Source organism: Salmo trutta, chromosome 33 (genome assembly GCF_901001165.1).
Source record: "Salmo trutta chromosome 33, fSalTru1.1, whole genome shotgun sequence".
NCBI classification, from domain to species: Eukaryota; Metazoa; Chordata; class Actinopteri; order Salmoniformes; family Salmonidae; genus Salmo; species Salmo trutta.
This window is the reverse complement of record NC_042989.1, coordinates 42,390,859-42,510,858: the sequence shown is the minus strand read 5'-3', so window position 1 is coordinate 42,510,858 and position 120,000 is coordinate 42,390,859. Positions and strand designations below refer to the sequence as shown.

The 120,000-nt window shown below is 44.8% G+C and overlaps 3 protein-coding genes across 5 annotated transcripts in view; 1 reads left to right on the top strand and 2 right to left on the bottom strand.

The window, feature by feature from the left end:
* Nucleotides 1-30,861: 30,861 nt before the first annotated feature.
* LOC115172177 (extensin-like) lies at nt 30,862-31,991 on the bottom strand. Its single transcript, XM_029729332.1, has 3 exons — nt 31,914-31,991; nt 31,076-31,543; nt 30,862-31,033 (listed from the first exon to the last, which is right to left on the bottom strand). The coding sequence occupies exons 1-3, from the start codon at nt 31,989-31,991 to the stop codon at nt 31,019-31,021; spliced, it is 561 nt and encodes a 186-aa protein (XP_029585192.1). The 3' UTR covers nt 30,862-31,018.
* A 1,837-nt stretch (nt 31,992-33,828) lies between these two features.
* LOC115173034 (calpain-3) lies at nt 33,829-84,912 on the bottom strand. Its single transcript, XM_029731007.1, has 21 exons — nt 84,612-84,912; nt 82,759-82,828; nt 72,325-72,443; nt 71,829-71,962; nt 66,949-67,117; nt 62,708-62,791; nt 57,371-57,465; nt 56,415-56,492; nt 55,033-55,193; nt 53,575-53,744; nt 53,276-53,287; nt 52,865-53,073; nt 49,021-49,057; nt 47,956-48,033; nt 46,826-46,883; nt 45,732-45,796; nt 39,620-39,688; nt 39,412-39,490; nt 38,852-38,968; nt 38,256-38,314; nt 33,829-34,085 (listed from the first exon to the last, which is right to left on the bottom strand). The coding sequence occupies exons 1-21, from the start codon at nt 84,861-84,863 to the stop codon at nt 34,059-34,061; spliced, it is 2,142 nt and encodes a 713-aa protein (XP_029586867.1). The 5' UTR covers nt 84,864-84,912; the 3' UTR covers nt 33,829-34,058.
* An 18,478-nt stretch (nt 84,913-103,390) lies between these two features.
* LOC115173033 (vam6/Vps39-like protein) overlaps nt 103,391-120,000 on the top strand; it is a 55,878-nt gene continuing 39,268 nt past the window's right edge. For 2 of the 3 annotated variants that reach the window (XM_029731005.1, XM_029731004.1), the window contains exons 1-9: nt 103,393-103,950; nt 104,425-104,490; nt 104,661-104,725; nt 105,071-105,113; nt 105,291-105,385; nt 105,564-105,662; nt 107,644-107,736; nt 108,072-108,255; nt 119,785-119,905. In XM_029731005.1, the coding sequence (XP_029586865.1) occupies nt 103,878-103,950; nt 104,425-104,490; nt 104,661-104,725; nt 105,071-105,113; nt 105,291-105,385; nt 105,564-105,662; nt 107,644-107,736; nt 108,072-108,255; nt 119,785-119,905 (839 nt within the window). In that variant the 5' untranslated portion in view covers nt 103,393-103,877. Of the gene's footprint in view, nt 103,951-104,424; nt 104,491-104,660; nt 104,726-105,070; nt 105,114-105,290; nt 105,386-105,563; nt 105,663-107,643; nt 107,737-108,071; nt 108,256-119,784; nt 119,906-120,000 lie in introns of all 3 variants that reach the window. The other variant, XM_029731006.1, reaches the window with a different exon arrangement.

Genomic DNA, 120,000 nt, shown 5'->3' with positions numbered 1-120,000 from the left:
TTCTCTCTCTAGTAGTCAACTCAGCCCGGTAAAAAGCTGGTGTCGTCACTCTGCCTTCTCTCTCTAGTAGTCAACTCAGCCCGGTAAAAAGCTGGTGTCGTCGCTCTGCCTTCTCTCTCTAGTAGTCAACTCAGCCCCGGTAAAAAGCTGGTGTCGTCACTCTGCCTTCTCTCTCTAGTAGTCAACTCAGCCCCGGTAAAAAGCTGGTGTCGTCACTCTGCCTTCTCTCTCTAGTAGTCAACTCAGCCCAGGTAAAAAGCTGGTGTCGTCACTCTGCCTTCTCTCTCTAGTAGTCAACTCAGCCCCGGTAAAAAGCTGGTGTCGCCGCTCTGCCTTCTCTCTCTAGTAGTCAACTCAGCCCCGGTAAAAAGCTGGTGTCGTTGCTCTGCCTTCTCCAGGGGCATGTTGAGGTAAATTTACTAACCGGGAGGGTTGAATTATGTAATTTATTGGCGGGCTGGAAAACGCACTTTTATCTTTTCTATTCCGAGGTTGTTTACTCGCAATATCAGATATTAAGATGACATTTTATAATGCATGTATACTGAGGTTGAGGTTCTGACTAGCGATTATTTACCCGGGGTTCAATACCTGCTATAGTCACTATTATTTTGCTCTCCCAAAAGCAACACAGCCCAAATACGAGATATATAGCTAACTAAAGTCATGTTAATGAGTGACCATTTTAGAAAATCATGGGACATATAGTCTGTGGTTGCATGCTATTTTATGTCAATCATATTGCTGCTTGTAGCCTATAACTGATGCTTCATGGTCTTATGCTGCCATCTATTGGAAATATTTAGCAATTAAAAGTTATTAATGCACATTCAGACGTTGGTGAGGCAGCTGAGAATTAACAAAATTGAATGCGTCCAGCCAACTTGAGGCGCCCAGAAAATAATATTCAAAAGATTGGTCCTTGGATACAGAGGGGTTAAACACTAAAGTTACCATCCATCTAGTGAAGAGAGGAGAACCAGACAGAGGTAGCCAGCATCCGTCAACGAGAGAGGGAGGATAGGATAACTAGGATGCTGCTGGTAGAGTAGCTAGCTAGCTTACCTAGCTGTACCAACTAGCTAGGATAACTAGGATGCTGCTGGTAGAGTAGCTAGCTAGCTAGCTTACCTAGCTGTACCGACTAGCTAGGATAACTAGGATGCTGCTGGTAGAGTAGCTAGCTAGCTTACCTAGCTGTACCGACTAGCTAGGATAACTAGGATGCTGCTGGTAGAGTAGCTAGCTAGCTTACCTAGCTGTACCGACTAGCTAGGATAACTAGGATGCTGCTGGTAGAGTAGCTAGCTAGCTTACCTAGCTGTACCGACTAGCTAGGATAACTAGGATGTTGCTGGTAGAGTAGCTAGCTAGCTTACCTAGCTGTACCGACTAGCTAGGATAACTAGGATGCTGCTGGTAGAGTAGCTAGCTAGCTTACCTAGCTGTACCGACTAGCTAGGATAACTAGGATGCTGCTGGTAGAGTAGCTAGCTAGCTTACCTAGCTGTACCGACTAGCTAGGATAACTAGGATGCTGCTGGTAGAGTAGCTAGCTAGCTTACCTAGCTGTACCAACTAGCTAGGATAACTAGGATGCTGCTTGTAGAGTAGCTAGCTAGCTTACCTAGCTGTACCGACTAGCTAGGATAACTAGGATGCTGCTGGTAGAGTAGTGTGCCACACAATCAACTAAACCCAGTCTTTACAGTGGGTTACATTAGTAATATTCATTTTTCTTTATGTTAAACAAACATTTATTATAACAATATTTTGAGATCTGGGCCCATGTCCACAAAGCGTCTCAGAGTAGAAAATAGGTCGTATAAATTCTGAGAATAAAGACATTTGACACTTATGTGTATAAATTAAAGCTGTGCATGAAGTCTCTAGTCCCACCTAGTCGGCAGATATTTAGGACACCTCGTGAGCTGTCCTAAGTAGTTAAGAGTTAACAGCAGGTGTCTTGATAATACTATAGAATAATGCAGCGAGTCAGTGGTTCCTGCACCACATGTAAATACTTTACTATGTCTGCATAGCATTTTGTCTTCATTTTGGCAGATTAACTCATGTTTATTTCTGAAGATTAACTCAGGTTTTCACCCAGCGGCTAAGGAGTTGGAGCTGTGGCAGGAGTTGGACCTGTTGTTGGTTCGAATCCCGATCCGGGCGCTGGAAAAAACATTAACCTTTTGTTGATCAGAACTCGAGAGGTTCTTCTTCGCTAAACCCAAAAATATATATAACTTTTAGTGATTCCATATATTAAGGAAGTGATAGAAGCCTTTTTGGTTCAATAAGGAACCTTCTTTTCTAAGAGCGTAAAATAATAAACACGTTTTTCATTTGATTATTTAATTATCTACATCATGTTATTTCAAGTTATCCCTTTGGAGCGCAACATCACGTTGTTAATAAATTATCCTAAATTGGGCGTGGCTTTAAAATGGGCAATTGAAGGCATCTAGGGTGTTCCAGCTAAACAATGGATGTATGGCGTTTTGCAATAAAAATACAAATTATACACAATCTAAAGCAATTAATTAAAAATCTGAGAACAGTAATATTGAAGGTACCCATAAGCAACCATTTCTGATTAAAAAACAAATGTGAACATTTTTGGAAATATTTTTTTTGAAATAAACTATTAATAATTCTTAAACAAAATTGTCATCTCACCTCTTAGATTTGGTGTCATGTTCCCCAGAGAGACTCATTTTAGAGACAGGGTCCCCCTCCTCTCTCTCCCCAGAGAGACTCATTTTAGAGACAGGGTCCCCCTCCTCTCTCTCCCCAGAGAGACTCATTTTAGAGACAGGACCCCCCTCCTCTCTCTCCCCAGAGAGACTCATTTTAGAGACAGGACCCCCCTCCTCTCTCTCCCCAGAGAGACTCATTTTAGAGACAGGGTCCCCCTCATGTCTCTCCCCAGAGAGACTCATTTTAGAGAACTGACCCCTAAACAGAGATCCAGCATGTTGGTTGTGGTTAACACAGTGACAACTAAACAGAGATCCAGCATGTTGGTTGTGGTTAACACAGTGGACAACTAAACAGAGATCCAGCATGTTGATTGTGGTTAACACAGTGACAACTAATTATTGATTGTCAATTGTTCACATTTCTTAATGATCTCTTTGAGAAATAAAACATTTACTAACAGACATAGAAACAGTCAGGTGATTTAAAGCATCACATGAACATGTTGTTGTGACATTTCATCTCCATGGTAACTGTCAATAATAATAATAAGTTACTGTTTGTTAAGGTAGTTATAGACAGAACAACAACAATAACAATAATAATAATAATAATAATAATAATAATAAGTCACTGTTAAGGTAGTTATAGACAGAACAACAACAATAACAATAATAATAATAATAACAATAATAATAATAATAATTCAATGTTAAGGTAGTTATAGACAGGACAGCAACAATAATAATAATACTAATAATAATTATAACAATAATAATAATAATAATAATAATAACAATAACAATAATAATAACAATAACAATAATAATAATAATAACAATAATAACTATAATAATAAGAACTATAATAATAACTATTATAATAATAATAATAATAATAATAATAACAATAAGTCACTGTTTGTTAAGGTAGTTATAGACAGAACAGCAACAGGCCATGTCTCACACTTATTTTTATTCATTGAAATTAGGATATTTATTGTCTTTCAATCTGTTCTTTTCTAAATGTATCTGAGAATGTAGACAGAAGGGCTAAAACGGACATGATTGATCTGAGGGGGAAATCATTGATCCATTCAGAAAGTTTATCTGCAACAAGTAAGAGATTGTATATTATGTCATGTAGGCTAGGTTATAATGTATAGTAGTGGGTTGTTAGTGATATGTAGATGTTATATTATGTAAAGTAGGCTAGGTTATAATGTATAGTAGTGGGTTGTTAGTGATATGTAGATGTTATATTATGTAAAGTAGGCTAGGTTATAATGTATAGTAGTGGGTTGTTAGTGATATGTAGATGTTATATTATGTAAAGTAGACTAGGTTATAATGTATAGTAGTGGGTTGTTAGTGATATGTAGATTGCGGTATATACCTCAGATATAGACTATATATCATAGATGACCAGTCTAAACCTGTTCAGATCAGTTCACAGAGAACATCAGGTTTGTCAGCATGATAAGTGATCATAGTCTTATAATAGTTTGTAGGTAGCCTAGACCTACGAGAGTCTGTCTGGACTATGCTGTGGCCCTCACCAACGGGCCACCTGGCCCATAGAGACTAAAGGACTATGCTGTGGCCCTCACCAACTGGCCATCTGGCCCATAGAGACTAAAGGACTATGCTGTGGCCCTCACCAACTGGCCATCTGGCCCATAGAGACTAAAGGACTATGCTGTGGCCCTCACCAACTGGCCCATAGAGACTAAAGGACTATGCTGTGGCCCTCACCAACTGGCCCCCTGGCCCATAGAGACTAAAGGCCTATGCTGTGGCCCTCACCAACTGGCCATCTGGCCCATAGAGACTAAAGGACTATGCTGTGGCCCTCACCAACTGGCCATCTGGCCCATAGAGACTAAAGGACTATGCTGTGGCCCTCACCAACTGGCCCATAGAGACTAAAGGCCTATGCTGTGGCCCTCACCAACTGGCCACCTGGCCCATAGAGACTGAAGGACTATGCTGTGGCCCTCACCAACTGACCATCTGGCCAATAGAGACTAAAGGACTATGCTGTGGCCCTCACCAACTGGCCATCTGGCCCATAGAGACTAAAGGACTATGCTGTGGCCCTCACCAACTGGCCATCTGGCCCATAGAGACTAAAGGACTATGCTGTGGCCCTCACCAACTGGCCATCTGGCCCATAGAGACTAAAGGACTATGCTGTGGCCCTCACCAACTGGCCATCTGGCCCATAGAGACTAAAGGACTATGCTGTGGCCCTCACCAACTGGCCATCTGGCCCGTAGAGACTAAAGGACTATGCTGTGGCCCTCACCAACTGGCCATCTGGCCCGTAGAGACTAAAGGACTATGCTGTGGCCCTCACCAACTGGCCATCTGGCCCGTAGAGACTAAAGGACTATGCTGTGGCCCTCACCAACTGGCCATCTGGCCCGTAGAGACTAAAGGACTATGCTGTGGCCCTCACCAACTGGCCATCTGGCCCATAGAGACTAAAGGACTATGCTGTGGCCCTCACCAACTGGCCATCTGGCCCATAGAGACTAAAGGACTATCCACTCTATGCTGCACATCACATCAAGCCATCTCTGATCTGGACACTAAATATCTGAACTATACTGCATTAGCTCCCTGTTCATCTCTCTTAGATATATTTACACTGATACTGTAAATGTGGACATCCACTGTTTATCAACTGTATATCCACTGTACTGTATATAAACTGTATAGCCGCTGTACTGTATATCAACTGTATAGCCACTGTACTGTATATAACTGTATATCCACTGTACTGTATATAACTGTATATCCACTGTACTGTATATCAACTGTATAGCCACTGTACTGTATATATGTGTATCAATAGTGTTAACCCAGAATCAGTATCTATAGTGTTAACCCAGTATCAGTATCAATAGGGTTAACCCAGTATCAGTATCAATAGGGTTAACCCAGTATCAGTATCAATAGGGTTAACCCAGTATCAGTATTAATAGTGTTAACCCAGTATCAGTATCAATAGGGTTAACCCAGTATCAATAGGGTTAACCCAGTATCAATAGGGTTAACCCAGTATCAGTATCAATAGTGTTAACCCAGTATCAGTATTAATAGGGTTAACCCAGTATCAGTATCAATAGTGTTAACCCAGTATCAGTATTAATAGGGTTAACCCAGTATCAGTATTAATAGGGTTAACCCAGTATCAGTATTAATAGGGTTAACCCAGTATCAATAGGGTTAACCCAGTATCAGTATCAATAGTGTTAACCCAGTATCAGTATCAATAGGGTTAACCCAGTATCAGTATTAATAGTGTTAACCCAGTATCAGTATAAATAGGGTTAACCCAGTATCAGTATTAATAGGGTTAACCCAGTATCAATATGAATAGTGTTAACCCAGTATCAGTATTAATAGGGTTAACCCAGTATCAATAGTGTTAACCCAGTATCAGTATCAATAGTGTTAACCCAGTATCAGTATTAATAGGGTTAACCCAGTATCAGTATCAATAGTGTTAACCCAGTATCAGTATTACTAGTGTTAACCCAGTATCAGTATTAATAGGGTTAACCCAGTATCAGTATCAATAGGGTTAACCCAGTATCAGTATCAATAGGGTTAACCCAGTATCAGTATTAATAGTGTTAACCCAGTATCAGTATAAATAGGGTTAACCCAGTATCAGTATTAATAGGGTTAACCCAGTATCAATATGAATAGTGTTAACCCAGTATCAGTATAAATAGGGTTAACCCAGTATCAGTATAAATAGGGTTAACCCAGTATCAGTATAAATAGGGTTAACCCAGTATCAGTATACATAGTGTTAACCCAGTATCAGTATCAATAGTGTTAACCCAGTATCAGTATCAATAGGGTTAACTTTAGAAAACCAGTATATCTAGCTTGCATCATAGTACACCCCCCAGGCTACGTTCAGGTTTCAGCATCAGGCAGGTATAAACAGTCGAGTCGTAGGCTACAATCTGGGTTGTATTCATTAGTTTACTCCACAGCCAACAGTTTTGAAATGTTACAGAAACAGTTTACTCCAAACACTGTACAACGTGGACTAAACGGTTTCTCTGGCCAAACGTTTTGCTACGGTGGGCACTAATGAATACACACAACCTGTTTTGAGGAAGTGTAATTTGTGGTTAGGCTTTCCACAATACTTATTTGTCTCTCTTTCACACAACTGAGTGAAAATCATAAACAGTAGAATAGAAAGAGACATTTTTTGTTTGTTGCTTGTTGTGTTTTAAGCCTGTTTGAGAAGACAAGTCTATAGACCTATGATACAGTACACTCTTAGAATAAAGGCTTCCAAACGGGTCCTCCGGCTGTCCCCATAGGAGAATGCTTTTGGGTTCCAGGTAGAACCCTTCTGGCTTCCATGTAGAACCCTCTGTGGAAAGGGTTCTTCACGGAACCCAAAAGGGTTCTACCTAGTACCAAAAAGGGTTCTACAAAGGGTTATCCTATGGGGACAGCCAAAGAACCATTTTAGATTGTAGATAGTGTAGGAGCGATCACCCTGGGGCACACAGATGGGCACAGAACGAATTCACCCCACACATCTAATTTATATCGAAAACATTTTAAGGAGAGTAGGACTATTATAACACTGTCCACCAAAAATATCATTAACTATATGAATACACATAACAATATCATTAACTATATGAATACACATAACAATATCATCAACTATATGAATACACATAACAATATCATCAACTATATGAATACACATAACAATATCATCAACTATATAAATACACATAACAATATCATCAACTATATGAATACACATAACAATACCATCAACTATATGAATACACATAAAAATATCATCAACTATATGAATACACACAACAATACCATCAACTATATTAACACACACAAAAATATCACCAACTATATGAATTCACATAACAATATCATCAACTATATGAAAACACATAACAATCGTCGTCTTACCTTTTATCTCTCAATAGAAACAGAGTCTGAATGATCATTGGGTCGTTGAAAGTTACTTTCGTTTGCTCTGCTCATTTATATATCAGGTTCTACCTGTTCTCTCTCCCACTCCCTCTCTCTTTACAGCTCTTACAATGTGCCTTGGAATACATTCTACAACTGTCTGGAAGTCTATTGGAGGGATGTGACACCATTCTTCCACAAGAAATTCCATCATTTGGTGTTTTGTTGATGGTGGTGTTCTATTGTGTTGAGACCTGGTGACTGAGACGGCCATGGCATATTGTGAAACATCAGCAAGTGCAGCAGTCTTCATCACTGAAGCTCCTGCCAATCGTGCCCCAACAATCACCAATCGTTAAGCTCTTCCCGAGCATGGTCGCAGTCCCTGCTGGTTGCAGCTCTTCTCTCCCCAGGGGTAGCAGCTCCTCTCTCCCCAGGGGTAGCAGCTCCTCTCTCTCCCCAGAGGTTGCAGCTCCTCTCTCTCCCCAGGGGTTGCAGCTCCTCTCTCTCCCCAGGGGTAGCAGCTCCTCTCTCTCCCCAGGGGTTGCAGCTCCTCTCTCCCCAGGGGTAGCAGCTCCTCTCTCCCCAGGGGTAGCAGCTCCTCTCCCTCCCCAGGGGTAGCAGCTCCTCCCTCCCCAGGGGTAGCAGGTCCTCCCTCCCCAGGGGTAGCAGCTCCTCTCTCCCCAGGTGTTGCAGCTCCTCTCTCTCCCCAGGGGTTGCAGCTCCTCTCTCCCCAGGGGTAGCAGCTCCTCTCTCCCCAGGGGTAGCAGCTCCTCTCTCCCCAGGTGTTGCAGCTCCTCTCTCTCCCCAGGGGTTGCAGCTCCTCTCTCCCCAGAGGTAGCAGCTCCTCTCTCCCCAGGGGTAGCATGCTCCTCTCACCCAAGGGGTAGCTCTCTCTCTCTCTCTCTCTCTCTCTCTCTCTCACACACACACACACACACACACATTCATACATACAGACTCACAAACAGTGCAGTAATTAGAACCCCTATAGCAGCTATAAGTAATACAGTCTACTGTACACTCCCCTCCTCTGCCTCTCTCCATCACTTTCTCTGTGTCGTCTGTTGCTGTCTCTGTGTCTTGTCTGGTGTCTCTCTCCATCACCAGAATAATGTGGGCTATACTCGGCCTTGTCTTGGGATGGTATGTTGGTGGTTGGAGATATCCTTCCAGTGGTGTGGGGGCTGTGCTTTGGCAAAGTGGGTGGGGTTATATCCTACCTGTTTGGCCCTGTCCGGGGGTATCATCGGATGGGGCCACAGTGTCTCCTGATCCCTCCTGTCTCAGCCTCCAGTATTTATGCTGCAGTAGTTTATGTGTCGGGGGGCTAGGGTCAGTCTGTCACATCTGGAGAATTTCTCTTGTCTTTTCCGGTGTCCTGTGTGAATTTAAATATGCTCTTTCTAATTCTCTCTTTCATTCTTTCTCTCTTTCTTTCTTTCTCTCGGAGGACCTGAGCCCTAGGACCATGCCTCAGGACTACCTGGCTTGATGACTCCTTGCTGTCCCCAGTTCACCTGGCCGTGCTGCTGCTCCAGTTCCAACTGTTCTGCCTGCGGCTATGGAACCCTAACCTGTTCACCGGACGTGCTACCTGTCCCAGACCTGCTGTCCCAGACCTGCTGGAACCATGACCTGTTCACCGGACGTGCTACCTGTCCCGGACCTGCTGTTTTCAACTCTCTAGAGACAGCAGGAGCGGTTGAGATACTCTCAAAGATTGGCTATGAAAAAGCCAACTGACACTTACTCTTGTGTTACTGACTTGTTGCACCCTCGATAACTACTATGATTATTATTATTTGACCATGCTGGTCATTTATGAACATTTGAACATCTTGGCCATGTGCTGTTATAATCTCCACCCGGCACAGCAAGAAGAGGACTGGCCACCCCTCATAGCCTGGTTCCTCTCTAGGTTTCTTCCTAGGTTTTGGCCTTTCTAGGGAGTTTTTCCTAGCCACCGTGCTTCTACACCTGCATTGCTTGCTGTTTGGGGTTTTAGGCTGGGTTTCTGTACAGCACTTTGAGATATCAGCTGATGTACGAAGGGCTATATAAATAAATTTGATTTTGATTTGATTAAATGGTGAGGGTTAGGCCTACTACAATACATTCAAAACATGAAAACACAACTACATAACTAGCCTGTTCAACCTCTCTTTTGTATCGTCTGAGATCGCTGAAGACTGGAAAGCTGCCGCGGTCATCCCCCTCTTCAAAGGGGGTGACACTCGAGACCCAAACTGTTAATGACCTCTAGATATCTATCCTACCCTGCCTTTCTAAAGTCTTCGAAAGCCAAGTTAAAACCTCTTAGGGCTAGGGGGCAGTATTTACACGACCGGATAAAAAACGTAACCTATTTAATCAGGTTACTACTCCTACCCAGTAACTAGAATATGCATATAATTATTGGCTTTGGATAGAAAACACCCTAAAGTTTCTAAAACTGTTTGAATGGTGTCTGTGAGTATAACAGAACTCATTTGGCAGGCAAAAACCTGAGAGATTCCTTTTTAGGAAGTGGCCTGTCTGACCATTTATCTCTTCCCACAACAAAGGATCTCTGCGGTAACGTGACACACGGCTCCCATAGGCTCTCAGATTCCGGGAAAAACCTGAATGTCGTCATTCCAGCCCCAGGCTGGAACACATGATCGCCTTTGTCAAGTGGCCGATCACGGGACAGTGGGCTTAGGCGCGTGCACTGGTCGTTCCGTCTTGATTTTTTTCCCTCTATTTGCCTGAACGCAGATTCCCGGTCGGAATATTATCGCTTTTTTACGAGATAAATTGCATAAAAATAGATTTTAAACAGCGGTTGACATGCTTCGAAGTACGGTAATGGAATATTTAGAATTTTTTTGTCACAAAATGCGCCATGCTCGTAACCCTTATTTACGTTTCGGATAGTGTCTAGAACGCACGATCAAAACGCCGCTGTTTGGATATAACGATGGATTATTTGGGACCAAACCAACATTTGTTATTGAAGTAGAAGTCCTGTGAGTGCATTCTGATGAAGAACACCAAAGGTAATCAAACTTTTCTAATAGTAAATCTGATTTTGGTGAAGGCTAAACTTGCTGGGTGTTTAAATAGCTAGCCCTGTGATGCCGGGCTATCTACTTAGAATATTGCAAAATGTGCTTTCACCAAAAAGCTATTTTAAAATCGGACATATCGAGTGCATAGAGGAGTTCTGTATCTATAATTCTTAAAATAATTGTTTTGCTTTTTGTGAACGTTTATCGTGAGTAATTTAGTAAATTGTTAGTAAATTCATCGGAAGTTTGCGGGGGGTATGCTAGTTCTGAACGTCACATGCTAATGTAAAAAGCTGGTTTTTGATATAAATATGAACTTGATTGAACAAAACATGCATGTATTGTATAACATAATGTCCTAGGGTTGTCATCTGATGAAGATCATCAAAGGTTAGTGCTGCATTTAGCTGTGGTTTGGGTTTATGTGACATTATATGCTAGCTTGAAAAATGGGTGTCTGATTATTTCTGGCAGGGTACTCTGCTGACATAATTTAATGTTTTGCTTTCGCTGTAAAGCCTTTTTGAAATCGGACAGTGTGGTTAGATTAACGAGAGTCTTGTCTTTAAAATGGTGTAAAATAGTCATATGTTTGAGAAATTGAAGTAATAGCATTCATAAGGTATTTAAATATCGCGCCACGGGATTCAACTGGCTGTTGACTAGGTGGGACGATTTGGTGCCACCTACCCTAGAGAGGTTAATAAACAGATCACCGACCATCTCGAATCCCACCGTACCTTCTCCGCTATGCAATCTGGTTTCAGAGCTGATCATGGGTGCACCTCAGCCATGCTCAAGGTCCTAAACGATATCATAACCACCATTGATAAAAGACAATACTGTGCAGCCGTCTTCATGGACCTGGCCAAGGCTTTCGACTCTGTCAATCACCGCATTCTTATCAGCAGACTCAACAGCCTTGGTTTCTCAAATGACTGCCTCGCCTGGTTCACCAACTACTTCTCAGATAGAGTTCAGTGTGTCAAATCAGAGGGCCTGCGTTAACAAACCTCCAAACGACCTTCAATGCCATACAACTCTCCTTCCGTGGCCTCCAACAGCTCTTAAATGCAAGTAAAACTAAATGCATGCTTTTCAACCAATCGCTGCCCGCACCTGCCCGCCCGTCAAGCATCACTACTCCGGACGGTTCTGACTTAGAATATGTGGACAACTACAAATACCTGGGTGTCTGGTTAGACTGTAAACTCTCCTTCCAGACTCACATTAAGCATCTCCAATCCAAAGTTAAATCTAGAATCAGTGTCCTATTTCGCAACAAAGCATCCTTCACTCATGCTGCCAAACATACCCTTGTAAAACTGACTATCCTACCGATCCTTGACTTCGGTGATGTCATTTACAAAATAGCCTCCAACACTCTACTCAGCAAATTGGATGTAGTCTATCCATTTTGTCACCAAAGCCCGATATACTACCCATCACTGCGACCTGTATGCTCTCGTTGGCTGGCCCTCGCTTCATATTCGTCGCCAAACCCACTGGCTCCAGGTCATCTATAAGGCTTTGCTAGGTAAAGCCACGCCTTATCTCAGCTCACTGGTCACAATAGCAGCACCCACCCGTAGCAAGCGCTCCAGCAGGTATATTTCACTGGTCAACCCCAAAGCCAATTCCTAATTTGGCCACCTTTCCTTCCAGTTCCCTGCTGCCAATGACTGGAACGAACTGCAAAAATCCCTGAAGCTGGGGACTTATATCTCCCTCATTAACTTTAAGCATCAGCTGTCAGAGCAGCTTACCGATCATTGCACCTGTACACAGCCCATCTGTAAATTGCCCAACCAACTACCTCATCCCCATATTGTTATTTTTTAATCCTTTTCACCCCAGTATCTCTACTTGTACATTCATCTTCTGCACATCTATCACTCCAGTGTTTAATTGCTAAATTGTAATTATTTCTCCACTCTGGCCTATTTATTTCCTTACCTCCCTTATCCTACCTCATTTGCACACACTGTATATAGACTTTTCTATTGTGTTATTGACTGTACGTTTGTTTATTGTCATAAACGTCGTCGTCTGAAGAGGAAAAATCATCGGACCAATATGCAGCGGGTATATTGCTCATCTTCGTATTTATTGAAGGTAAACACACTCAAACAAAATAACGACGATAACAGTCCAGTAAGGTGCACAGACTAAACCAGAAACAACCACCCACCAACACAAGTGAAAACGAACACACTAAATATGGCCTCCAATTAGAGACAACAACCACCAGCTTCCTCTAATTGGAGGTCATTGAAAAAACACAACATAGAAAGAGAAACCTAGAATAAACATAGAAATAGAAAATATAGAACATACATCAAAATCCCGAAACACACAAAACAAACACCCCTTGCCACGCCCTGACCAAACTACAATAACAAATAACCCCTTTTACTGGTCAGGACGTGACATTTATCCCATGTGTAACTCTGTGTTGTTTGTGTCACACTGCTTTGCTCCATCTTGGTCAGGTCGCAGTTGTAAATGAGAACTTGTTCTCAACTGGCCTACCTGGTTAAATAAAGGACTTGTTCTCAACTGGCCCACCTGGTTAAATAAAGGTACATAAAATAAGAAATAACACAGAACTCTCAACTAGTTCCATCAAACAGAAAAACAACTAGAAAGCTGGATAAACACATTCAGATTTCTAGATATTGCACTTTTCTTTTGCGTTTTAGGGGTCATAGGTCAGATCAGTGGTCATGGTTGATATGCATGGACTAAAAAACAAACTTGAAACCATTTTTCTCAGATTCACTGTTTGTGTAGACTGCTCCTTGTCTGTAGGACAGTAGTTCAGGTGGCTGTTTGTGTAGACTGCTCCTTGTATTTCTAGGGCAGTAGTTCAGGTGGCTGTTTGTGTAGACTGCTCCTTGTATTTCTAGGGCAGTAGTTCAGGTGGCTGTTTGTGTAGACTGCTCCTTGTATTTCTAGGGCAGTAGTTCAGGTGGCTGTTTGTGTAGACTGCTCCTTGTATTTGTAGGGCAGTAGTTCAGGTGGCTGTTTGTGTAGACTGCTCCTTGTATTTCTAGGGCAGTAGTTCAGGTGGATGTCTTTGCTCTTAGTCTGCCTCCTGTCTCTCCTATCATCATAGACAGTTGTGGAAAAAGTACCCAATTGTCATACCTGAGTAAAAGTCTAAAAATATTTGGTTCTAAATATACTTAAGTATGAAAAGTAAAATTAAAAGTATAAATAGTTTCAAATTCCTTCTATTAAGCAAAGCAGGCGTCACCATTTTCTTGTTTTTAAAATGTATGGATAGCCAGGGGCACATACCAAAACGAAGACGTCATTTACAAAAGATGCATTTGTGTTTCCTGACTCCGCCAGATCAGAGGCAGTAGAGATGACCATGTGTTGTCTTGATAAATGAATTAGACCATTTCCCTGTCCTGCTAAGCTTTCAAAATGTAACGAGTACTTTTGGGTGTCAGGTAAAATGTATAGATTAAAAAGTACATTATTTTCTTTGGGAATGTAGTGATGTAAAATTATCAAAAATATAAATTCAAAAGTAAAGTACAGACACCCCAAAAAACAACTTATGTAGTACTTTATAGTATTTTTACTGAAGTACTTTATACCACTGGCCATGGGTACACCTTCCTGAAAACAATGACTCCATACTTTGCTGAAACCTGTTCTGCCAGTTCATGTCCTTAAAGACTAGAATGTTCCATTGTGGTTACCCAAAAAGATGACAAGATAGTTCACACATTCATCATCCAGGGTTACTATCAAACATATATGTTACATTTCTGGTTTGTCCATAACTTGTTTCCTGCTTGTAGCAGGCCATGTTTACAGGAATCCTTTTCTCTAACCAGAAGTCATGTGATTTCATGAGAATATTTTTCTGCAGTGAGAGTCTAATGCAAGACAAGCTGTCCTTGGATGAATGTCAACAAGATTTATAACCAGCATTGTTACATTAACTGTTGTAATTTAAAAAAAATCAATGCTGTCATTTTCTATGCTTTTAAAATGTTTTATTGTCACAGACAGCAGATAGATGCAGTGTAATGTGTTGTTTTACAGGGTCAGCCATAGTAGTACGGCGCCCATGGAGCAAATTAGATGTAAATGCATTGCTTAAATTAAGGGCAACGACAGATTTTTACCTTGATGGCTTAACGAACACTAACCACTATGCTATCTGACCACACCAATCTACACCCTAAAATAAGACAATATTCAAGTGTTTAAATGTAGTCCATAGGTTTAGGATTATGTACACAGCTATTCTATTATACAGTTACAAACTGCTGCTACACATTTGGTCAAAGATGAGTTCAGATTGAAACCAGCCTTAGAATCTGTTACATCTGGGGACAAAGTGTCCTGGTTCAATTATCTTCTGTTATATCTGGGGACAAAGTGTCCTGGTTCAATTATCTTCTGTTATATCTGGAGACAAAGTGTCCTGGTTCAATTATCTTCTGTTATATCTGGGGACAAAGTGTCCTGGTTCAATTATCTTCTGTTATATCTGGGGACAAAGTGTCCTGGTTCAAATATCTTCTGTTATATCTGGGGACAGTGTCCTGGTTCAATAATATTCTGTTTATCTGGGGACAAAGTGTCCTGGTTCAATTATCTTCTCTTACATCTTCTGACAAAGTGTCCTGGTTCAATTATCTTCTGTTTTATATTGGGACAGTGTCCTGGTTCAATTATATTCTGTTATATCTGGGGACAGTGTCCTGGTTCAATTATCTTCTGTTATATCTGGGGACAAATTGTCCTGGTTCAATTATCTTCTGTTATATATTGTGTCAAAGTGTCCTGGTTCAGTTATCTTCTGTTATATCTTGGGACAGTTTCCTGGTTCAATTATCTTCTGTTATATCTTGTGACAAAGTGTCCTGGTTCAATAATATTATGTTTATCTGGGGACAAAGTGTCCTGGTTTAATTAACTTCTGTTATATCTTGGGACAGTGTCCTGGTTCAATTATATTCTGTTATATCTAGGGACAGTGTCCTGGTTCAATTATCTTCTGTTATATCTTGTGACAAAGTGTCCTGGTTCAATAATATTCGGTTTATCTGGGGACAAAGTGTCCTGGTTCAATTATCTTCTCTTACATCTTCTGACAAAGTGTCCTGGTTCAATTATCTTCTGTTTTATATTGGGACAGTGTCCTGGTTCAATTATATTCTGTTATATCTGGGGACAGTGTCCTGGTTCAATTATCTTCTGTTATATCTGGGGACAAATTGTCCTGGTTCAATTATCTTCTGTTATATATTGTGACAAAGTGTCCTGGTTCAGTTATCTTCTGTTATATCTTGGGACAGTTTCCTGGTTCAATTATCTTCTGTTATATCTTGTGACAAAGTGTCCTGGTTCAATAATATTATGTTTATCTGGGGACAAAGTGTCCTGGTTCAATTAACTTCTGTTATATCTTGGGACAGTTTCCTGATTCAATTATCTTCCGTTATATCTTGTGACAAAGTGTCCTGGTTCAATAATATCTGTTTATCTGGGGACAAAGTGTCCTGGTTCAGTTATCTTCTGTTATATCTTGGGACAGTGTCCTGGTTCAATAATATTATGTTTATCTGGGGACTGTCACGTCCTGACCAGCAGAGGGAGTAGTGGTGTAGTATTTTGGTCAGGACGTGGCAGAAGAAGTCTGTTTGTGTTGTCTAGTATGTCTGTTTCTGTGTTAGTCTTGTGACTCCTGATCAGGAACAGCTGGGGATCGTTGTTCCTAATTGGGAGTCATATATTTAGGAGTATGTTTGTCACTTGGGTTTGTGGGTGGTTGTGCTAACACTGCTAGTCTTTTGTTTGTACATAGCCTGTTAGCCTGTCATTAGTAATTATTGTTTTTCCTGTGGATGCTTTGCTCGTATATATTAAAAAGATGAGTATCCACATTCTGTCTGCAGTTTGGTCCATTCAACACCACAACTATTGTGACAGAACCACCCACCACAACAAGACCAAGCAGCGGAAAAAGGAGAGGAACGCTGAGTACATGGACTATGCTGAGAAAATGGCGTTTGACATGGACAATCGCGAGAAGTGGACATGGGAACAGATTCTGGCCAGAGGGGGCCTGTGGAGGAAGGCTGGTGAGGACCGGGAACGCTACCGGGTACACGACTGGCGAGGAAGCCAGAGAGGCACCCCCAATATTGTTTTTGGAGGGGGGGCACACGGGTAGTTTGGCTAGGCCAAGGAAGAGCCATAAGCCAGCTACCCGTGATTATATGGAGGAGCGTATGAGGTGGAGGGTGCCATGTTTCGCTGAGGTGCGCACTCTCACCCATACGCACGCACAGTCCGGTGCGCGCCTTTCCAGCCCCGCGCAGATGCCGTGCTAGAGTGGGCATCCAGCCTGGTAGGAGGATGCCTGCGCAGCGCATCTGGTCGCCGGTATGCCTCCTAGGACCAGGCTACCCGCTCTACGCAAGGCAAACATCAGGCACCTGCACAGCCCAGTTCACCCTGTACCAGCACCCCTCTCGTACAGGGCTGCTAGTTCCATCCAGCCAGGGCGGGTTGTGCAGGCGGTGCGGTCAAGCCCACCTGTGCGCCTCTATGGCCCAGTCTTTCCGGTTCCCGCCCCTCGTGCTATCCCGGAAGTGAGTACCTCCAGTATGGCACGACCAGTGCCAGCAACCCGGACCAAGCTTCCCATGAGTCGGCCTAGTCCTATTCAGCCGGTTCCCGCTCCTCGCACTAGCCCTAGGGTGCGTGTCTTCAGCCTGGTACCACCTCTACCAGCCCCACGCACCAGGCTTCCAGTGCGTTGGCCCAGCCTCAAGAGCCCGGCACCAGTGTGCAGTCCAGAGTATCCGGCGCCAGTGTGCAGTCCAGAGTATCCGGCGCCAGTGTGCAGTCCAGAGTATCCGGCGCCAGTGTGCAGTCCAGAGTATCCGGCGCCAGTGTGCAGTCCAGAGTATCCGGCGCCAGTGTGCAGTCAAGAGTATCCGGCAACAGTGTCTAGTCCGGAACCGAGGGAGACTGCCTGCGACCCGGAACCGAGGGAGACTGCCTGCGACCCGGAACCGAGGGAGACTGCCTGCGACCCGGAACCGAGGGAGACTGCCTGCGACCCGGAACCGAGGGAGACTGCCTGCGACCCGGAACCGAGGGAGACTGCCTGCGACCCGGAACCAAAGGGAGCCTGCCTGCGACCCGGAACCGAAGGGAGCCTGCCTGCGACCCGGAACCGAGGGGGTCTGCCTATGACCCGGAACCGGGTGGGTCTGTTTGCGACCCGGAACCGAAGGAGTCTACCTACGACTCAGAACTGAAATTGACTAACTGTGTTGTAAATGAGTCTGCCTACAGCATGGAAATGAGGGAACTTGCCCACGAGCCACAACAACTTGAGTCTGTCTACGACTCGGACCCCAATGAGTCTGGCTACAACCTGGAGGGCAGGAGGCCGGAACCAGAGCCACCTCCAGGATAGGTGGGTTGGGGAGGGAGGGTGTAGCACAGTGCCGTCGTTGACGGCAGCCACCCTCCCTTCCCTACCTTTTTTGTTTAGGGGGTATTTTTTTGTTGTTGTTGTGGTATTGGGGATTTTTGTGTTAAGGTGCATTCCGGGGTCTGCACCTTTAGGGGGGGTACTGTCACGTCCTGACCAGCAGAGGGAGTAGTGGTGTAGTATTTTGGTCAGGACGTGGCAGAAGAAGTCTGTTTGTGTTGTCTAGTATGTCTGTTTCTGTGTTAGTCTTGTGACTCCTGATCAGGAACAGCTGGGGATCATTGTTCCTGGTTGGGAGTCATATATTTAGGAGTATGTTTGTCACTTGGGTTTGTGGGTGGTTGTGCTAACACTGCTAGTCTTTTGTTTGTACGTAGCCTGTTAGCCTGTCGTTAGTAATTATTGTTTTTCCTGTGGATGCTTTGCTCGTATATATTAAAAAGATGAGTATCCACATTCCGTCTGCAGTTTGGTCCATTCAACACTACAACTATTGTGACAGGGACAAAGTGTCCTGGTTCAATTATCTTCTGTAATCTTGTGACAAAGTGTCCTGGTTCAATTATGGGAGTAGAAAGTACATAATTTGCTTTAGGCATGTAGTAAAGTAAAAGTAGTCAAAAAAATGTATAGTAAGTGACTTGAAAGTATTTTTACTTAAGTACTTCACACCACTGAGCATAACACACTGTAAAATGCGAGGCTTTTTATGGTATTAAAACGTGTCCCAGTCCAACATGCCTAGCTCTGCCCACTGGGGCGTGGTTTACGGAGCGCTCTCTGAAATAAGCGCTCGTATCGTCGTATTCCACCGGATCGAGTTCACATCTCATCACACCTGTCTAGCAATGGTTCTGTAATGCTGATGGTCATTTCATTGCAAAGTTAGCAAATAACAAATTATATATTTACTGATGCTATACTTCTGCCAGATAAGGCTACTTTGCAGTTAACATTTAATTGAGAAGGTTTCGGGGAAAAATAAGGTTTTTCTGTCAACCCACAAGACAGTTTTCAACTGGGAAAGGGGATACCTAGTCAGATGCACAACTGAATGCACTCAACTTAACTGTGACTTCCGCATTTAACCCAACCCCTCTGAATCAGAGAGGTGCAGGGGGCTGCCTTAATCAACATCCACATCTTTAACGCCCGGGGAACAGTGGGTTAACTGCCTTGGTCAGGGGCAGAACGACAGAGTTGTACCTTGTCAGCTCGGGGATTCTATCCAGCAACCTTTCAGTTACAACGCTCTAACCACTAGGCTACCTGCTACCTGCTCTATGGCATCACACAGAGTGATAGACAAACGTGTTCACCACACAGACAGACAAGGGCAATATTGCTGTAAATTAATTGGCAGATTAATTGTGTTAGGTTTGGCCTTTTAAGCCAATAGTGACAAATCAGGAATGGGATAATGTCAATGTTGACTTGATTAAATAGTAGCTGGGAGCTTGCAGTGTCTGATACTTGTGAGAATTCTTTAGGAAAGGTTTCATGGAACACATGAACAATTGCATATACTTTCAGAATTTTATGGCGAGCTACAGGAAGCTCACAACCTGTTGGGGACCCCTGCTGTACAGTACAATAATGTACAGTATGGTACCTCTGGGTCCTCCAGTCTGAGGAGAGACAGACAAACCTCCACCTCCTCTGGGTGCTCCAGAAATACTCCTTGAGACGCCTTGAGATGTCCAGGTTTCTTGAGTTATCTTAGATTAACTCTGACTATTTTGAGGAAGTGTATATTGCCACTTTTTTCTTGTTTTTTAAGAGAAGATCTTTAAAAGGAGTATGCTAGCACACTAGTTCAGTTCACCTAGCAGTGTTCGGCTTGGCTCCAGTCGAGGCATGCTGACGCCTTAACTGGTGTCTCCAAGTGGACACCCACCTCTCCAAAGTGTTCACAGTTCCTACCTCATTTCAATGCACTTTTATGACTTAAAGAAGAGTCTTCAACTATAAGGTACTTTGTTGAGCTCTCCTAGCTGTGCCGTTGAGGAACTACAGCAAGCACGCTTGTAGTTGTTTTGTTTGGAACACAACCCTGCATGCCCATTATAAAATTCGCAGTCTGGTTCAAGTGGGCATGACTTGAAAGGTTGTTCTATTGCCAACATGGCCAGCTAAGTTATAAAATACAATCTTAGTATCAGGCTTTTTCACAATGACATTCAGACAAACAGATCATAATTCGTACGTTGGTAGGATTTACGTGCTTTCAGTCCATCCCATTTATTTTCCAGCGATTGAACGTTAGCTAACATGACGGAAGGCAAAGGCAGATTAGCCACTCATCGCCTGATTCTCACAAGGCACCCTGATCTTTTTCCCGTAAAATCTCAGTTTCCTTCTCCAGCGAATGACATGGATCTGAGCCTAGTCGGGTGTCCGTCGTATATCTCCCTCTAGTCCGACTCACTGAAGAAAAACTCTTTGTCTAATCTGAAGTGAGAAATCGCAGTCCAGAAGCTCTTTTCGGTCTCAAGAGACGGTAGCAGAAACATTATGTACAAAACAAGTTATGAACAATGCGAGAAAAAACAAACAAACTAAATAGCACGGATGGTTAAGAGCCGATGAGACGGCAGCCTTCCCCTCCGGCGTCATCACTACACATGATATACACTGCTCAAAAAAATAAAGGGAACACTTAAACAACACGATGTAAGTCCAAGTCAATCACACTTCTGTGAAATCAAACTGTCCACTTAGGAAGCAACAGTGATTGACAATAAATTTCACATGCTGTTGTGCAAATGGAATAGACAACAGGTGGAAATTATAGGCAATTAGCAAGACACCTCCAATAAAGGAGTGGTTCTGCAGGTGGTGACCACAGACCACTTCTCAGTTCCTATGCTTCCTGGCTGATGTTTTGGTCACTTTTGAATGCTGGCGGTGCTTTCACTCTAGTGGTAGCATGAGATGGAGTCTACAACCCACACAAGTGGCTCAGGTAGTGCAGCTCATCCAGGATGGCACATCAATGCGAGCTGTGGCAAGAAGGTTTGCTGTGTCTGTCAGCGTAGTGTCCAGAGCATGGAGGCGCTACCAGGAGACAGGCCAGTACATCAGGAGACGTGGAGGAGGCCGTAGGAGGGCAACAACCCAGCAGCAGGACCGCTACCTCCGCCTTTGTGCAAGGAGGAGCAGGAGAAGCACTGCCAGAGCCCTGCAAAATGACCTCCAGCAGGCCACAAATGTGCATGTGTCTGCTCAAAAGGTCAAAAACAGACTCCATGAGGGTGGTATGAGGGCCCGACGTCCACAGGTGGGGGTTGTCCTTACAGCCCAACACCGTGCAGGACATTTGGCATTTGCCAGAGAACACCAAGATTGGCAAATTCGCCACTGGCGCCCTGTGCTCTTCACAGATGAAAGCAGGTTCACACTGAGCACGTGACAGACGTGACAGAGTCTGGAGACGCCGTGGAGAACGTTCTGCTGCCTGCAACATCCTCCAGCATGACCGGTTTGGCGGTGGGTCAGTCATGGTGTGGGGTGGCATTTCTTTGGGGGGCCGCACAGCCCTCCATGTGCTCGCCAGAGGTAGCCTGACTGCCATTAGGTACCGAGATGAGATCCTCAGACCCCTTGTGAGACCATATGCTGGTGCGGTTGGCCCTGGGTTCCTCCTAATGCAAGACAATGCTAGACCTCATGTGGCTGGAGTGTGTCAGCAGTTCCTGCAAGAGGAAGGCATTGATGCTATGGACTGGCCCGCTCGTTCCCCAGACCTGAATCCAATTGAGCACATCTGGGACATCATCTCTCGCTCCATCCACCAACGCCACGTTGCACCACAGATTGTCCAGGAGTTGGCGGATGCTTTAGTCCAGGTCTGGGAGGAGATCCCTCAGGAGACCATCCGCCACCTCATCAGGAGCATGCCCAGGCGTTGTAGGGAGGTCATACAGGCACGTGGAGGCCACACACACTACTGAGCCTCATTTTGACTTGTTTTAAGGACATTACATGAAAGTTGGATAATTTAATTATGATTGTGACTCCAAATCCAGACCTCCATGGGTTGATAAATTGGATTTCCATTGATTATTTGTGTGTGATTTTGTTGTCAGCACATTCAACTATGTAACGAAAAAAGTATTTAATAAGATTATTTCTTTCATTCAGATCTAGGATGTGTTGTTTAAGTGTTCCCTTTATTTTTTTGAGCAGTATATATGCATTTATGTGACAGACCATGCACATGTGAATGTTTATTGGTCAGTTGTGGCCATGTTGTTTGACATACTAGACAGGATTATAGTGTGTTTACATACCTTGGTCCATAGATTTCATATATCAAGTTTCGTGAAGATTAGTCATTCAGTACCAGGAGGAGTTTCAACTGTTTTTCACAAAATTCTAAACGTCGGGAAAATCCATCATGGCGGAATTTATGGGTTCTTTAGGCAAATCTGTTTATTGTGAGTAGAGGGACATGTGTACCACATTTAATGACTCTAGGTCACACAGTCACCTTTCAAAGTTTGCATCTTCAATTCCACGTTATAGCGCCACCATGTGGCCAAATTGCATGGCATTGCATGGGAGGGTGTGGGCTTTGGTCCTGTACCATCATGCCAGGTGGCATCGGGAGTATGGAGTAACGTCAGTTACAGCGTGGTGAGGGTGAATTCAATTCTTTCTTCAACATCTTGCTAGCAAGCTAGTTGTAGTCAAAGGACTTTATACAATTTCTAGCTATCTAGAGACTATCTGCACAGTCACAGTCCATTTCTATATTCTGAAGGCAGTAGAAACGCAATTTGAGCAATTCAAGTAATTGAATTGACCCTCACCATGCTGTAACTCTTGAGATGTATGAAAACTTAGGTCAGTAGATTTACTATCTATTCTCTGTCACTTTCTGAAGGGAGTGTGTGTTCAGTTTGTGTGTGTGTTCAGTTTGTGTGTGTGTTCAGTTTGTGTGTGTGTTCAGTTTGTGTGTGTGTTCAGTTTGTGTGTGTGTTCAGTTTGTGTGTGTTCTGTTTGTGTGTGTGTTCAGTTTGTGTGTGTTCTGTATCTTATGTCTCCCTCTGTCTCTTCTCTCCCCCCATGGCATGGCTATTCCCTAATCATAACTCCCTCCCTCTGTCTCTTCTCTTCCCCCAATGGCAAGGTTGTTCTCTGATCTTAATTGAAGGTCCCCAAGAACACAGTGGCCTCCATCATTCTTAAATGGAAGAAGTTTGGAACCACCAAGACTCTTCCTAGAGCTGGCCGCCCAGCCAAACTGAACAATTGGGGGAGAAGGGCCTTGGTCGGGGAGGTGACCAAGAACCCAATGGTCACTCTGACAGAGCTCCAGAGTCAGTCTATGGAGATGGGAGAACCTTCCAGAAGGACAACCATCTCTGCAGTACTCCATCAATCAGGCCTTTATGGTAGAGTGGCCAGACAGAAGCCACTCCTCAGTAAAAGGCACATTTACGTCATTTAGCAGACGCTCTTATCCAGACATGACAGCCCGCTCTGAGTTTGCCAAAAGGCACCTAAAGGACTCAGACCATGAGAAACAAGATTCTCTGGTCTGATGAAAACAAGATTGAACTCTTTGGCCTGAATGCCAAGCGTCACGTCTTGAGGAAACCTGGCACCATCCCTACAGTGAAGCATAGTGGTGGCAGCATTATGCTGTGGGGATGTTTTTCAGTGGCAGGAACTGGGAGACCAGTCAGGATCAAGGGAAAGATGAACGAAGCACAGTACAGAGAGATCCTTGATGAAACCTGCTCCAGAGCGCTCAGGACCTCAGACTGGGGGAAAGGTTCACCTTCCAACAGGACAACGACCCTAAGCACACAGCCAAGACAACGCAGGAGTGGCTTCGGGGCAAGTCCCTGAATGTCCTTGAGTGGCCCAGCCAAAGTTCGAATTTGAACCCGATTGAACATCTCTGAAGAGACCTAAAAATAGCTTTACATCAACACTCCCCATCCAACCTGACAGACCTTGAGAGGATCTGCAGAGAAGAATGGGAGAAACTCCCCAAATACAGGTGTGCCAAGCTTGTAGCATCATACCCAAGAAGACTCAAAGCTGTAATCACTGCCAAAGGGGCATCAACAAAGTACTGAGTAAAGGGTCTGAATACGTAGGTAAATACGTTTATTTTTTATAAATTGGCAAAAATTCAAAACATATTTTTGCTTTGTCAATATGGGCTATTGTGTGTAGATTGATGAGGGAAAAAACAATTTAATCCATTTTACAATAAGGCTGTAACGTAACAAAATGTGGAAAAAGACAAAGGGGTCTGAATACTTTCTGAATGCGCTGTATATTGACAGACCTAGTGTCTGTGTTGTGTACCTCAATGTTAATTATTTCTGTGCTACAATGAACAACTGGAACTTGTTGTGTGTCTGTGTGTGTTTCTGTCTCCCAGCCTACAGGGGGTGCCCAAGCACGTGCTGCCACATGCTGAGGAGAAGTCTCAAGTGGAACGACCTACGCCCCTGAACCCCAGACCTTCCCTACCCTTCCTCCACCACCTCTTTAACTCCCATATTGGAGCGCCTCTCCTGGGACCCACTCTATAAAATAGCCTGGTTAAACCAGTCTGAATGATTAGTGCATCGTTGAAACAGTGTTGAGAATGTTGATTCAGGTTGGTTAAACCAGGCTATGTAACCAGGTGACTCCTGTGTAGCGTTCTAGTTTTTAGCCAACTAAAACATCTCTTCCTGTCCATGGTTCTCTCATCACGAATGAATGAACTCTGCTGAGTGGCAGTTACTCCAACCACTGACCAAGTAAGACAAAGGAACACAGGACTAACTGACTGACTGATTGTTAATTAACAAAGAAAATAAACTTGGCTCCAGGTATGAGAGTCATTGTTATGTTTTTCTATTGAAACGTTTGCAAATACACTTTAAAATGGATAAAACCTTGACTGTTTCAAAACATATACTGTTTGCTACTGTAGCGTATGGGTGAAGAGAGGCTTTATTGTGAGTGTTTGGAGGGAAGTCAGGATGCTAGTGTCTTGTTGTGTTTGGAAGGAAGTCAGGATGCTAGTGTCTTGTTGTGTTTGGAGGGAAGTCAGGATGCTAGTGTCTTGTTGTGTTTGGAGGGAAGTCAGGATGCTAGTGTCTTGTTGTGTTTGGAGGGAAGTCGGGATGCTAGTATCTTGTTGTGTTTGGAGGGAAGTCAGGATGCTAGTGTCTTGTTGTGTTTGGAGGGAAGTCGGGATGCTAGTGTCTTGTTGTGTTTGGAGGGAAGTCAGGATGCTAGTGTCTTGTTGTGTTTGGAGGGAAGTCAGGATGCTAGTGTCTTGTTGTGTTTGGAGGGAAGTCGGGATGCTAGTGTCTTGTTGTGTTTGGAGGGAAGTCAGGATGCTAGTGTCTTGTTGTGTTTGGAGGGAAGTCGGGATGCTAGTGTCTTGTGTTTGGAGTGGAGTCGGGATGCTAATGTCTTATTGAGCAAGTCCTCTGACTCTTGGTTTATTCTTGTCATGTAACCTCTTGGTTTATTCTTGTCATGTAACCTCTTTGCTTTCAACCATGATTCGCTCATTCACCAGACTAGGCTAGCCAGTCAGAGTAGCTAAATTAAGATTTGAAACCTCTCAAAGGTGTCAAGGAATGGCCCATTTTTCTGGGACATATTTCAGTACAATGGAGTGTAATTACTTGTATTTGAAGGAGTTTTTAATTTTAAGAGTATTTCCACATGTCAGTTTTTGAGTGATAATTACACATTTTGATGATATTTGCAATAGAAACCCCTTTTTAAAAGAACACTATCTGAATTGTCTTTATCTCTTTGTTTCTGGGGTTGACTGTTGTTGACTGTTGTTGCTCCCTGATATTTTAACGTTTGTTGAAGGATAGTGTGACATGTCGTGGTCTGAGATTGCCATTCTGAGATTCGGTTTTGCAGTGACGGAAAACTGAAGAACACAGAGATCTAACGGTGTGTGTTCTAGGATGTGTTCTACTGACGGTTCTAGAATGTGTGCTAGTGACGGTTCTAGAATGTGTTCTAGTGACGGTTCTAGAGTGTGTTCTAGTGACGGTTCTAGGATTGGTCTACTGAGGGTTCCAGAGTGTGTTCTAGTGATGGTTCTAGTGATGGTTCTAGAGTGTGTTCTAGTGACGGTTCTAGAGTGTGTTCTAGTGACGGTTCTAGGATGTGTTCAAGTGACGGTTCTAGAGTGTGTTCTAGTGACGGTTCTAGAGTGTGTTCTAGTGACGGTTCTAGAGTGTGTTCTAGTGACGGTTCTAGAGTGTGTTCTAGTGACGGTTCTAGGGTGTGTTCTAGTGACGGTTCTAGAGTGTGTTCTAGTGACGGTTCTAGAGTGTGTTCTAGTGATGGTTCTAGGATGTGTTTTAGTGACGGTTCTAGAGTGTGTTCTAGTGACAGTTCTAGAGTGTGTTCTAGTGACGGTTCACTGTGTTCCTATACATGAACAGGTGTGTATGATGAGGGTAGACAATTTGTCCTTATTTTTGAGACAGATGTGAGAAAAATTCAAAGTAATAACTGTATGTTAGTTTATATTTTATTTCACCTTTATTTACCTCATATGAATGAGTGAGTTTGTACTTACTAGTAATTACTGGGTATTGCTGTGAATCTTTTGTGGAAGTCATCCAGAATGTGGGTGTTTGTTAAAATAGAGCAGTGAGGCTATCCCACAGTAAGTGATTGTTTAAATAGAGCAGTGATGCTATCCCACAGTAAGTCAGTGATTGTTTAAATAGAGCAGTGATGCTATCCCACAGTAAGTGATTGTTTAAATAGAGCAGTGATGCTATCCCACAGTCAGTGATTGTTTAAATAGAGCAGTGATGCTATCCCACAGTAAGTGTTTATATAGAGCAGTGATGCTATCCCACAGTAAGTCAGTGATTGTTTAAATAGAGCAGTGAGGCTATCCCACAGTAAGTCAGTGATTGTTTAAATAGAGCAGTGAGGCTATCCCACAGTCAGTGATTGTTTAAATAGAGCAGTGATGCTATCCCACAGTCAGTGATTGTTTAAATAGAGCAGTGATGCTATCCCACAGTAAGTGTTTGTTTATGTTAAAATAGAGCAGTGATGCTATCCCACAGTAAGTGTTTGTTTATGTTAAAATAGAGCAGTGATGCTATCCCACAGTAAGTGTTTGTTTATGTTAAAATAGAGCAGTGAGGCTATCCCACAGTAAGTGATTGTTTCAATAGAGCAGTGATGCTATCCCACAGTAAGTCAGTGTCACGTCCTGACCAGCAGAGGGAGTAATTGTATTAGTTTTGGTCAGGACGTGGCAGAGGTTTTGTGTTATGTGTAGGTTGGGTTGCTGGACTCTCAATTGGAGGCAGGTGTTTCTAGTTGCCTCTGATTGGGAGTCCTATAAACAGGTGTGTGTTTTTCTTTGGGGTTGTGGGTAGTTGTTTGTGAGCACTGCTTTGTTTAGCCTGCCACACTGTTCGTGTCGTGAGTATTGTTTATTGTTTTTTTCCTGTCGATGCTTTACTCCTGTTTTATAAAAAAAAGATAAGTATCCACATTCCCGCTGCGTATTGGTCTTCTCTCCACTACGACAAATGTTACAGAACTACCCACCACAAACGGACCAAGCAGCGTGGGAGGAAGGACTCCTGGACATGGGAGGATATCCTGAACGGCAAGGGATCCTACACATGGGCGGAGATCCTGGCTGGAAGGGAATCGCCTCCCATGGGAACAGGTGGAGGCAGCCAGGAGAGCGGAGGCAGCAGGAAAAGGGAGCGAACGTTATGCTGGAACACGGCTGGCAAGGAAGCCCGAGAGTCAACCCCAATAAAAAAAATTGGGGGGGCACAAGGGCTGTTTGGCGGGGGGAGATTGGAGACCCAGGCCAGCTCCCCGTACCCTTTTTGGACATAAACAGACTGGACAGGTCCCGTGCTTTGGGGTAGGTGCTGTGGTGAGGCCTGGTATTTTCAGGCCGGTATGCACAGTACCAGCGCCCTGCATGTGCCAGGGGAGAGTGAGCATCGAGCCTGAAGGGGTGATGCCAACCCTGCGCTTGAGACTGCCAGTGCACCTCTACGGTCCAGTATTCCCCACTACACGCACTAGCCTTGAGGTGCTTGTCTCCAGGCTGGCACGTCCTGTACCAGCCCCACGCATCAGGCATCTAGTGCGTCAGCCCAGCCTTGCCAGAGCTGCCCGCCAGTCAGGAGTCGCCAGAGCTGCCCGCCAGTCAGGAGTCGCCAGAGCTGCCTGCCAGTCAGGAGTCGCCAGAGCTGCCCGCCAGTCAGGAGTCGCCAGAGCTGCCCGCCAGTCAGGAGTCGCCGGAGCTGCCCGCCAGTCAGGAGTCGCCGGAGCTGCCCGCCAGTCAGGAGACGCCGGAGCGGCCCGTCTGCCCGGATCAGCCGGAGCGGCCCGTCTTCCCGGATCAGCCGGAGCGGCCCATCTGCCCGGATCAGCCGGAGCGGCCCGTCTGTCCTCCGGCCCAGCCATCGCCGCCCGCCAGCCGGGTGCAGCCAGGGGCGCCGCCCAAGTGGGCGACGCCGAAGGTGGAGCGAGGTCCACGTCCCGCTCCTGAGCCGCCTCCTATATAGGTGGGTTGGGGAGGGGGGGTGTAGCACAGTGCCGTCGTTGACGGCAGCCACCCTCCCTTCCCTCCCTTTAGTTTAGGGGGATATTTTTTGGTGTTTGGGTTTTTTTGTCTTTTCTTTTAGGTGCATTCAGGGTCTGCACCTTTAGGGGGGGTACTGTCACATCCTGACCAGCAGAGGGAGTAATTGTATTAGTTTTGGTCAGGACGTGGCAGAGGTTTTGTGTTCTGTGTAGGTTGGGTTGCTGGACTCTCAATTGGAGGCAGGTGTTTCTAGTTGCCTCTGATTGGGAGTCCTATAAACAGGTGTGTGTTTTTCTTTGGGGTTGTGGGTAGTTGTTTGTGAGCACTGCTTTGTTTAGCCTGCCACACTGTTCGTGTTGTGAGTATTGTTTATTGTTTTTTTCCTGTCGATGCTTTACTCCTGTTTTATAAAAAAAAGATGAGTATCCACATTCCCGCTGCGTATTGGTCTTCTCTCCACTACGACAAATGTTACAGTCAGTGATTGTTTAAATAGAGCAGTGATGCTATCCCACAGTAAGTGATTGTTTAAATAGAGCAGTGATGCTATCCCACAGTAAGTGTTTATATAGAGCAGTGATGCTATCCCACAGTAAGTCAGTGTTTAAATAGAGCAGTGATGCTATCCCACAGTAAGTGTTTATATAGAGCAGTGATGCTATCCCACAGTAAGTCAGTGTTTAAATAGAGCAGTGATGCTATCCCACAGTAAGTCAGTGTTTGTTTAAATAGAGCAGTGATGCTATCCCACAGTAAGTCAGTGATTGTTTAAATAGAGCAGTGATGCTATCCCACAGTAAGTCAGTGATTGTTTAAATAGAGCAGTGATGCTATCCCACAGTAAGTCAGTGTTTAAATAGAGCAGTGAGGCTATTCCACAGTCAGTGATTGTTTAAATAGAGCAGTGATGCTATCCCACAGTAAGTCAGTGTTTAAATAGAGCAGTGAGGCTATCCCACAGTCAGTGATTGTTTAAATAGAGCAGTGATGCTATCCCACAGTAAGTCAGTGATTGTTTAAATAGAGCAGTGAGGCTATCCCACAGTAAGTCAGTGATTGTTTAAATAGAGCAGTGAGGCTATCCCACAGTAAGTCAGTGATTGTTTAAATAGAGCAGTGAGGCTATCCCACAGTAAGTCAGTGATTGTTTAAATAGAGCAGTGAGGCTATCCCACAGTCAGTGATTGTTTAAATAGAGCAGTGATGCTATCCCACAGTAAGTGATTGTTTAAATAGAGCAGTGAGGCTATCCCACAGTAAGTGGTTGTTTTGAAGTATAGCCGTTTGTGTAGAGAGGAAGATGGTATAGAGGCGGTATGTTGAGGGGTTGAAGAGATTGAAGAACAGAATCAGGATCCAATTCCCATGCCTCTGAAAACACTCAACACACACAAACCATCCAAGCTAAACCTCTGAAAACACTCAACACACACAAACCAACCAAGCTAAACCTCAGAAAACACTCAACATTACACAAACCAAACTGATGCATCATGACGTTTAAAAAAAAAATCTGTTATTCTATGAAAACACACATGTAATTATATTTTGAATCAATGTGAAAGAATGTTCAACCAATGATCTAGTGGTTGTGACTCCTGATCCGTGTAGTGGGCAGCTCCGGGTTTTACACGGGGGGCTGTTGAGGTCTCTCTGTTCAACCTGTAATCTCTACAGAGATCTTCTTCTTTAGGAAGAGATACCTACAGACGTGTAAAACCCTTTTCTCTCCTCCCCTGTTATCTGAGGCAAAACACACTCTGGTCCTTTAATCTGACATTCCTGAGTTTCTATGATAAATTTATTAAGTTGTTGCCGACGGTTGTGCTACAGATATTTTATAAGAAAATGTTATCAAATGAAACAAACCTTGAAATAAAGAAAAAAATATATATTTGCAACATAATACAAGCCTCTTGTTTTAGTTGTGTATGTGCTTGATAAGAATGTCTTGAATTAAAAGGATTCTGACCAAACAGCGGTTTAGCTAATTTACACAGATTTGACTGTTTTTGAGAAATAACCTCGAATTCACTTGAAAACAACAAGTACAAGCAGACCAACCAATAACTACACAATTATTTATTGGGTTAAAATGTTTAAAAATGCATTACACTCATTTGACCGAAGCTTTAGTATGAAACCACAAGAAAAACAGTCCAACCCATAGTCATATTCACGTCTTCATACGTTGAACCCACCCTGTAGGGAGCTCTTCAGCAGGCTAGGGAGGCTCTGCCTGGTCCTGGTCGTACAGCGGAGGAGCTAGGGAGGCTTCTGCCTGGTCCTGGTCGTACAGCGGAGGAGCTAGGGAGGCTTCTTCCTGGTCCTGGTTGTACAGCGGAGGGTAAGGAGGAAGAGGAGGTGCTAGGGAGGCTTCTGCTTGGTCGTACAGCGGAGGAGCTAGGGAGGCTTCTGCCTGGTCCTGGTCGTACAGCGGAGGAGCTAGGGAGGCTTCTGCATGGTCCTGGTTGTACAGCGGAGGAGCTAGGGAGGCTTCTGCCTGGTCCTGGTCGTACAGCGGAGGAGCTAGGGAGGCTTCTGACTGGTCCTGGTCGTACAGCGGAGGAGGGGGAGCTAGGGAGGCTTCTGACTGGTCCTGGTCGTACAGCGGAGGAGCTAGGGAGGCTTCTGCCTGGTACTGGTCATACAGCGGAGGGTAAGGAGGAAGAGGAGGAGCTAGGGAGGCTTCTGCCTGGTCCTGGTCGTACAGCAGAGGAGGAGGAGCTAGGGAGGCTTCTAACTGGTCCTAGTCGTACAGCGAAGGAGCTAGGGAGGCTTCTGCCTGGTCCTAGTCGTACAGCGAAGGAGCTAGGGAGGCTTCTGCCTGGTCCTGGTCATACAGCAGAGGGTAAGGAGGAAGAGGAGGAGCTAGGGAGGCTTCTGCCTGGTCCTGGTCGTACAGCGGAGGAGGAGGAGCTAGGGAGGCTTCTAACTGGTCCTGGTCATACAGCGGAGGGTAAGGAGGAGGAGTGTTCTTGGCCAGTTCTGTCTGTTCTGTGTCAGTCTCATTGGTCCAGTGGTAGGACCGACAGATTCCACAGACACTTTTCTGTAGAATCTGTGTATCAGTGTTTCAGAACCTGATAGGGGGATTATTCCGGTTCCCACGGACCGACTGGCTGGTTCTGGATCAGGAAGCCTGAAACTGAAGGAAAGAGAAGCACTGGTCCTTTTCCGACACGTCTCCATTTCATCCGTTGTCCATTAGAGAACTGTGGTCTTTCATTGGAGCGATGTGGAGAACGAGGCTTGGCAGAGCTTCACATTGGGGTAGGGTTGATATCGGGTGGGAAACATATTACATCAGGTAGTATAGGGGAGGGTTGGATTACACAGCAGGCGAAAGGCTTAGAACGCCAGGTCCAGATTTTCCCAGAGAAATGAAACAGTGAATATTTAAAAATATGGATATTTGATGGATTGTGAAGAAGTGGCTTTGTGAGGTATCATGACAGAAAAAGAGAGGTTGTGTGTGTTGCCTGAGTGAAAGAATTGTACATGTGGTAAGGGGGGAGGGGGGGGGTTCTGTAAATAAATTTTAAAAAGACTGCCGATTCAGAAGAGACTGATGTTTCAGCAATACTGGGGAATCGACATGGTTAGGAGAGGAAATGACAGAAACCTGAGACCTAGAGAGAGAGGGAAGGAGAAGGTTAGAGGGAGAGAGAGAGGGAAGGTTAGAGGGAGAGAGAGGGAAGGAGAAGGTTAGAGGGAGAGAGAGAGGGAAGGAGAAGGTTAGAGGGAGATCGAGAGGGAAGGAGAAGGTTAGAGGGAGAGAGAGAGGGAAGGAGAAGGTTAGAGGGAGAGAGAGAGGGAAGGAGAAGGTTAGAGGGAGAGAGAGAGGGAAGGAGAAGGTTAGAGGGAGAGAGAGAGGGAAGGTTAGAGGGAGAGAGAGAGGGAAGGAGAAGGTTAGAGGGAGAGAGAGGGAAGGAGAAGGTTAGAGGGAGAGAGAGAGGGAAGGAGAAGGTTAGAGGGAGATCGAGAGGGAAGGAGAAGGTTAGAGGGAGATCGAGAGGGAAGGAGAAGGTTAGAGGGAAAGAGAGAGGGAAGGTTAGAGGGAGAGAGAGAGGGAAGGTTAGAGGGAGAGAGAGAGGGAAGGAGAAGGTTAGAGGGAGAGAGAGGGAAGGTTAGAGGGAGAGAGAGGGGGAAGGAGAAGGTTAGAGGGAGAGAGATGGGGAAGGAGAAGGTTAGAGGGAGATCGAGAGGGAAGGAGAAGGTTAGAGGGAGATCGAGAGGGAAGGAGAAGGTTAGAGGGAAAGAGAGAGGGAAGGTTAGAGGGAGAGAGAGAGGGAAGGTTAGAGGGAGAGAGAGAGGGAAGGAGAAGGTTAGAGGGAGAGAGAGGGAAGGAGAAAGTTAGAGGGAGAGAGAGGGAAGGAGAAGGTTAGAGGGAGAGAGAGGGAAGGAGAAGGTTAGAGGGAGAGAGAGAGGGAAGGAGAAGGTTAGAGGGAGAGAGAGAGGGAAGGTTAGAGGGAGAGAGAGAGGGAAGGTTAGAGGGAGAGAGAGAGGGAAGGTTAGAGGGAGAGAGAGGGAAGGAGAAGGTTAGAGGGAGAGAGAGGGAAAGAGAAGGTTAGAGGGAGAGAGAGAGGGAAGGAGAAGGTTAGAGGGAGAGAGAGAGGGAAGGAGAAGTTTAGAGGGAGAGGGAGAGAGAGAGGGAAGGTTAGAGGGAGAGAGAGAGGGAAGGTTAGAGGGAGAGAGAGAGGGAAGGAGAAGGTTAGAGGGAGAGAGAGAGGGAAGGAGAAGGTTAGAGGGAGATCGAGAGGGAAGGAGAAGTTTAGAGGGAGAGAGAGAGGGAAGAAGGTTAGAGGGAGACAGAGAGGGAAGAAGGTTAGAGGGAGAGAGAGAGGGAAGGTTAGAAGGAGAGAGAGAGAAGGTTAGAGGGAGAGAGAGAGGGAAGGAGAAGGTTAGAGGGAGAGAGAGAGAGAGAGAAGGTTAGAGGGAGAGAGAGAGGGGGAAGGAGAAGGTTAGAGGGAGAGAGAGAGGGAAGGTTAGAGGGAGAGAGAGATGGGAAGGAGTAGATTAGAGAGAGAGAGAGATGAAGGATGTGATGGAGTAGTATGGACTGGTAAGTAGCAGTCTATTGTGAGGACTGAGGGTTGCCGTGAGGTGAACAGGAAGAAGGTGGTGGATGTGGTACTGGCAGGGTTAGCTCTTCGGTCTGGCACGGTCACGACTGAGGTAAATGCTGGTAGTCCGCCTCTGTTCTTCACGTTGGGTGGGTGTCACCAGAGAGGCCGACCGGCTGAGAAGACCTTTCTGGAAATCTAGGCGTACATGGTCAACTGGAGCCACTGGACATAGAGGAGAGACAGAGGGGAGTATTATCAGTTAGGACATAGAGGAGGGACATAGAGGAGAGACAGAGGGGTATTATCAGTTAGGACATAGAGGAGAGACATAGAGGAGAGACATAGAGGAGTATTATCAGTTAGGACATAGAGGAGAGACATAGAGGAGAGACAGAGGAGTATTATCAGTTAGGACATAGAGGAGGGACATAGAGGAGTATTATCAGTTAGGACATAGAGGAGAGACAGAGGAGTATTATCAGTTAGGACATAGAGGAGAGACATAGAGGGGAGACATAGAGGAGTATTATCAGTTAGGACATAGAGGAGAGACATAGAGGAGAGACATAGAGGAGTATTATCAGTTAGGACATAGAGGAGAGACATAGAGGAGTATTATCAGTTAGGACATAGAGGAGAGACATAGAGGAGTATTATCAGTTAGGACATAGAGGAGAGACATAGAGGAGAGACATAGAGGAGTATTATCAGTTAGGACATAGAGGAGAGACATAGAGGAGTATTATCAGTTAGGACATAGAGGAGAGACATAGAGGAGAGACATAGAGGAGAGACATAGAGGGGTATTATCAGTTAGGACATAGAGGAGAGACATAGAGGAGAGACATAGAGGAGAGACATAGAGGAGTATTATCAGTTAGGACATAGAGGAGAGACATAGAGGAGAGACATAGAGGAGTATTATCAGTTAGGACATAGAGGAGAGACATAGAGGAGTATTATCAGTTAGGACATAGAGGAGAGACATAGAGGAGAGACATAGAGGAGAGACATAGAGGAGAGACATAGAGGAGTATTATCAGTTAGGACATAGAGGAGAGACATAGAGGAGAGATATAGAGGGGTATTATCAGTTAGGACATAGAGGAGAGACATAGAGGAGAGACATAGAGGAGTATTATCAGTTAGGACATAGAGGAGAGACATAGAGGAGAGACATAGAGGAGTATTATCAGTTAGGACATAGAGGAGAGACATAGAGGAGTATTATCAGTTAGGACATAGAGGAGAGACATAGAGGGGTATTATCAGTTAGGACATAGAGGAGAGACATAGAGGAGAGACATAGAGGAGAGACATAGAGGAGAGACATAGAGGAGTATTATCAGTTAGGACATAGAGGAGAGACATAGAGGAGAGACATAGAGGAGAGACATAGAGGAGAGACATAGAGGAGTATTATCAGTTAGGACATAGAGGAGAGACATAGAGGAGAGACATAGAGGGGTATTATCAGTTAGGACATAGAGGAGAGACATAGAGGAGAGACATAGAGGAGAGACAGAGGAGTATTATCAGTTAGGACATAGAGGTGAGACATAGAGGAGTATTATCAGTTCTCTCTATATACACTGAACAAATCAGATCTCTCTCTATATACACTGAACAAATCAGATCTCTCTCTATATACACTGAACAAATCAGATCTCTCTATATATACACTGAACAAATCAGATCTCTCTCTATATACACTGATCAAATCAGATCTCTCTATATATACACTGAACAAATCAGATCTCTCTCTATATACACTGAACAAATCAGATCTCTCTATATATACACTGAACAAATCAGATCTCTCTCTATATACACTGAACAAATCAGATCTCTATATACACTGAACAAATCAGATCTCTATATATACACTGAACAAATCAGATCTCTCTCTATACACTGAACAAATCAGATCTCTCTCTGTATACACTGAACAAATCAGATCTCTCTATATACACTGAACAAATCAGATCTCTCTCTATACACTGAACAAATCAGATCTCTCTCTATATACACTGAACAAATCAGATCTCTCTCTGTATACACTGAACAAATCAGATCTCTCTATATACACTGAACAAATCAGATCTCTCTCTATACACTGAACAAATCAGATCTCTCTATATACACTGAACAAATCAGATCTCTCTCTATATACACTGAACAAATCAGATCTCTCTCTATACACTGAACAAATCAGATCTCTCTATATACACTGAACAAATCTGATCTCTCTCTATATACACTGAACAAATCAGATCTCTCTCTATACACTGAACAAATCAGATCTCTCTCTATATACACTGAACAAATCAGATCTCTCTCTATACACTGAACAAATCAGATCTCTCTCTATATACACTGAACAAATCAGATCTCTCTCTATATACACTGAACAAATCAGATCTCTCTCTATACACTGAACAAATCAGATCTCTCTCTATATACACTGAACAAATCAGATCTCTCTCTATATACACTGAACAAATCAGATCTCTCTCTATATGCACTGAACAAATCAGATCTCTCTATATGCACTGAACAAAAATATACAACGGAACATGAGCTGAAATTAAAGATTGCAGAAATGTTCCATACTCACAAAAAAGCTTATTTCTCTACAATTTTGTGCACAAATGTGTTTCCATCCCTGTTAGTGAGCATTTCTCCTTTGCCAAGATAATCCATCCACTTGACAGGTGTGGTATATCAAGAAGCTGATTAAACAGCATGATCATTACACAGGTGCACCTTGTGCTGGGGACAATAAAAGGCCACTCTAAAATGTGCAGTTTTGTCACACAACACGATGCCACAAGTTTTGATTGTTGCCAGAGAATGGAATGTTCATTTCTCTACCATAAGCCGCCTCCAACGTCGTTTTATTAGAATTTGGCAGTCCAACCGGCCTCACAACAGCAGACCATGTGTAACCACGCCAGCCCAGGACCTCCACATCCATCTTCTTCGTCATTTGAGACCAGCCATCCGGACAGCTATAACCGAAGAATTTCTGCACAAACTGTCAGAAACCATCGTCATCGTCGTCGTCGTCGTCGTCAGGTTCTTGACCTGACTGCAGTTCGGCATCGTAACCAACATCAATATGGCAAATGTTCCACCTTCGATGGCCACTGGCATGCTGGAGAAGTGTGCTCTTCACGTTTCATCAGCTGTGCGGGTGGCTGGTCTCAGATCCCGCAGGTGAAGAAGCCAGATGTTGAGGTCCTGGGCTGACGTGGTTACACGTGGTCTGCTGTTGTGCGGACGTTTGGGCTGCCAAATTCTCTAAAACGACGTTGGAGGCTGCTTATGGTAGAGAAATGAACATTCCATTCTCTGGCAACAGCGCTGGTGGACATTCCTGAAGTCATTATGCCAAATTGCACACTCCCTCAAAACTTGAGACATCTCTGGCATTGCGTTGTGTGACAAAACTGCACATTTTTGAGTGGCCTTTCACAGCACAAGGTGCACCTGTGTAATGTTCATGCTGTTTAATCAGCTTCTTGATATGCCACACCTGTCAGGTGGATGGATTATCTTGGCAAAGGAGAAATGTTCACTAACAGGGATGTAAACAAATGTTTGCACAAAATTTGAGATAAATAAGCTTTGTTCATAATTTCTGTGATCTTTTACTTCAGCTCATGAAACATGGGACCAACACTTCATTTTGCATTTATATTTTTGTTCAGTGTTCAATGCAATACAATGTAAATTCTTAATCCTGGGCAACATGGGCCTGGGAGGCTCACAGGGATATTGGTATCCACAGTACTCCACCAATTATACATTGTTTAACTCAATACTTCTTGTATTTCCCCAACATGTATTTACTCAAACATAAATGTAATTTAAGCTTTGAAACCGTAAAGTTTTATCTCTGCCTCATGGCAAAATGTGTAGAAAACTTCTCTCAGATTGCCAAGAGGCGGACCTTTAAAATGTTCCTTCCCAGCGCACGAGACTTGGTTCGTCCGGTCATGCACTGCCGAAATCATAGTTAAAACAGCTTTTTTTTTTTTTTTTTTAATCTCCCTTGAGTTGTGTTCTGGTTATGAATTTGCTGTCACGAAAGGGGTCCCCGAACCCCCAAAAAAGTTTGAGAACCGCTGAATTTGGTAACACAACATAGATAGGTAGTGTCAGTTAAGTTGGTAACACGGTTGTTGTCCTTATACCTGTGCAGTAAAGGGGCTGTGTCGACAGGGTACTCCCCCACCCACCAGCTAAACGCTCCGTTACGGATAAGCTGCGAGCTGAACGTGAGCGCACCATTGAAAGCAATGGGCAATAAGATAACATCTTTAGTTGACACAGGCCCAAAGGCCGGTAGTAATAACATGTTATTACTCATTATGTTCATATCCTTACCTCCAAGACACTGAGTCTGATCGTACCGTCTCCATCCTGGTCGAAGGCCTGGAATGCCCCTGCAAACAAACCCCATGTAATGAATCAATTAATAAATCAAAGATTTATATAATTAAGAGAACCAAAATGGAAATACATTTTTTTTTTTTTTTTTTTTACTTTTGGTTGTGTTTTCCGCATTTACTGTGAATGTGTTTTATATACATGTGGATGAGTTGTGTGTTTTATATACATGTGGATGAGTTGTGTGTTTTATATACATGTGGATGAGTTGTGTGTTATATACATGTGGATGAGTTGTGTTTTTAAATGTCAAATAAATCAAACCAACTCAAATGTAAAGCCCTTTTTTACATCACCATGTACAGTAACCAGACCTGCATGCCAATGGCCAGGAATGGACTAGACAGCACAAACAGATCTGGGACCAGTGTAATACAGCGATGAGGTGAGGTGTGTGTGTTTGACTTACTGAACATGGCTTCGAGCCGGACCAGACAGCTGATGAAGGTGAGGTGTGTGTGTTTGACTTACTGAACATGGCTTCGAGCCGGACCAGACAGCTGATGAAGGTGAGGTGTGTGTGTTTGACTTACTGAACATGGCTTCGAGCCGGACCAGACAGCTGATGAAGCTGTCAAAGTCGATGTTCATGCCCTCGTTGGCATAACGCATGGTGATGATGTCATAGAGCTGATTGTTGAGACGGAAGCCTGAACGGGACATAATACACATAACTGAACAGTCAAAAGACCGTTAGAGATGGGCGATATTGGACATAAGACACATAACTGAACAGTCAAAAGACCGTTAGAGATGGGCGATATTGGACATAAGACACATAACTGAACAGTCAAAAGACCGTTAGAGATGGGCGATATTAGACATAAGACACATAACTGAACAGTCAAAAGACCGTTAGAGATGGGCGATATTGGAGACACATAACTGAACAGTCAAAAGACCGTTAGAGATGGGAGATATTGGAGAGACACATTAGGCTGTGGAGTGTTCAGTTACCATGGCCACAGCACATTTTAAAACAAAACAACACATCTTTCCATCTCCTTGTAGTTGCTGAGACGGGGATCCAATCCACCTGACGATTTTATTCTATTCAATAAACCTGGTAAACACAACTAAAGATTTCTCTTACCTGCATCGTTGACGGCATTTCTCATCTCGTAGCTGTTGATGCTACCAGCCTGATCCGAGTTATAGTGTTGGAAAATTCCCTAAAGAAACAGAGCGGATGTAAATCTATACATCTGACTACGTCTACGGTGACATTTGGGAGTTTAAATAAAAGGAGTGAGAGATAAAGGGGGAAACATTCTTAAGAGGAAGAAGAACAGCATTGTCACCTGCCACTGTTTGATCTTGTTCCAGAGATGTCTGAACTCCTGCAGGTTGAGTCTGCCAGTCCCGTCCATCTAGACAGCTGCAGTTAAGACAACAATGACGGGCGACACATGGGAACTCAAAAATCAACCATTTCAACAAACAGTCACTTAGCTTAGAAAAAAAAAAAGCTGTTTCTACACTCCTGTCATGACTGGCCTGTTCGGATCAGGTTACCGTGGACCGCAATCCTACAGAGAGATCTCTCACGCCCAGCAGAGGGGAAGAGATGGAGAGGTATGGAGATGGGGGGGTTTATGACACCTCACGCCCAGCAGAGGGGAAGAGATGGAGAGGTATGGAGATGGGGGGGTTTATGACACCTCACGCCCAGCAGAGGGGAAGAGATCTCCAGGGACAGGAAGATGTGGGGGGTTTTATGACCCCTCACACCCAGCAGAGGGGAAGAGATCTCCAGGGACAGGAAGATGTGGGGGGTTTTATGACCCCTCACACCCAGCAGAGGGGAAGAGATCTCCAGGGACAGGAAGATGTGGGGGGTTTTATGACCCCTCACACCATTGTAAATCTAAGGCAGCAGACAAAATTCCTTTGTCCTCTCATTATGGAGAATCGGCCTCAGAACATTAAAACATGCAATAAATGGACTTTGGGACAAGGGGGTTTTCGTCAGCCACAATGGTGGTCATGGCGATAGATGGAATATGAAAATGAATGTCATTTTTGTTATGTTATTAAAAGTTAAAGAACGACGTTATAACGAAAACATTGTAACTTTAAGAGTTTTCCTAATATGTGTTTGATGTTTATACTTTGTACGTTGTGTAGAAAATGTCCAGATCAAAGAGAATGTTTTGGTAAAGATGAAATGTGAAGTTAGTTGTCTAAATTGGATTTGAGTAAAATCCAGACCTCCAGCCTCGTAACTAGTTAAATCCAGACCTCCGGCCTCGTAACTAGTTAAATCCAGACCTCCAGCCTCGTAACTAATTAAATCCAGACCTCCAGCCTCGTAACTAATTAAATCCAGACCTCCAGCCTCGTAACTAGTTAAATCCAGACCTCCGGCCTCGTAACTAGTTAAATCCAGACCTCCGGCCTCGTAACTAGTTAAATCCAGACCTCCAGCCTCGTAACTAGTTAAATCCAGACCTCCAGCCTCGTAACTAGTTAAATCCAGACCTTGCCTCGTAACTAGTTAAATCCAGAACTCCAGCCTCGTAACTAGTTAAATCCAGACCTTGCCTCGTAACTAGTAAAACCCAGACCTCCAGCCTCGTAACTAGTTAAATCCAGAACTCCAGCCTCGTAACTAGTAAAATCTAGACCTCCAGCCTCGTAACTAGTTAAATCCACACCTCCAGCCTGGTAACTAGCCTTGTAACTAGTTAAATCCAGACCTCCAGCCTCGTAACTAGTTAAATCCAGACCTCCAGCCTCGTAACTAGTAAAATCTGGAACTCCAGCCTCGTAACTAGTTAAATCCACACCTCCAGCCTGGTAACTAGCCTTGTAACTAGTTAAATCCAGACCTCCAGCCTCGTAACTAGTTAAATCCAGACCTCCAGCCTCGTAACTAGTAAAATCCAGACCTTGCCTCGTAACTTGTTACGCCCAGAGAATTGCCCTAAAGGCGGAAACGGCCATTTCTGACCCGAGGGTATAAAACATGTGAGTTAAGAATTAACATATCAGACTAAGTGACCCTGAGCTGCAGCTAAGGTCTGAGTGGTCAGCAACCTCAAAACGCAACACGAGGTTGAAGACAAAGGAACATTTTATCTATCTATGCTACGGATGAGTAGCTGCGTCTAAAAGGGGGAATTCAAGCAGGACCACACGGTCACCACTCTCCATCGAATTGTGTGTCTACACTGCTTTCATTCCTACGCTGTTTTTTTTATTTTATTTTACCGTTATTTTACCAGGTAAATTGACTGAGAACACATTCTCATTTACAGCAACGACCTGGGGAATAGTTACAGGGGAGAGGAGGGGGATGAATTAACCAATTGTAAGCTGGGGATGATTAGGTGGCCGTGATGGTATGAGGGTCAGATTGGGAATTTAGCAGGACACCGGGGTTAACACCCCAACTCTTACGATAAGTACAATGGGATCTTTAGTGACGACAGAGAGTCAGGACACCCGTTTAACGTCCGTTTAACGTAACGCTGTGAGCCCTGAGCTACAGGGCTGGCTGTTCTCAAAAGACCCCTTTCAGAACAAGGGCGAGGAAACAGACCACTAAGCCAAAAGGACACTGACATCATGAGGACAACCAGAGAGTTACACCCTGTAACCATAGAAGTGCGCCGTCAGAGAAGCAGAAACTCGTCCACGAAGAGACACCCCGTCGGAGACCTTCGACACGTAATTACATCATTATATTCTGACCCATAAGAGATGGCAGTCCATAAGAGATGGCAGACCATAAGAGATGGCAGTCCATAAGAGATGGCAGTCCATAAGAGATGGCAGTCCATAAGAGATGGCAGTCCATAAGAGATGGCAGTCCATAAGAGATGGCAGTCCGGGTAAAGGCCTAGTTTACAAACGTACCCATGTGTGCTTTTCTCTCTTTCTCTCTCTCTCTTTTAAATCCCCATTTTCTGTAACACCTGTCATATTGTGTTGGCCCACTAGGGACCTGTTTCGTTGTATTAAGTTCTAATCAATAGCCTAGTGTCATGTCCTGACCATAGAAAGCTGTTATTTTCTATAGTAGAGTAGGTAAGGGCGTGACGGGGGTTTTCTAGTTTAGTTTTTCTATGTTGTCGTGTTCTAGTTTTGTATTTCTATGTTGGGTTTTGTTTGGGATGCTCTCCAATTAGAGGCAGCTGGTCCTCGTTGTCTCTTATTTGTTGATCATACTTAAGTAAGTGTTTTTCCCACCTGGGTTTATGGGAGAGTGTATGTTTCAACTCTGCGTCACGGTTTGTTGTTTTTTCATTCTTTAGTTTATGTGTATGTATCGCATAGTTTCACAGTATAAATAAAATGTGGAATGACACACACGCTGCACTTTGGTCCGCTTCTTCTTACGACAACCGTGACACCTAGACTGTGTGTTTGTGTATCTTATATTATCATTTTAGCTTGTTAGCAAATAAATAATCAACTCAATTGGTGTGGTACGGACTCATTGGTGGGACTCGGGTTTGTGCAGATTCCCGGATTATGCGACATTCAAAATGAGACTGTAGAGGATATTGATTGATTAGCAACTGTTGTAAAATCGATATTCTGATATTCTTTGAGTTCATTTGGGAAATAAACTCAATAAAACCAATTTTCCCATGGTGCCCCCCGGTTAATGATTTAATAATTACCTGATTCATTTAGTCACGTAGTTATAAATCGTTAATCATTCGACGAGCAGCAGTCGTCACATTAAATCAATACAACGTTACGACACTCCCTAAACTCAGATTAACCTGTTTCTACACTCCCTTAGCTCAGAATAACCTGTTTCTACACTCCTTTAGCTCAGATTAACCTGTTTCTACACTCCCTTAGCTCAGATTAACCTGTTTCTACACTCCCTTAGCTCAGATGAACCTGTTTCTACACTCCCTTAGCCCAGATTAACCTGTTTCTACACTCCCTTAGCTCAGATTAACCTGTTTCTACACACCCTTAGCTCAGATTAACCTGTTTCTACACTCCCTTAGCTCAGATGAACCTGTTTCTACACTCCCTTAGCTCAGATTAACCTGTTTCTACACTCCCTTAGCTCAGATTAACCTGTTTCTACACTCCCTTAGCTCAGATGAACCTGTTTCTACACTCCCTTAGCTCAGATGAACCTGTTTCTACACTCCCTTAGCCCAGATGAACCTGTTTCTACACTCCCTTAGCTCAGATTAACCTGTTTCTATACTCCCTTAGCTCAGATGAACCTGTTTCTACACTCCCTTAGCTCAGATTAACCTGTTTCTATACTCCCTTAGCTCAGATGAACCTGTTTCTACACTCCCTTAGCTCAAATGAACCTGTTTCTACACTCCCTTAGCTCAGATTAACCTGTTTCTACACTCCCTAAACTCAGATTAACCTGTTTCTACACTCCCTTAGCTCAGATTAACCTGTTTCTACACTCCCTAAACTCAGATTAACCTGTTTCTACACTCCCTTAGCTCAGATTAACCTGTTTCTACACTCCCTTGACTCAGATTAACCTGTTTCTACACTTCCTTAGCTCAGATGAACCTGTTTCTACACTCCCTTAGCTCAGATGAACCTGTTTCTACACTCCCTTAGCTCAGATGAACCTGTTTCTACACTCCCTTAGCTCAGATGAACCTGTTTCTACATTCCCTTAGCTCAGATTAACCTGTTTCTACACTCCCTTAGCTCATGAACCCTGGTTAATACATTTGTAATTTTCTGTAACACCCTTTGGATCAAGGAGTCTGCTAAATGGCTTATTATATATTGCCAGCTAATCATCATACCTTGACTAAGTAAATTAGGCAGTGGTGGAAAAAAGCACCCAATTGTCTTGCTTGAATGAAAGTAAAGATTTGTTAATAGAAAATGACTCAAGTAAAAGTGGAAATCACCTAGTAAAATACTATTTGAGTAAAAGTATTTGGTTTCAAATATACTTAAGTATCTAAAGTAAATGTAATTGCTAAAACATCCTTAAGTATCACAAAGTACAATGTGTGTGAATTGGACCATTTCCTGTCCTGCTAAGCATTCAAAATGTAATGAGTAATTTTGGGTGTCAGGGAAAATGCAAGGAGTAAAACGTACATAATTTTCTTTAGGAATGTCGTGAAGTAAACGTAAAGGTTGTCAAAAATATAAATAGTAAAGTTCAGAAATCCCCAAAAACGACTTAAGTAGTACTTTAAAGTATTTTTACTTAGGTACTTTACACCACTGGAATTAGGTGAGCTAGTTCAGGGCTACAACAAAATTGTGAAACATCTTGGTGTCCTGACGAGCCTGGGAGGGTCTCTATCTACAGACAACACAGCCTGACCTGGGAGGGTCTGTCTACAGACAACACAGCCTGGGAGGGTCTCTATCTACAGACAACACAGCCTGACCTGGGAGGGTCTGTCTACAGACAACACAGCCTGGGAGGGTCTCTATCTACAGACAACACAACCTGACCTGGGAGGGTCTCTGTCTACAGACAACACAACCTGGGAGGGTCTCTATCTACAGACAACACAACCTGGGAGGGTCTCTATCTACAGACAACACAGCCTGGGAGGGTCTCTATCTACAGACAACACAACCTGGGAGGGTCTCTATCTACAGACAACACAACCTGGGAGGGTCTCTATCTACAGACAACACAACCTGACCTGGGAGGGTCTCTATCTACAGACACAACCTGGGAGGGTCTCTATCTACAGACAACACAACCTGACCCGGGAGGGTCTCTATCTACAGACAACACAACCTGGGAGGGTCTCTATCTACAGACAACACAACCTGACCTGGGAGGGTCTCTATCTACAGACAACACAGCCTGACCTGGGAGGGTCTCTATCTACAGACAACACGACCTGACCTGGGAGGGTCTCTATCTACAGACACAACCTGACCTGGGAGGGTCTCTATCTACAGACAACACAGCCTGACCTGGGAGGGTCTCTATCTACAGACAACACAACCTGACCTGGGAGGGTCTCTATCTACAGACACAACCTGACCTGGGAGGGTCTCTATCTACAGACAACACAGCCTGACCTGGGAGGGTCTCTATCTACAGACAACACAACACAACCTGGGAGGGTCTCTATCTACAGACAACACAACCTGGGAGGGTCTCTATCTACAGACAACACAACCTGGGAGGGTCTCTATCTACAGACAACACAACCTGACCTGGGAGGGTCTCTATCTACAGACAACACAACCTGACCTGGAGGGTCTCTATCTACAGACAACACGACCTGACCTGGGAGGGTCTCTATCTACAGACAACACAACCTGGGAGGGTCTCTATCTACAGACAACACAACCTGGGAGGGTCTCTATCTACAGACAACACAACCTGGGAGGGTCTCTATCTACAGACAACACAACATGACCTGGGAGGGTCTCTGCAGGTTGTGTTCTATCTACAGACAACACAGATACAGAGGATACGTCCATGAGAGAGATCATGCTCCTGCAGCTCTCCAGGCTAAAACCCTCCGTGTTCAGGTCCTTATCTGTTGGAGAGAGAAAGAGAGGATTAACAAAATGACCAACAAACCATTACCTATTTTAATCTGGTGTGCAGGGCTAGAACAAAACTGTGGACTATCTGTGGTCGCAGGTGGACCCAGTTGAGGGCTGGGAAACTATGCTGTAGGTGATTAATGGGAGAATAACAACATAGAATAATCTGTATCTGTCTCTGTGTGAGAGAGAGAGCGAGAGAGAGAGAGAGAGAGGGAGATTCAGGACAGTGTTTCCAAACTCTTCTGGGGACCAGACAGTCAATATTTGTGAATATGATTTATTGACAGTGGGGTTCGAAATTATTGAGACCCGTGATGAAGATAAGCAAAAGTCAATGAACTTTACCCAGTACCACGTCATTCTAGCTAAAAACCTGGCTGCCTCTGCCAAGAGGGTGAAACTTGGCCACATGTGGATCTTTCAGCAAGACATTAACCCCCAAACACACATCAAAATTTCATAAAGAAATGGCTAATTGGCCACATTTTGCAATGGTCCATCTCGGTCTCCGGACTTGAACCCAATTGAAAACCTGTGGTTGGAATTGAAGAGGGCAGTCCATCTCAGGATATCAAGGATCTTGAAAGATGCTGTAAAGAGGAATGGTCTAAGATCCCTCCCAATGTGTTCTCCAATCTCATAAAACGTTTTAGCAAAAGGCTCTGTGCCGTTATCCTGGAAAGGGGAGGTATTGAACACAGGTGTGCCAATCATTTTGACCCCTACTTGTTTTTGAGAGGTATTGTTTAACCTGATAAACAAAATATCTTTCTCTGAGCAATTGTATTAGTATAAAATAATACCATTTAAGCCCAAAAAATGTGCATACATGTTAGCTCAGTATTTGAATTATATATTGTATAGAGTGTTTTTTGCTCATCTTTATCAATGTCAATAATGTTGGACCCCACTGTAAACGGCGAAGAAAACAGGTCCTAGAATGGATCCCTCCGGAAGCCCTTCTGTAATGATAATATACAGAAAGAGACTGTAATAAACTGTAGTTTTAGTCTTACGTTTGGAGACGATACTGTTGAGGACATTCTTCAGCTCGTTGGCGGTTATTTCCATTTCCTGTGAGAGAGGAAGGACACATGGAGATCATCTGATGGGGATTTTACCTTTTAATGTTAAACTGGAATTCATTTTTTGTGTTAATCTACGGAAGCCCTGAAGCCCAAGGGGGAAAAACAAATCTAATTTGAACAACTCAGTATCTCGTTTGAACATATATACAGAACCAGTCAAAAGTTTGAACACGCCTACTCATTCAAGGGTTTTTCCTTATTTTTACTATTTTCTACATTGTAGAATAATAGTGAAGACATCAAAACTATGAAATAACACATATGTAATCATGTAGTAACCAAAAAAGTGTTAAACAAATCAAAATATATTTTATATTTGAGATTCTTTGCCCTTTGCCTCGAAGACAGCTTTGCACACTCTTGGCATTCTCTCAACCAGCTTCATGAAGTAGTCACCTGGAATGTATTTCAGTTAACAGGTGTGCCTTTTTAAATATATTCTAATGATTTTGGGGGTGTTTTCACTAAGTCGTTCAAACAAGATAATTCAGGGCTTCCGTAGTTAATCTATTGATGTCTGAAAGCATCCTTACATGATAAAATAACCTAATCAAATTCATTTTTATAACCAGACCTGAGTTCAAATAGTATTTGTTTTCCTTTGTATAATACTTACTTTTAAAATCGGTTGATTGAGCCTACCTGGAGTGGCAGTTTCCACTTTTGGGACAATTTCATTGGTTTCATTGCATCAGGCAAGCTAAACGAAGCGTAGATACAGTATTTGAACCCAGGTCCGGTAACAACGGTAATATGGCAGAAATACAGTTGGCATGACATAGGAAATATAGGCCGGGATTCAATCAGACCGCTTTTAAAGGCAACGTTTCCCGTGTTCGCGGAGATTGCGTTCACGGTAAATGCTGCATATGTCGGCTCAATCGGAAATGACCTTAGACATGTCGAGCGCGCTACAACGCGGATCTAATGCAGATCGGATTGAATCTCGGCCCTAGATTGGGAGCACATTGGTTTTGACCACCCACCCCCAGCACTATACTCACACTCCCCCAAGCGCTCACTGGCCTCACTGGCCTCCCTGTACTCCCCGTACTCACATCCCCGGCTATCTGCTGAAAGATGCTCCGGAACTGCTGGTCTTCCTCACTCTCCTCCCCTGCATTGGCTGGGGCCGGCTGAGAAGGAGAAGACGACACAGAGGAGAGAGAGAGGGAGGGAGGGAGGGAGGGAGGGAGGGAGGGAGGGAGGGAGGGAGAGAGAGAGAGGTAGGGAGGGGAGGGAGGGAGGGAGGGAGGGAGGGAGGGAGGGAGGGAGGGGAGAGAGAGAGAGAGAGAGAGAGAGAGAGAGAGGGAAGGATGGAGGGAGGGAGGGGAGAGAGAGAGAGAGAGAGAGAGAGAGAGAGAGAGAGAGAGAGAGAGAGGGAGGGAGGGAGGGAGGGAGGGGCAAAGTGTCTGAAGCAGATACACTTCTGAAAAATGAAAACCGAAAAAACGAATACTGTCGTTTTCATGTCATTTCTCATTGAGATAATATCGGGCCAATTTCCCTTTCGAAAGGCGTCGTAAAAATCGAAACAAAAAAGTATACAAAATTCTGTTGTTTATTTATTATTAACCATAATCCAAGCCATGGTGAAAAAATAGAGACTGGAGAAGACTGACTGACAGAGACAGGAAGTTGGGCTGTGGACTGTGACAGGAAGTTGGGCTGTGGACTGTGACAGGAAGTTGGGCTGTGGACTGTGACAGGAAGTTGGGCTGTGGACTGTGACAGGAAGTTGGGCTGTGGACTGTGACAGGAAGTTGGGCTGTGGACTGTGACAGGAAGTGGGGCTGTGGACTGTGAGACAGACAGATAGATACATGACGCTGACAGAACGACAGACAGAGACAGGAAGTTGGGCTGTGGACTGTGACAGGAAGTGGGGCTGTGGACTGTGACAGGAAGTGGGGCTGTGGACTGTGACAGGAAGTGGGGCTGTGGACTGTGAGACAGACAGATAGATACATGATCGCTGACAGAATGACAGACAGAGACAGGAAGTTGGGCTGTGGACTGTGACAGGAAGTTGGGCTGTGGACTGTGACAGGAAGTGGGGCTGTGGACTGTGAGACAGATAGATACATGACGCTGACAGAACGACAGACAGAGAACTAACTCACCACTGGATGGTCAGCCTCGATCCTGTTCTCTATCTCCCTGATTAGAAACCAACAAACAGCAGTCACCATGGTGACACCAGCAGAGTTGACATCATCTGGACCACATGTTCTAACAGAGAACCAAACTCTACAACATCCTAATAACATGTTATTTCATCACATGTCCCATCTCCAGCTATTCCTAAATGTCTATACAGTACATCTCTGAATACTGTTAGGAACTGTAATGTTGCAACATCAATCATATGGAATTATACTGTTTTCTTAAAACTGGCATAGTTCTAAAGCCTTATGGTCTAAAGCCTTATGGTCTAAAGCCTTATGGTCTAAAGCCTTATAGTTCTAAAGCCTTATGGTCTAAAGCCTTATAGTTCTAAAGCCTTATAGTTCTAAAGCCTTATGGTCTAAAGCCTTATAGTTCTAAAGCCTTATGGTCTAAAGCCTTATGGTCTAAAGCCTTATAGTTCTAAAGCCTTATGGTCTAAAGCCTTATGGTCTAAAGCCTTATGGTCTAAAGCCTTGTTATGATCCATTATCCAATAGCATTGAACTAAATGACAGTAATATTGCACAACACACCTACCACCTCACAACGAGCTGTAAGGAAATATGTTAGTGTACCAGCTGTTACATATATTTTTTCAGAGATGTTTGACAACTTGTTTTCTTTTTGCCAAATGTCTAATTGAGGTGCCATTCCTTCGTCTCTCTGGCCTCTTAGTTTCAGTACAGTTGTATTTGTACTTAATATGGATCCCCATGAGCTGCTGCCAAGGCATCAGCTAGTCTTCCTGGGGTCCGGCAAAAATTAAGGCAGTTATACAATTTACATTCATTACAGAATTCACAACACACTAAGTGTGTGCCCTCAAGCCCCTACTTCACTACCACATATCTACAATACAAAATCCGTGTACGTGTGTGCATAGTGTGCATGTTATCGTGTGTGTGCATGGGTCTGTGCCTATGTTTGTGTTGCCTCACAGTCCCCGCTGTTCCATAAGGTGTATTTTTATCTGTTTTTTAAATCTGATTCTATTGCTGCATCAGTTACCTGATGTGGAATAGAGTTCCATGTAGTCATGGCTCTATGTAGTACTGTGCGCCTCCCGTAGTCTGTTCTGGACTTGGGGACTGTGAAGAGACCTCTGGTGGCATGTCTTGTGGGGTATGCATGGGTGTCTGAGCTGTGTGCTGGTAGTTTAAACAGACCTCTGGTGGCATGTCTTATGGGGTATGGATGGGTGTCTGAGCTGTGTGCCAGTAGTTTAGACAGACAGCTCGGTGCATTCAACATGTAAATACCTCTCACAAATACAAGTAGTGATGAAGTCAATCTCTCCTCCACTTTGAGCCAGGAGAGATTGACATGCATATTATTCATGTTAGCTCTCTGTGTACATCCAAGGGCCAGCCGTGCTGCCCTGTTTTGAACCAATTGCAATTGTCCTAAGTCCCTCTTTGTGGCACCTGACCACACGACTGAACAGTAGTCCAGGTGTGACTAAACTTTATTATGTACAGACTTCTCCCCATCTTATCTACTGTTGTATCAATATGTTTTGACCATGACAGTTTACAATCCAGGGTTACTCCAAGCAGTTTAGTCACCTCAACTTGCTCAATGTCCACATTATTTATTACAAGATTTAGTTTGAGGTTTAGTGAATGTTTTGTTCCAAATACAATGCTTTTTGTTTTTGAAATATTTAGGACTGACTTATTCCTTGCCACACATTCTGAAACTAACTGCAGCTCTTTGTTGAGTGTTGCAGTCATTTCAGTCCCTGTAGTAGCTGCCGTGTATAGTGTTGAGTCATCTGCATACATAGATACACTGGCTTTACTCAGAGCCAGCGGTAGGTCATTAGTAAAGATTTATAAAAGTAAGGGGCCTAGACAACTTCCCTGGGGAATTCCTGATTCTACCTGGATTATGTTGGAGAGGCTTCCATTAAAGAACACCCTCTGTGTTCTGTTAGACAGGTAACTCTTTATCCACATTATAGCAGGGGGTGTAAAGCCATAACACATACGTTTTTCCAGCAGCAGACTATGATCGATAATGTCAAAAGCCGCACTGAAATCTAATAAAACAGCCCCCACAATCTTTTTATTAAATTAACAATTTCTCTCAGCCAATCATCAGTCATTTGTGTAAGTGGTGTGCATGTTGAATGTCCTTCCCTATAAGTGTGCTGAAAATCTGTCGTCAATTTGTTTACTGTATAATAGCATTGTATCTGGTCAAACACAATTTTTTCCAGAAGTTTACTAAGGGTTGGTAACAGGCTGATTGGTTGGTTATTTGAGCCAGTAAAGGGGGCTTTACTATTCTTAGGAAGTGGAATTACTTTTGCTTCCCTCCAGGCCTGAGGGCACACACTTTCTAGTAGGCTTAAATTAAAGATATTGCAAATAGGTTAGTACATGTTCAGGTCATATCTACTCTGGAGGAGCATTAGGCCCAACAGACTTCTCGCCACAGGCTAGATATGGCAGACAATACCTATACAATTTGATTATATAACCTACTGTACTACCTGATGTTTCCTTAAAAATGGACGAAAACAGTGACTCCCACTGAGATTAAATAAAAGACTGACTGTTATCTTAAAACTCATAGGGCTGGTTTTCTGGACACAGATGAAGCCAAATGCTGGATTTTTTTTTTGTAATCTAAGGGGATTCTCTATTGATTGTTGCTTTTCAGGAATAGACTTAATCTTTGTCCGGGAAACCTGTCCATAATCTAGTTTGTCATATCTCTTTACAGCTTTTTCAGATTTCAACTTCTTTCAGCTTCTTCCAGATCTTTCAGCTTCTTCCAGATATTTCAGCTTCTTCAGATTGAAGCTTCTATTCATGTTTTTCCAGCTTCATCCAGCTTCTTCTAGCTTCTTTCAGCTTCTTCCAGCTTCTTTCAGCTTCTTCCAGCTTCTTTCAGCTTCTTCCAGCTTATTTCAGGTTCTTCCAGTTGTTGCAGACATTCAGATCCTCCTCTTCCACCAGAGCTAGGAGCTTTTGTATTCTAGGGTGAAGGTTGTTTCGGGATGTTTGGAGGCAGAGCAGGATGTTTATTTTAATACTGAAATAAAATGTTTACCGGAACATGCCGGAATCTGAAGTCGCTTGTCCTAAAAAAGATTCCATAACAGCTTCGAACTGGGGCCGATTCCTTCCAGCTCTACAAATCAAATTGCCGTTAAAATAGTTTGTCGTGGGTGGTCTGACCCCAACACCCCCACCCCCATAACCCCAACCAGCACCCCTCCCCAAAAGGGGCACTCTAAGCTGACAGCAACACAACCTAACAACAACCCAAACCCACCCACATTGCTTAACCCATCATAGACATTGGGCCAGATAACGTAAAACACCTGAGAAGCTGGAAATAACAAAGACTCATTTCCTATCCCATACTATTACTAAGATTGTAATTAAGTTACTAGAATGGAATATATTAATCACATATTTGCAAATCTATATATAGTTAACCAGTGTCCAAGGAAGTGTGAGACATGGGCCGGGATTCAAACAAATGCAGATAAGCGACCTGTGCACTGCGATTTACTTTTGAAAGGTGATATACTCTTTAAAAACAACGGGATCCTCTGTTTTTACAACGACACAACGTGATCCCAGAAAAAAACGTCTGAGAAATTGCTTTAAAAAGGAAATAGCAGTGCACAGGCCGTTTATCTGCGGTCGTTTCAACCCCCAGCCATACTGTTAATATAATCCTAAACCGCTCCACTATGGCCTTACATTGCTTTTCCCAGGGGGACTAGACATATTCCCATATTCCCTCTGCGCTCCACCACCACCCAGCTCTCTCACTCACTCTGAGGTGTTCCTCTTTTCGGAGAAGACTCTGAGGATGAACTCTCCCTCCTGGTGAGGCTCGTAGGTAGACGGGATGATCACGTACTCCCCGGGGCTCAGACGGAAGCGCTGGGTCACCTCCCTCAGGTTGATGTAGGACTTGCAGCGAGCCTTGGATGAGTTGAACAGGAAGAAGTCCTTCTGCATGTGTTGCTTGTTTCCGTGCATCTGGTCAGAAACAAACAGACAGAGGAGGGAGGAGAAGAAAGATTGGGTATGAAAAGTGTGAAAGCAAAGTGTTGAATTAGTTATTGTTGTCATACTATTAACCATAGAAACTTTCATTGTTTAAAAATATGGCGGTAAAAATGAATTAGAATAGTTAAACCACAACGTGTAAACAAACACATTCCACATCTCCTGTCCTTACCTCCTTCGGCACCTGTAGACAGACAGAGAGAAGAGTGAGTTGTGTTTGCACCAGAAACAGGATCAGCAAACACCGCTAAAAACTCAGCTATGTTTACAACTGAATGTCGCATGTATACAATGTGTGTCGCCAACATATGTGGCCAAGGGGAAATCTGCAACTGGCACATCCATTTTTTGAAATGTTCAACTAACAATTGTGATTTGTTTTTGTTTGAACTGCAGATTGCCCCTTTTAAAGAATAATACAAATTGTTTAAGATCAGTTTTTTTTTTGTGTGATGTCTGACAGGGGGACACCTCGTAGATGGCAAATCCGATGGTGAAGAGATTGGCTCCCATTTTCCTCTCTTTCCGTCTGTTCTTTTGCATCAGAGCGATCACGAAGGAACACGCCACCTCGTTGTCCTCCGGGTCGTCATCCTCCTCCAGGAGACGTAGACGGTACTGAGGGTTGGTCCAGAAAGTATCTGGGTTCAGAAAACCAAACACATACACATTACTATGTGTAGCCTGTAGTCCAGAACTTGCAGAACTTAATCTGCAGAACCCAATCCTTGTGGATAGACTACGTAACATAAGAGGCAGGGTTTAGAATCAAACACACCTCATTACTCAATGGACATTGTCTTTCTACGTGATGGTGCCCCGTATGAGGACAATCCGATACATGAGTAAATTAGACCTGTCTTCAAATAATATTTTTTTTCTTTCAAATACTTTGGGAACATTTGATTGAGCCTGGCCGTAATGCCAGGTGGGGGAGATTTGCAGTGCTATTGACCCTTCGCTATTGTCCCAGGAAACCCAATTCCCCCTTCTAGCCACTGGTGAAATCCCCACACAATAATCTCAAACTGTGTTTAATACAAAATGTAATTAATACTGACTACATCTTGGTAATCAGGAAACTCTCAAGTATGTTGTCATTACACGGGCTTCACGGAAACCAGGTAAAATTAAGGTTTGTAGTGTGTTTAGCCACTGAATGGCTCTGAATTCACTGTCAGCATGCAGTCAACACTACAACCACTTTTTTCGAGAAAACTAGTGCTCTCAAATTGTATCTCGTATGTCGACAGCAGACGGGAGTTTTATTAATAACATGGCTAAACAATTTATATTAAGTGGCTAGCTAGCTAGCGTAAACAACGTTTGGTGGTCAATGAGACTGAGAGCTAGCTAACCAGCTGAACTAGGATACAATATAACAAAAGTATAATTTCAGATTCAAGAAATACTCCAACTGGCTCTGAATTTCAGGAATTCCAGTAGCAAGTACCCCCCCCCCCGCTGCACTGTTCAATTATTTAGCCATTTAAACTTTTTTTTAAATTTTTTAAAGAAAACTCAAACGTGAGCTTGTTCGAGATGTCAGACTCGACAACAGTTACTATCCATTGGAGCGCTGCGATTGGTTGCCTAAAATTCGTTCCATTAAATCAGACAAGCTCTAACAACCTTTTTATTAATTGTTTTATTTAACCTTTATTTAACCTTTATTTAACCTTTATTTAACTAGGCAAGTCGGTTAAGAACAAATTCTTATTTACAATGACGGCCTACCCCGGACCAAACCCAGATGATGCTGGGCGAATTGTACGCCGCCCTATGGGACTCCCAATCACAGCCGGATGTGATGCAGCCTGGATTCAAACCAGGGACTGCAGTGACGCCTCTTGCACTGAGATGCGTTAGACCGCTGCGCCACTCGGGAGCCCTACTGTAGAGGGTTAGAGATCAGGGATCATCTCCTACCTGGGTAGTTTCTACAGCCCCCGGCGGAGCAGCCTCTGACCCAGCGACCCTCGTTCACAGACACCGTCCACTTGTGGATCTTATCGTCCTCCAGGGCATCAGGGGTCAGGTTGCAGATCTCAATCTTAGTGTAGTTCTTCTTGAAGTCCTCAAAGGACATCCTGGGGTGACACAGGATAGGGAAAGAGAAACAGAGGAGAGGGGATGGAGACAGGGGAGAGGGGATGGAGACAGAGGAGAGGGGGAGGGGGAGGGAGTGGAAGAGGGAGACAGAGGAGAGAGGAGGGAGAGGGAGACAGAGGAGAGGGAGAGGGAGACAGAGGAGAGAGGAGGGAGAGGGAGACAGAGGAGAGGGAGAGGGAGAGGAGAGAGGAGGGAGAGGGAGACAGAGACAGAGGAGAGGGAGAGGGAGAGAGAGGAGGGAGGAGGGAGAGGGAGACAGAGAGGAGTGAGAGGGAGAGGGAGAGGGAGGGGGAGAGGGAGACAGAGGAGAGAGGAGGGAGAGGGAGACAGAGGAGAGGGTATAGGGAGACAGAGGAGAGAGGAGGGAGAGAGAGACAGAGGAGAGGGAGAGGGAGAGAGAGAGGGAGACAGAGGAGAGGGAGAGGGAGACAGATGTGAGGGGGAGGGTGGAGGAAGTGGAAGAGGGAGTCAGAGGAGAGAGGAGGGAGAGGGAGACAGAGGAGAGGGAGAGGGAGACAGAAGAGAGGGGAAGGAGACAGATGTGAGGGGGAGGGGGAGGAAGTGGAAGAGGGAGACAAGAGAGGGGAGAGGGAGGAATGAGGGAGAGGGAAAACAGAGGAGAGGGGGAGGGAGAGCGATAGCGAGAGGGAGACAAGGGAGAGAAGGACATAGGGAGAGGGAGACAGAGGAGAGGGGGAGGCGGGAGGGAGTGGAAGAGGGAGATAGAGGAGGAAAAGGGAGAGGGAGACAGAGGAGAGGAAGAGCGAGAGGGAGGAGAGGGAGAGGGGGAGATGAGAGGAAGAGGGAAGGGAGAGGGGGAGATGAGAGGAAAGGGAGAGGGGAAGGGAGTGGGGGAGATGAGAGGAGTGGGAGAGAAAGGGGGGATGGAGAGGAAGATGGGGAGATGAGAGGAGAGGGAGAGGAAGGGGGGAGGGAGACAAGGAGAGTCAACAATTGACACGCTCCACTTGATAGTTTGTAGTCAAAGGTATTTTGGTGCAGGGTTCTAAAGGTATTTAAACTGGAAAAGGAAAACTCACAGTCTCTGAAATAGTCTATACATCTTAATGTTGTTCAGCGGCACACTATACCTTTTTCTAGACTATTTCAGTGAGGACATGTAATATGGGTAGAGAAAATAAACATAAAGTATCAACAGCAGCTAGAATGACATCGTTGAAGAGAGAAACAATACTCACCAGAACTCACCGTCCTCAGCACTCTGATGATGGAGCTTGTCCTTCTCTCCTTTCGACAGAGATACCCACTCCTTAGAGCTGTGGGGAACAACATCATCAACTGCCTAACTGAACAATATGATACATGAACCTTCTCTGACATGGGAATATAATATAATATAATGTAATGTAATGTAATATAATATAATGTAATATAATATAATGTAATATAATATAATATAATGTAATATAATGTAATGTAATATAATATAATGTAATATAACATAATTTAATGTAATATAATATAGTGTAATGTAATATAATATAATGTAACGTAATGTAATATAATGTAATATAATATAATATAATGTAATGTAATATAATGTAATATAATATAATGTAATATAATGTAATGTAATATAATATAATATAATGTAATGTAATATAATATAGTGTAATGTAATATAATATAATATAATATAATTACATTAAATGTCATAATGTGCTAAATGACATAATGAGCTAAATGTCATAATGTGCTAAATGTCATAATGTGCTAAATGTCATAATGTGCTAAATGTCATAATGTGCTAAATGTCATAATGTGCTAAATGTCATAATGAGCTAAATGTCATGATGTGCTAAATGTCATAATGTGCTAAATGTCATAATGTGCTAAATGTCATAATGTGCTAAATGTCATAAATTCGATAAATGTCATAAAGGTTATAAATATGATAAATTGACTTTTGACCAATTAGACCAGTTCTGAAAAAGATCTGATATGAAAAGATTTGATGTGATTGGTCAAAAGACAAATTAGTCAGAAAAAAAAGATCAGAATTTGCATACCTGTGTAAACGTAGCTTTAGAAGACCGAGGAAATGTATTAGGAATTGTATGCTAGCATAGACATCGGAAACCACCCTGTGTCTATCACTGGTGCCAGTTCAATCAATCAATCAGGCGTATCTTACTTGTCACTCCAGGGCCCGTTCCACTCCACCTGACCCCAGGGGTTCCTGAGGCGCACCAGACGCACCTTAGGCTCCTTGTGCTGGGACTGCTTACACTGAGGAGAAACACACGCACCGGTCCATGTAACAATCACAACCACTGGCCGCTTGAGTCAGCTTTGGCTGACTCAAAATGTCCTACAGTCACATCAAATCACAACTCTATACTCATGGTCTATCTGATAATGTAGTGCATCTCATGGTCTATATCTATCTATCTATCTATCTATCTATCTATCTATCTATCTATCTATCTATCTATCTATCTATCTATCTATCTATCTACCTATCATCTATCTATCTATCTGATAATGTAGTGTATCTCATAGTCTATCTGATAATGTAGTGTATCTCATGGTCTATCTGATAATGTAGTGTATCTCATGGTCTATCTATCTGTCTGATAATGTAGTGTATCTCATGGTCTATCTGATAATGTAGTGTATCTCATGGTCTATCTAATAATGTAGTGTATCTCATGGTCTATCTATCTATCTGATAATGTAGTGTATCTCATGGTCTATCTATCTAATAATGTAGTGTATCTCATGGTCTATCTATCTGTCTGATAATGTAGTGTATCTCATGGTCTATCTGATCATGTAGAGTATATCATGGTCTATCTGTCTGATAATGTAGTGAATCTCATGGTCTATCTATCTGTCTGATAATGTAGTGTATCTCATGGTCTATCTGTCTGATAATGTAGAGTATCTCATGGTCTATCTATCTGTCTGATAATGAAGTGTATCTCATGGTCTATGTGATCATGTAGAGTATCTCATGGTCTATCTGTCTGATAATGTAGTGAATCTCATGGTCTATCTATCTGTCTGATAATGTAGTGTATCTCATAGTCTATCTGTCTGATAATGTAGAGTATCTCATGGTCTATCTATCTGTCTGATAATGAAGTGTATCTCATTGGTCTATCTGATAATGTAGAGTATCTCGTGGTCTATCTATCTGATAATGTAGTGTATCTCATGGTCTATCTGATAATGTAGTGTACCTCATGGTCTATCTAATAATGTAGTGTATCTCATTGTCTATCTAATAATGTAGTGTATCTCATTGTCTATCTAATAATGTAGTGTATCTCATGGTCTATCTGATAATGTAGTGTATCTCATGGTCTATCTATCTATCTGATAATGTAGTGTATCTCATGGTCTATCTATCTATCTGATAATGTAGTGTATCTCATGGTCTGTCTGATAATGTAGTGTATCTCATAGTCTATCTGATAATGTAGTGTATCTCATGGTCTATCTATCTGATAATGTAGTGTATCTCATGGCCTATCTGATAATGTAGTGTATCTCATAGTCTATCTGATAATGTAGTGTATCTCTCATGGTCTATTTATCTGATAATGTAGTGTATCTCATGGTCTATCTATCTAATAATGTAGTGTATCTCATGGTCTATCTGATAATGTAGTGTATCTCATGGTCTATCTATCTATCTGATAATGTAGTGTATCTCATGGTCTATCTATCTAATAATGTAGTGTATCTCATGGTCTATCTAATAATGTAGTGTATCTCATGGCCTATCTATCTGATAATGTAGTGTATCTCATGGTCTATCTGATAATGTAGTGTATCTCATGGTCTATCTGATAATGTAGTGTATCTCATGGTCTATCTGATAATGTAGTGTATCTCATGGTCTATCTATCTATCTGATAATGTAGTGTATCTCATGGTCTATCTATCTAATAATGTAGTGTATCGCATGGTCTATCTAATAATGTAGTGTATCTCATGGTCTATCTATCTGATAATGTAGTGTATCTCATGGTCTATCTAATAATGTAGTGTATCTCATGGTCTATCTGATAATGTAGTGTATCTCATGGTCTATCTGATAATGTAGTGTATCTCATGGTCTATCTATCTGATAATGTAGTGTATCTCATGGTCTATCTAATAATGTAGTGTATCTCATGGCCTATCTATCTATCTGATAATGTAGTGTATCTCATGGTTTATCTGATAATGTAGTGTATCTCATGGTCTATCTAATAATGTAGTGTATCTCATGGTCTATCTGATAATGTAGTGTATCTCATGGTCTATCTATCTATCTGATAATGTAGTGTATCTCATGGTCTATCTATCTAATAATGTAGTGTATCGCATGGTCTATCTAATAATGTAGTGTATCTCATGGTCTATCTATCTGATAATGTAGTGTATATCATGGTCTATCTGATAATGTAGTGTATCTCAAGGTCTATCTGATAATGTAGTGTATCTCATGGTCTATCTATCTATCTATCTATCATCTATCTATCTATCTGATAATGTAGTGTATCTCATAGTCTATCTGATAATGTAGTGTATCTCATGGTCTATCTATCTGTCTGATAATGTAGTGTATCTCATGGTCTATCTGATAATGTAGTGTATCTCATGGTCTATCTATCTGTCTGATAATGTAGTGTATCTCATGGTCTATCTGATAATGTAGTGTATCTCATGGTCTATCTAATAATGTAGTGTATCTCCTGGTCTATCTATCTATCTATCTGATAATGTAGTGTATCTCATGGTCTATCTATCTGTCTGATAATGTAGTGTATCTCATGGTCTATCTGATAATGTAGTGTATCTCATGGTCTATCTAATAATGTAGTGTATCTCATGGTCTATCTATCTATCTGAGAATGTAGTGTATCTCATGGTCTATCTATCTAATAATGTAGTGTATCTCATGGTCTATCTATCTGTCTGATAATGTAGTGTATCTCATGGTCTATATATCTGTCTGATAATGTAGTGTCTCTCATGGTCTATCTGATCATGTAGAGTATCTCATGGTCTATCTGTCTGATAATGTAGTGAATCTCATGGTCTATCTATCTGTCTGATAATGTAGTGTATCTCATGGTCTATCTGTCTGATAATGTAGAGTATCTCATGGTCTATCTATCTGTCTGATAATGAAGTGTATCTCATTGGTCTATCTGATAATGTAGAGTATCTCGTGGTCTATCTAGCTGATAATGTAGTGTATCTCATGGTCTATCTGATAATGTAGTGTACCTCATGGTCTATATAATAATGTAGTGTATCTCATTGTCTATCTAATAATGTAGTGTATCTCATGGTCTATCTGATAATGTAGTGTATCTCATGGTCTATCTATCTATCTGATAATGTAGTGTATCTCATGGTCTATCTATCTATCTGATAATGTAGTGTATCTCATGGTCTGTCTGATAATGTAGTGTATATCATAGTCTATCTGATAATGTAGTGTATCTCATGGTCTATCTATCTGATAATGTAGTGTATCTCATGGCCTATCTGATAATGTAGTGTATCTCATAGTCTATCTGATAATGTAGTGTATCTCATGGTCTATCTATCTGATAATGTAGTGTATCTCATGGTCTATCTATCTAATAATGTAGTGTATCTCATGGTCTATCTGATAATGTAGTGTATCTCATGGTCTATCTATCTATCTGATAATGTAGTGTATCTCATGGTCTATCTAATAATGTAGTGTAACTCATGGTCTATCTGATAATGTAGTGTATCTCATGGCCTATCTATCTATCTGATAATGTAGTGTATCTCATGGTCTATCTAATAATGTAGTGTATCTCATGGTCTATCTATCTAATAATGTAGTGTATCTCATGGTCTATCTAATAATGTAGTGTATCTCATGGCCTATCTATCTATCTATCTATCTATCTATCTATCTATCTATCTATCTATCTATCTATCTATCTATCTATCTATCTATCTAATAATGTAGTGTATCTCATGGTCTATCTATCTATTAATGTAGTGTATCTCATGGTCTATCTAATAATGTAGTGTATCTCATGGCCTATCTATCTGATAATGTAGTGTATCTCATGGTCTATCTGATAATGTAGTGTATCTCATGGTCTATCTGATAATGTAGTGTATCTCATGGTCTATCTATCTATCTGATAATGTAGTGTATCTCATGGTCTATCTATCTAATAATTTAGTGTATCGCATGGTCTATCTGATAATGTAGTGTATCTCATAGTCTATCTGATAATGTAGTGTATCTCATGGTCTATCTGATAATGTAGTGTATCTCATGGTCTATCTATCTGATAATGTAGTGTATCTCATGGTCTATCTAATAATGTAGTGTATCTCATGGCCTATCTATCTATCTGATAATGTAGTGTATCTCATGGTTTATCTGATAATGTAGTGTATCTCATGGTCTATCTAATAATGTAGTGTATCTCATGGTTTATCTGATAATGTAGTGTATCTCATGGTCTATCTAATAATGTAGTGTATCTCATGGTCTATCTATCTGATAATGTAGTGTATCTCATGGTCTATCTGATAATGTAGTGTATCTCATGGTCTATCTGATAATGTAGTGTATCTCATGGTCTATCTGATAATGTAGTGTATCTCATGGTCTATCTATCTGATAATGTAGTGTATCTCATGGTCTATCTAATAATGTAGTGTATCTCATGGCCTATCTATCTATCTGATAATGTAGTGTATCTCATGGTTTATCTGATAATGTAGTGTATCTCATGGTCTATCTAATAATGTAGTGTATCTCATGGCCTATCTATCTATCTGATAATGTAGTGTATCTCATGGTTTATCTGATAATGTAGTGTATCTCATGGTCTATCTAATAATGTAGTGTATCTCATGGTTTATCTGATAATGTAGTGTATCTCATGGTCTATCTAATAATGTAGTGTAACTCATGGTCTATCTATCTAATAATGTAGTGTATCTCATGGTCTATCTGATAATGTAGTGTATCTCATGGTCTATCTAATAATGTAGTGTATCTCATGGTCTATCTAATAATGTAGTGTATCTCATGGTCTATCTGATAATGTAGTGTATCTCATGGTCTATCTATCTATCTGATAATGTAGTGTATCTCATGGTCTATCTGATAATGTAGAGTATCTCATGATTTATCTGATAATGTAGTGTATCTCATGGTCTATCTAATAATGTAGTGTATCTCATGGTCTATCTATCTATCTGATAATGTAGTGTATCTCATGGTCTATCTGATAATGTAGTGTATCTCATGATTTATCTGATAATGTAGTGTATCTCATGGTCTATCTAATAATGTAGTGTATCTCATGGTCTTTCAAATAATGTAGATAATACGTAAATGCCATTTACTGGATGCTTTTATCGTGGGCGCATACATTTTACGTAAACGGCGACCCCTAGCGGGAGTCCCAACCCACGACCATCGGCGTAAAGTGACTTTCTACGTTGCTATTGGTCTATATCTCACCTCCTCAACGGCAGTCACAGAGTAGGCGTGGCCCTTCACAAGGCCAGTCACAGTACGGGTCTCAAAGCGAGCAGGAACCAGGGACTGGGGAATAAAATAGACAACACATGAATCACATAGCTGGTCTTCACTATACCAGGTACAACTGCATCCGTTGAGAGGTCATTTATGTAATTTTCTGTATTGAAACGGATAAAGACATACAATTGAAACTGGACTGTTCTCCAGTTGAGACTGAGAGACTTTTAGAAAAACGGAGGGCCAACAGGCCAACAGGCCAACAGTTTTACAATTCAGTCACTTATGTCTTTACCCAGAAGGACTTAATTTACAATTAAACATAAGAGCTAGTGTTTATTTAAAGTAGTGTCGTCTGCTATTATTACATGACATGTCTACTGTGGAAGTATACACTTACCGGACAGTTTATTAGGTACACCACCCTATTCACAAAAATGTAGGTTAAAAGATTCACCTTCTTTTTTTTTTAAGTAAAAACATTTCAGCTTAAATGACATACCCAAATCTAACTGCCTGTAGCTCAGGCCCTGAAGCAAGGATATGTATATTCTTGATACCATTTGAAAGGAAACACTTTGAAGTTTGTGGAAATGTGAAATTAATGTAGGAGAATATAACACATTAGATCTGATTAAAGATAATACAAAGAAAACAACTGCCGTTTTTTGCAAGAGAATGGCTGTGATATGAGCAAACTGAGGATGGATCAACAACATTGTAGTTACTCCACAATACTAACCTAAATGACAGACTGAAAAAAAGGAAGCTTGTACAGAATAAAAAATATTACAAAACATGCATCCTGTTTGTAATAAGACAACAAAGTAATACTGTAAAAAATGTGGCAAAGAAATACACTTTTTGTCCTATATACAAAGCATTATCTTTGGAACAAATCCAACACAGCACATCACTGAGTAACACTCCTCATATTTTCAAGAGTTGTGGTGGCTGCATCATGTTATGTGTACGCTTGTCATCGGCAAGGACTAGGGAGTTTTTTAGGATAGAAAGAAACGGAATAGAGCTTAGCACAGGCAAAATCCTACAGGAAAACTCATTCACGTTTCAGCAGGACAAAAACCTAAAATGCCAATTACACATTGGACTTGCTTACCAAGATGACATTGAATGTTCCTGAGTGGCCTAGTTACATTTTTGACTTAAATTGGCTTGAAAATCTATGGCAATATTTGAGAATTGCTGTCTAGCAATGTTCAAAAACCAACTTGACAGAGTTTAAAGCATTTTGAAAAGAATAAATGGGCAAATATTGTAAAATCCAGGTTTGCAAAGCTTACCCAGAAAGACTCACAGCTGTAATCGCTGCCAAAGGTGATTCAAACATGTATTGACTCAGGGGATTGAATACTTTTATAATTAAAATATAATTATTAGTGTTTTAGAATTTTTCTTTCACTTTGACATCACAGAGTATTTTGTGAAGATAGTTAACAAAAAAATACAATTAAATCCAGGTCAGGGTTTAGTCCCTGATAAACACAGATACAGGTCAGGGTTTAGCCCCTGATAAATGGAGATACAGGTCCAGTGTTTAGTCCCTGATCAATTTAAATACAGGTCAGAGTTTAGACCCTGATAAATGGAGATACAGGTCCAGTGTTTAGTCCCTGATCAATTTAAATACAGGTCAGGGTTTAGCCCCTGATAAATGGAGATACAGGTCCAGTGTTTAGTCCCTGATCAATTTAAATACAGGTCAGAGTTTAGACCCTGATCAATTTAGATACAGGTCCAGGGTTTAGTCCCTGATCAATGGAGATACAGGTCCAGGGTTTAGTCCCTGATCAATTTAAATACAGGTCAGAGTTTAGACCCTGATAAATGGAGATACAGGTCTAGGGTTTAGTCCCTGATAAACACAGATACAGGTCAGTGTTTAGTCCCTGATAAACACAGATACAGGTCAGGGTTTAGTCCCTGATAAACACAGATACAGGTCAGGGTTTAGTCCCTGATAAATGGAGATACAGGTCAGGGTTTAGTCCCTGATAAACACAGATACAGGTCAGGGTTTAGTCCCTGATAAACACAGATACAGGTCAGGGTTTAGTAGGTGATAAACACAGATACAGGTCAGGGTTTAGTCCGTGACTTGATGGGAAAAGATAAGCACCACGATACATTTTCATAAACGCTTAGTTTACTTAGTAATTGTGTTGTTTTCTTAGTGATGGCCATAATTGTGTTGTTTACTTAGTGGTGACCATAATTGTGTTGTTTACTTAGTGGTGACCATAATTGTTTTGTTTTCTTAGTGGTGGCCATAATTGTTTTGTTTTCTTAGTGGTGGCTGTAAACATTCTGTTTTCTTAGCGGTGGCCATAATTGTTTTGTTTTCTTAGTGGTGACCATAATTGTTTTGTTTTCTTAGTGGTGGCCGTAATTGTTTTGTTTACTTAATCGTAGCCATAATTGTGTTGTTTACTTAGTGATGGCCTTAATTGTTTTGTTTTCTTAGTGGTGGCCATAATTGTTTTGTTTTCTTAGTGGTGGCTGTAAACATTCTGTTTTCTTAGTGGTGGCCATAGTTGTTTTGTTTTCTTAGTGGTGGCCATAATTGTTTTGTTTTCAAAGTGGTGGCCATAATTGTTTTGTTTTCTTAGTGGTTGCCGTAATTGTTTTGTTTTCTTAGTGGTGGCCATAATTGTTTTGTTTTCAAAGTGGTGGCCATAATTGTTTTGTTTTCTTAGTGGTGGCCATAATTGTTTTGTTTTCTTAGTGGTGGCTGTAAACATTCTGTTTTCTTAGTGGTGGCCATAATTGTTTTGTTTTCTTAGTGGTGGCCGTAATTGTTTTGTTTTCTTAGTGGTGGCCATAATTGTTTTGTTTTCAAAGTGGTGGCCATAATTGTTTTGTTTTCTTAGTGGTGGCCGTAATTGTTTTGTTTTCTTAGTGGTGGCCATAATTGTTTTGTTTACTTAGTGGTGACCATCGAGGATATTTGATCAGTGATGACTTCCAGCACTGGATACAGTTTGTTAATCTTATTAAATAGCTGAAGTAGTTTTGTTTGGCGGGGGGGGGGCAGTTCCCACTATTCTTGTATTTTGTACATGTTTTTATTAACAAGGAAAGAGAGGAGAAAGCATTGACCGTGTCCAAAATCTGGCTTGCCTACCACTTACTAAATCTGCATACAGTGTACTACTCATACTACACACTATTTATAATGTACTATGGAGTACTACTGAGTAAAAAAACGAATGCAGTAAGCAACAAATATCAGCGTACTAGGTTCCTCCTACTGAGAAGGCCTCATCTAACGCATAATTGCTTTGATTCCTGCCGTTGGTTCCTTTTGGTACAACATGTCCCTTCAGCTGATTATCAGCTGTTGTCAAATATACGTGGGTCTCAAAACACGGTTCTCTTCCTCAATAGGATGCAATTTTACTAGATGAAAAGCCAAAATGAGTATGACATTTTAAGCTTTACTACATTTTAGACATTTCACATACTATGAAACGTTCTTATTTCGGCATTCCCAAAACGACTACTATTTATAGAGTAAATACAAATATTTTGACACGGCCTTTGTGTCAGTTAGACAGTGGGACAGATTTGGACACGGCCATTGTGTCAGTTAGGCAGGGGGACAGATTTGGACACGGCCATTGTGTCAGTTAGACAGGGGGACAGATTTGGACCGACACCGACACGGTACATATGTGCACAGGGTGCAGGGACGGCAGCACTAACCCCCGGCCACCACAGACAGGTCACATAGTAATACCTTCTGCATTGACTGAAATGGCTCTTAGGTCTGGTGACAGGTCAAGGGTTAGGTCAGGTGACAGGTCAGGTGACAGGTCTGGTAACAGGTCAGCTGACAGGTCAGGTGACAGATCAGGTGTTAGGTCTGGTGACAGGTCTGGTGACAGGTCAGGTGACAGGTCAGGTGACAGGTCAGGTGACAGATCAGGTGACAGATCAGGTGTTAGGTCTGGTGACAGGTCTGGTGACAGGTCAGGTGACAGGTCTGGTGACAGGTCAGGTGACAGGTCAGGTGACAGGTCAGCTGACAGGTCTGGTGACAGGTCAGGTGACAGGTCAGGTGACAGGTCAGGTGACAGGTCAGAATCATAAATTAAGAGAGGGGCTCCCTGATGGGCTGCTCTATTGACGTGAGTCTCTTCAACTACGGTTCGTGAGACCCGTTGCAGGTCGGGGTCACGCTCCTAAGGTCAGAAACTCACGTCGATAGAGCAGCCCATCATAGAGCCTCTCTCCAGGGCCTTCTTCATGATCTTGTACAGCTCCTTGGGCGCCTCCTTCATCTCATAGAACTCTGTCACGCCACCGGTGAAGTCTTCCATGGCCTCCGTGGTGTTGCCGCCCTTCAGGGCCTCATAGGAACCGTGAAGCCTGGGGAGGATAGGGGGAGTGAGGGTTAGGGTTAGGGTTGTGGTGTTGCCGCCCTTCAGGGCCTCATAGGAACCGTGAAGCCTGGGGAGGGGGGATGGGAGAGTGAGGGTTAGGGTTAATAATAATCACACTTCCGGTTTGGAGCGAGCAGTCGCACTACGCTTCACTCCACAGGTAATATTACACTTCACTACATTACAACGGTTTGATTTGTTTGATCCGAGCAATTCTTTTCTTAGCTAGCTACATAGCCGTCTTTGTATCAAAGATAATCGTGTAGCTTAGAGTAATTATCGAAGTTAGCTATCTTCGTCCTCCTAACGTAGTCATCACTGCTAGCTAGCTAGTCAACACTGCTAGCTAGCCAACCAGCCAACTTCCACCGACTAGCAGCACTGTAGAATCTATTACATTACAACGGAACGACTTGACTAGTGTAGTGTTAGCGAGCCAGCTACATAGTTGTCTTTGCATCTAAGATAATTGTGTAGTTTAGAGTAATTATTAGTAACTAGCCAGCCGCGACGCCAGACTTAGTCAACACACCTAGTCTTCATTAACCCACTGCTAGCTAGCTAGCCAACAGCTAGCCAACCGTTACCGACTAGCAGCGCTCTAGACACTAATACTTTACAACGGAACGACTTGATTAGTGTAGTGTTAGTGAGCCAGCTACATAGTTGTCTTTGCTGTCTTTGCATCTAAGATAATTGTGTAGTTTAGAGTAATTATTAGTAACTAGCCAGCCGCGACGCCAGACGTAGTCAACACACCTAGTCATCATTAACCCACTGCTAGCTAGCAAACAGCTAGCCAACCGTTACCGACTAGCAGCGCTGTAGATACCAATACTTTACAACGGAACGATTTGACTAGTGCAGTGTTGGCTAGCTAGCTACATAGTTGTCTTTGTCATAGCTTGATAATTGTGTAGTTTAGTAATTACCGAGGTTAGCTAGCCAGCTATTGCCGTCCCCCGCGACGCCACTTTTTCCAAACCCAGCCAACTAGTAACACTGTAGAAACTAAATACATTACAAAGGAACGTCTTGATTAGTGTTATGTTAGCTAGCTACAAAGTTGCTTTTGTATCATGACAAGGTGTAGTACTGAAACTGTCGAGGTCACCTAGCCAGCTACACCTAGCCAGCTACACGGTCAAACAAAGTCAACAACGCAGTCACTGCTAGCTAGCCTACTCCACCAGCCAGCAGTACTGTATCATTTTCGTCATTTTAGTCAATAAGATTTTTTGCAACGTAAGCTTAACTTTCTGAACATTCGAGACGTGTAGTCCACTTGTCATTCCAATCTCCTTTGCATTAGCGTAGCCTCTTCTGTAGCTTGTCAACTATGTGTCTGTCTATCCCTGTTCTCTCCCCTCTGCACAGGCCATACAAACGCTTCACACCGCGTGGCCGCTGCCACTCTAACCTGGTGGTCCCAGCGCGCACGACCCACGTGGAGTTCCAGGTCTCCGGCAGCCTCTGGAACTGCCGGTCTGCGGCCAACAAGGCTGAGTTCATCTCAGCCTATGCTACCCTCCAGTCCCTAGACTTCCTGGCGCTGACGGAAACATGGATCACCACAGATAACACTGCTACTCCTACTGCTCTCTCCTCGTCTGCCAACGTGTTCTCGCATACCCCTAGAGCATCGAGCCAGCGGGGTGGTGGCACTGGAATCCTCATCTCTCCCAAGTGGACATTCTCTCTTTCTCCCCTGACCCATCTGTCTATCTCCTCATTTGAATTCCATGCTGTCACAGTTACCAGCCCTTTCAAGCTTAACATCCTCATCATTTATCGCCCTCCAGGTTCCCTTGGAGAGTTCATCAATGAGCTTGACGCCTTGATAAGTTCCTTCCCTGAGGATGGCTCACCTCTCACAGTTCTGGGTGACTTTAACCTCCCCACGTCTACCTTCGACTCATTCCTCTCTGCCTCCTTCTTTCCACTCCTCTCCTCTTTTGACCTCACCCTCTCACCTTCCCCCCCTACTCACAAGGCAGGCAATACACTTGACCTCATCTTTACTAGATGCTGTTCTTCCACTAATCTCATTGCAACTCCTCTCCAAGTCTCCGACCACTACCTTGTATCCTTTTCCCTCTCGCTCTCATCAAAAATTTCTCACTCTGCCCCTACTCGGATGGTATTGCGCCGTCCCAACCTTCGCTCTCTCTCTCCTGCTACTCTCTCCTCTTCCATCCTATCATCTCTTCCCTTTGCTCAAACCTTCTCCAACCTATCTCCTGATTTTGCCTCCTCAACCCTCCTCTCCTCCCTCTCTGCATCCTTTGATTTTCTCTGTCCCCTATCCTCCAGGCCGGCTCGGTCCTCCCCTCCTGCTCCGTGGCTCGACGACTCACTGCGAACTCACAGAACAGGGCTCCGGGCAGCCGAGCGGAAATGGAGGAAAACTCGCCTCCCTGCGGACCTCGCATCCTTTCACTCCCTCCTCTCTACATTTTCCTCTTCTGTATCTGCTGCTAAAGCCACTTTCTACCACTCTAAATTCCAAGCATCTGCCTCTAACCCTAGGAAGCTTTTTGCTACCTTCTCCTCCCTCCTGAATCCTCCTCCCCCTCCCCCCCCCTCCTCCCCCCTCCCCCCCCCCTCCTCCCTCATTGCGGATGACTTCGTCAACCATTTTGAAAAGAAGGTTGACGACATCCGATCCTCGTTTGCTAAGTCAAGCGACACCGCTGGTCCTGCTCACACTGCCCTACCCTGTGCTTTGACCTCTTTCTCCCCTCTCTCTCCAGATGAAATCTCGCGTCTTGTGACGGCCGGCCGCCCAACAACCTGCCCACTTGACCCTATCCCCTCCTCTCTTCTCCAGACCATTTCCGGAGACCTTCTCCCCTACCTCACCTCGCTCATCAACTCATCCTTGACCGCTGGCTACGTCCCTTCCGTCTTCAAGAGAGCGAGAGTTGCACCCCTTCTGAAAAAACCTACACTCGATCCCTCCGATGTCAACAACTACAGACCAGTGTCCCTTCTTTCTTTTCTCTCCAAAACTCTTGAACGTGCCGTCCTTGGCCAGCTCTCCTGCTATCTCTCTCAGAACGACCTTCTTGATCCTAATCAGTCAGGTTTCAAGACTGGGCATTCAACTGAGACTGCTCTTCTCTGTGTCACGGAGGCTCTCCGCACTGCTAAAGCTAACTCTCTCTCCTCTGCTCTCATCCTTCTAGACCTATCTGCTGCCTTTGATACTGTGAACCATCAGATCCTCCTCTCCACCCTCTCCGAGCTGGGCATCTCCGGCGCGGCCCACGCTTGGATTGCGTCCTACCTGACAGGTCGCTCCTACCAGGTGGCGTGGCGAGAATCTGTCTCCGCACCACGTGCTCTCACCACTGGTGTCCCCCAGGGCTCTGAATCGCATCTCTGCATGTCTGGCAGACATATCAGTGTGGATGACGGATCACCACCTCAAGCTGAACCTCGGCAAGACGGAGCTGCTCTTCCTCCCGGGGAAGGACTGCCCGTTCCATGATCTCGCCATCACGGTTGACAACTCCCTTGTGTCCTTCTCCCAGAGTGCTAAGAACCTTGGCGTGATCCTGGACAACACCCTGTCGTTCTCCACTAACATCAAGGCGGTGACCCGATCCTGTAGGTTCATGCTCTACAACATTCGCAGAGTACGACCCTGCCTCACACAGGAAGCGGCGCAGGTCCTAATCCAGGCACTTGTCATCTCCCGTCTGGATTACTGCAACTCGCTGTTGGCTGGGCTCCCTGCCTGTGCCATCAAACCCCTACAACTCATCCAGAACGCCGCAGCCCGTCTGGTGTTCAACATTCCCAAGTTCTCTCACGTCACCCCGCTCCTCCGCTCTCTCCACTGGCTTCCAGTTGAAGCTCGCATCCGCTACAAGACCATGGTGCTTGCCTACGGAGCTGTGAGGGGAACGGCACCTCCGTACCTTCAGGCTCTGATCAGGCCCTACACCCAAACAAGGGCACTGCGTTCATCCACCTCTGGCCTGCTCGCCTCCCTACCTCTGAGGAAGCACAGTTCCCGCTCAGCCCAGTCAAAACTGTTCGCCGCTCTGGCACCCCAATGGTGGAACAAGCTCCCTCACGATGCCAGGACAGCGGAGTCAATCACCACCTTCCGGAGACACCTGAAACCCCACCTCTTTAAGGAATACCTGGGATAGGATAAAGTAATCCTTCTAACCCCCCCCCTTTAAAAGATTTAGATGCACTATTGTAAAGTGGTTGTTCTACTGGATATTATAGGTGAATGCACCAATTTGTAAGTCGCTCTGGATAAGAGCGTCTGCTAAATGACTTAAATGTAAAAATGTAAATGTAAATGGTTAGGGTCGTGGTGTTGCCGCCCTTCAGGGCCTCATAGGAACCGTGAAGCCTGGGGAGGGGGGATGGGAGAGTGAGGGTTAGGGTTAGGGTCGGGGTGTTACCGCCCTTCGGGGCCTCATAGGAACCGTGAAGCCTGGGGAGGATTAGGGTTAGGGTTGTGGTGTTGGGAAACCCTGATATAGACTACAGTCTTATCTATCTAGGTTTGTATAGTGTTAGGGTAAAGGTACCTACCTAGGGTTCGGGTTACCTACTTGGTGTAGGGTTGGGTTAAGGTTCCCCACTTGGTGTAGGGTTAGGGTCACCTACTTGGTGCAGGATTGGGGTTAAGGTTACCTACTTGGTGTAGATTTAGGGTCAGTGCTACATACTTGGCGTAGGCCTTCTCCAGCAGGGCACTCCAGAATTCGTTTCTCTCAGCAGACTTGGTGAACACCAGCTGGCTGTTGAAGGTGGGGATGCGGTCGTCAATAACAACGTCAACCCAGTCGCCATAGCGCCAGAACTGGAGGAGAAAGAGTTGTCCCATGCAGTAAGTACATGGTTAAGGATTTGACAAGAGAAGATAATCTGTTGCAATCAGGGTTGGGGTTGATTCCATTGAAATTCACACAATTCAGGAAGTCAACTGAAATTCCTATCCCACTTTTTAAGGAAATGAAATGAGTAAAATGTGAATTTTGAATAAGTGAACTGACTGAATTGAAATGGAACAGACCCTTACCGTGATTACAGTGTAACATAGTGTAGTACTGAGCGTTGTCTTGACGATAGGAACAAATCTCTAAAAGAGTCTTAGAGCCTCTAACCCTGGCATTACCTAGTAAACTCATTCTAGTTCTGTGCTTTTGATTGGTGGGTTCTGACCTGGAAGTGGAAGATTCCTCCATATCCCTCAGAGAAGCCCTGTTCCTGAGGAACGACCCGGTAGAGGAGCTTCTCATTCAGAGTCAGACAGGCTATAGCAGCCAGCAGCCAGCAGTCACCTAGGAAACACACAGTTAGTTACCTAGGAAACACAAGGTTGGTTACCTAGGAAACACAAGGTTAGTCACCTAGGAAACACACAGTTAGTTACCAACAGACACACACCTAGGAAACACAAGGTTAGTTACCTAGGAAACACAAGGTTAGTTACCTAGGAAACACAAGGTTAGTCACCTAGGAAACACAAGGTTAGTTACCTAGGAAACACAAGGTTAGTCGCCTAGGAAACACACAGTAAGTTACCTACAGACACACACCTAGGAAACACACAGTCAGACAGACAAACACATACGTTGAGTGTACAAAACATTAACACCTGCTCTTTCCATGACATAGACTGACCAGGTAAATCCAGGTGAAAGCTATGATTCCTTATTGATGTCACTTGTCCACTTCAGTCAGTGTAGATGAAGGGGAGGAGACAGGTTAAAGAAGGATGTTTAAGTCTTGGGAAAATTGAGACTTGCATTGTGTATGGGTGCCATTTAGAGGGTGAAAAGGCAAGACAAAAGATTTTGCCTTTGAACGGGGTATGGTAGTAGGTGCCAGGCACACTGGTAGGTGTCAAGAACTACAACGCTGCTGGGTTTTTCACACTCAACAGTTTCCCGCGTGTATCAAAAATGGTCCACGACCCAAAGAACATCCAGCCAACTTGACACAACTGTGGGAAGCATTGGAGTCAACATGGACCAGCATCCCTGTGGAACGCTTTCGACACCTTGTAGAGTCCATGCCCCGACAAATGGAGACTATTCTGAGGGCAAAAGGGGAACAACTCAATATTAGGAAGGTGTTCCTAATGTTCTGTCCAATCACTGTACACACACACACACACACTCACACTCACACTCACACACACACACACACACACACACACACACACACACACACACACACACACACACACACACACACACACACACACACTCACACACACAAACCAAGGAACACACAGTCATTCAACAGGCTCAATGGGAGGTTAGTTTCGTTCACTGTTGTTACTGGTAAACGTCCACAACATGTAAAACCATTGTTATCTAACCCCTGGCCGTGATTGGTTGGAGTTGATGGACAAAAGCCCCACTGTTATGTTTTCTTTGACGTTCAACTATTGAGTGGTGGCCATCTTTGTTGTCTCCATGTGGGACTTGATAGGGAGAGGCTATACTGACACACCTGCAGTACAAATTGATGAAGTACGGTATTTCACGCAGCTGAGAGTCGAGTGGTGATGAATGGATTGGGTTCAGTCAGTCATCCTGATAAGCCCTTCCCAGCTAGCTAGTTCAGTCAGTCATCCTGATAAGCCCTTCCCAGCTAGCTAGTTCAGTCAGTCATCCTGATGAGCCCTTCCCAGCTAGCTAGTTCAGTCAGTCAGTCATCCTGATGAGTCCTTCCCAGCTAGCTAGTTCAGTCAGTCATCCTGATGAGCCCTTCCCAGCTAGCTAGTTCAGTCAGTCAGTCATCCTGATGAGACCTTCCCAGCTAGCTAGCTAGTTGTCAGTCATCCTGATGAGCCCTTCCCAGCTAGCTAGTTCAGTCAGTCATCCTGATGAGCCCTTCCCAGCTAGCTAGTTCAGTCAGTCATCCTGATGAGCACTTCCCAGCTAGCTAGTTCAGTCAGTCATCCTGATGAGACCTTCCCAGCTAGCTAGTTCAGTCAGTCAGTCATCCTGATGAGTCCTTCCCAGCTAGCTAGTTCAGTCAGTCATCCTGATGAGCCCTTCCCAGCTAGCTAGTTCAGTCAGTCATCCTGATGAGCCCTTCCCAGCTAGCTAGTTCAGTCAGTCATCCTGATGAGACCTTCCCAGCTAGCTAGTTCAGTCAGTCAGTCATCCTGATGAGACCTTCCCAGCTAGCTAGTTCAGTCAGTCATCCTGATGAGACCTTCCCAGCTAGCTAGTTCAGTCAGGCATCCTGATGAGACCTTCCCAGCTAGCTAGTTCAGTCAGTCAGTCATCCTGATGAGCCCTTCCCAGCTAGCTAGTTCAGTCAGTCATCCTGATGAGCCCTTCCCAGCTAGCTAGCTAGTTGTCAGTCATCCTGATGAGCCCTTCCCAGCTAGCTAGTTCAGTCAGTCATCCTGATGAGCCCTTCCCAGCTAGCTAGTTCAGTCAGTCATCCTGATGAGCCCTTCCCAGCTAGCTAGTTCAGTCAGTCATCCTGATGAGACCTTCCCAGCTAGCTAGTTCAGTCAGTCAGTCATCCTGATGAGCCCTTCCCAGCTAGCTAGTTCAGTCAGTCATCCTGATGAGCCCTTCCCAGCTAGCTAGTTCAGTCAGTCATCCTGATGAGACCTTCCCAGCTAGCTAGTTCAGTCAGTCAGTCATCCTGATGAGCCCTTCCCAGCTAGCTAGTTCAGTCAGTCATCCTGATGAGCCCTTCCCAGCTAGCTAGTTCAGTCAGTCAGTCATCCTGATGAGACCTTCCCAGCTAGCTAGCTAGTTGTCAGTCATCCTGATGAGCCCTTCCCAGCTAGCTGGTTCAGTCAGTCAGTCATCCTGATGAGCCCTTCCCAGCTAGCTGGTTCAGTCAGTCAGTCATCCTGATGAGACCTTCCCAGCTAGCTAGTTCAGTCAGTCAGTCATCCTGATGAGACCTTCCCAGCTAGCTAGTTCAGTCAGTCATCCTGATGAGTCCTTCCCAGCTAGCTAGTTCAGTCAGTCATCCTGATGAGTCCTTCCCAGCTAGCTAGTTCAGTCAGTCATCCTGATGAGTCCTTCCCAGCTAGCTAGTTCAGTCAGTCAGTTGTCCTGACGAGCCCTTCCCAGCTAGCTAGTTCAGTCAGTCATCCTGATGAGCCCTTCCCAGCTAGCTAGTTCAGTCAGTCATCCCGATGAGCCCTTCCCATCTAGCTAGTTCAGTCAGTCATCCTGATGAGACCTTCCCAGCTAGCTAGTTCAGTCAGTCAGTCATCCTGATGAGCCCTTCCCAGCTAGCTAGTTCAGTCAGTCATCCTGATGAGCCCTTCCCAGCTAGCTAGTTCAGTCAGTCATCCTGATGAGACCTTCCCAGCTAGCTAGCTAGTTGTCAGTCATCCTGATGAGCCCTTCCCAGCTAGCTGGTTCAGTCAGTCAGTCATCCTGATGAGCCCTTCCCAGCTAGCTGGTTCAGTCAGTCAGTCATCCTGATGAGACCTTCCCAGCTAGCTAGTTCAGTCAGTCAGTCATCCTGATGAGACCTTCCCAGCTAGCTAGTTCAGTCAGTCATCCTGATGAGTCCTTCCCAGCTAGCTAGTTCAGTCAGTCATCCTGATGAGCCCTTCCCAGCTAGCTAGTTCAGTCAGTCATCCTGATGAGTCCTTCCCAGCTAGCTAGTTCAGTCAGTCAGTTGTCCTGACGAGCCCTTCCCAGCTAGCTAGTTCAGTCAGTCATCCTGATGAGCACTTCCCATCTAGCTAGTTCAGTCAGTCATCCTGATGAGACCTTCCCAGCTAGCTAGTTCAGTCAGTCAGTCATCCTGATGAGCCCTTCCCAGCTAGCTAGTTCAGTCAGTCATCCTGATGAGCCCTTCCCAGCTAGCTAGTTCAGTCAGTCAGTCATCCTGATGAGCCCTTCCCAGCTAGCTAGTTCAGCCAGTCGTCCTGATGAGCCCTTCCCAGCTAGCTGGTTCAGTCAGTCAGTCGTCCTGATGAGACCTTCCCAGCTAGCTAGCTAGTTGTCAGTCATCCTGATGAGCCCTTCCCAGCTAGCTAGTTCAGTCAGTCATCCTGATGAGCCCTTCCCAGCTAGCTGGTTCAGTCAGTCAGTCATCCTGATGAGCCCTTCCCAGCTAGCTGGTTCAGTCAGTCATCCTGATGAGACCTTCCCAGCTAGCTAGTTCAGTCAGTCAGTCATCCTGACGAGCCCTTCCCAGCTAGCTAGTTCAGTCAGTCATCCTGATGAGCCCTTCCCAGCTAGCTAGTTCAGTCAGTCATCCTGATGAGCTCTTCCCAGCTAGCTAGTTCAGTCAGTCATCCTGATGAGCCCTTCCCAGCTAGCTAGTTCAGTCAGTCATCCTGATGAGCCCTTCCCAGCTAGCTAGTTCAGTCAGTCATCCTGATGAGCTCTTCCCAGATAGCTAGTTCAGTCAGTCATCCTGATGAGCCCTTCCCAGCTAGCTAGTTCAGTCAGTCATCCTGATGAGCCCTTCCCAGCTAGCTAGTTCAGTCAGTCATCCTGATGAGCCCTTCCCAGCTAGCTAGTTCAGTCAGTCAGTCATCCTGATGAGCCCTTCCCAGCTTGCTAGTTCAGTCAGTCATCCTGATGAGCCCTTCCCAGCTAGCTAGTTCAGTCAGTCATCCTGATGAGACCTTCCCAGCTAGCTAGTTCAGTCAGTCAGTCATCCTGATGAGCCCTTCCCAGCTAGCTAGTTCAGTCAGTCATCCTGATGAGCCCTTCCCAGCTAGCTAGTTCAGTCAGTCAGTCATCCTGATGATACCTTCCCAGCTAGCTAGTTCAGCCAGTCGTCCTGATGAGCCCTTCCCAGCTAGCTGGTTCAGTCAGTCAGTCGTCCTGATGAGACCTTCCCAGCTAGCTAGCTAGTTGTCAGTCATCCTGATGAGCCCTTCCCAGCTAGCTAGTTCAGTCAGTCAGTCATCCTGATGAGCCCTTCCCAGCTAGCTGGTTCAGTCAGTCAGTCATCCTGATGAGCCCTTCCCAGCTAGCTGGTTCAGTCAGTCAGTCATCCTGATGAGACCTTCCCAGCTAGCTAGTTCAGTCAGTCAGTCATCCTGATGAGACCTTCACAGCTAGCTAGTTCAGCCAGTCGTCCTAATGAGCCCTTCCCAGCTAGCTAGTTCAGTCAGTCAGTCAGTCATCCTGACGAGCCCTTCCCAGCTAGCTAGTTCAGTTAGTCATCCTGATGAGCCCTTCCCAGCTAGCTAGTTCAGTCAGTCATCCTGATGAGCCTTTCCCAGCTAGCTAGTTCAGTCAGTCATCCTGATGAGCTCTTCCCAGCTAGCTAGTTCAGTCAGTCATCCTGATGAGTCCTACCCAGCTAGCTAGTTCAGTCAGTCGTCCTGATGAGTCCTTCCCAGCTAGCTAGTTCAGTCAGTCAGTCATCCTGATGAGTCCTTCCCAGCTAGCTAGTTCAGTCAGTCAGTCATCCTGACGAGCCCTTCCCAGCTAGCTAGTTCAGTCAGTCATCCTGATGAGCCCTTCCCAGCTAGCTAGTTCAGTCAGTCATCCTGATGAGCCCTTCCCAGCTAGCTAGTTCAGTCAGTCATCCTGATGAGCCCTTCCCAGCTAGCTAGTTCAGTCAGTCATCCTGATGAGTCCTTCCCAGCTAGCTAGTTCAGTCAGTCAGTTGTCCTGACGAGCTCTTCCCAGCTAGCTAGTTCAGTCAGTCATCCTGATGAGCCCTTCCCAGCTAGCTAGTTCAGTCAGTCATCCTGATGAGCCCTTCCCAGCTAGCTAGTTCAGTCAGTCATCCTGATGAGTCCTTCCCAGCTAGCTAGTTCAGTCAGTCAGTCATCCTGATGAGCCCTTCCCAGCTAGCTAGTTCAGTCAGTCAGTTGTCCTGACGAGCTCTTCCCAGCTAGCTAGTTCAGTCAGTCAGTCATCCTGATGAGCCCTTCCCAGCTAGCTAGTTCAGTCAGTCAGTCATCCTGATGAGACCTTCCCAGCTAGCTAGTTCAGCCAGTCGTCCTGATGAACCCTTCCCAGCTAGCTAGTTCAGTCAGTCAGTCAGTCATCCTGACGAGCCCTTCCCAGCAAGCTAGTTCAGTCAGTCATCCTGACGAGCCCTTCCCAGCTAGCTAGTTCAGTCAGTCATCCTGACGAGCCCTTCCCAGCTAGCTAGTTCAGTCAGTCATCCTGACGAGCCCTTCCCAGCTAGCTAGTTCAGTCAGTCATCCTGACGAGCCCTTCCCAGCTAGCTAGTTCAGTCGGTCATCCTGATGAGCCCTTCCCAGCTAGCTAGTTCAGTCAGTCATCCTGACGAGCCCTTCCCAGCTAGCTAGTTCAGTCAGTCATCCTGATGAGCCCTTCCCAGCTAGCTAGTTCAGTCAGTCAGTCAGTCATCCTGACGAGCCCTTCCCAGCTAGCTAGTTCAGTCAGTCAGTCATCCTGATGAGTCCTTCCCAGCTAGCTAGTTCAGTCAGTCAGTCATCCTGACGAGCCCTTCCCAGCTAGCTAGTTCAGTCAGTCATCCTGATGAGCCCTTCCCAGCTAGCTAGTTCAGTCAGTCATCCTGATGAGCCCTTCCCAGCTAGCTAGTTCAGTCAGTCAGTCATCCTGATGAGCCCTTCCCAGCTAGCTAGTTCAGTCAGTCAGTCATCCTGATGAGCCCTTCCCAGCTAGCTAGTTCAGTCAGTCATCCTGATGAGCCCTTCCCAGCTAGCTAGTTCAGTCAGTCAGTCATCCTGATGAGTCCTTCCCAGCTAGCTAGTTCAGTCAGTCATCCTGTTGAGACCTTCCCAGCTAGCTAGTTCAGTCAGTCAGTCATCCTGACGAGCCCTTCCCAGCTAGCTAGTTCAGTCAGTCAGTCATCCTGACGAGCCCTTCCCAGCTAGCTAGTTCAGTCAGTCATCCTGATGAGCCCTTCCCAGCTAGCTAGTTCAGCCAGTCGTCCTGATGAGCCCTTCCCAGCTAGCTGGTTCAGTCAGTCAGTTGTCCTGATGAGACCTTCCCAGCTAGCTAGTTCAGTCAGTCATCCTGATGAGCTCTTCCCAGCTAGCTAGTTCAGTCAGTCAGTCATCCTGATGAGCCCTTCCCAGCTAGCTTGTTCAGTCAGTCAGTCATCCTGATGAGCCCTTCCCAGCTAGCTGTTTCAGTCAGTCAGTCATCCTGATGAGACCTTCCCAGCTAGCTAGTTCAGTCAGTCAGTCATCCTGATGAGACCTTCCCAGCTAGCTAGTTCAGCCAGTCGTCCTGATGAGCCCTTCCCAGCTAGCTAGTTCAGTCAGTCAGTCAGTCATCCTGACGAGCCCTTCCCAGCTAGCTAGTTCAGTCAGTCATCCTGACGAGCCCTTCCCAGCTAGCTAGTTCAGTCAGTCATCCTGACGAGCCCTTCCCAGCTAGCTAGTTCAGTCAGTCATCCTGACGAGCCCTTCCCAGCTAGCTAGTTCAGTCAGTCATCCTGACGAGCCCTTCCCAGCTAGCTAGTTCAGTCAGTCATCCTGATGAGCCCTTCCCAGCTAGCTAGTTCAGTCAGTCAGTCAGTCATCTTGACGAGCCCTTCCCAGCTAGCTAGTTCAGTCAGTCATCCTGACGAGCCCTTCCCAGCTAGCTAGTTCAGTCAGTCAGTCATCCTGATGAGTCCTTCCCAGCTAGCTAGTTCAGTCAGTCAGTCATCCTGACGAGCCCTTCCCAGCTAGCTAGTTCAGTCAGTCATCCTGATGAGCCCTTCCCAGCTAGCTAGTTCAGTCAGTCATCCTGATGAGCCCTTCCCAGCTAGCTAGTTCAGTCAGTCAGTCATCCTGATGAGCCCTTCCCAGCTAGCTAGTTCAGTCAGTCAGTCATCCTGATGAGCCCTTCCCAGCTAGCTAGTTCAGTCAGTCATCCTGATGAGCCCTTCCCAGCTAGCTAGTTCAGTCAGTCAGTCATCCTGACGAGCCCTTCCCAGCTAGCTAGTTCAGTCAGTCATCCTGATGAGCCCTTCCCAGCTAGCTAGTTCAGTCAGTTATCCTGATGAGCCCTTCCCAGCTAGCTAGTTCAGTCAGTCAGTCATCCTGATGAGCCCTTCCCAGCTAGCTAGTTCAGTCAGTCAGTCATCCTGATGAGCCCTTCCCAGCTAGCTAGTTCAGTCAGTCATCCTGATGAGCCCTTCCCAGCTAGCTAGTTCAGTCAGTCAGTCATCCTGACGAGCCCTTCCCAGCTAGCTAGTTCAGTCAGTCATCCTGATGAGCCCTTCCCAGCTAGCTAGTTCAGTCAGTCATCCTGATGAGCCCTTCCCAGCTAGCTAGTTCAGTCAGTCAGTCATCCTGATGAGCCCTTCCCAGCTAGCTAGTTCAGTCAGTCATCCTGTTGAGACCTTCCCAGCTAGCTAGTTCAGTCAGTCAGTCATCCTGATGAGCCCTTCCCAGCTAGCTAGTTCAGTCAGTCATCCTGATGAGCCCTTCCCAGCTAGCTAGTTCAGTCAGTCATCCTGATGAGCCCTTCCCAGCTAGCTAGTTCAGTCAGTCAGTCATCCTGATGAGTCCTTCCCAGCTAGCTAGTTCAGTCAGTCATCCTGTTGAGACCTTCCCAGCTAGCTAGTTCAGTCAGTCAGTCATCCTGACGAGCCCTTCCCAGCCAGCTAGTTCAGTCAGTCATCCTGTTGAGACCTTCCCAGCTAGCTAGTTCAGTCAGTCAGTCATCCTGACGAGCCCTTCCCAGCCAGCTAGTTCAGTCAGTCAGTCATCCTGATGAGTCCTTCCCAGCTAGCTAGTTCAGTCAGTCATCCTGATGTGCCCTTCCCAGCTAGCTAGTTCAGTCAGTCATCATGACGAGCTCTTCCCAGCCAGCTAGTTCAGTCAGTCAGTCATCCTGATGAGTCCTTCCCAGCTAGCTAGTTCAGTCAGTCATCCTGATGTGCCCTTCCCAGCTAGCTAGTTCAGTCAGTCATCATGACGAGCTCTTCCCAGCTAGTTAGTTCAGTCAGTCAGTCATCCTGATGAGCTCTTCCCAGCTAGCTAGTTCAGTCAGTCATCCTGATGAGCCCTTCCCAGCTAGCTAGTTCAGTCAGTCATCCTGATGAGCCCTTCCCAGCTAGCTAGTTCAGTCAGTCATCATGACGAGCTCTTCCCAGCTAGTTAGTTCAGTCAGTCAGTCGTCCTGGTGAGCTCTTCCCAGCTAGCTAGTTCAGTCAGTCATCCTGATGAGCCCTTCCCAGCTAGCTAGTTCAGTCAGTCATCCTGATGAGCCCTTCCCAGCTAGCTAGTTCAGTCAGTCGTCCTGACGAGCCCTTCCCAGCTAGCTAGTTCAGTCAGTCAGTCATCCTGATGAGCCCTTCCCAGCTAGTTAGTTCAGTCAGTCAGTCGTCCTGGTGAGCTCTTCCCAGCTAGCTAGTTCAGTCAGTAGCCTCTCCCGACTTGATATCTAAAAATACTGATGCATTATTTCCTTCAATATCTTTGTGTTGTTGAGGAACAGTACCCAGTCTCTCGCCTCAGTGTTTTCTGGTTGTCGCTCTAAACCTGCATGTTGGCTACGCCCAGTCAGTGAGTTAACCATTGAACAATGGCAGTTCATATTTTTTGTCCCAGCCTGCATAGACCTTTGTCCCTCGTGGTCACTTTATACAGAGCCTAGACACTGGCTGGATGGACAGCTCAACAATGAGAAGTGCTGCTAGCTGGAATCCCTTCCATAGAGCCAGTACAATATAGAGAGGCCACTGGTGGAGAGGTGGAGAGGCAAGCCATGAGGCCACTGGTGGAGAGGCCAGCCATGAGGCTCACAGGGGAGAGCTGGGATGTTTTCTCCTCTGAAGAGACAGGTTACCAGAGAGGAGAGCTGGGATGTTTTCTCCCCTGAAGAGACAGGTTACCAGAGGGGTATACTACAGAGTATGAACAGTATGTTAGCCATCTTTTTTTAGAAAGATAAGCTTGAAATGGGCTTGGTCTAATTGATTAAACGACCAAAAACACATATCTAAGCTCAGCTTTTTTAAATGACTAACTCATTGATCCTCCTTTGTAGTATTCCGCTCAGGGTTATCATGGTACATAAAACATCCTGCCCTTACCAACTCATCAATCAATACATCACCTGACCTCTCCTCAGTATTAGTCAATACATCACCTGACCTCTCCTCAGTATCAGTCAATACATCACCTGACCTCTCCTCAGTACCAGTCAATACATCACCTGACCTCTCCTCAGTATCAGTCAATACATCACCTGACCTCTCCTCAGTATCAGTCAATACATCACCTGACCTCTCCTCAGTACCAGTCAATACATCACCTGACCTCTCCTCAGTATCAGTCAATACATCACCTGACCTCTCCTCAGTATCAGTCAATATATGTGGTGAGGTGCGTAGTGTGTAGTGGGAGGTGAAAGTGGGGGATACCTAGTCAGTTACACAACCGAATGCATTCAACCAAAATGTGTCTTCCACGTTTAACCCGACCCCTCTGAATCAGAGAGGTGTTGGGTGGAGGGGGGGGGGAATTTCCTTAATCGACATCAACATCATCGGCGATCCGGGGAGTAGTTGTTGTTGGGAGTTAACTGCTTCGTTCAAGAGCAGAACGGCAAAAAAATAATTCTCCCACTTTGCTAGCTTGCGGATTCAAACCAGCAACCTTTCGATTACTGGTCCAAAGCTCTTAACCGCTAGGCTACTTACCGCTCTGGTGTAGTGTGGTGTAGTGTTGGGGGGGGTGACATTCTTATTTACCAAGATCTCCCTGGCAAATGTCTGTCCTGCTGGCGCCGCCCACAATGAACTGAGGGTTCTCACAGATCTCCTGGTGACACACAGAAACACACAGACACGTGGATCAGCTGCCTGGGGGAATAAATACTGAAGACACACAGAAACACACAGACACGTGGATCAGCTGCCTGGGGGAATAAATACTGAAGACACACAGAAACACACAGACACGTGGATCAGCTGCCTGGGGGAATAAATACTGAAGACACACAGAAACACACAGACACGTGGATCAGCTGCCTGGGGGAATAAATACTGAAGACACACAGAAACACACAGACACGTGGATCAGCTGCCTGGGGGAATAAATACTGAAGATACACAGAAACACACAGACACGTGGATCAGCTGCCTGGGGGGGACGTAAGTGGGATTTAACTTTGAAATAAACTACTTGACTGTAAAGGAAATATTAAACTATTCAAATTCATACGGTTACATATTATTACGATATTATATCGATATTTGACTGCAAGTATCGATTTGTAAAGAAATAAATAATAATAATAATAATAATAATATATATCACAGGAGGTTGGTGGCACCTTAATTTGGGAGGGTGGGCTCGTGGTAATGGCTGGAGCGGAATTGGTGGAATTGTATCATATACAACAAACATATGGTTTCCATGTGTTTGATGCCGTTCCATCTGTTCCGTTCCAGGCATTATGTTGAGCCGTCCTCCCCTCAGCAGCCTCCAATTAATCCATTTTAGAATAAGGCTGTAATGTAACAAAATGTGGAAAAAGTCAAGGGGTCTGAATACTTTCCGAAGGCACTTTATATATATATATATATATATATATACGAAAAACCCAGCAGCGTTGCAGTTCTTGACACAACCATTGTTCCTGGCACCTACAACCATACCCCGTTCAAAGGCACTTACATTTTTTTGTCTTGCTCATTCACCGTCTGAATGGCACCCATACACAATCCATGTCTCAATTGTCTCAAGGCTTCAAAATTATTATTTAACTTTTCTCCTCCCCTTCATCTACATTGACTGAAGTAGGTTTAACAAGTGACATCAATAAGGGATCATAGCTTTCTCCTGGATTCACCTGGTCAGTCTACGTCATGGAAAGAGCAGGTGTTCTTAATGTTTTGTATACTCTGTGTATAATATTATTATTTTGCTACTGTAGGTAGCGTTAGCATGCGCTAGTTCCTGTGCCAAAACGCTGTTATTTTTCATCCTATAGCTTCTTTTTAAATAGCCAGTCAACATGTTTTCAGCACTTTTTTCCCTGACTGATCAAAACTAATTTTTTCCTGCTCTCTCCTCGTCTCTCTGCAGCAGACATATAGTGAACAATTTGTTTTGGAACATCAAATCGCAAATAAAATTGCAGTGTGTATATATATATATATATATATACACAGTAGAATTGTGAGAATCGCATTACATATTGTATTGGAATCTAAGTATGGTGGTAATATCGTATGGTGGGGTCCCTGGTATCTCCCTACAAACAAATTCATAACCATTTCTAACCATTCTGACAGTCTCATGTTTCAAACAGCCATAACAACCACGATTCCATCCCCATAACGAACGGTGACAAGTACCTCAAGAGGTCCTTAGATTTCTCTGTTCAGAACATGTAGATCCAGAAGAAGAAAAAAAAAATCCACAAAATGTTTTGCCATCATGAATCCCTTTTTTTTTTTCAAAACATCCTGAAACGTCCTTCTTGTTGACTCGGTTTTGTAGATATTATCCCACCTCCCCCATGTGTGTCCATTCCTTCCCCCTCTTTATCGAATCATCCTCCTCTCTTGTATGTCCCCCTCCCCCCCTCCCCTCCTACCTTGGGTCTCTTCCAGACGATGTTCTTGACCTTGTTGGACTTGTGTCCCAGCTCCTTGTATCCCAGAGACTCCACGGAGGCTGGAAAGGTGTCATCCTCAAACAGGCACTTCTTGGTGAGGCACTCCTGTTTCAGCGCGGCAAAGTCCTGTCCGCTGAAACGCAGGGGCTTGCTGAGGCTTCCTTCTCCATCTCTTCTCTCTCTCTCCCGGATCAGCCGGTCACAGAAGAAGCCAGACGGTGTATAGGGCATTCTGGATTTTTTACTACTGGCTTTTGCCACTTCCACTAAAGTCTTACAAGCCTAAAAAACCTTGGCATAAATCCAACAGGGTTATCTCTGATTGGTTGTGTCGTTGTATGACGTACCCTTCCCTCTTGGTCATAGAGTAGACCCTAAAGGCATGCCGAGGCGAAAAAGACTCAACATGCATTCACGTTCCTTTACATTAGCACGTACACAACACACACACACACACACACACACACACACACACACACACACACACACACACACACACACACACACACACACACACACACACACACACCACACACACACACACAAATGTTGTGTCTTTGTTTCACTCCCATTGGTTCCCTGAACAATACCCAAATGTTCTCTGGTAGTGGTCATTCTCATGCCATTCCATTATTGTGTGGCCACACAAAAGGGGGGTGGTGGGTGGTGTGCCGGGCCTCTCCACAGCCCATGTAAAGAGTGGTCAGTAGATATCCTGCCTCAGCAGAAGGTATTCAGTCCATTTAACCCTGTTCCATTCTCTCCATGGTGCTCAGTATACAGCGGTCTCAGCACATCTCCACAGCAGCAGCAGGCCTCTGTCTGTCTGTCTGTCTGTCTGTCTGTCTGTCTGTCTGTCTGTCTGTCTGTCTGTCTGTCTGTCTGTCCTGTCTGTCTGTCTGTCTGTCTGTCTGTCTGTCTGTCTGTCTGTCTGTCTGTCTGTCTGTCTGTCTCTGTCTGTCTGTCTCTCTGTCTGTCTGTCTGTCTGTCTGTCTGTCTGTCTGTCTGTCTGTCTGTCTGTCTGTCTGTCTGTCTGTCTGTCTGTCTGTCTGTCTGTCTGTCTGTCTGTCTCTGTCTCTGTCTCTGTCTCTGTCTGTCTGTCTGTCTGTCTGTCTGTCTGTCTGTCTGTCTGTCTGTCTCTGTCTCTGTCTGTCTGTCTGTCTGTCTGTCTGTCTGTCTCTGTCTCTGTCTGTCTGTCTGTCTGTCTGTCTCTCTCTCTCTCTCTCTGAGGTAAACTAACGCTGTGAGAGCAACTTCGCCTCAGTGTTTGATCAGGTGCGGGTTTTTTTTGTTTTTTGTTTTTAAAACAAGGGGGACGATATCCTCTGATGATTACAGTACACAGTCAAAACAGAACACAACAGTTCTATTCTGTCTCTCATCGTCAGCCACGCTGGATATCCTTGTCTGTCTATGATAGTATTCATTCAATTGTGGATGCCGTTGCTATGACGTTGCTATGACGTTGCTATGACATTTAATAACAAGGTGTCATCCCCCCGACCCATGGTTAAAGGTTAAAGGGCACAATGACGAAAACACCTGATGAAGCCCGTCTCGTGTTCCCACAATGACCTCTGACCTTTAACCTCTAGGGGAAAAGTCAGCACTCTTATTAAAAGTGTTGTTGTAACCTTTAGTTGTCATGTTAAAACCACAATGTGTTTTCTGTCATCTATCCGCTTCAGTTTCATTACTCTCGCATTTACTATTGTCAACATGTGAACATATTACAACACAATAATGCCAGACAATACAGGACAAAGTGTTTGTTTTGACCTATAACCACCTCGATCCTGATGACAGAGGGGTCGAGTCTTTCAGTTACTGGTCTCAGTCATCTCGTGTGGCGTCCACCCAGTAGAGATACCAACAACAGACATTACATCGCATTACGGCTAACAGCTGCACAACTAAAACAACTCATTCTGAAGCCTTCATTTAATTTAGGATAAAAACAATTGTCACGTTCTGACCAGTATAAGGGGTTATTTGTTATTGTAGTTTGGTCAGGACGTGGCAGGGGGTGTGTTTGTTTTGTGTTGTCGGGGTTTTTGGGGTATTGTTCTATGTTTTGTATTTCTATGTTTGTATTTCTAGTATTTGTATTTCTATGTTAGTTTTGGGAACAACCTCCAATTGGAAGCAGCTGGTTGTCGTTGCTTCTAATTGGAGGCCATATTTAAGTGGGGTTATTTTCTCTTGTGTTTGTGGGTGGTTGTCTCCGTGTATAGTCGTAGTACCTTACAGGACTGTTGTTCGTTTTCTTGTTTAGTGGTCATGGTTAAAATATAAGTATGGACACTTACCACGCTGCGTATTGGTCCGATTTTCTTACTCCTCATCTGAAGATGAAACGTATGTGTCACGTCCTGACTAGTAATAGAGGTTATTTGTTATTGTAGTTTGGTCAGGACGTGGCAGGGGGTGTTTGTTTTATGTGGTTCGGGGTGGTTGTGTGTTTAGTGGTGTGTTTGATTTATTATTCCGGGGTTTTGGGCACTGTTCTATGTTAATGTATTTCTATGTTTAGTCTAGTTCTTTGTATTTCTATGTTTAGTTTATTGGGGTTGGACTCTCAATTGGAGGCAGGTGTTTTCTCGTTGCCTCTGAGGGTTTTTTAAATAGGTATGTGTTTGTTTTAGTATTTGTGGGAGATTGTGCTGTGTATAGCTTTGTTGCCTTACCGGCATGTTATTAGTCGTGTGTTTTTTGTGTACGTGTTGTTTTGGTTCACCTTCTTGTCCATTTAATAAAAGAAGATGAGTGCACATTTCCCCGCTGCGTCTTGGTCCACTTTACCCTACGACCACCGTGGCAGTATGACAACAATCTGTAGAACTAGACTAAAATAAATGTATGTTTTAAGATTGAAGGACAACGGCACTCATTATCTATGGCAACTGTATCTGATATAATAAAAATGCCCCAGTATTTTCACATTGAATATTACATTGCCCTCGATTCATCTGTCTACATATGATTTCATATCTCAAGCTGAACATACTACAATCCCGAAGTTTAAAACAACAGTGGACAGTTATCAGCAAAAATCTGCCATGTTGAAGTTCCTTTTATGACCCGAACAATGCAAAGTGCCATTGAGGTAGATTATAACCAACCTGTCATCAATGCGTTCTCCTCTAGAGCAACCACAACCTAGAGGCGTATGACCCCTGACCCTTACACAGGGTTTTAAAATGTTGGAAAACTTCCCCTGTTTTTTGAGAAATCCTGGTTGTAAAGATTCCTGGAATTATGAGGAAATTAGCAGGAAATCTGGGAATCCTCCAAACAGAACTTCTGGAAAGATACCAGAATGCTGCAACCCCTATGTATGGGTCAGAGGTCATCCTCTAGGCTGTTGTTACTGTAGAGGAGATAAAGGAATAAGACCCTTTAATATAGCATACCTGTATACCAGCTACGACTGGCTTTCATCCAAAACCAATTCCAGTACAGTGAGTACATCTGCAGTACGTGTCTGTTGTGATTCCTAGAGAGGGGAAACTCAACAGTAATTTAATGATGTGCCAGTCTTTTCCCCACTGCAATGTTCAGGCCTTGTGATGTCACCGTGCCTCGTCGAACAGGATCGTCACGTTGACGTCCTCAGACCCTGTCAAGACAAGGAGAGAGGTTGACGTATTGAATGGAAACGTATTGAATGGAAGTGAAGATGTATTTAAGCGCTATGATTTGTTGTGTTGTGTTATGCAGTAACGAGCAGTCAGGCTAGGCAGTGCAATAACCCCCCCCCCCCCCAAAAAAAGGTCAGAATCTTTTGTTAGCTAATGTTTTTTCTCAATCATTCTGGTGATTCTGGTCATTCTGGTGATGCTGGTGATGCTGGTCATTATGGTGATGCTGTTCATTCTGGTGATGCTGGTCATTCTGGTGATGCTGGTCTTTTTGGTGATGCTGGTGGTTTTTGTGCTCAAAATCTCAAAATGTACTAAAACTGCATCAAAACCTTGCCAAGTCAACCATTCAGTCCTTTTTCCCCCATCTATTCAAATCCTTGATGTGCGCAGCCTTTCCTGACTGTCTGACAGCTAGCAGTGTCAACCGCCATGACACCATCTCCCTCACTGCTAGCTGACAGACAACCACCATCTCCCTCACTGCTAGCTGACAGACAACCACCGTCTCCCTCACTGCTAGCTGACAGTCACCCACCATCTCCCTCACTGCTAGCTGACAGACAACCACCATCTCCCTCACTGCTAGCTGACAGACAACCACCACCTCCCTCACTGCTAGCTGACAGTCAACCACCATCTCCCTCACTGCTAGCTGACAGTCACCCACCATCTCCCTCACTGCTAGCTGACAGACAACCACCATGACACCACCTCCCTCACTGCTAGCTGACAGGCAACCACCATCTCCCTCACTGCTAGCTGACAGTCAACCACCATCTCCCTCACTGCTAGCTGACAGTCAACCACCATCTCCCTCACTGCTAGCTGACAGTCAACCACCATCTCCCTCACTGCTAGCTGACAGTCAACCACCATCTCCCTCACTGCTAGCTGACAGTCAACCACCATCTCCCTCACTGCTAGCTGACAGACAACCACTATCTCCCTCACTGCTAGCTGACAGTCACCCACCATCTCCCTCACTGCTAGCTGACAGTCACCCACCATCTCTCTCACTGCTAGCTGACAGACAACCACCATCTCCCTCACTGCTAGCTGACAGTCAACCACCATCTCCCTCACTGCTAGCTGACAGACAACCACCATCTCCCTCACTGCTAGCTGACAGTCACCCACCATCTCCCTCACTGCTAGCTGACAGTCACCCACCATCTCTCTCACTGCTAGCTGACAGACAACCACCACCTCCCTCACTGCTAGCTGACAGACAACCACCATCTACCTCACTGCTAGCTGACAGTCAACCACCATCTCCCTCACTGCTAGCTGACAGACAACCACCATGACACCACCTCCCTCACTGCTAGCTGACAGACAACCACCATCTCCCTCACTGCTAGCTGACAGGCAACCACCATCTCCCTCACTGCTAGCTGACAGTCACCCACCATCTCCCTCACTGCTAGCTGACAGACAACCACCATCTCCCTCACTGCTAGCTGAAAGTCACCCACCATCTCCCTCACTGCTAGCTGACAGTCACCCACCATCTCCCTCACTGCTAGCTGACAGACAACCACCATCTCCCTCACTGCTAGCTGACAGTCAACCACCAACTCCCTCACTGCTAGCTGACAGACAACCACCAACTCCTTACTGCTATGTATATTTTCTCATTAAATTACAAGATGAACATATTCCACGCTGCACCTTGGTCTACTCATTATGACGCCTGTGACAGAACTACCCACCACAAGAAGACCAAGCAGCGTGCACTCTCCAGGAGGAGGAGCGGGACCAAGCAGTATGGCTCGGAGGAGTGGACCTGGGAGGAGATCCTAGATGGGGCAGGACCCTGGACAAGGCCTGGGGAGTATCACCGTCCGCAATGGGAGATAGAGGCAGCGAAGGCGAAACGGCGATACTGGGAGGAACGACTAGGCAAGCAACAGGAGGCCGAGAGGCAGCGTCAAAATACAAATTTGGGGGGGGGGCACACGGGTAGATTGGCGAAGGCGAGGTTAAGACCTGAGCCAACTCTCCGTGTTTACCGTGGGGAGCGAGTGACCCGAGCAGGCACCGTGTTATGCAGTGATACGCACTGTGTCGCCAGTGCGCAGCTACAGCCCGGTGCGCTCGGTGCAAGCTCCTCACCGTTGCCGTGCTAGAGTTGGCCGGTAGCCAGGGAGAAGTGCACCGGCTCAACGTATCTGGTCTCCAGTGCGTCTCTTCGGCCCAGGTTACCCTGCACCTGCTCTACGCACGGTACCCCTCATTCACCAGCACAGCCCAGTTCGTCCTGTACCAGCGCTCCGCCCTTGCCGGGCTATAACCAACTTCGAGCCTAGGAGAGCTGAGTTTTCTCTGTTTAGCTAGGCCTGGGTGTGATAGGTGGGTGGGCATTCTATGTTTTTGTTTTCTATGATTTGGCCGGGTATGGTTTCCAATCAGAGGCAGGTGTCTATCGTTGTCTCTGATTGGAAGCCATACTTAGGCAGCCTGTTTTTCCTTTGTTTTTTTGTGGGTAGTTGCTTTCCGTTTAGTTGTGAGTACCTGACGGAACTGTCTGCTGTCATTTCGGGTTTATTTGTAAAGTGTTCATTTTCTCATTAAATTACAAGATGAACATATTCCACGCTGCACCTTGGTCTACTCATTCTGACGCCTGTGACAGTGACATCAATAAGGGATAATAGCTTGCACCTGGATTCACCTGGTCAGTATATGTCATGGAAAGAGCAGGTGTTCCTAATTTTTTTGTACACTTAGTGTATAGTGAAAACAACAGTAGTCTTAAAACTGAACCTTAAGGAACACCGATAACTTACCGTTGATTTTTCAGAGAACAAACCATCCGCAAAGACAAACTGACAAACTCCTTCAAACATTCAACCTCCAGCTGTACCCCCTGTAGCACCAGGGTCAGTGCACTCTCAAATGTTGTTTTTTGCCATCATTGTAAGCCTGCCACACACAACACTATACCATACATTTATTAAACATAAGCATGTGTGTGAGTTTTGTCACAACCCGGCTCGTGGGAAGTGACAAAGAGCTCTTATAGGACCAGGGCACAAATAATAATATAATAATCAATAATTTTGCTCTTTATTTAACCATATTACAAAAATGGTGAATAACTCACCACAGGTTAATGAGAAGGGTGTGCTTGAAAGGATGCACACAACTCTGCAATGTTGGGTTGTATTGGAGAGAGTCTCAGTCTTAAATCATTTTCCACACACAGTCTGTGCCTGTATTTAGTTTTCATGCTAGTGAGGGCCGAGAATCCACTCTCACATAGGTACGTGGTTGCAAAGGGCAGTGTCTTAACAGCGCGACAAGGCAGGATCCTCTGAGCGCCTCCCAATCCAGAAATCTGGCAGTGGCTTCTGATGAAATTACATTTTCATAGAACCGCTTGTTGCAATTTTGATGAGGCTCTCTTGTTCAGATATCGGTAAGTGGACTGGAGGCAGGGCATGAAAGCGATAATGAATCCAGTTGTTTGTGTTACCCGTTTTGGTAAAGTACCTGCATAATTGCGCACCCAACTCCCTCAGGTGCTTCGCTATATCACATTTGACATTTGTTCGTTGCACACAAAAACTCATACAATGATGGAAAGACCTATGTGTTGTCCTTGTTAATGCAGACAGCGAAGAGCTCTAACTTCTTAATCATAGCCTCAATTTTGTCCCGCACATTGAATATAGTTGAGGAGAGTCCCTGTAATCCTATATTCAGATCCTTCAGGTGAGAAAAAACATCACCCAGACAGGCCAGTCGTGTGAGAAACTCGTCATCATGCAAGCGGTCAAACAAGTGAAAATTATGGTCAGTAAAGAAAACTTTTATCTCATCTCTCAGTTTTAAAAGTCGCTCTGGATAAGAGCGTCTGCTAAATGACTTAAATGTAAATGTAAATGTAAAAAACGTGTCAATACTTTGCCCCTTGATAACCAAAGCACTTCTGTATGTTGTAAAAGTGTTACATGGTCGCTGCCCATATCATTGCATAGTGCAGAAAATACACGAGAGTTCAGGGGCCTTGCTTTAACAAAGTTAACTATTTTCACTGTAGTGTCCAAAACGTCTTTCAAGCTGTCAGGCATTACCTTGGCAGCAAGAGCCTCTCGGTGGATGCTGCAGTGTACCCAAGTGGTGTCGGGATCAACTGCTTGCTCGTGCGTTACCACTCCACTATGTCTTCCTGTCATGGCTTTTGCGCCATCAGTACAGATACCAACTCATCTTGACCACCAAAGTCCATTCGATGTCACAAAGCTGTCCAATACTTTAAAAATATCCTCTCATGTTGTCCTGGTTTCCAGAAGCGGATGTCTTCCTAATTGACCCCCATAAACGTAACGGACATATACCAGGAGCTGTCTTGTGCCAGGCCCGCCACGTCTGTTGACTCATCCAGCTGTAACGCATAGAATTCACTGGCTTGTATGCGAAGCAGTAATTGTTTCAAAACATCTCCTGCCATGTCACTAATGTGTCGTGAAACAGTGTAGTTTGATGAAATCATTGTATAGTTTTTGGGGCCTTTTCCCCCAGCATTGTCCCAGCCATATCCACGGCAGCAGGAAGATTTAAGTCCTCCACAATAGTATGGGGCTTGCCTGTCCTCGCCACTCGGTAGCTCACCATATAAGACGCTTCTAGCCCCTTCTTATTAATGGTATCTGTTGATTTTATACATGTCTTACTTCTCGAAAGTCGTCTTAATTCTCGCTCAAAAACCTCCCCTGGCTTATTTTTCAAATTGGCATGTTTTGTTTCTAAATGTCTGTGGAAGAGTGAAGGTTTCATCGAGTTGTGAGATAGTACTTTTGCACATATAACACAGTGTCTGAGGAAAGGCACTACTCCCAATATAAGTGAACCCCAAATCAAAGTAGTTCTCATCATATTTGCGCCTCTTCGATGGTCCAACGTCCCTGTCTGTTGTTTGGTGCTTTCCCGGGTAAGGGGGGCAGTAGCTCTTCGGCTGCATCAGATTCACAACTGTCAGTGTCCATGCTAGCTGGGCTAACAACACATGTAGAATTACTGATGATAGCATTGGATGTGCTCGTGGAAGCAGAACAACTTTTGTCATTGACAGGTGCAGGTGTAGTACTGCTGATAGTTTTGAATATTTTCTGGGTCAAGGTTTGGCTTTTTCAAGAGAGGAAGCAGCTCTTTCACTAGTTTAGTTGGAATAGGGTCCAGTTTGCAGCTTGAAGATTTAGAGGCCATGACTATTTTCATCAATGTGTCAAGAGCTGGTATGTTTCTCTATGGACGCGGGTGTCAGGTGCATCGTAAAAGGTGGACAAAAACGCAGCGAGTATATGAATACTCATCTTCTTTTAATAGAAGGAAACCAAAACAAAACACTTATACAGAAACAACGACGAAAAACAGTCCTGTAAGGCTACACAGCTATACATGGAACAACTACCCACAAAACCCATGGAAAAACACCCCTACTAAATAGGACCTTCAATTATAGGCAACGAGGAACAGCTGCCTCCAATTGAAGATCAGCCCAATAAACTAAACATAGAAATATAAGAACTAGAACGAACATAACCCAAAAAAAACCGAAACACAAAACAAACATACCCCTGCCATGACCTGACCAACTACAATAACAAAATGACCCCTTTACTGGTCAGGACGTGACAGTACCCCCCCCAAAGGTGCAGACACCGAATGCACCTTAACCATATGACACAAACAAAAACCCCACAACAAAACCCCCAAAACTACAGGGAGGGAAGGGAGGGTGGCCACCGTCACCGACGGTTCCTGTGCAAATAACCCCCCTTCCCCAATACTCCCCCCTACGGAGGTGGCTCTGGCCCTAGTCCCCAACCTAACCTGTCCACCCCCGCCAAAGGCTCAGGGCTAAGGCGCGTCGCTGGAGACCTCGTGCTGGAGGGCGACTCTGGCTGCGCCGGTTCCGGACTGGAGGGCGACTCTGGCTGCGCCGGTTCCGGACTGGAGGGCCGTCTCTGTCGGTTCCGGACTGTGGGCCGTCGCCGGAAGCTCTAGACTGGGCACTGTCGCCGGAAGCTCTAGACTGGGCACTGTCGCCGGAAGCTCTAGACTGGGCACTGTCGCCGGAAGCTCTAGACTGGGCACTGTCGCCGGAAGCTCTAGACTGGGCACTGTCGCCGGAAGCTCTAGACTGGGCACTGTCGCCAGAAGCTCTAGACGGGGAACTGTCGCCGGAAGCTCTAGACGGGGAACTGTCGCCGGAAGCTCTAGACGGGGAACTGTCGCCGGAAGCTCTAGACTGGGCACTGTCGCCGGAAGCTCTAGACTGGGCACTGTCGCCGGAAGCTCTAGACGGGGAACTGTCGCCGGAAGTTCTAGACTGGACAGGCGCACTAAAGGCCTGGTGCATTGGGCTGGCTTTGGAGGTGCCAGACTAGTGATACGCACCACAGGGCTAGTGCGAGGAGCAGGAACTGGATACACGGGGCCTTGACTACACACTGGAGGTCTCGAGCGCACAACCTGCACAACCCGTTCTGGCTGGATTGTTACCTTAGCCCGGCACGGGCGGAGTGCTGGCACAGGGCGAACTGGGCTGTGCTGAGACATGATGGCTGCTGTGCGTATTTCCGCATAGCTCAGTGCCTTCATGATCCGTTGCTCCCCATAATAAGCACGGGGAGTTGGCTCAGGTCTACGACCTGACTTAGCCATACTACCCGTGTTGCCCCCCCTAAAAAGTTTTTGGGGCTGCCTCTCGGGCTTCCTTGCCAGCCGTGTTCCCAGATAACACTCCCGGTCCTCTCCAGCCTTCCTCCATGGTCCTTCTCCAGCTAGTATCTCCTCCCAGGTCCATGACTCCCTATAGCTCCTTTGCTGCTCCTTTCTCCGCTGCTTGGTCCTCGTTTGGTGGGTTGTTCTGTCAGGTGTGTCGTAAAAGGTGGACCAAAATGCAGCGGGTATATGAATACTCATCTTCTTTTAATAGAAGGAAACCAAAACAAAACACATACAAAAACAACGACGAAAAACAGTCCTTTAAGGCTACACAGCTATACATGGAACAACTACCCACAAAACCCATGGAAAAACACCCCTACTAAATAGGACCTTCAATTAGAGGCAACGAGGAACAGCTGCCTCCAATTGAAGGTCAGCCCAATAAACTAAACATAGAAATATAAGAACTAGAACGAACATAGAAATATTTTAACATAGAACATACCCCCCCCCCCCCCCAAAAAAAACACACCAAACAAACACACCCCTGCCACGTCCTGACCAACTACAATAACAAAATGACCCCTTTTCTGGTCAGGACGTGACAGCGGGCTTTACTTTTTTAAACCATTCATCCATTTTCGAGCAAACGGAATGAGCATCAGCTACGTTTGGCTACATACGTACCGTTAGTGGAATTCCTGTGAGAGAGGAATGGTTAATGTGATTGGATGTTAATTATTTGACTAGACTACCTGTACTTGACATTGTGTTGTCGTGAACACTAGATGGTTTAATTTTTATTTTGGGCAGTGAAACGAGGCTAATCAGGCGAGAGAAAAAAAACATCACCCAAATGTATAGCCCCATTGGAAAATATAAACGGACTGTTTTTTTTAAAATGTGAAATGTGAATCACGTTTTTATTTGGCGTACCCCCGACGGCATTGCAGTTTGGGAATACATGTAGACCAATTAGGGTTTCCAATCTCTCCAAAAGAATGTGGTGATCGATGGTATCAAAAGCAGCACTAAGATCTAGGAGCACGAGGACAGATGCAGAGCCTCGGTCTGACGTCATTAAAAGGTAATTTACCACCTTCACGAGTGCAGTCTCAGTGCTATGATGGGGTCTAAAACCAGACTGAAGCGTTTCATATACATTGTTAGTCTTCAGGAAGGCAGTGAGTTGCTGCGCAAGGAATGGGAGATTCGATATAGGCTGATAGTTTTTTATATTTTCTGGGTCAAGGTTTGGCTTTTTCAAAAGAGGAAGCAGCTCTTTCACTAGTTTAGTTGGAATAGGGTCCAGTTTGCAGTTTGAAGGTTTAGAGGCCATGACTATTTCCGTCAATGTGTCAAGAGATATAGTATTAAAGTACTTGAGTGTCTCCCTTGATCCAAGGTCCTGGCAGTGTTGTGCAGACTCAGGACAACTGAGCTTTGAAGAAAAACGCAGATTCAAAGAGGAGTCCGTAATTTACAAGATGCTGTTTACATGTAAACACATAAATGTCTTCCACTTGTTCTCAGGGTGAAGACCTGAAATGGGTCGAGGAGAACAATCCCACAACTACTGCTGACGTGTGAGTAGGAAAGAAAGGAATCCAAGTGAAGCACTGCTACAGTACAGGGTAGTGGACTACTGTAGACCAGGGTCTATAGAGTAGTGGACTACTGTAGACCAGGGTCTATAGGGTAGTGGACTACTGTTGACCAGGGTCTATAGAGTAGTGGACTACTGTTGACCAGGGTCTATAGAGTAGTGGACTACTGTAGACCAGGGTCTATAGGGTAGTGGACTACTGTTGACCAGGGTCTATAGAGTAGTGGACTACTGTAGACCAGGGTCTATAGAGTAGTGGACTACTGTAGACCAGGGTCTATAGGGTAGTGGACTACTGTTGACCAGGGTCTATAGAGTAGTGGACTACTGTAGACCAGGGTCTATAGAGTAGTGGACTACTGTAGACCAGGGTCTATAGGGTAGTGGACTACTGTAGACCAGGGTCTATAGGGTAGTGGACTACTGTAGACCAGGACCCATAGGGTAGTGGACTACTGTTGACCAGGGTCTATAGGGTAGTGGACTACTGTAGACCAGGGTCTATAGGGTAGTGGACTACTGTAGACCAGGGTCTATAGAGTAGTGGACTACTGTAGACCAGGGTCTATAGGGTAGTGGACTACTGTAGACCAGGGTCTATAGGGTAGTGGACTACTGTAGACCAGGACCCATAGGGTAGTGGACTACTGTTGACCAGGGTCTATAGGGTAGTGGACTACTGTAGACCAGGGTCTATAGGGTAGTGGACTACTGTAGACCAGGGTCTATAGAGTAGTGGACTACTGTAGACCAGGGTCTATAGAGTAGTGGACTACTGTAGACCAGGGTAGTGGACTACTGTAGACCAGGACCCATAGGGTAGTGGACTACTGTAGACCAGGGTCTATAGAGTAGTGGACTACTGTAGACCAGGGTCTATAGGGTAGTGGACTACTGTAGACCAGGGTCTATAGGGTAGTGGACTACTGTAGACCAGGGTCTATAGGGTAGTGGACTACTGTTGACCAGGGTCTATAGGGTAGTGGACTACTGTAGACCAGGGTCTATAGGGTAGTGGACTACTGTAGACCAGGGTAGTGGACTACTGTTGACCAGGGTCTATAGGGTAGTGGACTACTGTTGACCAGGGTCTATAGGGTAGTGGACTACTGTAGACCAGGGTCTATAGGGTAGTGGACTACTGTAGACCAGGGTCTATAGGGTAGTGGACTACTGTAGACCAGGGTCTATAGGGTAGTGGACTACTGTAGACCAGGGTCTATAGGGTAGTGGACTACTGTTGACCAGGGTCTATAGGGTAGTGGACTACTGTAGACCAGGGTCTATAGGGTAGTGGACTACTGTAGACCAGGGTAGTGGACTACTGTTGACCAGGGTCTATAGGGTAGTGGACTACTGTAGACCAGGACCCATAGGGTAGTGGACTACTGTTGACCAGGGTAGTGGACTACTGTAGACCAGGACCCATAGGGTAGTGGACTACTGTTGACCAGGGTAGTGGACTACTGTAGACCAGGGTCTATAGGGTAGTGGACTACTGTAGACCAGGGTAGTGGACTACTGTAGACCAGGGTAGTGGACTACTGTTGACCAGGGTAGTGGACTACTGTAGACCAGGGTCTATAGGGTAGTGGACTACTGTAGACCAGGGTCTATAGAGTAGTGGACTACTGTAGACCAGGGTCTATAGAGTAGTGGACTACTGTAGACCAGGGTCTATAGGGTAGTGGACTACTGTAGACCAGGGTAGTGGACTACTGTAGACCAGGGTCTATAGGGTAGTGGACTACTGTAGACCAGGGTAGTGGACTACTGTAGACCAGGGTCTATAGGGTAGTGGACTACTGTAGACCAGGGTAGTGGACTACTGTAGACCAGGGTCTATAGAGTAGTGGACTACTGTAGACCAGGGTAGTGGACTACTGTTGACCAGGGTCTATAGGGTAGTGGACTACTGTAGACCAGGGTAGTGGACTACTGTTGACCAGGGTCTATAGGGTAGTGGACTACTGTAGACCAGGACCCATAGGGTAGTGGACTACTGTAGACCAGGGTCTATAGAGTAGTGGACTACTGTAGACCAGGGTAGTGGACTACTGTAGACCAGGACCCATAGGGTAGTGGACTACTGTAGACCAGGGTCTATAGAGTAGTGGACTACTGTAGACCAGGGTCTATAGGGTAGTGGACTACTGTAGACCAGGGTCTATAGGGTAGTGGACTACTGTAGACCAGGGTCTATAGGGTAGTGGACTACTGTTGACCAGGGTCTATAGGGTAGTGGACTACTGTAGACCAGGGTCTATAGGGTAGTGGACTACTGTAGACCAGGGTAGTGGACTACTGTTGACCAGGGTCTATAGGGTAGTGGACTACTGTTGACCAGGGTCTATAGGGTAGTGGACTACTGTAGACCAGGGTCTATAGGGTAGTGGACTACTGTAGACCAGGGTCTATAGGGTAGTGGACTACTGTAGACCAGGGTCTATAGGGTAGTGGACTACTGTAGACCAGGGTCTATAGGGTAGTGGACTACTGTTGACCAGGGTCTATAGGGTAGTGGACTACTGTAGACCAGGGTCTATAGGGTAGTGGACTACTGTAGACCAGGGTAGTGGACTACTGTTGACCAGGGTCTATAGGGTAGTGGACTACTGTAGACCAGGACCCATAGGGTAGTGGACTACTGTTGACCAGGGTAGTGGACTACTGTAGACCAGGACCCATAGGGTAGTGGACTACTGTTGACCAGGGTAGTGGACTACTGTAGACCAGGGTCTATAGGGTAGTGGACTACTGTAGACCAGGGTAGTGGACTACTGTAGACCAGGGTAGTGGACTACTGTTGACCAGGGTAGTGGACTACTGTAGACCAGGGTCTATAGGGTAGTGGACTACTGTAGACCAGGGTCTATAGAGTAGTGGACTACTGTAGACCAGGGTCTATAGAGTAGTGGACTACTGTAGACCAGGGTCTATAGGGTAGTGGACTACTGTAGACCAGGGTAGTGGACTACTGTAGACCAGGGTCTATAGGGTAGTGGACTACTGTAGACCAGGGTAGTGGACTACTGTAGACCAGGGTCTATAGGGTAGTGGACTACTGTAGACCAGGGTAGTGGACTACTGTAGACCAGGGTCTATAGAGTAGTGGACTACTGTAGACCAGGGTAGTGGACTACTGTTGACCAGGGTCTATAGGGTAGTGGACTACTGTAGACCAGGGTAGTGGACTACTGTTGACCAGGGTCTATAGGGTAGTGGACTACTGTAGACCAGGACCCATAGGGTAGTGGACTACTGTTGACCAGGGTAGTGGACTACTGTTGACCAGGGTCTATAGGGTAGTGGACTACTGTAGACCAGGACCCATAGGGTAGTGGACTACTGTTGACCAGGGTAGTGGACTACTGTAGACCAGGACCCATAGGGTAGTGGACTACTGTTGACCAGGGTAGTGGACTACTGTAGACCAGGGTCTATAGGGTAGTGGACTACTGTAGACCAGGGTAGTGGACTACTGTAGACCAGGGTAGTGGACTACTGTTGACCAGGGTAGTGGACTACTGTAGACCAGGGTCTATAGGGTAGTGGACTACTGTAGACCAGGGTCTATAGAGTAGTGGACTACTGTAGACCAGGGTCTATAGAGTAGTGGACTACTGTAGACCAGGGTCTATAGGGTAGTGGACTACTGTAGACCAGGGTAGTGGACTACTGTAGACCAGGGTCTATAGGGTAGTGGACTACTGTAGACCAGGGTAGTGGACTACTGTAGACCAGGGTCTATAGGGTAGTGGACTACTGTAGACCAGGGTAGTGGACTACTGTAGACCAGGGTCTATAGAGTAGTGGACTACTGTAGACCAGGGTAGTGGACTACTGTTGACCAGGGTCTATAGGGTAGTGGACTACTGTAGACCAGGGTAGTGGACTACTGTTGACCAGGGTAGTGGACTACTGTAGACCAGGGTCTATAGGGTAGTGGACTACTGTAGACCAGGGTCTATAGAGTAGTGGACTACTGTAGACCAGGGTCTATAGGGTAGTGGACTACTGTAGACCAGGGTCTATAGGGTAGTGGACTACTGTAGACCAGGGTCTATAGAGTAGTGGACTACTGTAGACCAGGGTCTATAGAGTAGTGGACTACTGTAGACCAGGGTCTATAGGGTAGTGGACTACTGTAGACCAGGGTCTATAGGGTAGTGGACTACTGTAGACCAGGGTCTATAGGGTAGTGGACTACTGTTGACCAGGGTCTATAGGGTAGTGGACTACTGTAGACCAGGGTAGTGGACTACTGTTGACCAGGGTAGTGGACTACTGTTGACCAGGGTCTATAGGGTAGTGGACTACTGTAGACCAGGGTCTATAGGGTAGTGGACTACTGTAGACCAGGGTCTATAGGGTAGTGGACTACTGTAGACCAGGGTCTATAGGGTAGTGGACTACTGTAGACCAGGGTCTATAGGGTAGTGGACTACTGTTGACCAGGGTCTATAGGGTAGTGGACTACTGTAGACCAGGGTAGTGGACTACTGTTGACCAGGGTAGTGGACTACTGTTGACCAGGGTCTATAGGGTAGTGGACTACTGTAGACCAGGGTCTATAGGGTAGTGGACTACTGTTGACCAGGGTCTATAGGGTAGTGGACTACTGTTGACCAGGGTCTATAGGGTAGTGGACTACTGTAGACCAGGGTCTATAGGGTAGTGGACTACTGTAGACCAGGGTAGTGGACTACTGTTGACCAGGGTAGTGGACTACTGTAGACCAGGGTAGTGGACTACTGTAGACCAGGGTAGTGGACTACTGTTGACCAGGGTAGTGGACTACTGTAGACCAGGGTAGTGGACTACTGTAGACCAGGGTAGTGGACTACTGTTGACCAGGGTAGTGGACTACTGTAGACCAGGGTCTATAGGGTAGTGGACTACTGTAGACCAGGGTCTATAGGGTAGTGGACTACTGTTGACCAGGGTCTATAGGGTAGTGGACTACTGTAGACCAGGGTCTATAGGGTAGTGGACTACTGTAGACCAGGGTCTATAGGGTAGTGGACTACTGTTGACCAGGGTCTATAGGGTAGTGGACTACTGTAGACCAGGGTCTATAGGGTAGTGGACTACTGTAGACCAGGGTAGTGGACTACTGTTGACCAGGGTAGTGGACTACTGTAGACCAGGGTCTATAGGGTAGTGGACTACTGTAGACCAGGGTAGTGGACTACTGTTGACCAGGGTAGTGGACTACTGTAGACCAGGGTCTATAGGGTAGTGGACTACTGTAGACCAGGGTCTATAGGGTAGTGGACTACTGTTGACCAGGGTCTATAGGGTAGTGGATTACTGTTGACCAGGGTCTATAGGGTAGTGGACTACTGTAGACCAGGGTCTATAGGGTAGTGGACTACTGTTGACCAGGGTCTATAGGGTAGTGGACTACTGTAGACCAGGGTCTATAGGGTAGTGGACTACTGTTGACCAGGGTAGTGGACTACTGTTGACCAGGGTCTATAGGGTAGTGGACTACTGTTGACCAGGATCAATAGGGTAGTGGACTACTGTTGACCAGGGTAGTGGACTACTGTTGACCAGGGTCTATAGGGTAGTGGACTACTGTTGACCAGGGTAGTGGACTACTGTTGACCAGGATCAATAAAGTAGTGGACTACTGTTGACCAGGGTAGTGGACTACTGTTGACCAGGGTCTATAGGGTAGTGGACTACTGTTGACCAGGGTCTATAGGGTAGTGGACTACTGTTGACCATGAGTGGGCTGACAGTACTTTACGTATATTATAATTCTGACAATGTTGAAGATTTGCAGTTTAATAAATCTAGGGTCTAAGTCCCAAATGGCACCCTATTTCTTATAGGTCCTGGTCAAAAGTAGTGCACTACATAGGGAGAAGGGTGCAATTTGGGACTCAAACGGCCTAAATCACTTGGCCCAGAGAGGGAGTGAGTCGGTCTGCCCTGTCTGCCACTGCCACCTAGCTATAATAGTATTACCACACACTAGGTACAGTATGTCTGATATTTGCTATGAATGCATTATAATTATATTTTTATTCTATTCTGTATGTACAGTATTCTGCCAATCTATTCTGCCACTGTTTCAACTCTATTCTGCCAATCTATTCTGCATCTCTATTCTGCCACTATATTCTGCCAATATGTTCAATTTATTCTGCCACTATTTCCAATCTATTCTGCCTCTCTATTCTGCCACAGTATTCTGCCACCACCTAAGGTAATTTTAGGTTTAGGACAAGTCATTTATTCAACTGCAATATGTGGCCAGTCTAGGACTAGTCATTTATTTTTGTACACTATATGGTTTTGTATTGTTAGATTGTCATGCATTGCAGCCAAGGTTTCGATTTGTTTTTGTAGCAGGAAATAAAGACAACATTAAGGTGAGTCTGTATTGTAGTTTCTTATTTGTCAGGTTATTGTATGTCTTTTTTGCTGTTTATTCTGCTATTAAAGTGTATTTATATGAATCCCACGTTGTCATAATTATACAAATGAATCCAACATAGTAAATAGTATTCATTTGAGATGAAATTGACCTGCTTGTTGTTCACCCAAGCTTCATTACAATCAATGCATGGTATTCTCTCCTCCACCCGGTGCTTTGTGGATCGGGAATGTGCGTCTTGTTTTTAATTCTTCCCTCGTGAGTGGACTGACTTCAGTCATGTGTCTGTAGCAGACCGGGGCTGACGACGTTCAACCGTGAGAGGAGCCAGTCAGCCAGTCAGTCCGCCAGCCAGCCAGATAGCCAGTCAGCCAGATAGCCAGCCAGCCAGCCAGCCAGCCAGATAGCCAGTCAGCCAGATTGCCAGCCAGATAGATAGATAGATTTATTATTATTTTTTATTATTATTATTATAATTTTTTTTTTTTAGCAAACAGAGCAACTTGCACGAAAATTATTTATCTAGTAATTTCTGATTTTCTTGCCAAAAAAAAAATCAAGTTTATCAAGTGTTTTGTCGGTGAAGACTAGCGATGGGATGATGGCTATGGAATGTAGTTAGCTTGCTAGCTAGCTCGTTAGCATGTGTGTTAACGCTAGTTAGCTGGATAGAGGAATTGGACGTAACTTGCTTGGTTGTAATGGCTTCAACGAATGACAGGAATTATCTTCAAGTCACCAATACGGATTAAATAAACGGGTTTGGTCGGGAGAGGGAGGGGGGATATGACATTTTAGCCGTGCCTTTTAAAACGTTACCCAACGTTAAAGTGTTTTGTTGTCATACTGGTTGGCTAGTAAACATTAGCATAGCTAGCTAAAGCGAAACGACGGTTTCTACCAACCGTTACCAGGAAAACTCCACAATGCATGACGCTTACGAACCGGTACCAATCCTGGAGAAACTGCCTCTTCAGATTGACTGTCTTGCGGCCTGGGGTAAATTGATATTGTTAGCTAACTTTAGCTATCTATCTAGTTATCTATCTAGCTATCTATCTATCTAGCTAACAGCACATTATTGTTTGTTGACATGAACTCTAGCTAGCTTGGCTGGTTTGTTTACCATTTTAACGTTAGCCAGCTGATAACTTTGCCAGCTAACCAATTTATAGTTTGATGAGTTTTGAGGTGACAGACAATTGTAAACAAAGTGTTGGGCAACCCTGTCGATGACAGAGAGATTTATTAGAGACCAAGTTATATTGAATGAATACCATTGTATTATAATGGCTCCCAGTTGATGTCCTCATAGGATGTGTCCCAAATGACACCCTAATTCCTATGTATTTAACAGGAGCCCTATGGGTTCTTATTAAAAGTAGTACACCACATAAGGAAATAGGTGCCATTTGGGACATAACCATGCTGAGGTCCTTCTATTTCCTATTTCTATTTCCTATCACGTCACAGAGGACTGGCTTCTAGTTGGGACCAAACCAGGCCATCTGCTGCTCTACAGAATCAAAAAAGATGCAGGTGAATGAGAGAGAGACCTCTGCTTTCAGCCTCTGTCCTGTGTTTTTGTGTGTGTGTATAGTTGGCTTCGGTGAGCAATAGTTTCCATTGTCATTGTGTTATTACCTCGTCCTGTAGCAGGGTGTCTCAAACAAGGAAACATATCCACTCTCTCTCTATCTTTCTCGTAGGTACCAACAGGTTTGAGGTGACTCTGGAGAAATCCAACAAGAACTTCTCCAAGAAGATCCAGCAGGTAGGCAGATGAAGATGGAGGGGGCTGCGAGGTCTCTCTCTGTCCCCCCTCCAGGCTTTTAAGTCACTGTCCCAATAGGACCCCTTTCAGTGACTGTCTCTCGTAATGTATACACACTTCTCATTCTGTTGATGTGACAGGAATTACATAATTTTTTTTAAAGTACCACAGATTGACACAAATCTAGTAGACACTGTTGTTCCAGATCTGTGATGTGCTACAGCCAACTCCGTTGCTCTCCCTGACTGACAAGGAGTTGGTGACATAACAGACTTGACACTCACTCAGGTTACCATTGTCCCCATCTCAGTTTCACCTGTGGTCTTTTTCTTCTGTTCCTCACAGCTCTTCATTGTCTCACAGTACAAGATCCTCATTAGTCTACTAGGTAAAACATTTTTCCCTCAGCAAAACAAACGGCCATATTGTTCACATGAACATGAGGTTGGTTAATCTCAGTAATCCATAAGTCAAAGGTTGTTTTTAATATTGTCTGTTTTTTGTGTGTGTCTTGTGTGCATGCGTACGTGTGTGTCTGCATGTGTGTTTATCTCTCCCTCTACAGAGAACAACATCCATGTTCATGATCTGTTGACCTTCCAGCAGATTACTGTGGTCTCCAAGGCCAAAGGGGCAACGCTCTTCGCCTGTGACCTGCAGGTAAAATGCAGCTCTGGTGACATAGTTTGTAAATGTCTCGATGTGAACCAGTTCATTGTATTTATCTGTAGCTCTTGTAAAGATATTTCATGTAAAAATCTGTGAAATTGTATCACAAAATTCTTTTTTTTCCCCCTGTGACAATGGACATGTAGTCTTCTTCTGCTTCTTCCTGCAGCTGTCCCCTACAGGAGAGGCCCAGCTGAGGATGTGTGTTGCAGTGAAGAAGAAGCTTCAGCTGTATTACTGGAAGGACAGGGAGTTCTATGAGCTGCAGGTGAGACAGGGAGTTCTATGAGCTACAGGTGAGACAGGGAGTTCTATGAGCTGCAGGTGAGACAGGGAGTTCTATGAGCTACAGGTGAGACAGGGAGTTCTATGAGCTACAGGTGAGACAGGGAGTTCTATGAGCTACAGGTGAGACAGGGAGTTCTATGAGCTACAGGTGAGACAGGGAGTTCTATGAGCTGCAGGTGAGACAGGGAGTTCTATGAGCTACAGGTGAGACAGGGAGTTCTATGAGCTACAGGTGAGACAGGGAGTTCTATGAGCTACAGGTGAGACAGGGAGTTCTATGAGCTGCAGGTGAGACGGGGAGTTCTATGAGCTGCAGGTGAGACGGGGAGTTCTATGAGCTGCAGGTAAGACAGGGACTTTACAGGTGAGAGAGGGAGACAAGATGGCAGGCCTCAGATATCCCGGCGGCATCAACAGCCATGGCCGTTGATGCACCCTTGTGTGGCTGCACCGCCCCCTAAAAATCCCTGCCTTGTGTCCTGGCTGAATATTATAATTCCCTTCTCCTGGCTGCCAATCGCCCTGTTCCGAAGCCGCCACTCACTCACATGGCTGTCTCAGATAGATCAGTTCTTATTAGCCAATGGCCGTCACGTGATCGAGTCCTTCTCAGGCATCTCAGCTCTGAAGTAGGTTACCAGTGAAGACCGACACATCTGGGATGTAATGGCACCCACCCTTTTTATTGAATTCCGACAATATATATACAGTGCATTCGGGAAAGTATTCAGACCCCTTGACTATTTCCACATTTTTTTACGCTACAGTCTTATTCTAAAATTGATTCAATTGTTTTTTTCCTTCATCAATCTACACACAATACCCCATAATGACAAAGCAAAAAGACGTTTTTAGAAATGTTTACAAATTTAAAAACTGAAATATCACATTTACTTAAGTATTCAGACCCTTTACTCAGTACTTTGTTGAAGCACCTTTGGCAGCGATTACAGCCTCGATTCTTCTTGGTGTATGACGCTACAAGCTTGGCACACCTGTATTTGTGGAGTTCATCCCATTCTTCTCTGCAGATCCTCCCAAGCTCTGTCAGGTTGGATGGGGAGCGTCGCTGCACAGTTATTTTCAGGTCTCTCCAGAGATGTTCAATCGGGTTCAAGTCCGGGCTCTGGCTGGGCCACTCAAGGACATTCAGAGACTTGTCGAGAAGCCACTCCTGCGTTGTTATGGCTGTGTGCTTAGGGTCGTTGTCCTGTTGAAAGGTGAACCTTCAGGTGAACCCAGTCTGAGGTCCTGAGCGCTCTGGAGCAGGTTTTCATCAAAATAGCTGTGCATCGACGCTCCCCGTCCAACCTTGCAGCGACGCTCCCCATCCAACCTTGCAGCGACGCTCCCCATCCAACCTTGCCGCGACGCTCCCCATCCAACCTTGCAGCGACGCTCCACATCCAACCTTGCAGCGACGCTCCCCATCCAACCTTGCTGAGCTTGACAGGATCTTTATTTATGGGCATTTACATACACTTATGTTTTTCTTAACAGAATAGCTTGTGTTTTTCAAATCTATTTAATTTGGCTATTTTGGTTAATGGCCTCAGTGCCCTGGCTGATGGCCTCGGTGCCCTGGCAGATGGTGCCCTGGCAGATGGTGCCCTGGCAGATGGTGCCCTGGCAGATGGTGCCCTGGCAGATGGTGCCCTGGCAGATGGTGCCCTGGCAGATGGTGCCCTGGCAGATGGTGCCCTGGCAGATGGCCTCGGTGACCTGGCTGATGGTCTCGGTGACCTTGGTGCCCTGGCAGATTGGGCTCCTCTTGAAGGCCAAATGACCTTACCCATAAAATCACGAAATTCCAGGCCTGCAAGATGGGTGTGTGAGTGGACAGACTCTTACCAGAGAACATGGGAATGATTGAGGAAAAATGCAGACCTCACATTTAGAAGGATTTTGTTAACCAATAAGTATTAACCTGAAGTGTTTTTTTATTTTTATTTGTCTATCAGGGGGACTTTTCTGCTCCAGACATCCCTAAGTCCATGGCCTGGTGTCAGAACTCCATCTGTGTTGGCTTCAAGAGAGACTACTACCTCATCCGGGTCAGTGGGGCACAAAAACAGGAAACGCTGTGTTTTGGATTTCATGTGAACCTGTCGAAAGACATCTTCTAATAGGATATATTATGTATATGAGCTATTATTATGAAGAGGGGCTTTGACCTCTCTGTCAATTACCCTCTTCGTCTGCACTGATTGGAGAAGACTTGACAAGTTAACAATAATATGGTGGAAGCTTATAATTAGGCTGTTTAGCTTTTCACTAGCTTTCACCTGGTCATTTGTTTCAGCTCTGAATCAGGACAGGAACGGAGAGAAAGAGATTGGTAGTGTTATTCCCCTCTTTCTCCCCTGACATCTGTCTCTTTATCCTCCAGATGGATGGTCGTGGCTCCATCAAGGAGCTCTTCCCCACGGGGAAGCAGCTGGAGCCCCTGGTGGTCCCCCTGGCTGATGGGAAGGTGGCGGTGGGCCAGGATGACCTCACGGTGGTGCTCAACGAGGAGGGGGTCTGCACTCAGAAGTGTGCCCTCAACTGGACTGACATCCCCATTGATATGGGTACTAATGTTTTCTTGCTATAATTTCTTTCCCCTGGCTCAGCAGTATGTAGATTAATATCCTGCCTTTCTGGTATTAGATAATGGATATGCTTAAATTACTATACGTCATATTGTTTGTCTATGGACTTGCTACTTCTTTTGTTTCAATTTTTGTGTAGCCTACTTCACACTTACGATGCAATATTACTTTAAACACTAAAACAAACTAATTACTGTTGGCTATGTTTATCGTCGACAGACTTAATGCCACTTCATTTTATATTTGGACTATTCATTGTGTTATGGTTGGAACTTGAAAATGATGGGGCCGTACTTGCGAACATAAGCAGCCATTTTAATTTTAAACTGCAGCCATCACATAAGCAGCCATTTTAATCGCTTAACTTGCATGTGAGAGAATGCTAAATTGTAGCTGGTCCTCCCATCAGATAACATAGCAAACATTAGCCCTATGCTAACCTCACCAGCTGACAGTGATTTATATTCTGAAACCATTTATTAAAATAAAAAATGTAAGTAAGCTCAGCAACAGATATAATCTAAATTATAACCAAATACATTATTGTGACTATTTTTCTAATGAAATGTAAGTTCTTTCCATCTCCAGCAGTCTTTAGGGTTATTGTTTTGGTGTTTTTGTCTCAACCTAGAACAGTTAAACCTGGTTCCTCCACTGAAGTTAAGCCTGGCTGACTCCGCCAGCACTGTCCATTTACTCCCCTTTAACGTGACCACGTCAGGAGAACATTTAAAGACACTACCCAGTCATTCTGTTACAGTCCATTTCTCTACAAATCATACAACCACATACGTTATAACCACATAGCTTAGATGGTTTATAACCACATGGCTCAGATGGTTTATAACCACATGGCTCAGATGGTTTATAACCACATGGCTCAGATGGTTTATAACCACATGGCTCAGATGGTTTATAACCACATGGCTCAGATGGTTTATAACCACATGGCTCAGATGGTTTATAACCACATGGCTCAGATGGTTTATAACCACATGGCTCAGATGGTTTATAACCACATGTCTTAGATGGTTTATAACCACATGGCTCACATGGCTTAGATGGTTTATAACCACATGGCTCAGATGGTTTATAACCACATGGCTCAGATGGCTTATAACCACATGGCTCAGATGGCTTATAACCACATGGCTCAGATGGTTTATAACCACATGGCTCAGATGGTTTATAACCACATGTCTTAGATGGTTTATAACCACATGGCTCAGATGGTTTATAACCACATGGCTCAGATGGTTTATAACCACATGTCTTAGATGGTTTATAACCACATGGCTCAGATGGTTTATAACCACATAGATGACTGCAAGGTGTCATTTCTTACCTAGGACAGTTAACCTATCAAAGAGCTTTAGCCTTTATATCCACCAGCCCCTTTTCTGTCAATTTATTTTTACTTGAGAAAATAACTGTTCCTTGTTCCTCGATTCAAAACGCATGTAATGAAGTGGAGGATTATAATAATGCGTAGCCTTTAAAACGCTGTAGGCCTGCATAAGAATATAGCCAACTAGTGATAGCCTACACTAACATCTCCCCACCAGGAGAGTGCGTAGTCACTTCATGGGTAGGCACCCACCAGCCATTCACCTCCGTGGCCTGGTAGCCAAGGCAACATATGGAATAGGACCAAGGTGGTTAATGGGGTTCATGGTGAATTGAGGGTGTACCATACAAAATGCCATATGCATTAGTAGGTTAGAACATAAGCACACTATCTGATGTGAGTGGATATAGGCTATAGCTATGTTGGACTTCCTATAGAAGTCTACAGAAAAGGTTAATTTGTATTTATTATGGATCCACATTAGTTCCTGTCAAGGCAGCAGCTACTCTTCCTGGGGTTTATTATGGATCCCCATTAGTTCCTGCCAAGGCAGCAGCTACTCTTCCTGGGGTTTATTATGGATCCCCATTAGTTCCTGCCAAGGCAGCAGCTACTCTTCCTGGGGTTTATTATGGATCCCCATTAGTTCCTGCCAAGGCAGCAGCTACTCTTCCTGGGGTTTATTATGGATCCCCATTAGTTCCTGCCAAGGCAGCAGCTACTCTTCCTGGGGTTTATTATGGATCCCCATTAGTTCCTGTCAAGGCAGCAGCTACTCTTCCTGGGGTTTATTATGGATCCCCATTAGTTCTTGCCAAGGCAGCAGCTACTCTTCCTGGAGTCCAGCAAAATGAAGGCAGTTTATACAATTATAAAAACATTACAATACATTCAGACTGCATGCCCTCAGGCCCCTACTCCACAACTGCTACATATATACAGTACTAAATCCATGCTAACGTGTGTCTGTGCCAATGTTTGTGTTGCTTCACAGTCCCCGCTGTCCAATTAGGTGTTTTAAAAAACTTATTTTTAATTTTTTTAAATTTTTTTTTAATCTAATTTTACTACTGGCATGAGTTACTTGATATGGAATAGAGTTCCATGTAGTCATGGCTCTACGTAGTACTGTGTGCCTCCCATAGTCTGAGAGTTAGATGACTTTATTAAATAGAAGTCATTCCACATCAGATACTGAAACAGCCTAGTGTTCCTTCCTTAAGACTGTTGATTTGAGTCCTCCGAGACTCATGATTAAACTACTTTAACAAGAGCTGCAATACTGCCATCTGTAGGATAACAAGAGATTAACAACCTAAAATCCTACTGTTCACATTGTAATGCTCATCCTCCAGTCTTAATATCACATATGTAACAAAGCAGGTGGGGATGGAGGGGAACGGACGGACTCGTGTGACATTTGAATCCAATCTGGGGCGATTACGTGGACTAGGCACTTTACATCTGTTTTGGGGCGGCAGGTAGCCTAGTGGTTAGAGCGTTGGACTAGTAACCAAAAGGTTGCAAGATCTAATCCCTGAGCTGACAAGGTAAAAATCTGTCGTTCTGCCCCTGAACAAGGCAGTTAACCCACTGTTCCTAGGCCATAATTGAAAAGAAGAATTTGTTCTTAACTGACTTTCCTCGTTAAATAAAGGTAAAAAATCAGACCAGTCAGTCAAATACACCTGATAGTTGCTTTGATGATCAGAACGTGCTGTTGGACTGAGGTATGTTAGGGACGCTTCCATGAACAACTGTTGGACTGAGGTACGTTAGGGACGCTTCCGTGAACAACTGTTGGACTGAGGTACGTTAGGGACGCTTCCGTGTGTTGGAACGTGTCCAACTACGTCAATGATTTTAATTGGCTGATGCAGAACTTGTTCCAGGATATAATCACTGTCACCTAGTGAGGCTAGCATAGGGCTAATGTGTACCGTCATCCTGTCATCCAGCAGTTTGGTAGTATTACTCCTGTCATCCATCAGTTTGGTTGTAATACTCCTGTCATCCAGCAGGGCTGTTGACAACAGTTTGGTTGTAATACTCCTGTCATCCAGCAGGGCTGTTGACAACAGTTTGGTTGTAATACTCCTGTCATCCAGCAGGGCTGTTGATATCAGTTTGGTTGTAATACTCCTGTCATCCAGCTGTTGATATCAGTTTGGTTGTAATACTCCTGTCATCCAGCAGGGCTGTTGATATCAGTTTGGTTGTAATACTCCTGTCATCCAGCTGTTGATAACAGTTTGGTTGTAATACTCCTGTCATCCAGCTGGGCTGTTGATAACAGTTTGGTTGTAATACTCCTGTCATCCAGCAGGGCTGTTGATATCAGTTTGGTTGTAATACTCCTGTCATCCAGCAGGGCTGTTGATAACAGTTTGGTTGTAATACTCCTGTCATCCAGCAGGGCTGTTGATATCAGTTTGGTTGTAATACTCCTGTCATCCAGCTGTTGATATCAGTTTGGTTGTAATACTCCTGTCATCCAGCAGGGCTGTTGATAACAGTTTGGTTGTAATACTCCTGTCATCCAGCTGGGCTGTTGATAACAGTTTGGTTGTAATACTCCTGTCATCCAGCAGGGCTGTTGATATCAGTTTGGTTGTAATACTCCTGTCATCCAGCAGGGCTGTTGATAACAGTTTGGTTGTAATACTCCTGCCATCCAGCAGGGCTGTTGATATCAGTTTGGTTGTAATACTCCTGTCATCCAGCTGTTGATATCAGTTTGGTTGTAATACTCCTGTCATCCAGCTGGGCTGTTGATAACAGTTTGGTTGTAATACTCCTGTCATCCAGCAGGGCTGTTGATATCAGTGTGGTTGTAATACTCCTGTCATCCAGCAGGGCTGTTTAACAGTTTGGTTGTAATACTCCTGTCATCCAGCAGGGCTGTTGATATCAGTTTGGTTGTAATACTCCTGTCATCCAGCAGGGCTGTTGATATCAGTTTGGTTGTAATACTCCTGTCATCCAGCAGGGCTGTTGATATCAGTTTGGTTGTAATACTCCTGTCATCCAGCTGTTGATAACAGTTTGGTTGTAATACTCCTGTCATCCAGCTGTTGATAACAGTTTGGTTGTAATACTCCTGTCATCCAGCTGTTGATATCAGTTTGGTTGTAATACTCCTGTCATCCAGCAGGGCTGTTGATATCAGTTTGTTTGTAATACTCCTGTCATCCAGCGGGGGCAGTAAGGTTCCGGTTTAATGTTCCTATCCGGTAGGTGAGATGGGTTCTGAGAGGTTTGTATTTTAGACAGGAACTCCTTGTTAGCTTCTCTCATCCACAACCAATAACTTCCGTCAACAATGTTTTTTTTCTTTTTTCTCTTGTCCTCAGTGTCATTTTTATATCTTACAGTTAATATATAATAAATATTTTCCATTTAGCAGATGCTTTTTTTCCCGACTTAATTAACCGTGCATATTACATATTACATATGGGTTGTCCAGGGAATCGAACCCACTATCCTGCCATTGCAAGCACCATACTGGACAAACTGAGCTACAGAGGACAACACAACCCAACACAGGCTGTGCTGTCAGAGTACAGGCGACCTGGGGGAACATAATGTGGAGCTGTCTTTTTTGCCCTGAGCATGTCCTCTTTTCTAAAGGCCTTTTGAGACAAAGAAGATGCAAATGAAGTCTTTTTTTTGTTTTTAAAGACTCTTTGTCTTCTGTCTGTATCATTGGAATGCAGAAGTAACAGTCTGAAAGAGGAAATGATGGCTCCCAGCTACTGAGGCTTCAATTCAAACAGCAATTTCCTCGTTTACATTGAGCCGACCCATCGTGTGGTTTTGGCAGGAGGCAGGAGAGGAAGAGAATCGGCCAAGCGTTATGTCCGCACATCTCTATATCCACACACACACACTGCCATGCTCATCTCACACACACACACACACACACACACACACACACACACACACACACACACACACACACACACACACACACACACACACACACACACACAGTACAGTCGGATAATTTGTCTGATATTTGCTATTAATGCTTACTCTAACACCTTGGAACTCCCCCTGGGTTCAGTCAGTCTGCCCCCATCCTCCTCCTCAGCTCAGCCCCGTCCCAGACCGTTCTAATATGCCATTCTATGGCTGTAGATAGCTGGCGCCACCAAGATTTCCTCCCTGCCCTGTTAGCCTCCAGGTCTCCAGTCTCTACGCAGCCTAGACACGTTGTCCCGACTTAGACGTGTTGTTGTATGAGCTGGAAAGACTTGAGGAGGCAAATTTTCTGATCCCAAAGTTCTTTGTGAACACTTTTAGTAGGTCTTATTTCTATGTAGATAGTGTCCAAAACACTGAAAAATATATCTGATGATTAATGTTTATGTACATTGGATAGTGCCCTCACTGATTTGTCCCCCACCTTTACAGTACATACAGTTGAAGTCGGAAGTTTACATACACCTTATCTAGACGTCTGGATTGTCATGCCTTTTCATTAAATAGCAGAAAACAAATCATTGAGCCAACATTCATACCGATTTTTATAGACTATGGCGATTATTGTCTATATACACTGAACAAAAATATAAATTGAACAATTTCATAGATTTTACCGAGTTACAGTTCATTTAAGGAAATCTGTCAATAGAAATAAATTCATTAGGCCCTATTCTATGGATTTCACATGACTGGGAGTACAGATATGTATCTGTTAGTCACAGATACCTTTAAAAGAAAGGTAGTGGTGTGGATCAGAAAACCAGTCAGTATCTGGTGTGACCATTTGCCTCATGCAGAGCGACACATCTCCTTCACATAGAGTTGATCAGGCTGTTGATTGTGGCCTGGGGAATATTGTCCCACTCCTCTTCAATGGCTGTGTGAAGTGGCTGGATATTGGCGGGAACTGGAACACGCTGTCGTACACGTCGATCCAGAGCATCCCACACATGCTCAATGGGTGACATGTCTGAATATACAGGTCATGGAAGAACTGGGACATTTTCAGCTTTCAGGAATTGTGTACAGATCCTTGTGACATGGTATTCACACCCCTTGACTTTTTTCACATTTTGTTGTTAAAATCTGAATTTAAAATGGATTAAATTGAGGCTTACACACAATACCCCATAATGTTAAAGTGGAATTTTGTATAATTTTAGGTAATGTTCTAAATGTATAAATTAAACATCTTTAGTCAGGAAGGGAACAAACAGCTCAGGGATTTCACCACGAGGTCAATGGTGACTTTAAAACAGTTACAGATTTTAATGGCTGTGAATGTTCCTGAGTGGTCTAGTTACAGTTTTGACTTGAATCGGCTTAAATCTATGGCAAGACTTGAAAATGGCTTTCTAGCAATGATCAACAATCGACTTGACAGAACTTTAGAGGATTTTTGTGTAGATCGTTGACACATTTAAATTAAAAAAAAAAAAATCCATTTTAATTTCACTTTGTAACACAACAAAATGGAGTAAAGGTCAAGTGGTGTCAATACTCTCTGAAGGGACTGTAGATCATAGCATTACACTCTTTTTGTTTATAAAGCCCTCCTGCATAAACTTCAGCCTTAATGGGATACTAGACCTTTTTGCTAACTCTGCAGACCCTTTCCATCTACACTGAGGTATATCTGCCATTCGTTTTAGTGTTGAATGATCTACGATGCACTTTAAAATTTGGAGGAACTGCTGCCTTTTAGGGCATTTCAGACGGTTGTTAGGGGTGACCTTTTTACTGAAGAATGTGCCTGTTTTTTTATGATTGTTTTGCTTTTCGTGTATTGTTGTGTATAATCACAGGTTTTTTTAATAGTAGTTTAATGTGTTTTATTGTATGTTGATCAAGACTGGATTAATGCAAGGGCTCACCAGGGTTGAAAAATGTATACAGTGAATACAGTACATTCAGGAAGTATTCAGACCCCTTGACTTTTTCCACATTTTGTTACGTTACTACTGCCTTATTCTAAAATGGATTAAAAAATAATTCTCATACTATATTCCCTAATGACAAAGCAAATATATATATATATATATATTTTTTTTTTTACATAAGTATTCAAGCCCTTTACTCAGTACTTTGTTGAAGCACCTTTGACAGCGATTACAGCCTCAGGTCTTCTTGGGTATGAAGCTACAAGCTTGGCACATCTGTATTTGGGAAGTTTCTTCCATTCTTCTCTGCAGATCCTCTCAAGCTCTGTCAGGTTGGATGGGGAGCGTCGCTGCACAGCTATTTTCAGGTCTCTTCAGAGATGTTCAATCGGGTTCAAGTCCGAACTCTGGCTGGGCCACTCAAGGACATTCAGACACTTGTCCCAACGCCACTCCTGCGTTGTCTTGTCTGTGTGCTTAGGGTCATTGTCCTGTTGGAAGGGGAACCTTCACCCCAGTCTGAGGTCCTGAGCGCTCTGGAGCAGGTTTTCATCAAGGATCTCGCTGTACTTTGCTTTGTTCATCTTTCCCTCGATCCTGACTAGTCTCCCAGTCCCTGCCGCTGAAAAACATTCCCACAGCATGATGCTGCCACCACCATGCTTCACCGTAGGGATGGTGCCAATTTTCCGCCAGACGTGACGCTTGGCATTCAGGCCAAAGAGTTCAATCTTGGTTTCATCAGAACAGAGAATCTTGTTTCTCATGGTCAGAGTCCTTTAGGTGCCTTTTGGCAAACTCCAAGAGGGCTGTCATGTGCCTTTTACTGAGGAGTGGCTTCCGTCTGGCCACTCTACCATAAAGGCCTGATTGGTTGAGTGCTGCAGAGTTGGTTGTCCTTCTGGAAGGTTCTCCTATCTCCACAGAGGAACTCTGGAGCTCTGTCAGAGTGACCATCGGGTTCTTGGTTACCTCCCTGATCAAGGCTCTTCTCCCCCAATTGCTCACTTTGGCCGGGCGGCCAGCTCTAGGAAGAGTCTTGGTGGTTCCAAACTTCTCCATTTAAGAATGATGGAGGCCACTGTGTTCTTGGGGACCTTCAATGCTGCAGACATTTATTGGTACCCTTCCCCAGATCTGTGCCTCGACATAATCCTGTCTCGGAGCTCTACGGACAATTCCTTCGACCTCATGGATTGGTTTTTGCTCTGACATGCACTGTCAACTGTAGGACCTTATATAGACAGGTGTGTGCCTTTCCAAATCAATTGAATTTACCACTGGTGGACTCCAATCAAACTGTAGAAACATCTCAAGGATGATCAATGGAAACAGGATGCACCTGAGCTCAATTTAGAGTCTCATAGCAAAGGGTCTGAATACTTATGTAAATAAGGTATTTCAGTTTTTTTGTATTAGTTACAATTTTGACAAACATTTAAAAAAAAAAAACGATTTTCGCTTTGTCATTATGTGGTATTGTGTGTAGATTGATGACAAATGTTTTATTGAGTTCATTTTTGAATGTAATGTAACAAAATGTGGAAGAAGTGAACGATCTGAATAACTTCTGAATGATGTATCTGTTCTGTCAAATGTATGTTTTTAACCGACGTTATCGTGTGTGTAGAAAAATGATTATTTTTCTTATTTTTCTCGTAACAATACAGACATTTTAAAAGTAAATTCATGGAATTAAGAAATATATAAATAGTAGGACGAGCAATGTCGGAGTGGCATTGACTAAAATACAGTATATACATATGAGTAAAGCAGTATGTAAACATTATTAAAGTGACCAGTGATTCCATGTCTATGGGGCAGAAGCCTCTAAGGTGCAGGGTTGAGTAACTGGGTGGTAGCCGGCTAGTGATGGCTGTTTAACAGTCTGATGGCCTTGAGATAGAAGCTGTTTTTCAGTCTCTCGGTCCCAGCTTTGATGCACCTGTGCTGACCTCACCTTCTAGATGATAGCGGGGTGAACAGGCAGTGGCTCGGGTGGTTGTTGTCCTTGATGATCTTTTTGGCCTTCCTGTGACATCGGGTGGTGTAGTTGTCCTGGAGGGCAGGTAGTTTGCCCCCGGTGATGTGTTGGGCAGAACGCACCACCCTCTGGAGAGCCCTGTGGTTTCGGGCGGTGCAGTTGCCGTACCAGGCTGTGATACAGCCTGACCGGATGTTCTCAATTGTGCATCTAAAAAGTTTGTGAGGGTCTAAGGGGCCAAGACGTATTTCTTCAGCTTCCTGAGGTTGAAGAGGCGCTGTTGCGCCTTCTTTACCACACTGTCTGTGTGGGTGGACCATTTTCAGATCGTAAGACATTTAAGGTCATATGGTAATTTGGTAGAAAGCCAATTTGACATTTGCTCAGGACATTGTTTTCACTGGGGAAATGTAGAAGTCTGCTGTTTATGATAATGCAGAGGATTTTCCCAAGATTGCTGTTGACTCATATCCCACGGTAGTTTTTAGGGTCAAATTTGTCTCCGCTTTTGTGGATTGGGGTTATCAATCCTTGGTTCCAAATATTGGGGAAGATGCCAGAGATGAGAAGGATGTTTTAGTTTAGCCAAATGGAATTTGTGGTCTGTATATTTTAGCATTTCATTGAGGATACCTTCAACACCACAGGCCTTTTTGGGTTGTAGGGTTTGTATTTTGTCTTGTAGTTCATTCAATGTAATTGGAGAATCTAGTGGGTTCTGGTAGTCTTTAATAGTTGATTCTAAGATTTGTAATTGATCGTGTATATGTTTTTGCTGTTTTGTTCTTTGTTATAGGGCCAATAAGATTGGGGAAGTGGTTTACCCATACATCTCCGTTTTGAATAGATAACTGTTTGTTGTTGTTTGTTTAGTACGATCCAATTTCCCCAGAAGGGGTTCGATTCTATGGATTCTTCAATTAGATTCTTCTGTCTCTCTGTCTAACACCAGCCCCCCTACGTTCTGTCTCTCTCTGGTTCTGGGCCAGTGTCTCTCTCTGGTTCTGGGCCAGTGTGTCTCTCTCTCTGGTTTTGGGCCGTGCCAGTGTGTCTCTCTGGTTCTGGGCCAGTGTGTCTCTCTCTGGTTTTGGGCCGTGCCAGTGTCTCTCTCTGGTTCTGGGCCGGGCCAGTGTGTTTCTCTGGTTCTGGGCCGGGCCAGTGTGTTTCTCTGGTTCTGGGCCAGTGTGTCTCTCTCTGGTTCTGGGCCAGTGTGTCTCTCTCTGGTTCTGGGCCAGTGTGTCTCTCTCTGGTTCTGGGCCAGTGTGTCTCTCTCTGATTCTGGGCCAGTGTGTCTCTCTCTGGTTCTGGGCCAGTGTGTCTCTCTCTGGTTCTGGGCCGTGCCAGTGTGTCTCTCTCTGGTTCTGGGCCGTGCCAGTGTGTCTCTCTCTGGTTCTGGGCCGTGCCAGTGTGTCTCTCTCTGGTTCTGGGCCGTGCCAGTGTGTCTCTCTCTGGTTCTGGGCCGGGCCAGTCTGTCTCTCTCTGGTTCTGAGCCGGGCCAGTGTTTCTCTCTCTGGTTCTGGGCCGGGCCAGTGTGTCTTTCTCTGGTTCTGGGCCGGGCCAGTGTGTCTCTCTCTGGTTCTGGGCCAGGCCAGTGTGTCTCTCTCTGGTTCTGGGCCAGGCCAGTGTGTCTCTCTCTGGTTCTGGGCCGGGCCAGTGTGTCTCTCTGGTTCTGGGCCGGGCCAGTGTGTCTCTCTCTGGTTCTGGGCCGGGCCAGTGTGTCTCTCTCTGGTTCTGGGCCGGGCCAGTGAGTCTCTCTCTGGTTCTGGGCCGGGCCAGTGTGTCTCTCTCTGGTTCTGGGCCGGGCCAGTGTGTCTCTCTCTGGTTCTGGGCCGGGCCAGTGTGTCTCTCTCTGGTTCTGGGCCGGGCCAGTGTGTCTCTCTCTGGTTCTGGGCCGGGCCAGTGTGTCTCTCTCTCTCTCTGGTTCTGGGCCGGGCCAGTGTGTCTCTCTCTGGTTCTGGGCCAGGCCAGTGTGTCTCTCTCTGGTTCTGGGCCGGGCCAGTGTGTCTCTCTCTGGTTCTGGGCCGTGCCAGTGTGTCTCTCTGGTTCTGGGCCGGGCCAGTGTGTCTCTCTGTCTCTGGTTCTGGGCCGGGCCAGTGTGTCTCTCTCTGGTTCTGGGCCGGGCCAGTGTGTCTCTCTCTCTCTGGTTCTGGGCCGGGCCAGTGTGTCTCTCTCTCTCTGGTTCTGGGCCAGGCCAGTGTGTCTCTCTCTCTCTGGTTCTGGGCCGGGCCAGTGTGTGTTTTTAATCAGTCTGCCACAAGCTGTAGTAGTGATGTAATGCTGCTGAGGTTTCTGTGTGTTTCTCTCCTCAGAACACCAGCCCCCATACATCATAGCTGTCCTGCCTCGCTATGTGGAGATCAGGACCTTTGAACCCAGACTGCTGGTCCAGAGTGTGGAGCTACAGAGACCACGATTCATCACCTCAGCTGGGTGAGAGGATATTTATTGTCCGGATGCGTACCTTTTTGTTTTCTGAAGGAGGGAAATGAGATGAATGTATAGGAATCCAACCAACTGTACTGGAA

What these genes read in the sequence shown, in the direction of transcription:
- LOC115173034 (XM_029731007.1), bottom strand. Translation starts at nt 84,863, where the DNA reads ATGCCCTATACACCGTCTGGCTTCTTCTGTGACCGGCTGATCCGGGAG. An exon ending in TCGTCTGGAAGAGACCCAAG is followed by an intron (nt 82,829 to 84,611) that starts GTAGGAGGGGAG and finishes GTGTGTCACCAG; the next exon opens with GAGATCTGTGAGAACCCTCA. An exon ending in CTGGAGAAGGCCTACGCCAA is followed by an intron (nt 67,118 to 71,828) that starts GTATGTAGCACT and finishes TATCCTCCCCAG; the next exon opens with GCTTCACGGTTCCTATGAGG.
- LOC115172177 (XM_029729332.1), bottom strand. Translation starts at nt 31,991, where the DNA reads ATGAAATGGAGACGTGTCGGAAAAGGACCAGTGCTTCTCTTTCCTTCA. An exon ending in TCCTGATCCAGAACCAGCCA is followed by an intron (nt 31,544 to 31,913) that starts GTCGGTCCGTGG and finishes CTGTACGACTAG; the next exon opens with GACCAGTTAGAAGCCTCCCT.